At 45.9% G+C, this 144,179-nt stretch overlaps 1 protein-coding gene across 1 annotated transcript; it reads left to right on the top strand.

Annotated features, from left to right (window-relative positions):
- Window positions 1-23,104: 23,104 nt before the first annotated feature.
- HSPA9 (heat shock protein family A (Hsp70) member 9) lies at window positions 23,105-100,901 on the top strand. Its single transcript, XM_088451294.1, has 17 exons — window positions 23,105-23,541; window positions 26,880-26,938; window positions 33,973-34,060; window positions 34,517-34,698; window positions 38,841-38,965; window positions 40,382-40,455; window positions 51,878-51,984; window positions 62,258-62,420; window positions 63,419-63,511; window positions 79,494-79,703; window positions 79,941-80,168; window positions 81,754-81,858; window positions 94,494-94,611; window positions 94,811-94,905; window positions 96,725-96,817; window positions 97,718-97,858; window positions 100,547-100,901. Exons 1-17 carry the CDS (start codon window positions 23,476-23,478, stop codon window positions 100,616-100,618), a joined length of 2,019 nt encoding a protein of 672 aa, XP_088307420.1. The 5' UTR covers window positions 23,105-23,475; the 3' UTR covers window positions 100,619-100,901.
- Window positions 100,902-144,179: the final 43,278 nt, after the last annotated feature.

The following is a 144,179-nucleotide window of genomic DNA, read 5'->3' on the forward strand; positions in this document are numbered from 1 at the left end:
ATAGATTAAGAACATTCTAAAAGGTATACAACATTCTTCGTATGGCATGTTATAAAATCTTTAATTTCATAATTAAAACCTTTTGTAGTAAATCCAGTGATTTTAGACTCTTGTGAGGGGATAGATCTACACGCAATGCAAGTACCGCATCAGTGAAAGACCTTCGATCTCACTGGATTAAAAGGTTCAAACTGCAAACTACTATGTACCAATTGATTTTTAAGATTACTCCCCCTCCTATATATGAACCTAGGATGTTTAGGTAGAATAGCCTTCAAAATTGGGTCTCTTAATAGCAGATGCCAATGCTTTTTTATAATTTTTTCTTGTTCCTTATAATTACTTCCAAAATTGGATAGAAACGCCCATTCCGAGATATCTTCCTTTTCTTTGTATTTTAATCAATATATCCGATCTATTGATATTATTTACTTCCTTTTCTGCTTTTTCTACCATATCTTTGGTATATCCTTTAGAGAGAAATGTATTTTGCATGGTTTTTGTTTGTTCTTCATAGTGAATGTTTTTTCTGCAGTTTCTTTTAAGTCTTAGGAGTTGTCCCTTTGGCATTCCTTTTAACCAGTTATGGTGATGTTGACTGTCAAAGGGAATATAGCTATTAGAATCCGTAGATTTTGCATAGCCCTTTGTATGGATAATACCATCCTTAATCTATAAGGAGAGGTCTAAAAGATTGACCTCAAATTGGCTGATACTGAACGTAAGTGTGATGTTTAGATTGTTGAGTTTAAGATCTTACAAAACTCCTTTAAATCTTGTTCAGAACCCCTCCAAATGAATAGGATGTCATCTATGAATCTAAGCCTGGACACCAAGTTCGCACCTGCCTGGGGGCCAGACCACACTGAGTCATGTTCCCACCGAGACATAAACAAGTTGGCATAGCTGGGTGCAAACTTGGTGCCCATAGCTGTTCCTATCTTTTGAACATAATAGTCCCCTTCAAAGAAAAAATAATTATTTTCAAGGATAAATTGAATTCCTTCTAAAATAAAATCAATCTTATCCCTAGTCATTTCTGTTTTTTCTAGATGCCATCTTACTGCTTCCAGGCCATCTTGGTGGTTTATAATGGTGTATAGAGATGTAACATCTGCCGTTACTAAAAAAGTGTTGTCTTCCCATTTGATATTACTCAGTGTATTAATAGTATCCGTTGCATCTTTTAAATGGGATTTACTTTTAACGACCAAGGGTTGCAGAAAGAAATCGATCATTTCAGAAAGGTTCGTGGTCAACCCTCCTGAGCCCGAAATGATCGGACGTCCTGGTGGAGCCACCGGATTTTTGTGAACCTTTGGTAGGGTATAAATGGTTGGGGTTTTTGGATTCTGGATATTCAAGTAATCATATTCTTTTTGGCTAATATTTCCCTTTTCTCTATGTTTATCTAAGTAATTCCCTTAGCTCGTAGCTGGCAGATAGTTGCTTTCTGCACATGCATTGCAATGTGCGAACTAGTGCGAGAGATCGGGATGCATTCTCTTGCTGTGCATAGACTGCCCGGCAGAGTGAGTGACAGGAGAAGCCGTTTGTGAGTGGTGACAGGGACTGGCCACTGGAAACGGGGGAGTGGCGGTGCGAACGCAGGCATGTCTGAGTGTTTCACTGCCGTGCATAATTAAATGGCAGTGTCATAGTACACGTCACTTGGGGGATTTCACTATGAAGTGATCAAAGTGCTTGCGGCAGGGTATAGTCCACCACAAGTGCTGCGATCGCATCCGATGGTGTTCGATGTACTCGCATCCGATGGTGTTCGATGTTTTCATGCACTTCCAGGAGATGACGTGCGCAAGTGGGCGTCTTAAGAATGGCTGGTGGGCGTCTGCATACACTAAGTGATCACACGCCAAGACATAGTGGACATGCTAATGCCATGACGTGCAATCGCCTGCCTTGCTGGGCATGCGCTAGATTTGCATACGCAGGGTGCGAGCAAACGCATCTAGCGAGCAGGTATGAATGAGCTCCAATGTTCTAACTGTAATAGTTGTGCCTATGTTTGTGGTCTGTGCCAATTTGGTCTATGTGTTATGCTAGGTACACATGGCAGATATATTGGCAGATCAATTGATGGGCCAATATATCTTGTGTGTGTCGTCCAGTGTATGCCAGCAATATATCTGTGAATGACGTCATTCACAAACATATCGCATCGGCTGTGCTGCACAGCTGATGGCAGATATATCTGTTGATATATCTGCTCATCGTGAGCACTGTGTGTACGAGTGGTTAGTCGTACGGAAATTTGCTTGCTGCAGAAGCCATGGGGAGGGGGACGCGATGGTCCTGATTAAGGTTGGATTGCAACTGCTATTACACATGCAGTCGCACGATAATATGCTACTCCACTGCGATCGCTATGCCGTCGCGGTACAACATAAAAATGCCCACCCTACTTTACACAGATCCATAAAACTTTGACTGCGAAAACATCAGTAACATCGAGTACAATCGGAGCCTCATGCACACTTGCACAAGGTCAGACCTTACTCAGAAATTGATAACCTTCCGGTACGCAGTGAGAGCTCATTATTTTTCAAATAGGGACATAAGATAGTGCACCTGAAAAAGGGCCATGGTTTCATGGGGAAGGGCCAGGGAAGAGATAGAGGAGGCCAGGAGATGCTGGTGATAACAGAAGAGGAAGCTACTAGTGAGAATGATAATAAACAGGAAATTGACAGGCCCAAACAGCACCCCCTGCCCTGCGGTGCACTGTGCCATGGCACAGGTCACACTACCCTAGTTACTACCCTGAATGTGGGGTCTAATTAATGAAAGAACCAGCATGCATTTTTTTATTTAAAAAAAATAGTTTTCAACAAATTACTCTAATGGAGTGTTTCTCAGGATCCCGATTGGTTCACGTTTTCCTGATCACCTGCGACTCTTTAGAATGTGAAGGCTATACACTGGGCCTGATTCAGAGATGGTTGCTAATGCAGTCGCTCTCAGAATAGCAGTTGCAGGTATATACAAATGCTAATCTCAGCCTTCCCTTTATGCACAATGGTGCTTTGTAGAGTACGAGCGGGTGGGGTAACTATAAATTTTGTTCCCTAGTGGCAAAAAAGCTTCTGGCACCCTCCCCCCAAGGCATTTTGGAAAAAAATAAAACAGGGCTGTTTCAAGGCAATTTGGCTCCCTGTGCAAAGTTAAAAATGCGCTCCCACCCCCATAGACCATTTACATTATTTGTCATTTTTCCTCCTTATAGTGATGCCCCTTACACATTATGCCACACAATGTGATGCCCCTTACACATTATGACACACACCGTAATGCCCATTACACATTATACCACTTCCAGGTAACACTATGTGTACTGTGCTTCCCTGACACAAACACTAGAGGTCAAGAAGGATCTCTCACATCTGTCTTCTCTTAGGAGGTGGCCATTTTTGGAGGGACATTGGGCCTGATTCAGAGCCGCTCGTAAGCGACCGCTCGTTCTCTCCGAGCGATGTTTGCCCAACTGCGCATTTGTACGGATCGTAATACGCATGCGCGAACCAGTCAGTGTGGCCGAAAATCGTTTGTTCGCTAAATAGCGAATGCCTGCTATTTTGAGTGACAGAATGAGGCGTATGTGGGTGGTAAAAGGGGAAGGTGCTTGAAAACGGGGAGTGGAGATCCGAACGCAGGCGTGCTTAAAGGTCAAAACGTCACTGGGTTATTTTATAGCCAGAACTGCTCGCAAAATTGTGGTAGCAAAAACCAACCACAAGAATAGCGAGCAGTTCATATGCTGGTCGATGTACTTGATTAATTTAATAAATAGCGGATATGACGTAGGATGCGAGCGGCCACGTGGCGTATTTTTTCAAAAAACGACCGCAAGTTTTGTTCGCTCGTTCAGACATAGAGGCGTGAACAGACCGCAAAGAGCGAACGGTTCATTTGAATAGCCACCCCTATTTTCTGGACGAACGACCGCAAATAGCGTCCGGCTCTGAATCAGGCCCATTTTCAGCAGATTCCATGCGTACTGCAAGACCGCATGGAATCTGCATAAACACTGCCCCTAAGCCACCACAAGGTCTGCAAGGGCTATTGTTATGCCCCTGCGGTGAGACCACTTTTAGGCTGTGTGGTCTGTGCATTGTGATTGTTGACACACCAACATCGATGCAACATTGGTTGCATCATTTACATTTCCAGTAGCCTAGCTACTCACTTCAAACCAGCTAAACATGGGCTCTGAAGCAATGTGTATTTGCAACCGGAACTCAGCAGTGTTCCCAGACACGCCTGTGGCACTCCCCTAAGATGCCCATGAAACGGATCCTGTTTGGGATCATTTTAGGTCACCTCCCAGTCTCCACCCTGATACACCCAGGGATCGCAAACCCCTTCTCAGATGTTAGCGATACTATATGCAATTGCGAAAAGCATAGGACACTTGGGCTTTCTGTATTTTTTGCGCATACAAACTAGCAAAACATCAACTGCTATAATATTAGAATAGCGTCCATCTCTAATTCAACCATCGTGATACTTGCATAATATGACTCGGTAACATGTGGACTGAAAACATCGCCCATCTGTGTCCGCCACTGCGTGCTCCTCTGAATCAGGCCTACAATATCCTTGCCTTCCACTGACAGATACATGGTCTGTCTGATGGTAAATTATGTACAAATTATTGCATGTGTCAAACAAAAGGAAAGGGGAAATTGGAGAAAACGTTGCACAGGCAATTTAAATTGAAGTAAAAGTATTTATACCACTATTCCCAAAATAATTATCAATGTAAATGTATATAAAGCATCAGGTAGTGGTGGTGCTCACTAGAGTTAGGGTACATAAGCATTTTGGAAGAAGAGAAAAGAACTCTGTTTGGTGAGCACTCTAAAGGTGCCCACACACATACCGACTTTTCATCCAATTTGGCCGATTTCGACGAATCGTGACGGCAGATCATGTAAAAAATGGCCAAATCGTGAGTTTCTACACTTGATCACGATGCGCGTCCCCGCTCGTCGTACATCGCATCTTCAGATCTGCCATGCTGTAGGGCAGATTAGCCAATCTGGGATACAATGCACTGGCTGCACGATAGATCTTAAGTCAGATTGGACATTTTTAACTCCAAATCGTGACCACGACTGCCTGGGGAGAGTTCAGGGAGAGTTCAGGGGAAATCGTGTACATTGGCTGATTGGGAGCAAGTCGGTATGTGTGTGGGCACTTAAGTTATTATGTATAATAAAACATAACTTTTAATATTGAAAATTAATAAAATTAGACTCACTGTTGTACAAAACACTCACAAAAACATCACAAAAATATCACAAAAATATCACAAAATATCAAAAACTATTAGTCTGAAAAACTTAAATCCTAGAAATCCTATACATTAAATAGGCATATACTAGAATAAATATATATATGCACATAGATAGTAGAATTAAACACCCTCCTATGTATCAAAAATAGCGAAATATACAGATAATACAATTGGAATCAATCTTAAATAGCATAATTATTCAGACATCGGTTTATCCCCTAATGCATAACATAAATATGTCCTAGCTTAAATAACATAATTATACAAACATCGGTTGATCCCCTATTATATAGCATTAATGTATCTATAGTTTAGAATTTTAGAAAAGTCCGGGCATAGGAGCTGCCAAACCTCATTCTACTTCTCCTCACTTGGACCAAGGTCTATCTGTGAGGAGTGAGAGATTACTGGAAAGGCAGGTTGCCCTTAGAAACAACAGTATAACCGCAGTGTTACTCAAGTTTTCATTTCTGCTGTTAGGGGTCTTACTGTATAGAATTGGACCCCTAATGACAGAATTACTTAACTTGAGGTAGCCGTCAGTTAATAGAGGGATAGAGAAGTAACTATAAACATCAATAGTAATGATATATGATAACATATCTAATCAATAAGATACAGTACTATATCTATCCTAAATGAAATTCCATCTCAAATGAAATTACAACTATGACACTATTAATGATGAAAACAGGCAATAAACTTCATTCACATAAATTGTGTCCTTAATATTGCAGTATAATATAGAGACATTTAGGACACATCTCAATTATCACTATATGAAACGTAACAAGTTAGATAATTTCCGTACAGACAATTACGCCTGATATAACATAAAGTAATAGAGCAACTTATTTATGACACTTTTAATAATGAAAACAGACAATAGACTCCATTCACATAAATTGTGTCCCTAATATTGCAGTATAATAAATTGACATTTAGGACACATCAAAGTTGTCACTATATGAAAAGTAATAAATCAGATAATTTCCGTACAGACAATTACATCTGATATAACATTTAGTAATAGAGACAACTAGTCAATAAATAGAATGACTGCATATATTTAAATACATCTATGCTGCCACAAAAAATGAATAGTTGTAAAAAAAGTGTACAAATTAATAATTAAATAGAATACAGTATATTGCAAAAACCAGTTGTATCAGAATATAACCGCAAGTGACCTCTACTTGTATCTCAATTTAGACAGCAAATAACTGCTGACACATGTTCTGACTATTAGTATAATTATCACAATGATCCTCTGTTTTAACAGGATACGTTTTTAATAGATCTAAGCAGAAAGCTGGAATAGTATAAACTATATATGTCCTCTTAATGCCAGCATAGTATATAGATATTCTAACGCATATAAATTTGTCACTATGTGATAAATGATGAATCAGATGAAATCCGCATAGATAGTTACATCTGATACAATAAAAAACGCTAACGATAGACCTGTCAATAGGAGAAGTGACTGCACATAATTAAGCAGATCAAGGGCCACTATAATATAAATGATAATTAAACAAACGTGTTTATAAATAATACTATGGGATACATCTTAGTGCAAAGGATCAACTTGTCAGTAAATGACCACAAGTAACCTCTATCATAACAAATATACCTAACACCCTGATGGGGAGGATCTAACTGGGTCATATACGTGTGAAAATATAGATAATAACAGGCAATAGTACGGGAAAATCCCCGGGGATAAAAAACCTGATGGAGAGGTGTACCATGTGACAAGTTCACAGACACCTGATGCTGCCTTGCTGCTCCGACGCGCATTTCGCCGTGCTGGCTTGTTCACGGAGGAAATGGTGTGATAACAGTACCTAACAGGTTGGGGTATAAAAGGAATAGAATCGCCAATCATCTACTAATTGGCCATGAAGGACAGTTCTTACAGCCAATAGAAGCCGCATCTTGTTCTTACTTTCATTATCGGAGCAGAAAAACCTGCTCCATTAACGGCTTCCCTGTGCTTTGAAAAGTAACATTTTGCAACATTCATATTATTGTTGCTAACTTAATATATAGAAACCTTGTATTAAGGTAACCATAAAATTGTTCATTCTTAGATGAAATACATTAATAACATAGTTATAAAGTACATAATAAATCAATAGATTCCAACAGTGTAAAGTATAAAAATATAAAGATATCTAACTAGCGTGCATGTGTGTATATTCTACTGTGTGTAAATAAATAAATTCTTAGTGAATAATTATTTATTGGATCGTTGGCCCCGGACAGTGAAATATGTAATCCTGTAGTCGCTGAGACGGTGTCTCCAATTATAACCCATTCTGGCCATGAGTGTGCATTTCTGTACACATGACTAATCCCATTACATACTAAATTAAAATTTAACCAACAAAATAATCATAATTCCTTATATATATGTGTATGTGTTTTTGATATATACTTGTTGTAGAATCCTACAAGTCACCAATATGTGCTGTGCTAAATGAAATTACGACTATAGAGAGAAGAGGAAAAGAAAAAGAAAGAAAAGAAAAAGAAAAGAAAAAGAAGAAGAAAAGGAAAAATATATACTAAATTAAAAGTGCCAGAAAAAGTGTGGAGTATGTGAATAAAATTATTTTATTATTAAGCAGCTTGTACATAGTGGCAGTAGTAAATACCATTTTAAATAAGTGAAAGTGAAAAAATATACGTGAATAAAATTGATGTGATACTAAAAAAGTAGATGTGTAATGAAAATAGTTATGGTGACCTATAGGTAAGAACATATTTATTATATATGTATGGTAAGTACATACACTAATGAGTAAGAATAATATTATGGAAGAAATCAATAAAATAAGCATCAATGGAAAAGACTGGAAATACTTATTAAGATCTAATATAACAGTATTGTGTGTATATGTAAAACTAATTCAGCCAACGCATTATTGGCTGTAGTAAGTTACCATGGTTAAAGTGAAAGTGAAAAATATTTATATTGTGAACAAGATGTGACTAGTGATGCTGTAATATGAAAAAGAAGTGATATGCAAGGAAAGTGACCATCATAAGAATGTATGGTGAGAATAGTAATATCATCGTAACATATAGGTAATAGCATATTTATACGCGTAATAAATACATACACTGTTAATATAGTATTAGAGTAAATAAAAATTGAACAGGAGAAAGAATCCATAAAAAATATAAAAATATTAATCAATGAAAAAGGGACTTAAAACTACTTATTGAGATCTAGTCTATAGAAAGGCACTGTAACTATTGTACTCATTTAAACCTCCCGGAATGAGTGTGCCCAATTTAAAGATCCATTCTGTTTCTTTACATAACAAGGTTGTATTCAGATCTCCTCCTCTAATGCCCATATGGATCTTTTCAAGGCAAAAGGCTTGTAATTGCCCAACATTACTATGATGTTTCTGCAGAAAATGCCTGGCAACTGAGGTGAGTTTCTTCATTTTAAGGGCATCTGATCTAGCATTCCTGATATTACAGGCATGTTCTAAAAGGCGTAGTTTAAAAGTACGTGTCGTCATGCCCACATATCTGTAACCATAAGGACACAGTAGGCAGTAGACTACACCCACGGTGTTGCAGTTGAAGTATTCTTGTATAAAAATCTTGTTTCCAAGTCTGTCATGTATTTCATTAGTTGTAATAATAAAATTACAAGCTTTGCATCTACCGCAAGGATATGTACCTTTCACTTTAGATTTTCTTCTAGAGGTTTGCTCATAATGGCTGTGAGTAAATCTCCCAAATTCCTTGCTCTCCTCCAACTCATGGAAACTCTGGTCTCTAGACGATCCTTTAAATCATTGTCAAGAAGTAGGACTGGCCAATGTTTTTGCAAAATACCTTGTAACAATTGACACTCTTTGCAAAAATCTCCAACAAATCTGATAATACTTTTTTCTTCCTTTTTCTTAGTTTTGGGAAATAAAAGAGTGTCTCTATTGATCTGAGAGACTATATACTTAGCTCTTTTGATAGAGCGATTGCTATAGCCCCTATTTTTTAATCTCAGAGAAAGATCTCTACATTGTAGTTGATAATCACTTTCATTGGAACAGTTTCGCTTTATTCGAAGAAATTCACCTTTTGGTAAATTAGAAATAGTTGGTGGAAAGTGACAACTTTTTTCATGTAGCAGACTAGTAGAATGAGGTTTGGCAGCTCCTATGCCTGGACTTTTCTAAAATTCTAAACTATAGATACATTAATGCTATATAATAGGGGATCAACCGATGTTTGTATAATTATGTTATTTAAGCTAGGACATATTCATGTTATGCATTAGGGGATAAACCGATGTCTGAATAATTATGCTATTTAAGCTTGATGCCAATTGTATTATCTGTATATTTCGCTATTTTTGATACATAGGAGGGTGTTTAATTCTACTATCTATGTGCATATATATATTTATTCTAGCATATGCCTATTTAATGTATAGGATTTCTAGGATTTAAGTGTTTCAGACTAATAGTTTTTGATATTTTGTGATATTTTTGTGATATTTTGTGAGTGTTTTGTACAACAGTGAGTCTAATTTTATTAATTTTCAATATTAAAAGTTATGTTTTATTATACATAATAACTTAGAGTGCTCACCAAACAGAGTTCTTTTCTCTTCTTCCAAAATTATTGCATGTGTCATGCATGCAGGAGGATTTTTCATGCCCGGCAGACCTATAATAGGTGCTCAGTTGTGGCCATACCATACATTGTGCAATTATCAGTGCTGATAATTGCATAGTGTATGGCCACCTTTAGGAATTAATGCATCGCATATTTTAACCACTTAACTGGCATGGTCACATGTGAAGCCAGAAGTGCTTCAGCTGAACAAGGTCGCATCACATGCACCACGCTGCCCTGCTGTATCTCCCAGCTTTAGAAGAGGAGATCTGTTCTGCACAAGTGCAAAACAGATCTCCTCTGACTCCCTGCACCGCCTGGCAGTGATGCGGCGGTCTGTGGCTGCGGACATCATTGCCGGAATCACGCCCCAGAGTGCCATGCGAATAGCATTCTGGAGCACATGTGCCAGGGACCAAAGTGCGAGTCCCCTCTTGACACTTTTTACTACTAAGAGCGTGTGTATGAGTGGGGGGGGTACTGTTATTAGGATTTATGATCACTGGGTTGTCTATTGCCAATGGGCAGATGGAAAGGCATATTTTATGAAAACAAGTTTCGAACTATATTAATTGTAAAAAAAAGACAATTTGTGACCATTTTGCTGGGAAAAAAATCATCAGTTAAGTGATTAAAATGGGACAGTTGATCATCAGTGCACCTGTGCTCCAGCTGGGTGGTCTGGGAAGATTGAGTTTGAGAAACTCTGCACTAAAGAATTCTGGACCTCATTCAGAGTCGGTCGTAAGCGGCCGCTCGGTCGTACGCATCCGATGTTTCCAAACCACGCATGTGCGTACTAGACCTTGTGATGCAAAATGCTGTTGATCGTACGGCTTACGAGCAGGAAGTGGCTTCCGTGAGTTGATTGACATGAAAGGCCGTTTGTGGGTGGTGGTCTAAAAACGTAGGCATTCCTCACCGTTTTCAGGGCGTTTCAGGGGCGTACATAAATTTACTGCTACGACCGACATAGAAGGCCGGAAATAGTAAAACGTCACTCTGCGAGCAGGTTAGGGGCCTGGCTGATCTTACAGCTTGAGGTTGGGTATGTGCTCTCTTAAGCACCAGATTAAAATTGATACTATCGAATGTGACTGATGTTATGTTTGATGTTTCTATTTTGTGCCACACAATACAAGCAGCTAATAATCGATTGTTGAAGCTAATAACACTGCTAATTGGCTTGTAAATGATTCAGTTGCGTTAGCATTAGCGAATAATAAGAATAAATTTCATGGGGGTGGCTTATTCTATGCGTTTTTTTGTTAATTTTTGGTGTAATTTGCACCCAACACAAGTGGCCGCAACCATAAGAAGAAAATTAACATACAGCGAATGACAACGATTGACTCGATCGCTAACTGCTATCACTCGCTAGCTAGAGGAGGTTCTTTGTGAATGTATGGGCGTCACTTTGGTTGCAATCGCCCGGCCGTGCGATTGTTTTTTTTTCTGATTCTCGATCGTTAGGCGTACGACCGAGCGGCCGTTTACGACCGACTCTGAATGAGGTCCTCTGTATGCATTAAGCTAGAATCTAGCCCATATTTTCCAGACTACCTGTTTATCTTTTAAAATGTGTCAGTAATGAGTACACCTGTGCCCAGCTAGGTGCCTGGAAAACATAATCTGTTAGGGATCCTGAGGAACGAGTTTGACAAACACTATTGGTGGGTACACACCTAATGCTGGGCATACACTCTACAATTATCTGTCAGATACTGTATCTGTCCAATCTCAAAAGAAAGAAAGTGAATCCAAACTTCTGCGCAAATGGATGCAGCCCTCTTCAATGAGTGCCTGAGTGTCACCTAACACCCCACTAATAGAAATCTGTAAACAAATATGGGTCTCAGATGAAGGCGTTTCTCAACTGGAGTGCAATACGGTACTTGGTTCCACTGGGGTAGTCAAGTTCTTAGAACTTGGAGTGTTCTTTTAAATCTCCAAAGGCTCCTTCTTTCGTTCCCAGACGTGGATTATATAGAAAAAAGATGAAAAAACAATGGGCCTGATTCAGAGCCGGACGCAATATGCGAACGGTCGTTCTGAAAAGGGGCTGGCTATTTAAATAGAGCGCTCGCTCTTTGCGGTCTGTTGACGCCTCTGTGTCTGAACGAGCGAACGAAACATGCGGTCTTTTTTTTCTAAAAAACGCCCCCTGGCCGCTCGTATCCTATGTCATCTCCGCTATTTATTTGATTAATCGAGTATATTGAAAGGCATCTGAACTGCTCGCAGTGCTTGTGGTCTGGATTTTCCTACCACAATATTGCGTTCAGTTCAGGCTAAGAAACAACCAAGTGACGTGGTCGATGACGCTGCTGTGTTAATTATGCACACCTTTAAAACGCCCGTTTTGACCTTTTGGCATGCCTGCGTTCCGATCTCCACTCCCCGTTTTCAAGCACCTTCCCCCGTTACCACCCACAAACGCCTCATTCTGTCACTCAAATTAGCAGGCACTCGCTATTTTGCGAGCGCTCGATTTCAGACTGCAGTGAATGGTTCGCGCATGCGTATTACGATCCGTACACATGCGCCGTTGGGCAATCATCGCTCGGAACGAACGAGCGGCCGCTTACGAGCGGCTCTGAATCAGGCCCTATATTGTGTGGAATCGTTCCGGGGTGTGTGGGTAAATAGACACTTTCCCACACCACCAAATAGAAATGGGAGAATGTGAGATGAATATGAAATAGGCTAAAAATAATACACACCCTTAAATGTGGTACGCTGTGTTATCAATTACATAAATCCCACCGCCCAGTGCAATGGAGTGATGAAAGGGGCGTACCCCACTCACTCTGGCATAGATGTATATCAGCAAGCGTACCATACTCACAGAGCAGATATATAATCTGTCAAACTGGCTGGTTGGAATGAAAACCTGGTAATGTATGGGAGCAAATGACAATCAACTATTTGCTCACAAACACTGGACAACAAGATAAAAATGGTCGATCAGACAAACTGGTTAAATCAAATGCATTTAACCAATTTGAACAATTGTCTTTGTTCTGTATTCCAGTGATTAAAGGTGCATACACACGGGACGACTGCACGACGATCAGATAACGATTATCGATCGCGGGTCCCTGTAGTAAACAGGCTAACATAGTCGAAATCGACCATGTATGCCAGTTTGCCCGGGCGACGGACGATGGTAATGACCATTCGTTCCAGCGCATCAACCATCGTTTGGAGGGGCCAGAATCTGGACGATTTGAATGATAACGATAGGATCATTGAAATCATCCACTTTATCTGACCGTGTGTACGCAGCTTAAGACTATATGGTTGATTGTTATTTGCTCGCAAACACCAGGTTTTCATTCCAACCAGCCAGATTGGACAGCTGTCTGACAGATAATTGTATAGTGTATGCCCAGCATAACAGATATATCTGCAGATGATGGTTGTTTATAAACACTGAACAACCATCAACTGTCATTAGGCCGCGGGTCCCGCTGGCTAGTGGGCATGTCGCCCCCCCCCAGCCTCTGCAGCAAGTGTACAGGTGGTCGGCTGACCGCTGTACACACAGCACGATGCCACAATATATCTGCAGATACAATGGGCATCGGCTGTGCAGCACAGCCGACGCGATATGTCTGTGAATGATGTTGTTTACAGGGGATTCAATCGGGAAACCGGCTGACGTAAGCCCGTCAGCCGGCTTCCCGACTGCTCTATCCCGGCGAGGGTTAAATGACAGGCGTCTAAATCTAGACGCCTGTCATTTATCCGACGCCGGGAGACCGGTGCCCGGCATCCCGATCGGACAGCCGCGGGGGGGGGGGGGGTTAGGTTTAGGGCACCCAGGAGAGACTTAGGGTTAGGCACCCCCCGTGGGACTTAGGTTTAGGCAGCGGGGAAGGGGGGGTTAGGTTTAGGCACTTAGAGGGGGGATTAGGGTTAGGCACAGGGGGGGAGGTTAGGGTTAGGCACCCCTAAGGAGGGTTAGGGGGGTAGGTTAGGTTAGTTTGTACTTACCTAGGGACGTTCGGGATTTCCATCGCTGTCGGGCTGCCGCTGCCGGGATCTCTGCATCTGTCGGGCTGCCGCTGCCGGGAATCAAACTGCCGGCCATGCTTCAGCCGGCATTTCATACCAAATGCGTTTACAGACATGTCGTTGGTACACACTGGCCGACACGCACAAAATATATTGGCCGATCAATTGATCGGCCCATATATCTGCCAGTGTGTACCCAGCATAAGTCAAATCAATTAGGCGGGAGTTGAGATCTGTGAGCAGTTTTCACTGCAAATTACATTTCAATTCCAAACTCACATTGATTTTCCAGCGGAAATTAAAAAAATGTTGTGTGCATCCCCCACAGTAGGAGAAGAGGTCTGAAAAATCTTTATTCTAATGTAAAAAATGCCAGGACACAGGGCCTGACTCAGAGACGGACGCTCTGAACGAGCGCTCGCTCTGAATCAGGGCGTTTTTTTTTTTTTTTTTGTGCGGCCACCTGGCCGCTCGCATAGCTGTGGGTGACCACCCACAGCTATTGCGAGCGGCCAGGTTGATGGTCACGATGGTCAAGACCATCGGGCTTGCAACGAGACCCTTGTGTTAGGGTCTCGTGGCCGCAAGCCCCAGAGAGCTTCTGGCTCTAATAGAGCCGGAAGCTCTCCCACTGACACTGGTGATGACAGTGGGACTGCCCCCAAACGGCAGGCGTTCCTTCGGGAATGCCTCTGTTTGGCCAGCCACCCCCCCTGCCCGCCTACCAATCGGGGTGAGCTGTCAATCACCATCGACAGCTCGCCCCCTTTGGTGTGAGACCCGGAGTGACAGAGCACCCGTCGCTAGCCGGGTCTTGCGCATGTGCATGACGGAGCCGGCTCCGTCGTGCGCATGCCCAGTGGGCAAACATTGACCCGGTTGCGAGCACTCAGCGTTTGCGACCGGGTCTGAATCAGGCCCACAGTGCAGAGCCTCAAGTACACCCATTCTAATGAATAATCATGCACTTGGAGAGGTTTAACTAGCATAATTTGATCAATAAAGACATTTCAGTTTTCAGATGAATTTCTTTAAAAAGCTCAAATAGTTAAATGATGTGGGACAGGTATGTAGAGGTGTAAATGATACAGGACAGGTATGTGGAGGTATATATGATGTGGGGCAGGTATGTGGAGGTGTAAATGATGTGGGACAGGCACGTGGAGGTGTAAATTAGGGGTGTGCACCGGCCACTTTTCGTGTTTTGGATCTGGATCTTTCTTCCTGTTTTGGATCTGGATTGGTTTTGCCAAAACCACCCTTTCGTGTTTTGGGTTCTGGGTTCTGGGTTTTGTGTTTTGGATCTGTATTTTTTTTTTTAAAAAGCATTAAAACAGCTAAAATCACAGAATTTGTGGGTTTTTCTGATCCTATGCTATTATTAACCTCAATAACCTTAATTTCCACTCATTTCTAGTCTATTCTGAACACCTCACAATAGTGTTTTTATGTCCAAAAGGTTCCACCGAGGTAGCTGGATGAAATATGCTAAGCGACAGGAGTGGGTGGCACAAACACGTGGCCCATCTAGGAGTGACACTACAGTGGCAGACAGGATGGCAGTTTGAAAAACTAGGCCCCAAACAGTGCATAATGCAAAGAAATAAAAGAGGTGCAAGATGGAACTGTCCTTGGGCCCTCCCACCCACCCTTATGTTGTATAAACAGGACATGCACACTTTAACAAACCAATCATTTCAGCGCCAGGGTCTGCCACACGACTGTGGCTGAAGTGATCGGTTCGTTTGGGCCCCCACAAAACAAGCTGGCAATTAATCTGTCCCTGCACAAACTGGCTCTACGGAGGCAAGATGTCGTCCTCATCCTCCTCATCCACCGATTCCTCACCCTCTTCAGTGTTGTGTACATCCTCACAGAGTATTAATTCGTCCCCGCTGGAATCCACCACCACAGGTCCCTCTGTACGTTCTGGAGGCTGGTCTCCCTGGAAGAGTTGATAATTCATTTTTATGAACATCATCTTCTCCACATTTTGTGGAAGCAACCTCCTACGCCTTTCGCTGACAAGGTTTCCGGCTGCACTAAACACTCTTTCGGAGTACACACTGGAGGGGGGGCAACTCAGGTAAAATAGAGCCAGTTTGTACAGGGGCCTCCAAATTGCCTCTTTTTCCTGCCAGTACAGGTACGGACTGTCTGACATGCCTACTTGGATGCTGTCACCGATGTAATCCTTTACCATTCTGTCAATGGTGACAGTATCATATGCAGTGACAGAAGACATGTCAGAAGTTGTTGCCAGGTCTTTCAGTCTGGACCAGATGTCCAAACTTGGTCCTGCCTGCCCTGCATTACCGCCAGCTGGTTGTTTAGGATACCTACGTTTTTTCCTGGCTGCCCCAGTTGCGGGAGAAAATGAAGGAGCTGTTGACGTGTCACGTTCTGCTTCAGCTGACAGTGGGCCTGATTCAGAGCCGCTCGTAAGCGGCCGCTCGTTCGCACATCTGCGCATGTGTATGGGTTGTAATGCGCATGCGCCAACCAGTCAGTGCGGGCAGAAATCGTGTTCCCAAAATAGCGAGTGCCTGCTAATTTGAGTGACAGGATGAGGCATTTATGGGTGGTAACAGGGGAAGGTGCTTGAAAACGGGGAGTGGAGATCCAAACGCAGGCGTGCCAAACGGTCAAAACGGGCATTTTAAGGGTGTGCATAATTAACAAAGCAGTGTCATCGGCGACGTCACTTGGTTGTCTCTTAGCCTGAACTGTTCGCATGATTGCGGTAGGAAAATCCAGCCACAAGCACTGCGAGCAGTTCAGACGCCTTTCGATGTACATGATTAATCTAATAAATAGCGGAGATGACGTATGATGCGAACGGCCAGGGGGCGTCTTTACAAAATAGCAAGCGCATGTTTTGTTCGCTCGCTCAGACATAGAGGCGTCAACAAACCGCAAAGAGCGAGCGCTCAATTTAAATAGCCGGCACCTTTTTCTGAACGACCGTTCGCAAATAGCGTCCGGCTCTGAATCAGGCCCAGTGTTTTCACCAGCAGGTCTTTGCACCTCTGCAGGCTTGTGTCGGCCAGAAAGAGAGACACCACATAGGCTTTAAACCTAGGATCGAGCACGTTGGCCAGGATCCTCTGGAGGAATCCCGGATAGGAGAGTCAGTCATGCCACTGACATGGCCTGCAGGACTACTTCCGATCCTGGCTAAGGAGGAAATTGACAAGGAGGAAGTTGACTGTGTGGTTTGCAGGTGCTTGGATACAACAGGACAAAGGGATTTAGGTGTCCCTGGACTGCTTATGGTCTTAGCCAAAGTTTCTGAACTTGACAGTAACTTTTTATGAACGCGCTGCAGGTGACGTATAAGGGAGGATTTTCCTAGGTGGTTAACGTCCCTGCCCCTACTTATTTCACCTTTACATATGGTACGTATGGCAAGACAGTTGTTGTCCGGATTTGGATAGAATATTGCCAGACCAAAGAGGTGGAATGTTTGGTTTTCTGCCCAGGCATGACCGTGATGAGCTTTTTCATCCCACGGACAACAACTGTCTCCCACGGAGCCTGATTTAAACAAAGCACATCACCATCAGAATCCTCCTCGCTAACTTCCAGCGCCAGCTACACCATGTCATCCGGTTGTACTTCAACAGTGACATCTTCAATTTGCATATCAGCAAGTGGACTGTGGGTGCTCCTTTCAGCACTTGCAGAGGACGTGCAAATGGTGGAAAGAGCCACCTCTTCCCGTCCAGTGCTGGGAAGGTCAGGCATCGCAACCGCCACCACACTTGGACTCTCCTTGGAGATTTGTGATATCTTCTTAGAACGCACAGTTCTTCACTGTGCTTTTGCCAGCTTAACTCGTATGATTTTTTTTAGCGGGAGGAGGGCTTCCATCGTCATGTGAAGCTGAACCACTAGTCATGAGCATAGGGAAAGACCTTAGCCGTTCCTTGCCACTCTGTGTCGTAAATGGCATATTGGCAAGTTTACATTTCTCCTCAGATGATTTAAATGTTTTTTTAAGGTCATTTTCCTGAACTTTGTCATTTGGGATTGTATATGCCCTCTACTATGACATTGGGCATCGGCCTTGGCAGACGACGTTGATGGCATGTTATCGTCTATGTCATGACTAGTGGCAGCAGCTTCAGCACTAGGAGGAAGTAGTTCTTGATCTTTCCCTATTTTATTTTGTATTGGAGAAAGTTTGGTCCTCCATTTATGTTATATTGATATATACGTGCGGCTAAGGTGCACACAAACACAGAAAATAATTTTTTATTTTTGTTGGAGACTAGTGCACTTTGTGGGTTACACCACCCTTTAAGAAATGAGCCAGCCGGCTCTTTACTTATGGGACACAGGCGCACGCTTGGCGCTGCTCCTTTGTTAATGCACGTGCAGCTACAGTGCACACAATTCACAAAGACAGAAAAAAAAGATTTTTTTTTTTTTTGTGGAGCGCACTTTGAGGGTTACACCACCCTTTAACAGACAGATGCACGCTTGGCACTGCTGCTTTGAGGATGCACGTACAGTGCAGATAATTCACAAACACAGAAGAAAATGTTTTATTTTTGTTGTAATGCACTTTGGGGGTTACACCACCCTTTAACAGACAGATGCACGCTTGGCGCTGCTGCTTTGAGGATGCACGTACAGTGCACACAATTCACAAACACAGAAAAAATATATATTTTTGGAGTGCACTTTGGGGGTTACAGCACCCTTTAACGGACGAGCCAACCGGCCCTTTACTTATGACACAGGCGCACGCTTGGTGCTACTTTGTTGTTGTACGTGCAGCTACTGCACACACAATTCGCAAACACAGAAAAGAATTTTTTATTTTGTTTGGAGTGCACTTTGGGGGTTACAGCACCCTTTAACGGTCAAGCCAGCCGGCCCTTTACTTATGACACAGGCGCACGCTTGGCGCTACTTTGTTGATGCACGTGCGGCTACTGCGCACACAATTCACAAACAGAAAAAATATATATATTTTTTTGCACTTGGGGGGAGCACCCCTGATGGACAGAACACCCCCTGGACAACACTACAGCACCCTTTTAGGACTGGGACGCTGCACAGGACTTTGGAGTGGACACAGCCCCTATGGACAACTGACTGCACAACACAGCCCAGCCAGCCTCTATGGACTTTGGAGGAGTGGACACAGCCCCTATGGACAACAGCAGCACAACACAGCCAGCCCCTATGGACTTTGGAGGAGTGGACAAAGCCCCTATGGACAACAGCAGCACAGCACAACACAGCCAGCCCCTATGGACTTTGGAGGAGTGGACACAGCCCCTATGGACAACAGCAGCACAGCACAACATTACACTGCACTACACTGCGCAGCCAGCACTAACTCCCACCCTCCCTCTTCACTGTCCACACCCGAGTGAGAAAATTTCGCCAACGCGGGTACCTTATATAGAATCCAAAACCCGCGAGACCCGGAAGGCGGGATGATGACATTTTGCATCGATTTCAGATCCGAGTCAGGCGGGAAAAGTCGAGCCTGACTCGGATCGGGGGGGTTCGGATTTCAGAAATCCGAACCCGCTCACCCCTAGTGTAAATGATGTGGGTCAGGTATGTGGAGGTGAAAATGATGTGGGACAGGTATGTGGAGGTGAAAATGATGTGGGACAGGTATGTGGAGGTGAAAATGATGTGGGTCAGGTATGTGGAGGTGAAAATGATGTGGGACAGGTATGTGGAGGTGTAAATGATGCGGGACAGGTACGTAAAGGTGTAAATGATGCGGGACAGGTATGTGGAGGTGTAACTGATGTGGGACAGGTATGTAGAGGTGTAAATGATGTGGGACAGGTATGTGGAGGTGTAAATTATGTGGGACAGGTATGTAGAGGTGTAAATGATGTGGGACAGGTATGTGGAGGTGTAAATGATGTGGGACAGGTACGTAGAGGTGTAAATGATGTGGGACAGGTACGTAAAGGTGTAAATGATGTGGGACAGGTACATGGATGTGTAAGTGAAGTGGGACAAGTGGAGGTGTAAGTGATGTGGGACTGGTATGTGGAGGTGTAAGTGATGTGGCAAAGGTATGTGGAGGTGTAAATGATGTGGGACAAATACGTGAAGGTGTAAATTATGTGGGACAGGTATGTGGAGGTATAAATGATGCGGGACAGGTACGTGGATGTGTAAATGATGCGGGACTGGTACGTGGATGTGTAAATGATGCGGGACAGGTACGTGGATGTGTAAATGATGCGGGACAGGTACGTGGATGTGTAAATGATGCGGGACAGGTACGTGGAGGTGTGCCACACGAGGGATAAGTACTTATGAAGATGAACCCGGGGTGGATTCAGGGGAGTTTATAGGAGCAGACGTCTTGATATTGAAAGGACGCTGGTCTGAGATGTGTGTTGCTCATGAATGGCCCACTGATGAAGAATAGATGCTGGAGACGAGATACATCCGGAGCGGACTGCGGATACACCCAACAGGTAACTGGGACGTCTGGGATGATCACAGACTGTCAGGATAGCTTAAGCAGGGCTCCCTCTGGGGGTGGTAGTAGGGAGTAGCACCGCTGGTATGCATTGTGTCTGGGAGGCTGGAACCTGGAGCAATATACTTATATGTGAGACTCAGCAGAAACAAGGAATAGCAGGGAGCTCAGCGAACTCCCAGCTCAGCTGGGAACAACGTTGCACTGGCAATGAAAGGACTGCAGATCAGCCCTTAAATACCCGGAGAAAGTGCAGGATTGGTTGCTAGGGACTCCCAGGAATGCTGACTGGATTGGTCGAAAGGAGTCACCTGACCACATCCAAGATGGCGGCGCCCACGTCGTGCTGCAGCACTGCCAAGGTGTGCAATACTCACACTAGCAGCCAGGACACTATGCCTCCAGACCCTTGTAGCATGCAGCGCGGACCTCCCTCCATGTGCCTGCACCTCTGCCAGAAGGACCCCGCCAGAGCGTCTGGACAGGTAAGTGCCGCTGACCCTGACCCCTCACAGCCCTGGTCGTGACAAGGTGTAAATAATGCAGGACAGGTACGTGAAGGTGTACATTATGTGGGACATGTACGTGGAGGTGTAAGTTATGCGGGACAGTTATGTGGATGTGTAAGCATAAATGATGAATTACAGGTACGTGGAGGTGTAAATGCTGCCAGACAGATACGTGGAGTTGGAAATTATGCGGGACAGGTACGTGAAGGTGTAAATTATGCGGGACAGGTACGTGGAGGTGTAAGTGATGCGGGACAGTTATGTGGATGTGTTAGCATAAATGATGAATTACAGGTACGTGGAGGTGTAAATGCTGCGGGACAGGTATGTGGAGTTGGAAATGATGCGGGACAGGTATGTAAAGGTGAAAATTATGCGGGACATGTACGTGGAGGTGTAAATGATTTGGGACACGTACATGGAGGTATAAATGATAAAGGACAGGTATGTGGATGTATAAATTGTGGAAAAGGTACATGGATGTGTAAATTATGCGGGACAGGTACATGGAGGTGTAAATGATTCGGGACAGGTACATGGAGGTGTAAACGATTCGGGACAGGTACATGGAGGTATAAATGATAAAGGACAGGTACGTGGAGGTGTAAGTGACCCTGAGGAAGGACCTATGGTCAGAAACGCGTTGGTGTTATATGGAAAGTATTCCTTACTTTTTGATTCCTGTTTTAAACATTTTTGGACATCCCCATCTGCCTACCCTGGAGCGGAGGTTATATACGTTTTAAACTATTTTTTAGGCTGTATTTGTTTTTTATTATTTTACCATTAAATCCATCAATTTTGTATCTGCTGTTGGAATGCACTTTCTGGACCGGCTTTATAAGGAATATACAAACCTGGTTACGTTCCTAAGCAGGGAAGTTTGCCCTAGAAACAAAGAAACCTTTATGGGAACGTTTATACCTGATCCCAGGTGAGTGTTCTTTCCAAGGGGTTTCAAGTGGGGATAGTATGAAAAAGATCTTTATATTGGTTGATGGGGAGAGGAAAGATACCTTCATGTGAATGCATTATTTTACTGTGAGGTGAGTTCTAGAAGGAAGGCTCCAGAGAATTTGAGGTGTTCCAGTACCTTGGGCATAATCTACTGTAGATCTTCTCTTTCATTTTTCAAGTGATAATCTCTACCACTATCTATTTACACATTATCAGAAGATCGCGCTTCTTTGGATCACTTGTTTTTTGTATTTAATTTGGCGGTGTGGTGCTCTCGAGAGTGGACTAAGCTGCGGTCTGTGGGGCGCAGGTTGCCTTTGCCATTTTTTTCTTGGCTCCTATACTAGCCAGTGCCTCCCCAGACAATTGTCCTCACCGCACATCCATAGATTTTATACTTACCCCCACTCATTTTATATGGTCTGCATTTTCTGAAGTTTTACAATAGAATATTAACTAGTCTTTCATCATTTGTATTTCTTAATTGCCTTTAAGTTGTTTAATGTGTTTTTTTTTATCCTGCATGTTTTTTATCTTTTGTTGATTAAATGTTATTTGCAACATAATGAATACTTGATATTATTTACATCTTCTGGAAAACTACTCTATGCAGTTATACCTTTATTCTGTAAATTATTGTAGCTATTGAACACTTCTTTTTGACAGCGGAATTGTTTTTCCCTAGGACCCTTGTTTAAGCGCCGTCTCTGTCATTACCGATCTTTCTAAGTCACTTTTTTGGAGTCCAGGAAGTTTTCCCCCCCTTTTCATGCACTTATAGCAAGTCACACTGTGTAAAGTCATGCAGCCTCATCGTGAATACCGCAAAGTGGAATTTATAATTGGATATTGCATTTCTTTGGTGCACAATGTATACCAGTGTCATGAAAAACTTGCAACTCATTGAACTGAGTCACGCACAATGTAAGACCAGGTCTGTAGCACCAATATGTGTGCTGCCCACATGCCTGTCTGTGCATGCCATTTTTGAATCCAACAGTGGAATGTGAGCACCCTCCAAAAATGTTAAGACGTTTTTCTCCAATGACCCCCAGAACATAGATAATCTGCACATATGGATGATCTATAGCATTCCATGTGAGTGTGCTGCGCTACATCTCACTCACTACACACCCCCTACCCCGAGCACTATGTCACTTCCTGTCCCCGATGACCTTCAGCGAAGCCCCGTCATGGACCCCATCCAGTCGTCCACAGCCGCGCCTGCTCCCACGTCCCAGGTGTGGGCCACCTTACACCGCATCCCGGACATTTGTCTGCTCCCCAGCACCGGGCCGTGTGTCTGACAACCACCCGTCCTATCCGGGCACCGCGGCTTGCCGCCCGCCTCCTCTTCCCTTACGCCTCACGGACAGGCGTGTGCTCCTGATCGCAGGGCGGAGAGTGAGAGAGACGTCCTCCCGGCTGCTGCTGCCGTGAACTTTCACTAGTCACTCCCACGTGGTTTGGATACTTCTAGAAGCGGCAGCACCGTGACCGGTCTCCTCTCCGTTCCCCGAGGTCTTCCCGATCCCTGTATCTGCCGTAGCACAATGCTGAGCGCCGGTAAGGTCGTCGGCCGCCTGTTGTCATGTGTGCCCAGAAGCGCTGCCCGCCAGGTAGGTACAGCCGTGTCCTATGCGGCACATACAGTATAACATGTAATTGCAGGATGCAGGTCCTTATAGACGTTACAGTAATTGTATTTTATCCCATCTGTCTGATCTCTCAGGATTGTATATAGGAGGGGGTGTAGTGATAGCAGTTTAGGAGGGTATGCATGTGTTCCATTGGTTCTCAGCTCATGTTCTCAAGTTCCCCTACAGCCCATGTCTTCAGGATTTCTATCTGTGGAAGCAGATGGGATAATTACTGACCCAACAAAACAGATCAACTCGCCCGTGCATGAATAAAGAAATCCAGAAAACATGTTAGGGGATATTCAAGGACTGGGTTGCGAACCAGTAGGCCTGGTGCAGGGAACATGATTGGCCACATGGTTCTGTCACTGAGGCTCGAGGCTGCAAGGTTACATGGAACGTCACAGGATTGCACCATCCTGACATAGTGCATCTGTATTACACAGTGCTGGCTCTCCTGTAACTGGTCTTTTCATAATACTGTTTTTGATTTTTTTTTTTTTTTTTTTTTAATATATTTTCAGCATAAGCTGTATGTGACCTTTTTATTTAAAATGTTACTTAATGTCTCCAAGGTTACTTAAACCTATAATGTTACATGCCTCTAAGTTTATTGAAGTATGAAAATGTGTCAATTGTTGTATTTTTGTTTTGTTTTTTTGATAATAATTATTATATATATATATATATATATATATATAATTTTTTTTTTTACCCATATCTTCCAAATTGCACTGCAATCATTTTAGGGTGTGGATGCATACATGGCACTGTAACATCCACCTGTGCAGCTTTACCCCTTTCCTCAACACAAAGTGGGCAATGCCGACTAAACTTCAGTGATATTCGGCTGCACACATCACTAGTTAGCCGGACAACAGCAACTTTAGTTTCTGTGATGCTGCTATAATTACTAGGGAATTCATTGCCTGGATATAGGCTCTGCTCACAAAATGCTGCTTCCACAGTGTCTTATGAAATTGGTACACTAAGGGGTCAAGCCAATTATGTTCTTACCCGCACGAGTAAGTGCGGCTGTATGCCACATTTATGGTGCCTCTGGACTCCCTAATTTTTATTTGCAGCCTTATAGGGCTGTGAGCAAAAATGTACGAGTCCGGTGTGAGATCGGGCTGCGAGGGTTTCCTTCACTGTCCTCCATCACTCCTAATTGGATTGACCCCTAAAAATGGTCTCTGATAAAGCTAGCAATTGCATGCAGCCAGTGATGCGTGAGGACAAATTCACCACATGCTACAACTGAAAATCTGATCAAATTGAAAGCAATACTTCTAAATCAAAGTCCTTTCAAATTAAAATCCATTTTATTAAACTTGCAGCAATGTCCCTTACACACTGCATTGAAACATACTCCATTTCCTGCTGGCATGAAATTAACGTATGTAGTGCTGTCACATACTTACTATATTCATAACATTTGGGTGGCTTTGGGATTACTGCCTGTGTCATTGCTTACCTTTTCAGATATAAGGGGCATATTCAATCAGAGGCGACAAGTCCCGTACTTTTCGCCGACATTGCTGGTTTTCCATGCAAAAAATTATCGTGCGCGTCATCGCTTATTCCCGTATTCTATTAGAAATCAGCAAAAATGGTACCCGGCGAAACTGTAACATGCAAAAAGTATTGTCAGATTTGGGGAAATCAGCCTGACACCCCCCAAAAGATGCACTGATATTGGGGTTCACTATAGATCCTCCCGAGTAGCCCTGCTGAAAGTATTTGGGCTACTTAATTGATCTCAATAGCTGCTATTTAGCATCTTTGCATAAGTGGTGAAGAATAGCATTTAGCAGGGTTTTTTTTGTGAAAATAAGTAGTCCCAGCAAATTTGGGGTACATGAAAATGGGTACTAGCATATTCGAAAGTTGCTAAACTGAAGTTTTAAAAAAAAAATCCACCTGCTGCAAACTTTAAAACACCTGGGGCATACTTCACTAGTTTTGAAGTTTGTCCCCAAAAATGAAAGTACTTTTTTGGGGTGATCTAAAGTATTTTTTTAACTTTTTTTTTACTCCGTTTACCTTTTTGGAGGACTGTCCCAAGGGTGCAGGGTTTTTTTCCGAAGTTTGCACCCCAAAACCCCAATTCTGCACTTTTTTTTGACACATGTTCATAGGCGAAAGTTTTTTGCCTATTACATTGCGTTTTCGCGTACGCAAAAACTATTTGGAATTGAATACAGAGGAAACTTTCAGACAGGCGAAATTATGTCACCCACAATGATAATTCACAGAAAACTGCTTTTCGCTGCTAATTGAATACGGCCCTAAATTTTGTGGCAAGGAAATTAACCATCCCAAATGTTTTATTTTTAAGCCGTTTTAATGCACACAACATAGCAATGGAAATGTTTGAATAAGCGCTTAAAAATCTTCACAAAGAGAAATATAAGGTACAATATGTGTACTGATCGAAGGGGTAGCAGGAACCATAAATGCAAATTGTCAGATTGTACTTGATTATTTCTGTATGTGGATGACAGGTCGACCGTGAATAGGTGAACAGGTTCAAATGGTTGACACACCAATGGTTGACACATGATTTATTTTTTTGTCAACATATTTAAGTTTGGGGGAGGGTTGGGCTACTATTAGGTTTAGGCACTAGATGGAGGGTTATGGTTAGGATTAGGCTTAAAATACAAAAAATTTGTCAACCATTTTTGTGGTGACCATTTGTCCATGTCAACCGTTTGACCCTGTCGACCATTTGGTGTTGACATACAGTACTGCTTGTTGATCTCTTACCACATCCAATTACTTCAAGGTAATATCATTGACTAGTAAACCCATCTCCAGACTAACATTATTAAAAGCAAATGCACTAAACCTTCAAACACTTTACTCCTTTGCAACGATGTGACCATACATGTTTCCTCAATCTATTTTCTGTCCTAAATCCATTTTTCACAATTCAACCGCTCTCCTGCCTCTTATACTAGCAGCAATACATGTGTCTATCACCCTTGGGAATTACATGCATTCAGTACGCAAGCAACAAGTGTACTTGAGTGTTGGATAATCACAGGCAATGCAGAATTAACATGACCCCAAGCAAGTAAATGTGTAATACCATTTTTTTTCCCACCTTTGCCTCCTCCTTTTCCCTTACTTACCCTGCCCTGTACTATTGGATTATTTAAATTTCATTCTGTATAGAATAAATAAAAAGTTAATCTCAAATAATATTCAAAACCATATCTATATTTACATGTACACACATTGAATATTATATATGTTTAAAATATATAAAGTAGAATTAATTGTCTGTTTTAATTACTTTATTGTTTTAGGGTTGTTTCAATGGTTTCAGCGAAGATGTTCTAAATGCCGGTTATAAACGAAATTATGCGTAAGTACTCCCATCCATTCCCATGTCTGCTATGCATTGTGTCCTATGCCTGTATTTGTTTTCATCTGTAGACTAGTTTTGCAGAGGTTTGCTCATGGTGTGTTCCATACAGGCAAACTGCTAATAAACGGGGCGTATAATAATGTTGCTGATTTTGACATCACAAGCTTTTCCTCCTATGTTCCCTTCTGAACAAGTCCATAAGGAATTGCTTTATATGTTGTAGCATATCTTAATGCTGTATTTATCATGCAGTTATGACCAACATTGATACTGATAACTGATAACTGAATATAAGTTTAATTGCAGCATTTGGTTATGATCAGTCACGTTCTTGGGGAGGGGGATCACAACTATCTTTTAGGTTTCTTTTAAATTTGCCATTGAAATAGGCTGCAGCTCCTTGGATGTTAATCTCAGGTTGTAATCATACTAGTACACAGGTTCTCAAACTCTGTCCTCGGGACCCCAAACAGTGCATGTTTTACAGATTTCCTCACAGAATCGCAAGTGAAATAATGAACTCCTCCTGTGGAACTTTTAAAATGTGTCAGTGAGTAGTGAATACCTCTGTGCACCTGCTGGGTGACCTGTGTGGGGTCTTGATGACCGAATTTGAGAAGCTCTGTACTAGTAGATAGATGGCAAAAGTAATCTCAAGCGTAATAGTGGCCCCAGCAATGAGGAGGCAGTAATGCTGGTTTATCTGCTGATGTTTCCAGTAGTAGAGCTGATCTGGGGCTAATGAGACTCATATACTCTCTTGCAGTTCCCCTGGTGTTAGTGCATGTAATGGTAAACAGGGACTAAACCTACAAAGCACACCTATATTATTGGTATTCCTGTAATGTGGGAAAAACAATAGGTGTATTTCTACTTCAGGGTCCATAGGGTTCCACAGGATACCTTGGGGTATAGGTGTGACGTCAGTCGCCGGGCACCATAGAGTTAAGCTTTTCAGCCTCCCAGGATGCACTAGGGTCCCCCTCCTATACCCCGCCCCCGAGCCAAGGCACCTCAGTTTAGTTTGGTGCCCGGCCGGAGTCGGGTGCATCTGTCGGAGTGGGGGCTAGAAGAGCCCCTGAAGCTTTCTTCTATGCAGCTGTGGCTGCACATCTGGATGTACAGCATGGACAGTCAGTCCTGACGTCCATGCTGTCTTCCCTACACCCCCGCCGGTACCAGAACGCCGGTACCGATCCGGGGATGCTGGTGAGCATCTGGGGTCACAGCTAGCGGTGACCCCAGATGTTCCGGACCATGGCCGGGTTCAAGGGGGACAAAGGTAAGCAGCAGGGTCCCCGCTGGTCACATGGTCCTAAGTCCCCAGGCAGGGGGCTCCCTGGGGACTGGCTGCAGCGTGGAGCCAGGCGACCAACCTGCGCTTCCACTACCCCCTGGGACAGCGGACCGCAGCAGAGCGGTAGCGCTGCGGCGTCCCAGGGGTTAAATGCATGCCAGGGGAGCGCGCCTTCCCTGTCTCACAGCCGGCGCCTCCCCCGCTGCACACAGCCCCCTCTGCACGCTACCGACTGGCCCTGTGGCAGCGCTCCTCCCCGGGCCAGCCTCCTCTCTGCTCCTCGGCGGCCATCTTCTTCTGAACGCTGCTGGAAGCCTGGAAGGAAGCATCGTGGTCTGGGTCCCCCTGCATACCTCTCCTCCGCTGTGGTCAGGTCTGTGTATGCAGCGCTGTGTCCTACCAGGCCCTGTGTCTGCGTAGTTGAGTGATCAGCGCTGTTAGTGCAGGAATTGATTTTCTTTGCATTGTATGTGACTGTGCTAGCGCTGCTGCTTGTAACTTTTCTTCTAAACTGTCAGCTTTATTCTGTCCCTGTTCTTTCTGCTAAGCCCTTGCGGTGCGGTGCTGCAGGGTGGTCTCTCGCCTATTTACTATATAATTGGTGAGAGGGGTCACATACCTGGTGCCATCATGTCTGAAAGTGATTTTCCTCTCCGGCTACAGTGTACTACGTGTAAAGTACCGTTAGCGGAGGGGGAGGGTAGCGCGGAGGGCCTTTGCCGGCAGTGTTTGTCCATGGCGCGGCCTATTACGGTTACAGCACCGGTACAGGAGCCGCCCTGGGCTTGTTTCGCTCAGGCGCTTACAGCCTTAGTGGGCCAGTTAGCTCCGCAGCCCGCGTTTACACCGATGGGTTTGTCCCAGCAGTCAATGGTGTCGTCACCCATGCAGGGTTTCCCACGACAATTGGTGGTACCCCACAGTCTCCCTATTTCCCCGCTCCCGGTTTCTCAGGAGCCAGCGTGGGTTAACTCCCTGACGAGTTCTGTACAGCACTTGTCGGATGTGTTGCAAGGGGAGTCTGTGATGCAGCCGCATAAACGGCCGGTGGCGTCTCTGTCCGCTCCTTATGAGGATGACGAGGGGACGTCTGATGATGGGGAGATTCTGGATCCTTACGATCAGGAACCTCTCCACACTAAGGACGCTGATGCTAAGTCCAAAGTATATATTCCTGGACTTATTCGGGCGGTCCGCACAGCCTTGGTGATTGAGGACGAAGTTCCCCCAGCGGCTAAATCTAAGTATGCCTTTTTCAAAGATGTAAAGGGCGATGCCACAGTCTTTCCTCTTTCGGGTCAGTTGGTGGACCATTTAGAGGAGGCGTGGAAACAACCTGGCAAAAGATACCAGCCGCAGAGACGCCTGGCGGTGGCTTATCCGTTCGCGGATAATTATTTTGCAAAGTGGGAATCCCCTCCACAGGTGGATTCTCACGTGACCCGTCTTGTCCGTAGTGCCACATTGCCGATGCCATCCATGTCCTCCCTTAAGGATACGGACCGCAAGGTGGAGATCTGCCTGAAGTCCGCTTATTCCCTTGCGGGGGGGCAGCACGGCCGGCTATGGCCATTTGCTGGGTTGCCAGAGCGATGGAGCGCTGGGCGGATTCATTAGAGGCTTCTTTCGATTCCGGCCGAACAGGCGGAGTTGATTGGTAATCTCCGTGATTCGGCCACTTATATCAACGAGGCGGCCCTAGACATTAGTACTCTGGTGTCTAGAATTTCTTCAGCAGCGGTGGCTGCTCATCGCACCTTGTGGCTGCGATCCTGGAAGGCGGACGCAGATTCCAAAAAGGGTCTGGAGGCGTTGCCGTTTACCGGAGAAGTTCTCTTCGGTCTGGATAAGATTGTGGCCACGCTGGCGGCAGCCAAATCGGCTTGTCTCCCGTCGGCCGCTGCTCCTTCTGATTCTGGACCATCGTCCTTTCGGTCATCTAGGGCCCAGGGCAGGCCCAAACCACAGTTGTTTCCTCGACAGGCTGGCCCTAAGAAATCGGCCAAGCCCCGGAAACAGGCATGGAGTACCAGACGTCCGGCCCCCAAGCCAGATGACAAGCCTGCGGCCTGACGGTCCGGGCCTCCCTTTGGGGGATCCCAGGGTGGGAGGCCGCCTGCTGCAGTTCGCCCAGTGTTGGTCGGCCACTACGACAGACACTTGGGTTCTCGAGGTGGTCTCCCACGGGTACGCCCTCTCCTTCCGGCACAGACCCCCGGCGCGATTATTCACCACGGGTCTACCATCAGACCGGAACAAGGCTACGGAGCTGCGGAAGGTATTGCACACGATGCTCCAGGCTGGAGTTATAGTGCCTGTTCCATTCTCCCAGAGGGGCCAGGGTTTCTATTCAAATCTTTTTTTGGTACAGAAACCCAATGGGTCGTATCGTCCGATTCTCAACCTCAAAGCACTCAACAAGTCTTTGCGGGTTCCGAAGTTTCGGATGGAGACCCTACGGTCCATCATTCTGGCGCTGGAACCTGGGGACTACATGGTGTCATTGGACATACAGGACGCTTACCTGCATGTCCCTATTCTTTTGCGCCATCAACAGCTCCTCAGGTTTGCAATCCGCAGCGACCACTTCCAGTTTCGGGCGTTACCTTTTGGCCTGGCGACAGCACCACGTGTTTTCACCAAGGTGATGGCGGTCATGGCGGCTTCTCTGCGGCTGCAGGGAGTCCGCATGTTGCCGTACTTGGACGACCTGTTATTGGTGGCAGGATCTCCAGAGCTCCTGTTAAGCCACTTGGACCTGACCATTGCACTGCTGCAACGGCACGGCTGGCTAATCAACTGGCAGAAGTCCACTCTAATCCCGTCTCGGAGGATTCTGCATCTTGGAGCCTTATTGGACTCGGGACAACAAAGGATCTTCGTGACGGAGGACAAGATCTCTGCTTTACAGTGAAGGGTGCGCAGTTGTCTGCACAGCCGCCGGGTGTCCCTGCACTCGGCGATGAGGTTACTGGGCTCCATGGTGTCGGTGTTCGACATGGTGGAATTCGCCCAGTTTCACTCTAGACCTCTGCAGCACCTGATCCTGTCCAAGTGGAACGGGCTGCCTCAGTCTCTGAAGTCCCAGACGATTGTGATCACCCCGGAGGTTCGCCTGTCCCTTGCTTGGTGGTTACAGACGACCCACCTCAACAAGGGAAGTCCGTTCTGGGTTCCAAATTGGGTCCTGTTGACAACGGACGCCAGTCTTCGGGGCTGGGGAGCAGCTTCGGGTCCACACTTGTTCCAGGGCAGGTGGACGCCGACAGAAGCGGAGCTTCCAATAAATATCTTGGAACTCCGTGCGGTCTTCAATGCTCTCCAGCAGGCACATCGGTTTCTCCAGGGTCACCCGGTGCAGGTCCAGTCGGACAACGCTACCACCGTGGCCTACATAAACAGGCAAGGAGGAACTCGCAGTCGGGCGGCTCTCGTAGAGGTCTCTCGGATCCTGGTTTGGGCGGAGCGCAATCTTCCAGCCATATCAGCGGTCTTCATCCCGGGAGTGCTAAATTGGGAGGCGGACTTTCTAAGTCGCCAGGACGTTCAGCGGGGGAATGGTCCCTGCACCCGGACGTTTTTCAACTGCTGGTGGACAGGTGGGGTCTTCCAGAGATCGACCTCATGGCGTCCCGGCACAACAACAAGTTGCCGGTGTACGGGTCTCGCACAAGAGACGAAGGGGCGTCTCTGGTGGATGCTCTGTCCGTCCGGTGGACGTTCCGGTTCGCATACCTGTTCCCTCCGGTCTCCCTTCTTCCACGGGTAATCCGGAAATTCAAACAGGAAGGAGGGACGCTCCTGTTGATAGCTCCCGCGTGGCCCAGACGACACTGGTTCTCAGTCCTTCAGAGTCTGTCCGTGGACAGTCCTCTGCGGTTGCCGCTACGACCGGACCTTCTGTCTCAGGGTCCTTGTCTTCACCTGGACCTGACTCGGCTGTCTTTGACGTCGTGGCTGTTGAGACGGCCATGCTGAGGTCCCGGGGGTTTTCCAGCTCTGTGGTGCGTACCATGTTGCGAGCTCGGAAACCGTCTTCCGCGAGGATATACCATCGCGTGTGGCATACGTTCTTCCAGTGGTGTCGACCGAGAGGTTATGCACTGCGGGAGTTTCGTCTGTCTCGGATTCTCTCCTTCCTGCAAGCGGGACTAGATCATGGGCTTCGCCTTGCTTCTTTGAAGGTAGAGGTTTCGGCCCTATCTGTCTGGTTTCACAGTAGGATTGCTACAATCCCGGATGTGCGCACCTTTTATGCAAGGTGTTCTCCGCATTCAGCCGCCCTTTTGTTCCACCTGTGGCGCCTTGGGATTTGGCTGTGGTCCTGAGGGCTCTCCAAGGACCGCCGTTTGAACCACTGGGCTCAGTGGATCTTAAATGGCTAACAGCTAAGACTGTTTTCCTTCTGGCTATTGCTTCGGCCAGACTTGTTTCTGATTTAGGGGCTCTTTCTTGTAGACCCCCTTTCTTGGTTTTTCAATGGAACAGGGCAGTGCTCCGCACTCGGCCCGAGTTTATTCCCAAAGTTGTTTCCCTGTTTCATGTTAATGAGGCCTTTAACTCACCGGGTCTTTCCGTGGGTGAGGCCTCTTTGGATGTTGTGCGGGCCTTAAGGACTTATGTTGACCGCACTTCTTCGTTTAGGAAGTCGGACGCTTTGTTTGTCCTCTATGGCTTCCGTAAAAAGGGTTGGCCTGCTTCAAAGCAAACTTTGGCAGCCTGGATCTGTATGGCTATTTCTGAAGCTTATCTTCATGAAGGCCTACCGGTTCCTCCTTCTCTGAAGGCTCATTCCACTAGGTCTGTGGGTCCTTCGTGGGCAGCTCGATGTGGTGCCTCTGCAGTCCAGATCTGCAAGGCTGCTACGTGGTCTTCTGTCCATACCTTCGTGAGGTATTACAGGTTTGACACCTTCGCCTCTCAGGATGCTTCCTTCGGGCGGCGGATTCTCCTTTCTGCACAGGAGCGTCCTCACCCTTAAAGGATACTGCTTTGGGACATCCCTAAGGTATCCTGTGGATACCCTATGGACCCTGAAGTAGAAAATATGAGATATGGTAAGAACTTACCCTTGTTATCTCTATTTCTACGAAGTCCATAGGGTTCCACAGGACTCCCGCCCTGTCGCACCTGTGCTGCAGATGGGCTTTGCTCTGGTTACCGGTTTTCCGTCTCCCTCTGGTGAGAATGTGATTCTTGTATGTGTCCAGATCTTTTTTCTCTCTCTTCCTTCTCCTCCGGCCTATGGCTTGATAACTAACTGAGGTGCCTTGGCTCGGGGGCGGGGTATAGGAGGGGGACCCTAGTGCATCCTGGGAGGCTGAAAAGCTTAACTCTATGGTGCCCGGCGACTGACGTCACACCTATACCCCAAGGTATCCTGTGGAACCCTATGGACTTCGTAGAAATAGAGATAACAAGGGTAAGTTCTTACCATATCTCATATTTTCCTCGGTGTAAATAATTGTAGCTAAGGGAAGAACCATAAAGTGTTGCTGTCCAACCACATAATGCCTGTAAAGCAACAATATTGTTACTTGGCTGTGGGATAACCTAGCTTTTCTGAAGAAGCAGGATTGGGTGTCTCTTCCTGGAGTGCAGCTATGGCACAGACTGCTGTTAGTGAGAGGGGTAATGTTCAGGAATGTGTACATGCTGTATATTAAGAAAATGTAATAAGGATTTATAAAAGTTCTATTGTAAATCTTAACATTTTTTTTTTTTTGCTGTTCAGTTCTGAAGCAATTAAAGGAGCAGTCATTGGAATAGATTTGGGAACAACAAATTCCTGTGTTGCTGTTATGGAAGGAAAGCAAGCAAAGGTACAATAGACTGACATCCAGTATTAAGACACGTGGCTTAGTCATTTATGGATGCAATAATGTGTCATTCCTTATTTTAGTCTGTAATCTAACAATATAACCCAATATAGATAGGAATCAGGATGCAGATTTATTTTAATTAGTCTGCCTTGACATGTCACTGACTTAATTCCACTTCGGCATCTGGGCCATGTAGTTTGCAGCTGTGCAGATAAAATATAATCTATTGTCCTAATCCAAGGAAAAAATTATTTTTTATTTCACATGGAAACTATTTCTTTAAGCTAAACTGCGTGAGATCCATTCTTAATATGAGATACTGTAGGTGTATGAGTGAGGTGTGCAGTGTTAGCTCACCTGGTGATGAGCACATTATCACACTGTCTATAAGAACAAGCTTGCTCTATCTGTATTACAAGTGATTACCCCGGTAATGATGCATATTTTATTTTGCAGGTCCTGGAAAACGCAGAAGGGGCTAGAACTACTCCTTCCGTTGTTGCCTTTTCCGCAGATGGCGAACGTTTAGTTGGAATGCCTGCTAAGCGTCAGGCTGTTACTAATCCCAACAACACACTCTATGCAACAAAGCGCCTTATTGGTCGTCGATATGATGATTCCGAAGTTCAAAAAGACATGTATGTATAACTTAGTTTTGTTTTTTTATTTTTCTGTTTAAATCTGGATTTCACCTGCTAATGTGAATATGATGGGGTTCCCTCTTTATTAAAATTACCCAAGGTGAAACGCTCTGCAAACAAGTGGGAGAAGAAGCAAAAAGGGTTTACTTTTGTAATACAAAATAATTAGCAAAACATGTTTTTTGATTCCTGTACCTGTTTTGGATTGAAGAGGTGCAGATGGTTTAAGCACAAGGTCCAAAACAAGTACGCGAAGTATGCAGATTTAGGACAATTCTCATTTGTTTTGCACCACAATTTAAACCCCAGCATTCAGTGTGGAAATAGAACATAACACCTAAAACTTGGAGGTCAAATAAGAAACCTACATGAAGAACATTTAAGAAGCCTAAGTGCATTACACCAATAAAACATAATAGGCATGCTATTGGACAGATTGAAAGCAAGGTACAGTCCATGCAAGAGGCATAATACAAGGATGCATCTGTGAAAACAAACAAGAGGACAGAGCCATCCTTTCTCTATACTTAGTCTAATGGACTAGGTAGGGAGTATGCTTTTTTTGGAGGGTTTTTTTTTCGTTAATCTAAGTCCTGATTCAGTGGTGGATACCCCACTGGCTGCAGCTCTAGTCTGTTGTGGTGCGCACAAGAGTGGACATTGGCCATGGTTGTTTACTGTTCCCGCTAGGCTGTTTTAGTGAGGCGCCACGCTCTGCCCGATTTTAAAGGGCAAAATGCGCCCTGCCCTTTTAGTGTTACCCTGTTAAAACGGTCTGCCCTGAGCCTTTCCCACCTGCGGGCCGCAGTGTCCCGCTGGTGGGAAAAGTTATGACCAATGACCGCCAGGTGATTGGACGCCATGCACGTGGCATCTATTCTCCTGTGAAGGGAGAGTTTGGGCAAAGCCCAGCACCTCCGTAAGTGCTAGGCATGCCCCAAAGTGTGACTAATTGGGGGGGCGTGTGACAATGACATGGCCATGCCCCCTTTCAGGCACGCACGCAGAAGGTGCACTCCATGCATGTCTGCGTCCTGCCTTCCCCACTTTCTAGCAGGACCACTAGTTGATCAGAATGTCTGACTGTATTTGGCTGCTGGGGTCAGTGGCCCTGTGTATTCTGATGCAGTCCCTGACACAGACATGCATGCCGACTTGGGCCACCCTCCTGTAGTCCAGGTATATCAAGTACATGTCCAGAAGGGATTATCTTCTGTTTTCACTGTGTCCTTTCATTTGTTTATTATTTATTCTTCAAATTTGTGCTAGTATGGGTACACTGGTGGAATCTGCTCCATCATTTAGCAGGCATAGCTCTGATTTAGAAGAAACACTCTCCTAATACATAGCAGTTAGTATTTTATATAATTGGAGCTGATATTCCTGCCATTATCTGCTGTCTGTCAAAAGATAAATAAAACAATTTGGAAGATGTCCTCAAAATTCATTATGTTGGTAATTTAATCTTTGAAGCTTATATGACATATTGTAGAGGAGGCTTATTTTACTTGCTCCTTTCTTTGTCCGGTGGGTATTGAGCCTTGTCAGGATGCAAATTTATAGTTTGCAGGGGAGTGCCAAACACCCTAGCACCGGCCCTGTGCAGACCCCCCTGATATGCTAATCGCAGGGGTTTATATTACATTTATTATAATAACCTAATTCCAAGAATATCAATGCCAAAATCGTAGTATTGCACTGTAATACTGTAGTCCTTCAACCAGTCAGCATTTCCAACCACTGAGGGGAAAGTTTACTAAGTGTCAGTTTTGCATGGTTATTTTAACCCCTGTACATCGCCGGCAAGTTGAAGCACCAAACCACTGTATGATACAATTATAATGAAGACAATTATTATGTATTAAATAAGGAGGCCGATACTCAGGGCCGGTGCAAGGTTTCTGGGCGCCCTAGGCATAGATTCACGTTACCACCCCTGCTCCCCCCAGCAATCTAGATAAAACCTCACTCACACGCTTTTAACCAAATTTTGGGAACAATATTTGTGTGTATGCTCTAAACAGTAATATGCTACACATCAGTGCCCTCAAAACCTAATATGCCACATAGCTGAGCCCTTAATATGTGCTTATGCCAGAAATCAATGCCGCATTCACAAAATGCCACATATCAATGCCCAGTATGTAATTATACCACACAAGTGCCCAATATGTAGTTATACCGCACATAAATTCCACAGTGTGTAATTATACCACACATGAGTGCTGCAATACATAATTTTGCCACACATCAATGCCACAATGCACATCAGTGTCTCCAATCCACTAAACATACCATAACACATGTAAATAGATCTGTTTACCTCCGGCTAGGTTGACGTAGAGGCAGGCAGAGGCCTTAAAGTGGTGCTAGCTGTGAAACTTATGGAGCATACACACGGTCAGATTTGTCAGATGAACGAGTTGAACTATGACTATTTTTGACTGCATTAAAATGAATGGAATCCAAATCTGACTGCAAACACATCAGATGTCAGATATTGTTATCTGACCATCGGGAACGCTCATCATTCATCGTTCAGACATGTCAGATTTTCCTTCAGATGTGAACGATTTTTTAAATTGTTATCGTTCAGATCTGAAGAAAAATCTGACCATGGGTATGCACCATTAGACTCCAAAATGGCCATGGCGACAGAAAACAGATGTCTCAGTATAGGAAGCAGCACTGCTCTACCTTCCTCCAATCCAAACGGCACTCGTTCTGAGCTCAGCATGACATTCCAAAGGAGCCAGGGTGCATTTTTCCATCTGCAAGATGGGTAGTGAGCGGCTGAACCAACCTGCCATGAACCTACACATCCTGTCTGTAAATCTATTGAACATAGTTGTATACTGAAATAACTCAATTTGCCCATTTACAACCAGCAACCCATTCATCCATCCTGTCAGCACCCATTTATCAACCATTACATCACCCTTCTCCTCAAGAATCCATGAATTAATGAACCCCCTATTAAGCCATTCCCTCATAAACCCACCAATCCCCACTGAGAATCCATTAACCTATTCCAGTATCATGTCACATTCCCAGCAGCCATTAACACTTTCATCCCCATTACCAGCTCCCATAAAGATCTCCCCACACAACTCCCATCAACCTATTCACCCAGTAACACCCCCCACTCAGCACCTAAAAACTTCCCTCCATCCAGCACTGATTAACCCATTAATCATGTCACACACACATCCCAGCATCCATTAAAGCATTCATTCACCCTGTCAGCACTCAGGGGGTCATTCAGACCCGGTCGTTAGCGCCGATGCAGTCGGACCGGGTCGATGGCCCCCCACAGAGCATGCGCATGACGGCGCCGTCGTGCGCATGCGTGAGACCCGCTACGACCGACGGCGCCGGTCGTAGCGGGTCTCGATCCAAAGGGGGCGAGCTGTCGATGTTGATTGACAGCTCGCCCCGTTTGGAAGGCGGGCCGGGGGGGTGGCAGCCCAAACGGGGGCATTCCCATGGAAACGCCTACCGTTTGGGGGTGGCCCCACTGACATCACTAGTGATGTCAGTGGAGAGCTTCCGGCTCTGACAGAGCCAGAAGCTCTCCGGGACTTACGACAAGGGAGACCCTACCCTAGGGTCTCATCGTAAGCCCCGATGGTCGCGATGGTCTCTGACCATCGCGACCATCCACGGAGCGGTCGTTAGAGCTGTGGGTGTTAACCCACAGCCTAACGACCGCAACAGAGGCGGGCGGTCAGGATGCAAGTGGCCGCCCAGTTTCTGAGCAACCGCTTGCATCCTCCGACCGCCTCTGAATGAGGCCCTCATTACACACACACACACACACACACACACACACACACACCTATATACATACACACAAAATCTCCACTGGTTGTTCTGCGTGTTAATCTCTTCTATGACTATATCCTGCTCCTAGTTATAAACCTTTACACTGATGGCTGTTCTTTACATGCCTCTGAAGATCATTTTTAATGGTAACTGAAAAATCAATTTATCTTAAAATGTGGGAATACCATATAGAAATGGTTATATGAACTTCCCACAAGCATATACAGAGCATTACTCCACTTCATGTAACATCTGTTAAAAGAACATAAGTGCTAAATATTTCATGCGTGGCTAAATATTTATTTTTTTTATAGCAAAAATGTTCCTTTTAAGATTGTGCGTGCCTCAAATGGTGATGCTTGGGTGGAAGCGCATGGGAAGCTGTATTCTCCCAGTCAGATTGGTGCATTTGTACTTATAAAAATGAAAGAGACAGCTGGTGAGTAGATGGTTTTTTTGTTCTGCATTCCCTCGTCTGTGTGTTCATGTGTAAGACTTTGTAGCATATATAATGCAGCTACAGAGTACATAACAAGTGTAGTATTTGCTATTGGCTTTTACTGGTAATTCTAGTGCACATCAGGCCAAGGTGATGCAAGCCTATAACACTAGTATAAACATTATAGCACAGTGTAGCTAGTAACAGTTAACACCATTTGGGTACTCCTGATGTCCCATAGGTAGATGAATATTAATGGTGTGAAGGGTTGTATCACACAGTATGTGACTTTAGCAGCTTTACACATTTTCTTCCAGGAAATTAACGGGGAGAGTATATATATCTATCGCTCTCATTCTTAAGACACCCTAAAAGGCCAATTTTTAAGTATATTTATGCTTAAGCACGGGTGACATTTATTACCTCAGTCGGTGTGATCATACCATATGTACACAAACATGGAGGTTCATAGTGGTGTTAACCATGTTAATGTGAGGCAGCAACAGTTGTGAGGTCATCAGAAATTACCATGCTTCTTCAGTTATCTAAACCTGCTTCATCTGATTCAGTGTTACCAGTCGTTCGGTGAAGAATCTTAGTGGAGTAAGGCAGAAATGGACTGAATATTAGGCATAAAGATCACAGGTGGGAATGGGTGGAATCATTATGCATTTGACTGTGACAGATCAAGTAATGGTTTGGCACATGATGGAAGGCATAGAATCTGTTCCATTTTATTTAAATACCTCAAAGATATCAGTGAGAATGTGGCTGAAGGACCATTTAATTTTGACCACTGTAGAATGTGCAAGTTTACAAGTATAGTGGTCATGCAAATGATCAATTTGGAGCCCATATAAGGTCATTTTTATTTGCAATGATATTCACTAAAAAGCAATATTCACTATAGTGGGGTTGCTCCCAATAGATAGAGGGGTCCGGAAGGATGAGAGCTATATGAATGGTCATTTATGAAAAGAAAGGTAGGACAGAATCATGGATGCCAAGGTCAAGTGTTTCTAAGATTGGTGGGTGATCGGGTATTTTATAAGCAGACGAGAGACCCCAGAGGCTTGTCTCACCCTTGCTTTTGGCTGTCTGGCTTTTATTGGCTACTCCAGTGAGTGTGTTGGACAAAAGCCAGATTACAATTTGCCCCATGGGGCCCTAGAAGTGAGGAAAAAAATAAATTGAATGTACGCCAAGTGTTTAGGTAGTTTGGAGGCTAATGGGAGTAGAGAAACAAGTTATCTTTTTATTTTGATGATGACTTTCTAAAATGTAACCCTACTGTGATTTCCCTGTCACAGCCATTTTCATGTACATTTTACCAGCAATGGGATTGGCATAGCTGATGGTATATGTAACATAATATTTAACTAATGTAATTTTATTTTATTTTTTTCTCCTGTGAAGAAAATTATCTGGGTCATTCTGCCAAGAATGCTGTAATTACTGTCCCTGCGTACTTCAATGATTCCCAAAGGCAGGTAAGTTGTCATTAATTGGATATTAGGTTTCCAATGAAAATGTTTTTCAATAATTGTACTTGATAGGCCCCAATGGAGTAATGGTGTTTAATCTGCCCTTGTGATCTTGTATTAAACAATGAAAAGAAATGTTGGTTGCTTTAACCTAACCTTATCAGCAGCGATTCTTGGCTTCTATAGTATGCCTTTTTCGTACATCCTTTCTCACTCAGCCATCTGGGAGATACTACTTTGGGTTTTGTTAAGTGTGCATAAGCTGGGCACTTGCACATGAACTTTTCTCTCTCCTAGCACTAGCGATAGGAGAACCAGCAAGGACCTGTCCTGTGGACAGGTGGTTCCCTTTTGCACTGAGCCAGGTAGAGGAGGGACAAACCTGTGGATGGTTCTTCTCCTTGGCGACCCCTCTTCAGGGAAAGGCCAACCAGAAGGTCACTCCTAGGTAGAGCTGCAGCTCACAGGCTATGCAGAGCTGAGGCTCCTGCTGGAGAAGTGAAGTCTCATTTTGTTTGGATAGATTTCTTACATGTAAATCCCTATTTTTTTTTTCTTTTTTGTGTAGGAGATTGTTACAGATATAGGCCCTTTGTTCTATTTACTCAGTCTGAAGGACTGTTACCAGAATATTAATAGCTTATTGTAGGTCATATTCTGTTAATGTTTGTTTGGTCTCAATGTACCTTCTTTTATCTTGTTTGAAAAAGGGAACATATCTAAGGCAAAGGATAGTGAAGGGATGTCTGTTATGTTTCACCTTCAAGTGTCAGACAAAATTGCAAAGTGGACAGCAAGATCCAGGCGCCTAATGTGCTCCCTGAGAAATAGTGGATCGGGACACGCTCACACCTAGATGGGGCACAGCTGTGATGGTGGAGCCTTCTTGGGCGAGCTCCTTGCCTCACTTCATTCTTGAGCTGACTAAGCTTGCTGCAGGTGCCAGAGAGAGCCGTGGTTAACCCTTCTTTACATCTTGCTGCATTGGTACCAGTCTTCTCTCATTGCAGAGAAGAGTATAACAGCAATGCCCATGGTGAACCAGTGTAAGCAAATACTATTTTGGGATTGTGCTTCTCCATTGGAGAGACTCTTTGGGGTTCAATGTTCAGAGTATGCATAGGTGCCAGCAGGCAACTCATGTTTACCCGGGTGAAAATTCAGACTTCAGATTCTTGCAGGAAGAGAGCGGCTGGCACAGATCATTCTACTCTCTTTACAGGCGAGTCCTCTGTTGAGTTGGTTATTGCAGTCAGCCAGGCTCTGGATATAACTGATTTCAGTGACCCACTAGCTTAGGAGATTGATACATTCAAAAGGAAGAAATATAGGGTTGCCTCCTTTTCCTCTACTTCTAAACTTTTAGGCTAGACATGGATTAGATTGGATACATCGATGATGTGACTGTCACAACGATTTCTGTTCCATGGGTAACCTCTCTAAGTTGGAACTGACCAGAAATGTGAAAGCACTTTTATGCCCATTTGTGTGGCTGTAGGGGTATCTTTTGAGGTCTGCCTGTGTCATCTTGGACAAAAGTTAAAGTATCTTTGGTAAGGTTTGCAGTTGAACTGCCCTATGACATAGCCGCTCATGCTGAAGGAGCACATCAAGACTGCAGGGTTTTTTCTATTTCTCAGAGTCGCTACAATTTATATGAATGTGTGATATATATATTTTTTTAGGTGTTTGATGTTTTCAAAAATATAGCATTGTCTATTGCTTAAGCAATGTTTAAAAAAAAAAACATTTTAAGTTCTATAGTCTATACGGTTATTGTGAAAAAAAAAATATATATATATATATATATCAGTGAAAATGAACCGCACACAAAACATCAGTCAAAATGCCATATGGGTGCAGGGCAAAAAAACGTAACAGATATATGACCACTACCTAAACGGAAGTGGAATCCAGCCAGCACACCGTTTGAAAAAGAATATTTTTTAATATCCCATAGCAGGGTGAAAAGCCATCACATAACACTGAAAAAATAAATAAAGTGGTACTTAGCATCAGGTATCGATATGCATAGGGGGAGCCATGCTCTCAACCCCGACAATCAGAAGCTTCTGATTGTCGGGGTTGAGAGCATGGCTCCCCCTATGCATATCGATACCTGATGCTAAGTACCACTTTATTTATTTTTTCAGTGTTATGTGATGGCTTTTCACCCTGCTATGGGATATTAAAAAATATTCTTTTTCAAACGGTGTGCTGGCTGGATTCCACTTCTGTTTAGGTAGTGGTCATATATATATATATATATATATATATATATATATATATATATGTATGTATGTATGTATGTATGTGTGTGTGCATTTACATACTATACATTTCAATGATAAATATACAGTCAGGTGCATAAATATTGGGACACTGACAGAATTTTCATATTTTGGCTTCTATTCACCACCACAATGGCTTTGAAACAAACAAGATGTGCTTTAACTGCAGACTTTCAGATTTAATTTGAGGGTAATTACATCCAAATCAGGTGAACGGTGTAGGAATTACAACGGTTTCTATATGTGCCTCCCACTTTTTAAGGGGCCAAAAGTAATGGGACTATCAACTCAAAAGCTATTTCATGGACAGGTGTGGGCTATTCCCTCATTATTTCATTATCAATTAAGCAGGTAAAAGGTCTGTAGTTGATTCTAGGTGTGACACTTGCATTTGGAATCAGTTGCTGTCGACTCTCAATATGAGATCCAAAGAGCTGTCACTATCAGTGAAGCAAGCCATCATTAGGCTGAAAAATCAAAACAAACCCATCAGAGAGATAGCAAAAACATTAGGTGTGGCCAAATCAACTGTTTGGAACATTCTTAAAAAGAAAGAACGCACCGGAGAGCTCAGCAACACCAAAAGACCCGGAAGACCACGGAAAACAACTGTGGTGGATGACAGAAGAATTATTTCCCTGGTGAAGAAAAACCCCTTCACAACAGTTGGCCAAATCAAGAACACTCTCCAGGAGGTAGGTGTATATGTGTCAAAGTCAACAATCAAGAGAAGACTTCACAAGAGTGGATGTAGAGGGTTCACCACAAGATGTAAACCATTGGTGAGCCACAAAAACAGGAAGACCAGGTTCGAGTTTGCCAAACAACATCTAAAAAGTCATTACAGTTCTGGAACAAAATCCTATGGACAGATGAGACAAAGATCAACTTGTACCAGAGTGATGGGAAGAGAAGAGAAGGAACTGCTCATGATCCAAAACATACCACCTCATCATTGAAGCATGGTGGTGGTAGTGTCATGGCGTGGGCATGTATAGCTGCCAATGGAACTGGTTCCCTTGTATTTATTGATGATGTGACTGCTGACAAAAGCAGCAGAATGAATTCTGAAGTGTTTCGGGCAATATTATATGCTCATATTCAGTCAAATGCTTCAGAACTCATTGGACGGCGCTTCACAGTGCAGATGGACAATGACCCGAAGCATACTGCAAAAGCAACCAAAGAGTTTTTTAAGGCTAAAAAGTGGAATGTTATGCAATGGCCAAGTCAATCCCCTGACCTGAATCCGATTGAGCATGCATTTCACTTGATGAAGACAAAACTGAAGGGAAAATGCCCCAAGAACAAGCAGGAACTGAAGACATTTGCAGTAGAGGCCTGGCAGAGCATCACCAGGGATGAAACCCAGCGTCTGGTGATGTCTATGCATTCCAGACTTCAGGCTGTAATTGCCTGCAAAGGATTTGCAACAAAGTATTAAAAAGTGAAAGTTAGATTTAGGATTGTTTAGTTTGTCCCATTACTTTTGGCCTCTTAAAAAAGTGGGAGGCACATATACAAACCGTTGTAATTCCTACACCATTCACCTGATTTGGATGTAATTACCCTCAAATTAAATCTGAAAATCTGCAGTTAAAGCACATCTTGTTTGTTTCATTTCAAAGCCATTGTGGTGGTGAATAGAGGCCAAAATATTAAAATTCTGTCAATGTCCCAATATTTATGCACCTGACTGTATTAACAGACAAGCGCCTCCTTTATGAAGACAAGTTCCTATCTGGAAAAAGTCTATTCAGATCGCAGTTCAGGATTCTCATTTTCTGTGCGTTCTTTTTCCTTGGTCAACAAATGGTGTCATGTGCCTTCAGGAAGGTCATAGCTGTCTTGACTGCTATGCTAAGATCTCACACAGAGCTGTCGCCATCGTGCTTTATCAGGACGATCTCCTTGGCCAAACCAGTGTAACTCCCTTAAAACTGTTTAACCTACACAGGGCTGCCCAGATTCTGGAATCCCATAGGTGGATTCTAAATTAACAAAAATCGTGGTTCCCAGTTGTATGATTCTGTCTTGTGAACTAGACCATCATTCCAGGTTGATGTGGTGTTGGGTTTTCATCTACCTCAAGAGAGAGTGTTCATTCTAGCACCCTGCACCTGTCACAACTCGTGCAGTTCCTCTTTCCTGCCTGGGGTGTCACTCTCTGCTTTGGTGCTTCTAGCACACTCTGGTCTGTATCTCACCAGTTTGTTGCTTCAGCTGAGTATACTAGAAGCACTAGAGCAGAGAGCGACACCCCAGGTAGGAAAGAGGAACTGCATGGGTTGTAACAGGTGCAGGGTGCTAGAATGAACACTGATCGAGGGTAATTCTGCCAAGGGTTCAGAACTTCAAGTCACCAGGGACAGCTGGCTCTTCTCCTCGATTGGTCAGAATCAAAACCTTGTATAGCTGGGTAGATGAGGTTTACTATTCGGCATGCTTATCCTGATTCTGGGCAGCTGGTTTCGGAATATATTTCTTCTTCGGGGTCCATGGGGTCCACAGCCATTACGTTGGGGTATGAATCCCGGTCACCTAACAGTTAACACAAATGAGCTCTCTGCTCCCAGGATGCATCGGGTTTCCTCCTCATATACCCCACCCCCTGCCTCAGGTAGCCAGTTCTTCCTGTTTGGTGTGTTCACCACATAGACAGTGGGACTGCGGGAGCAGTCCTGCAGACGAGTAACAAAAAAAAAAAAGAGTGTTTTACTCTTTATCTCAGTGGGTGGTCTGAGCTGTCCTGGAAGCAGCCTTGCGCCTGATTGGAGGCGCACCGGCCACGCGCTGCAACTACCTCCTCCGGCACCGCTAGCCTTGGCAGGTCCATGGCTGTGGATTCGACAGGGGCTCTCATGCCCTGGGCCGCAACCGGATCAAGGGGATGGCAGGTAAGCAGGTGGTTGCGGCGGCCGCTGACGCCGGGACCACATGGCGGTCCGGCCTCCGGCGGTGAGACTGGCCGGAGGCACGCTGCAGTCAGAAGGCATATGGCTTGTTCTCCTAGCCTAGACCCAAGCAGCATAGGGGAGGTACGCTTCCCCGGCGGCCCCTCCCCCAATCCACACGCTAGTTCAGTCCTCTGGCACAGTTGATTGTGGATTGCTCCTCCCAGCCTCCATATAGGACAGCCAGTGTGTATGAACGCTGATCCTACAAGAGAGGACACTGGGCAGTCTCCCTGTATACCTTGCCTACTGCTGGTCTAGGTTTTTACAGGGCTCTATCCTACCTAAGCTTGGGCTGATTGTGGTAGTGAGAGCTTATATGCATATGGCTCACAGAGTATTTATGCATGACATGTGATTGTTGTTTATGGATACTGTTTCTTCTGTAAAAGAACTGTAATTCCTGTATAATGTCACTGTCTCTCCCCTTCCCTTGCTACAGGTGTGTGGGTTGAGAGTAGAAAGCAGCACATATACTCTCAGAACCAGTGGCATAGTGTTATGTCTAAGGAGTCTGAGGGTCAGGTGGCGGGAGCCCCGTTGCTGATATCCTGTGTAGCCTGCAAGGCAGGTTTGTCCCCACGGGACTTTCTACAAAATGGGCTTTGTGGGAACTGTTTCAGACAGCCACAACACCAATTAAGTTTGCCTGTTTTAGGCCCTGAGCCTCCTTGGGCATAATTTTCTCAGGTTATGGCTCAGGTGGCGGAGCGGCTGGCTGCCCCGGTACCACCGGTTTGGGGTTTGCCTCAGCAGATGCATCCTATGCCCATGATGTGGCCGCGTTGGATGGACCCTGCTGCTGGTAAGGTTATGGCATCATCCTCGGGGGATTTTCAGCCTCAGGCTGTCAAGCCAAAACAGATTAAATCTAGGTGCCATGTACTGCCTTACATGGGTGAGTACTCCAGTGCCTCCTCCTCCGAGGAACAAGCACAGGACTCTTCTCAGGAGTCTAGCTCCGAGGGGGATGATGATCATTTCCCAGTAGCCGATGTTCCTTTTCTGATAAGGGCTGTAAAATCGGTGTTAAATATCGAGGAAGGGGATCTTCTGCTTAGGAAAGCCCCCCTGTTCAAGAGCCAGAAGCTGGTTAAGGCAGAATTCCCAAAGTCTGAACATTTATCAGAATTTATGGAGGAAGCCTGGGTCCGTCCGGATAAGATAAGCCATTTGTCTAAAAGAATGGCGCTTCTATATCCTTTTCCAACAGGGGACTGTGCCAAGTGGGAGAATCCACCATCAGTTGATGCACATGTGGCACAGCTGATTAAACGTACAACTTTGCTAATCCCAGCAGTTTCGCTGAAGGAAACCACGGATAGGAGACTGGAGACTTGTCTCAAATCTATTTTTTCGCTGGCAGGAATGGCCACCTGCCCAGCTATGGCCACTGCCTGGGTAGCAAGAGCTATTGAGGAGTGGGCCAAGACTCTAACGGAGTCTTTACCAGATGCCTCTAAGGAGCAACTGGATATGATCTCCTTTATTAGAGAAGGGGCCTCTTATTTGGGTGATGCCGCCTTGGATGCAGGGATCCTTTCCTCTTAAGTTTCAGCTGAGTCCGTGGTGGCACGTAGGATCCTCTGGTTGAAGGATTGGAGGGCAGATGCCGGGTCCAAAAAGGCCCTAGAATTCCTTCCATTCACAGGAGGTGTTCTCTTTGGTCCAGAACTGGACAAAATTGTATCCTCCATGGCAGCCTCAAAGACGGCAGATTTGCCATCGGCAACCTCGTCCAAATTGAGGAGGGCGTCCTTTCGGGGGTTTCGGCCGCAGGGCAAGGCCAAAGGTCTGCCCTCAGCGAGATTTCCACCAAGAAAGGCAGGACCCAGGAAGCCCTGGCAGAACAAGCGTCCAGGATCTAGGGTCCAGGATAAACCAGTGGCCTGATGGGACGGGCCTCCCCCTGGGGGATCCCAGGGTGGGGGGGCCGACTGCTTCGGTTCTCAGAGCCCTGGCACCTCACGACGGAGGATGCCTGGGTTCGGGGAGTTGTTTCCCGAGGGTACGCCCTGACGTTTTGGAGGACTCCTCCTCAAAGGTTCTTTTGTGTAAACCCACGGGTGGGTTCAGAAAGAGCTTTGGCCCTTCTGATGCTAGTAAAGCAAGAATAGCCTTCTGAAGTAGTGATTCCGGTGCCAGAGAACCAGTTCCGAGAGGGGTTTTACTGGTTCAGAAACCGAATGGGCCTATTCTGAATCTGAGAGAGCTCAACAAATTTGTTCGAGCCCCCGGGTTCAAGATGGAAACATTGAGATCGATTGTGTTGGCAATGGAGCAGGGGGACTATATGGTGTCCTTAGATATACAGGATGCCTACCTTCACATCCCAATCACACAGGCTCATCAAAAATGTCTTCGTTTTGCGGTAGGGGAGGAACATTTTCAGTTCCAGGCCCTGCCATTTAGCCTGTCCACAGCCCCTCGAGTATTCACCAAGGTGATGGCAGTGATGAGATGGCATGCCTCAGACACCAAGGCTTCAGGATTTTGCCTTACTTGGACGACCTCCTGTTGCTGGGGCAGTCCCCACAGCAGTTACAGGATCATTTGAGGCTGACAGTGTCATGTCTGTACAGTCACGGCTGGATCATAAACTGGCAAAAGTCGTCACCCTGTCCGGTACAACAGATGTGCCATTTGGGAGCGAGCTTGGGCTCCGTGGTGCAGAAAATATTTCTGCCGTAGGAGAAGATCCTTGCCTTACAATCCCGAATACGCGGGTTGCTTCGCAACAGGCAGATATCTGTTCTAGTAGCCATGCAGGTCCTGGGGTCGATGGTGGCTACCTTCAGGAATACGCTCAATTCCACTCCAGACCACTGCAGCAATTTGTCCTGTCTCACTGGAACAAGGATCATCGCACGAGGTACGGTTGTCCCTGACCTGGTGGTTGCAGACAAAGCATCTCGGGCAGGGTCGCCCCTTTTGGGTGTCGGATTGGACTTTGGTCAAAACCGACGCCAGTCTTCAAGGTTGGGGGGTGATGGGGTCACACACTTTCCAAGGAAAGTGGTCAGTGACGGAAAGCCGGCTACCGATAAACATCCTGGAATTAAGAGCTATATTCAAAGCTTTAGTGCAGGCTCAGGAAATCTTAAAGGGCAGGTCGGTGCAGATACAGTCGGACAATCGCACCGCGGTCGCCTACTTAAATCATCAAGGGGGCACGAGGAGTCGGGCCGCCTTGGCAGAGGTATCAAGAATCCTGGTATGGGCAGAGACTCATCTGCCCACGATATCTGCCGTGTTCATTCCAGGAATCCTGAATTGGGAAGCCGATTTTCTCAGTCGGCAAGAGATAAATGCAGGGGAATGGGCCCTACATCCGCTGGTTTTTCGGAACCTTGTGGACAGGTGGGGTCTACCAGAAATAGATCTGATGGCATCAAGAAGGAACAACAAGGTTCCTAGGTACGGATCCTTGACAAGAGATCCGAGAGCCGAGTTTGTAGACGCACTGACAGTAAAGTGGCGTTACAAGCTGGTATATCTGTTTCTCCCGTTTGCTCTTCTGCTCAGAGTTGTCAGAAAGATCAAACAAGAGGGCAGCACCGTCATATTAATAGCTTCGGCATGGCCGAGACGGCACTGATTCACAGATCTACGGTCTCTCTCCATAGACACTCCATGGCCTCTCCCATTGAGACTGGATCTATTGCTACAGGGTCCCTGCTAGTACCCGGATCTTCATCGGCTATCTTTGACAGCATGGCTCTTGAGGCCTCCGTCTTGAGAAAAAAGGGGTTTTCCGAGTCTGTTATATGGACGATGCTGAAGGCACGGAAACCATCCTCAGCCCGTATATATTATAGGGTTTGGCATACTTTCTTTCAGTGGTGTGAACTGAAAGGGTATGATCCACATAAATTCCTGATTTCCAGAGTGCTTGATTTTCTTCAAAGCAGTCTGGAAAAAGGGCTCCGCCTGGCCTCTTTAAGGGTACATGTGTCTGCTCTTTCAGTCTGGTTCCAACATAAAATTGCTCTGAGACCGGATATAAAAACCTTTTTTCAGGGGGTGTTGAGGAATCGACCTCCCTTCATTTCCCCGGTTGTTCCGTGGGACCTGACTCTAGTTCTGAAGGTTTTACAGGCTCCTCCGTTCGAGCCTTTAAATTTAATAGACATCAAGTGGCTAACAGCAAAGACTGTATTCCTCCTTGCTATGGCATCTACACGTAGAGTGTCGGATTTGGCTGCGCTTTTCTTCCGGGAGCCGTTCTTCATATTTCATCAAGATAGAGCAGTACTACGTACTAGGGAGGGTTATCTTCCGAAAGTGGTGTCTAAATTACATATTAATGAAGAAATAGTTCCAGCTTTTTAGGGCACAAGTCTCTCACAAGGTGAGGCTTCCCTGGATGTGGTCCGTGCGTTGAGAATTTATGTTAAACGCACGAGCAAATGGAGGAAGTCCGATTCACTTTTTGTGCTTTATGGTTGTCATAAGCGTGGCTGGCCAGCCAATAAACAGACACTGGCCAGGTGGATTCGCATGGCAATTTCATTGGCTTATACACAGGCTGGTATGCGTGTGCCGGATTCAGTGACTACACATTCTACTAGGGTGGTAGGTCCATCATGGGCGGCCCGCCGGGGGGCTTCTGCTGAGCAATTATGTAAAGTAGCCACATGGTCTTCCATCCATACCTTTGTCAAATTTTATGCCTTTGACACTTTTGCCTCTTAGGATGCCTCCTTCGGGCGTAAGATTCTCCTCTCTTCCAAGAGTCAGGAGTGTCCCCGCCCGTAGGGTTAGTGCTTTGGGATATCCCCAACGTAATGGCTGTGGATCCCATGGACCCCGAAGAAGAAAATAGGTTATGGTATAACATACCTTTGTTAACTCTTTTTTCTTCGATGTCCATGGGGTCCACAGGACACCCACCCAGACGCACCTGTAGTTCTGGGGGAGGTTTTTCCGTAGTTCTTCTCTTGAGAGTCTGAACTCGTGAGTATGGGTCCTTTTCTTTCTTACCCTTTGTTTGTCTCTGCCTGCTTGAGCTTGGTAACGAACTGGCTACCTGAGGCAGGGGGTGGGGTATATGAGGAGGAAACCCGGTGCATCCTGGGAGCAGAGAGCTCGTTTGTGTTAACTGTTTGGTGACCGGGATTCATACCCCAACGTAATGGCTGTGGACCCCATGAATCTAGAAGAAAAAGAGTTAACAAAGGTATGTTATACCATAACTCTTATTTTCTGCTCACTCTGCTAGCTCATTGAGTGCCTCCTGGGAGGGCGTGGCCGCCGCTGGGCAGCTGTATTGTGCAGCTACTTGGTCCTCTGTCTGCACATCGATAGTTTCATGTCTTCACATCCAAAGATATTAGCTTTGGGGGCAAAGTATTGCATTTAGTCATGTCAGAGAGAGGAAAGGAGTTTAAAAAAAATGAACCTTAAAGTGCCCACAACGTAAGTCATGGTAACAGTGTCCCATCGATGGTCTTGGAGAAAGAGTAAGAAATATCCTTTATTTCCAAAGGCACCGAGAGGGGGGGAGGAACGGGTACTTTTTTTTACACGGGCCTGTTGGAGGGGTGCAGCGGGAGTGCCAGTCTTCTGCAAGCCACCATCCCCCCTCTGTCCCTGCTCCTGATGTGGTATTTCGGGCAAGCAGACAGAGTACTGGCTTCTGCCTCTTGTGTGGCGTGCGCTCACGAATATATTATATTTTTTTTTTTCTTAAGGAGGTGGTCTGGCCACACCTCCTAGAGCTGCCCACACACCGTCCCAGTACCGGGGCCCAGCAGAGCTGTCTGTGGCCCTGATTCTGAGTGCGCATACCCGTGGTAATAGAAAATTGGTTACGATATCCTGAAACTTTTTTAAGCTAAAACCTCCCAAAACATGTAAATTGTCTGTTTATGTAGAACCATATCTTAACAGTACATTTTCACTTGACAAAAATCTAATATATACAGGAGTATGTTATTTACAGCATTACATATAGCATTACGAACATAAGAATTATAGTAAATTGAACACTTGCTGTATGTAATGCTTAATATTAGAACATTTTGTATTTTAAAATTAAAGTGAGGACAAATATGCTAAATGCTCCCCTTTAAAAGTACGTTGGGGTTTGAGGGTACTATGATTAAAAAAAGGGTGAATTTTGTGAATGTGTGGCCGGGGAAATAAAAACGTTTTAAACATGTCAACCTGTTTTATTTTTAGGCAACAAAAGATGCTGGGCAGATCGCTGGACTAAATGTTTTGAGAGTTATTAATGAACCTACTGCTGCTGCTCTTGCATATGGCCTGGATAAGTCTGATGATAAAATGTAAGTCATACAATACTGCAGTATTCTATACTTTGCCTCATTTGGGCCAGTCAGCAGGAAGGTGTTTTTGTTCACAATTATGTGACTATTTCTCTCCTTTTCTAAGAAAATGCATAAATTGTGCAATGTAACTCGCTGCCAATTGTTCATCCTACGTGTTCCTGTAATCTTCAGTTCAGGCGGCATTAGGAAGAGAAAGCACTGTCCTGCATATGACTAAAAGAAAGGTCCTTCATATGTGTGTTCGGGTATATAGAAATATACTAACCAGCCGCTTAAGGCAGGCTATTGCATAAAATAAACAAGTATGTAAATTACCAGTTGGATAACTATAGAGAGGCTTTCCTCATCTTATTGTAAACCTTCGTATTTTTGGATTACGTGTCTTTATGATTCACTAGAATATATAAATAAAAACTATAACATTACAATTTGAAGAGAGAATCACATATGAATCATATGTTATAAAAGAACTGGGAGGAAGGGAAGAGAACAAAACAAGGGATCGAGAGGGGGGGGGGGGGGCACTATTGATGCATATATAATACAGGACACGTGTACACTTTCCAAGGAGGTGATACAGTATTCAGTATACTAATGCAAATAACGTTCCAAGTTTATCAGGCTACATTTCTTCTTCAGGGTCCATAGGGCTCCACAGGGAGACATTGGGGTGTAGGTGGGACCTGGAGGACCGGACACCAACAGCAAAGCTTTTCAATCACAGGATGCTCCGGTCCTTCCCGCTATACTCCACCCACAGCCTGAGGGCACTTCAGTTTTGTTGGTGTCTGGCAGGAGCTAGACCACCATTATAACAGGGGGCTGCATAAAGTGGACCAAGCTTATATTTTATGATTTAATTATTTATTTATTTTTTTCTATAACGGGCGAGCAGCACCAGACTGTCCTCCCGAAATCTGTACTGCCGCCCCATCACCATGACTCCAAGCCTGTGCTAGGTACTCCCAGCGGGGCTCCGAGGGGGACTAGCTAGCAGGCTCCGAGGACCCCAGACTGCAACCCAGCGTTCAGGGGACAGGTAAGGCAAAACCCTGTTCGCGGAGACCCACATTGTTGTGCAGTCTTGCCTCCAGGCTCAGGAGACAGAGCGGAGGCGCTGATGTGGACACTGGTGCGTCCACGACTTCACTAGACCACCAGGTTATATAACATACTGGCGCAGGGCATATGTAATGAGGCCAGGGGACCCGGTGGTTAATGTCAGCAAGGGGAGAAGGCGCAGCCTCTCCCCCTGTCCAGGGCGCCACTCCACTGCGGTCTTGGTGTTCCCTGGGCTACTCCTCCCTCACTCTCCGTCCCCCCCCCCCCCCCAGAGACGTGCAGCAGCCATTTTCTGCAAACAGGTCTCCAGGAACGCTGGGTCCAGTCTCCCCGTATACCTCTCCCACTGGCCAGGTCATACAGCGCAATATCCTAAAAGCCAATGCGGTCTGTGTAGTTGATTTTAGTGCCCATTATAAACATGTAATGTTTTTCTGCGTTTGTATGTGACTTGTGCTAGCGCAAATCTTTACTTTCTATACTGTGCAGCTTATACGTTCCCCTTTATACTACTATACCCTGACATACTAAGGTACCTCACATTTCTACTTCAGGGTCCATAGGGGGTCCACAGGGTTGACCTTGGGGTATAGCTGGATCTGGATCCACGGGCACCACGCAGTTAAAGCTTTGCTACTCCCAGGATGCACTTGGGTCCGTCCTCCTCTATACCCCGCCCCCGGTCACAGGCACCTCAGTTTTAGTTGGTGCCCGGCCGGAGTCGGGTCACCCTGTCGCAATGGGGCTGCAGGAGCAGCCCCTAAGCTTTATTTTAAAAGAGAAATTTTTAATTTTTTTCAACTTTTTTACACTTTTAGAGCGGCAGCATTAGACTGTCCTTTAGGACGTCCACCCTGCCGCTCCTTCTCCCCGCTGGCACCGCGACGCCAGTACAGCTCTGGGGATCGCGGCGGGACCCCAGAGCCTGTACTAGCCGGGCTCTGGGGACTCCCTTGACTGCTGCCGGATGCGACGGGGATCAGGTAAGCCGCGGGTCGCCGCGTACGGCGGCCCGCGGATACTTTGTATGCAGTCAGAAGCCTCCGGTCTCTGGGGACAGACCGGAGGCACTAGCGGCGGCGGCGGGCTCCCCCTCTATAGAGGAATACCCCGCGTGTCCGCTAGACCACCAGGGTAACAGACTGGTAGCGGGACCGGCAACCCGGGGGTTAATTGCTAGCCAGGGGAGGCAGCCTTCCCTGTCTAGCGGCTCCTCCCCTCAGCTCAGCGCGCCTTTCAACTAGCAGTCTGGCGTCGCTGAGCTGCTCTTATCTCTCGGCCACTCCTCCTCTGAGGTCTCCATCTTTACTGGCACATCGCAGACTCCCAGGCGGTATCAAGTGGACCGGTCCCCCTGTGTACCTCTCCCCTGCTAAAGGACAGTGTACACAGCGCTATAGCCCTCCCAGACACTGAATCTGGGAGGTTGATTGTAGCGGAAGGTGCAGTGAGTACTAACTTTTCTGCATTGTATGTGACTATTGCTAGTGCTGCCTGTCTGTGACTTATTCTCCTTGCTGTCAGCTTATAACTATCCCTTTCCTTCTCCTACGGCCCGGCAGGTGTGTGGGGGAAGGGCGTTGTTTCTGAGACCCTCACTTATATAAAACACGTATTAGTGGGGTGAGTCACATACTGTTGTGTGCTACACAGTACCTTATCTGGGCTGTTGTGTCGCATATAGGTGAGTGCGCGGGTGTTAAAACCGTAATTCCTCTGGTGATACCTATTTCTTGTGATTTACGGTATCATGTCTGATGAGGAGACTGAGCGCTCTGTGGCTCCTGTGCTAATTTCCTGCAGACGCTGTGCTGCTGGAGTTGATGGGGAGGACTTATCTCAGGATGGTCTGTGCGGGCGGTGCCAGCTGGTACCGGGCCCCTCCAACCCCCCTGTATCACAGGACCCTCCTTGGGCGATGTTTTCACAGGTGCTGGCGTCTATTGCGGACCAGTTATCGGTCCCATCAGCGGTCCCATCTAGGGCGTTGCCGCAGCCCTCCATCCCCCATTCCCCGGGTGTTCCACAAATGTTGCGGTCTCCCCCTGGGGCCCAGACTGTGGGTCCTTACTCGGGACTGCCTGTGTATGTGCAGTCTTCCCCAGGGACGCGTCAGTCTGTAGTGCCTTTGCAGAGTTTTGCTCCGACGGCTCCTCCGCCTTGGGTGGATGTTCTCTCCAGCTCCGTACAGAGTCTGGCGGCTTCATCCTCGGCGTTTCAGTCCATGTTGCAAGGTGATGTGCCACCAAGGGCGTCTAAACGTCCTGTGGTGAGTTCACTAGCTGCGCAGTTGTCGGACTCGGAAGTGTCCTCAGATGATGGAGAAATCCATGAGGACTGTGACTCTGATGCCATGGGGCAGGAGGTGGAAGCTAAGTCCTCCATTAATGTTCCAGCCTTAGTTAGGGCGGTGCGGGCTATCCTACATGTTGAGGATGATGCGCCGGCTCCTAGGTCGAAGTTTCCTAATTTTAAAAAGACCAAGGTGACTTCAACTGTGTTCCCCCTGTCTGATCAATTATCGGATCATATGGCGGCGGCCTGGCAATTACCCAGTAAGAGGTTCCATCCACAGAAGAGGTTGGCGGCGAACTATCCTTTTCCTGAAGCTCATTGCAGGAAATGGGAGACTCCGCCGGCGGTGGATTCCCACGTTACCCGCTTGATCAAAAGCGCGACGCTGCTATTGCCGTCTATCTCCTCTTTGAAGGATCCCACGGATAGGAAGGTGGAGACTTGTTTAAAGTCCATTTATTCTCTTTCCGGGGCAGTGGCTCGCCCGTCCATGGCTATCTCCTGGGTGGCTAAAGCCATTGAGGCATGGGCCAATGCCTTAGAGGATACCTTTCCTGATGAGGCTCCGGATATCCAGAGAGCGTTAGTAGGACAGATGCGGGATGCAGCTTCCTATATTGGGGAAGCGTCTTTGGATGCCAGCCTGCTCACTTCTAGGGTGTCGGCTGCAGCGGTGTCTGCTCGGCGTTCCCTGTGGCTGAGGTCCTGGAGGGCTGATGCAGATTCAAAAAAGGGTCTGGAGGCCTTGCCTTTTAATGGTGATTTACTATTTGGTCCGGATTTGGCCAAAATAGTGGATACTTTGGCTAAGTCCAAGTCAGCTTTCCTCCCTTCGGCCTCTGCGCCGGCTAAAGTAAGGAGCTCTGCCTTTCGGTTCTTTCGGGTTCAGGGTAAGGCCAAGGGCCAGTCCTTCCCGAGACATTCGGCAACCAAGGCCGCACCCAAGCCCAAGAAGCAAGCATGGAGTGCTCGGCGCCCTTCTTCCAAGCAGGAGGATAAACCTGCTGCCTGATGGGACGGGCCTCTCTCTGGGGGACCCCAGAGTGGGAGGCCGACTTCTCCAATTCGCCCAGTGTTGGCACAATACCACCACGGATGCCTGGGTTTGAGAAGTAGTCTCTCAGGGGTACGCCCTGTCTTTTCGGTTCAGTCCGCCCAACCAGTTTTTCTGTACGAGTCCTTCTCTGGACAAGACCAAAGCTGGTCAGATTCAGGTAGCTATAGAATCCTTGCTACAAGCAGGGGTCATTGTTCCCGTTCCGCAGTCTCAGCGCGGGACGGGGTACTATTCTACTCTGTTTCTGGTACAGAAACCCAATGGTTCTCATCGCCCTATCCTGAATTTGAAGTCTCTGAACAGATACCTCAGAGTTCCCAGGTTCAGGATGGAAACGTTACGTTCCATCATTCTGGCGATGGAACCCGGGGATTATATGGTCTCCCTCGATATCCAGGACGCCTATCTCCATGTGCCCATAACACCGGCACATCAGCGGTATCTGAGGTTTGCTATCCTGAACCATCACTACCAATTTCGGGCGTTGCCTTTCGGCCTTTCCACGGCTCCGAGGGTGTTCACCAAGGTGATGGCAGTTATGGCTGTCCACCTTCGGGGTCAGGGTCTACGTCTGTTGCCATACCTGGACGATCTTCTGCTGCTGGCGAGCTCCCCGGAGGTGCTTCTTCGACATCTCCACCTGACCATTGCTTGTCTTCAAGCACACGGGTGGTTGATAAACTGGAAGAAGTCCTCCCTGATTCCATCACAGCGGATGGTTCATTTGGGAGCCCTGCTGGATTCTCGTCGGCAACGGATTTTCCTGACTCCGGAGAAGGTCTCCTCCCTGCAGCTGCGGATACACAGTTGCCTGAGCAGTTGCCGCCTGTCGGTCCATTCAGCTATGAGAGTTCTGGGGTCCATGGTGTCGACATTCGACATGGTGGAATTTGCCCAGTTCCATTCCCGGCCCCTTCAGGGGCTGATTCTATCGGAATGGAACGGGTTACCTCACCGGATCCGCTCTCAGATGCTGGTGTTGTCCCCGGAGGTTCGACAGTCTTTGGCTTGGTGGCTTCAGACAGCGCATCTGGTCGAGGGGCGCCCCTTTTGGATCCCGGACTGGGTCCTGCTCACGACGGATGCCAGTCTCCGGGGTTGGGGGGCAGTGACCGGCTCATTATCGCTTCAGGGTCGTTGGTCCGCGGAGGAAGCACTTCTCCCCATCAACATCCTGGAACTGCGGGCTGTGTACAGGGCCCTGCAGTCGTCCGGCCCTGCTCTTCACGGAAGGGCGGTTCAGGTGCAGTCCGACAACGCCACCACGGTGGCGTATATCAACCACCAAGGGGGAACTCGCAGTCGGGCAGCAATGTCGGAGGTGTCTCGCATTCTTGCTTGGGCGGAGTGTCACGTTCCAGCGATCTCGGCAGTCTTCATTCCCGGAGTCCTCAATTGGGAGGCGGACTTCCTCAGCCGTCACGACGTGCATCCCGGGGAATGGTCGCTTCACCCAGAGGTGTTTCAGCTACTCATGGACAGGTGGGGGGTGCCGGAGCTGGACTTGATGGCCTCCCGTCACAATCACAAGTTGCCCGTTTACGGGTCAAGGACAAGAGACGCAGGCGCCTGTCTGGTAGACGCTCTGTCGGTGAAATGGACGTTTCACCTGGCGTATCTGTTTCCTCCGATATCCCTGCTTCCTCGGGTCCTGCGGAAATTCAAGCAGGACGGCGGCACGCTCGTGCTGGTGGCTCCGGCGTGGCCCAGACGTCCTTGGTACTCCGATCTGAGGTGCCTCTCCATCGACGCTCCGTACCTTCTTCCTCAGCGTCGGGACCTGTTGTCTCAAGGGCCCTGCCTTTACCCGGATCTGGGTCGGCTGTCTTTGACGGCGTGGCTCTTGAGACAGCCGTCTTGAGGTCTAGGGGTTTCTCCAGTTCGGTCATTGGTACCATGCTTAGGGCACGCAAGCCTGCTTCCGCACGGATTTACCACAGGGTGTGGCACACTTACTTTCAGTGGTGTGAATCCAGAAACTATGATCCGCAGGTGTTCCGGGTTTCCAGAATCTTGGAGTTTCTTCAGTCAGGTTTGGACCTCGGCTTACGCCTGGCCTCTCTGAAGGTTCATGTGTCTGCTTTGTCCGTGTGGTTTCAGCGACGGATTGCTACACTGCCAGATGTTCACACCTTTTTCCAAGGTGTTCTCAGGATCCAGCCTCCCTTCGTGCCTCCGGTGGCTTCGTGGGACTTGACGGTGGTACTGAGGGTCTTGCAGGGTCCTCCTTTTGAGCCGCTTGAGTCGGTGGAGCTCAAGTGGCTGACGTTTAAGACCATTTTTCTCCTGGCAATTGCTTCTGCCAGGAGGGTTTCAGAATTGGGGGCGCTTTCCTGTCGCCCTCCTTTTCTGATTTTTCACCAGGACAGGGCAGTGCTCCGCACGCGTCCTGAGTTTTTGCCCAAAGTGGTTTCAAAGTTCCACATTAATCAGGAACTTGTTGTGCAGGCTTTTCAGTCACCTGATCTTTCAGCTGGTGAGGCTTCCTTGGATTGGTCCGGGCACTTAGAATCTATGTGGACCGGACTGCTTCGGTTAGGAAGTCGGATTCTTTGTTTGTCCTCTTCGGTTTTCACAAGAGGGGTTGGCCTGCCAACAAGCAAACGTTAGCCCGTTGGCTTCGTTCAGTTATTTGTGAGGCTTATGCGCAGGAGGGTTTACCTGTGCCAGCCTCTGTTAAGGCTCATTCCACTCGTTCTGTGGGTCCCTCTAGGGCTGCTAGACGTGGCGCCTCCGCTGTTCAGCTGTGTAAGGCGGCTACTTGGTCTTCAATTCAGACGTTTTTGAGGTTTTATGCGTTTGACACCTTCGCTTCTCAGGATGCATCCTTTGGGCGCCGGGTACTCCTTCCAGCACAGGAGCGTCCCCGCCCTTAGTTGAACTGCTTTGGGACATCCCCAAGGTCAACCCTGTGGACCCCCCTATGGACCCTGAAGTAGAAAACAAGAGATATGGTAAGAACTTACCTTTGTTATCTCTGTTTCTACGAAGTCCATAGGGTCCACAGGGCGCCCGCCCTGATGCACCTGGCTTCAAATGGGCTGTGTGGCTGGTCACCGGTTTTCCGTCTCCCATTTCTGTGAGTATGTTTTCTTGTGTGTTCCAGTCTTCCTTCTCTCTGTTTAGTCTCCTCCTCCGGCCTTAGCTGCTTACCAACTGAGGTGCCTGGGGGCGGGGTATAGAGGAGGACGGACCCAAGTGCATCCTGGGGGCAGTAAAGCTTTAACTGCGTGGTGCCCATGGATCCAGATCCAGCTATACCCCAAGGTCAACCCTGTGGACCCTATGGACTTCGTAGAAACAGAGATAACAAAGGTAAGTTCTTACCATATCTCTTGTTTTCCCAGATACTTGTGAGTGCTATACAAACAAAGAAAGTTACTCCGGCGCTTAATAAAAAAGAAATAATGAATATATAAACTTAAATTTGAATGAATCTCAGCTGCAGAGAGTTTGGATGAAAAAACTCACCCTAAATGGAAAACCTTTATAACGCGGTTGCTCACTACACGGTGCCATATTATCCAGGGTATTCACTGAACTGTATCATACTGTGTGTTTTGTTGTTCTTGTGGCTATGGCTGGCAAAGGAAAGGATATCAAGCAGCCTGATGCTGCTCTTTCTACTCTGGTGTCTTGTAAGTCCTGCTCTGCAGGCTTAGCCACAGAGGACCTCATTCAGGATGGTCTCTGTATTGTTACACAGCCCCAGGCCCATCAACCCCGGCGTCTCTCCCTCAGGACCCACCCTGGGCTGCCTTTTCACAAATGCTGGTAAAACTTTCGGACCAAGTAGCAGTCTCAGTGGTAGCTCCCCCTATGGGATAGCCAAAGCAGGTACTCCCTAAAAATCCTTTGCCTCCCCCCATGGGCAGATGTACTGTCTACCTCAGTACAGAGTTTGTCTAATACCTCTACTAAGCCTACTAAATGTACTATATCTTCCCAATCCACACAATTATCTGATTCTGAGAGATCCTCTGGGGAGGCAGAAGATCCACCCTCTAAACTAAATATACCTGCTGTTCTGAGAGCTATTAAAACTATTCTACAAATAGAAGAGGATGAACCCGCTCTTAAGACAAAACCTGCACTTTTTAAACGACAAAAGGTTGTTTTACCAGAGTTTCCTCCCTCTGACCAGCTATCTGATCAGTGGAGCCCGGTAAAAGGTTTAAAATTCCAAAACTGTTCAGTTCCTTTTACCCCAGCAGTGGATTCTCATGTAACACGTTTGGGTAAGGTTGCATGTTTAACCATTCATACTGCAACCTCATTGAAGGAGACTACAAATAGACGTATAGAAGCTTGTCATAAATCTAATACTCTTACAGGAGCTATTACTCGTCCTGCTAGGGCTACGTCCTGGGTGGCAAAAGCCATTGAGAGTTCGGCAGAGGCCCTAGAAGAGACTTTTCCCCCTGATGCTTTGAGGGAACAGCTTTCTTGCATATCTCACATTAGAGATGTAGCCTCCTACTTAGGAGAAGCAGCTATGGATATGGCTCTCTGCCACTTTGGTAGTTCCCCGCCGTATCCTTTGGCTACGTTCCTGGAAAGCAGATTCAGAATCAAAACGGGCTCTAGAGTCTCTGCCTTATGCAGGAGACATCCTTTTTGGTCCAGTATTTGATAAAATTGTGACTACTTTGGCGGCTAACAAGACTGCGTTCCTGCCCTCAAGGAAAGCCAAGGGTCAGTCTTTTCCACGACAGCAGACCTCAACCAAGGCCTCCAAGCCTAGGGCCAAACAGGCCTGGGCTACTAAACATCCACCTGCCAAATCTGAGGACAAACCTACAGCCTGACGGGCGGGCCTCTCAATCACCAAGGGGGCAGTCAGTCAGCATTGACAGAAGTGTCATGCAATCTCCCAGCCATCTCCACAGTGTTCATCCCGGGGATTCTAAATTGGGAAGCAGATTTTCTCAGCCGTCACGACATTAACATGTAGGAGAATGGTCTCTACATCCAGAAATCTTTCAGCTTCTGGTAGACAAATGGGGTCTTCCAGAAGTGGATTTCATGGCCGCAAGACACTACAACAAACTTTCAATTTATGGAGCCAGAGAAAGGACCCCAACGCGCCTTCATAGACGCCTTGTCGGTGAAATGGAACTTCCATTTGGCATATCTCTTCCCTCAAATATCCCTGCTTCCTCGAGTGCTTCGGAAATTCAGAGAGGAGGGGGGCACAGTCCTGTTGATAGCACCGGCTTGGCCCAGACGTCATTGGTACTCGGATCTTCTAAGGCTCTCCATAGACGTTCCTCTTCAACTTCCTCTACGAGTAGACCTGTTGTCTGAGGGTCCATGTCTACATACAGACCTAGCCCTTCTGTTTTTAACAGCTTGACTCTTGAGACATCCATCCTAACGGCTAAGGGTTTCTCCAACTCTTGGTCACTTGTTTCCTTCTCTGCGTGAGAGTGTGATTCCTCAGTGTACCAGTCTTCCTTGTCTCCTGTCCTGCCCCTGCCTTGGGCTTGTTAACATAACTGAAGTGCCCCCAGGCTGTAGGCGGGGTATAGGGGAAGGACCAGAGCGACCTGGGATTGAAAAACTTTGCTGTCCAGTCCTCCAAGTCCCACCTACACCCCAATGTCTCCCTGTGGAGACCTATGGACTTCAAAGAAAGAGTTAACAAAGGTAAGTTTGTGTTTTGTTTTTTTTTTTACCCTAACTCTCCTTTTTGTATAGTCTGTCTGGAGTATGGTATAATCTGTGGATACTTGAAAATCATTTCAAAGTGGTTAATACACTTGGACACTTATTTCAAAATATTTGTAAACAATGACAACTAATCTTCAATGGTTAAAGTGATACAAAAATATTTTTTTCCCTCTTTTCCTACAGCATAGCAGTCTATGATCTTGGAGGTGGTACTTTTGATATTTCAATCCTAGAAATTCAGAAAGGTGTGTTTGAAGTGAAATCCACTAATGGTGACACTTTCCTTGGAGGGGAGGACTTTGACCAAGCACTGTTGGAACATATTGTAAAACAGTTCAAAAGAGAGGTTGGTAGTTTTTGGGGTTGTGGTGATTGTGTGTTTTTATGTTTTGCCAAAAAGAATTTACTGCAGTGTTTCCCAACTCCAGTCCTATCAATGCATGTTTTACAGATTTCTTAGTTGGAGCACCGATGTATTCATTTCTGTCTGATACATTTTAAAAGCTCTATAGGTGGAGCTAATTATTTCAAATCTAATACTGAGGAGAGCTGTAACACATGCACTGTTAGGAGTCCAGGAGGACTGGAGTTGGGAAACGCTGATTTACTGTATAAAGCTGGCCAAACATCTAAAGATTCTTTCCAACCAGCCAGCTAATGCCCATCAGCCTTTTACTCCCAAATGCAAAAAAACAGACTAGTAAGGTCATTCAGACAAGTTGGTTAAATTTGTTTAACTTGTTGAGTGAGTTTTCATTTGTTTTCCAGCATTTGGGAGCAAATGGTTCATCGTCATTCGGTCACATACATTCACAGTTGGAAGGATAATCTTTTAGATGTGTGGCCAGCTTAAATGTGCACAAAAATGCCATATTTTACACACAGGTTTATGTAGTGTTGCATGCAAGTCCATTTTGAGGACGGATCTTGCGACTTTTAGCACTGTGTACGCTCCACAACGCAGTGTATATAATCGAGTAACTACATGTGGTGGCAAAGGGGGTGTTCATATGTAGGCCAATTGCTTGTAGACATGTCATTGGAATTGCAGGCTATACAGAGTTTTGCGTGCACAGATATCCTTCTGATTTTGGATGGATATGTTGCCGCAGTTATAGTGAGGATGTAAGTGTGCACTGATGATTGATGCTACTTCCACAATGGGGGTGTGATCGCATAGATGGATACAAATCTTTCAGTACCATTCGCACAAAGCCATTGCGGACGATTTTCGTTCAATTCTACATCTGCTTCGTAATATAGGACATGTAATAAGATTATAATACTAGATAATCTTTAATACTAAATTCTAGCTTTTTTTTCTTTTCTTTATCTTTCTGTAAGACTGGTGTGGATCTAACGAAAGACAACATGGCTCTACAAAGAGTGAGAGAGGCTGCTGAGAAGGCAAAGTGTGAACTATCATCATCGGTGCAGGTGTGGTATTTTCTCTTGTCCAAAAGAAACCCTATGTAAATGTTTCTCCTTGTTATTATGGAACCTACATTTGTGTAGGTTTATGCCGCTATATAAGTGTATTGGCGGGTCTATACCTGTCTGTCTAATAAAACCAAGTGATTCTTAAAACTTTAAATACTTTGAGAAACTGCATCTGTTGGCTAGAGTACGATTTATAGGCCACTTTCAGTGCACTTGGTTAGTCAGATATATGGAATGCTTACTTGGAGTGGAGCAGTTTTGCAATGCTTTTTATGTCTGCTTAGCCGCTTGGGTGATGGATATTCTCCTTCTCATTTTTTGAGTATTTCAGATCGTTCTGTGCATTGCTCAGTCTTTACAAAGTCCATGGTTGTGAAGATGAGTGCTGACAACCTTTGCCATCTCCTATCTGGAAAATATAAGTAGAAGTTCATTAATGTATTGGATTGAACCAAACACAAAAATCTGTTTCAATGTTCAAGCATATTGGATTGCTTCTGAAAATTGGGGTTGATTCAATTGTTTTGTGGGTGGCCAAACGTAATGTGCGCCCTTCGGAGCAATTCAATTGTTCCACCCGTAGGGCATGATTGCTGCGATTACGTGCCCAAAAGCACCAGGTTTAACTGTGCAAAGCGGCTAAGCCTGTCTAAAGTACTGCTTTGGGCGCACAAACTCTCGACTTATCTGCTCGCCAACTCAGGTGGTGGCAAGCAGAAATGTGTGCTCCCGTGGCTATTCGCACTCAAACAGCAACAATGAAATTGCTCTGCTGCGCACCCAAAAGAAATAGCTCCGGTAAAAACAATTGAGTCAGTAAGTGCAAAATTAATTGGTTCATTTTCCACTTCTGGGAATCTCCCCCAGGAGGCAATTGCATTTTTGCACTTCCACATCAGACGTTTAAGATTTCTCTCCATTGTGACAAAGGGGGTCTATGTACTAAACCTTGGAGAGAAAGGAAGTGGATGGAGATAAAGTACCAACCAATCTACTCCTAACTGTCATATTTCAAACACAGCCTGTAAAGCAGGGGTGGGGAACCTTCTTTTTTTTTTTTTTTTTTTCTGCCGAGGACCTCTTTGATATATATTATTATTTGCTGGCCCGGTGCAGGCCACGCCCCTCAGTGTGATGTCACACGGGGGCACAATCACCGGTGATTACAGCAATACCCGGAGCTTAGAATGCTCTGGGGAGCTGTAAGGACAGCGGTGTGACCTTCTGAAGTGTCCTAAGGACACTCCAGGCAGCACTGCTGCATAGATTCTGGCTGCAGGATGCCATTCTAGGAACCCTGCTAGCCAGATGAGGCTAGCAGAAAAAAGATCTGTGGGCCAGACCAAATGATTCCAGAGTCATTATAAAGCCCCCGGGCCTGAGATTCCCCATCCCTGCTGTAAAGTGACAGGAACTGATTGGTTGGTACTTTAGCTCCATCCACTTTATCTCTCTCCAAGGCTTAGTACATAGACCCTAAAGATGGCTCTGGATCTAAATCTATTATCTCCTACAGACGCCAGCAAACTGCAGAGCAGAAGTCTTTGATCTTTATCTAGGGGAAGACCACACCACTGTTGCCAATCAGACATGACTTTCTAACTAAGGGGCATATGTATCAAAGCTTGATGTGAGATAAAATTGTGAAATATATATCACCTACCAATCAGCTCCAAGCTATCATTTCTTAAACACAGCCTGCAAAATGTGAGTTACAAGCTGATTGGTTGGCGATGTATATCTCACAATTTTATCTCGCATCAAGCTTTAATACATATGCAAAAATAAAACAAATGATAAGTTGAACCCTGGCGCAGACAGACAGTGTCAGCCCAATCCTATTCCCCACAGGCCTTCCCAATAAGGCAAAAGGATATAGTAATAGTAAAGTTGGGTGATCAGATCCAAGGCGATACAGACATACAATAAAAAGTATTAATAATGGTACAGTCAAACCCCAATGTTGTCAGGCGACTTCTCCTTCATAAACGTCAACTCCAAATAGGCAGGATATGAAAATATACAATAACAGAAAAAGGCAAAATGTGAAGTACAGCAAAAAATCTTTATGCAAATAGTTAAAGAAATAATCCCGTATGGAAATAGAGCAGTGTAACAACTGAAGAAAATCCAAGGGATAGAACCTCGCCACCACTAATGAAGGAGCTGGGCATACCATACACTCACATAAGTTTAGGAGTGGAAATGTATATAAAGGTATCTTTCCAAATAAGCGTACCCCAACTCACGTAGTAAAGGAGAGGTGATCCACATATAAAAGGTATCTTTAGGTTTCTTAATCTGGTGGTCTGGTGTAGAAATTTAAAAAGGTCACTTTATTCCAAAATGATTAAAAAAGCTCTAGGTACAATCAACAAGATCCCAGACATCTAGGTCGGAGGAAACAATAAGTCCAAAAACAAGTATAAGGTCCGGACTTAATACAGGTATCGGACTCACTGTATATCCTCCAAATCAAATGTCCAAGTCTCTGTGACTGTCCTTAATGCCCACTAGTCTCAGCACCAACGCCGTTTCGATCTCCACAGGATCTTTATCAAGGTGTAATGAGACAATGCGTGGATGGTGCCATTTATCCTTCCTGACAGGAAGTGATGTAATGAAATCTTATCTAAAGTGCATGAAAGAAAAAGGTAAAAAAGATTACCTTTAATCATATGTATTCATGAATATCTCTTCCATATATTGCGTCCAATAAATGATCTAAAGTGCTAGTGCATGGAATGGGGTGGAAACAAGCTGGAACATAGCCACAGAGATGCGGACCGATAGTGTCCTGCATTCCAGGGCTTCCGGAAATCACGTGACCAGTTAGACACGGACCAGGAAGTCCTTCGTGTCACGAACGTTCCACTGCCAAATCTAAATATACAGGTGTTTCATATGCGTTCTGGGGCTTCCGGGAGTCATGTGACCACAGAGACGCGGACCAGGAAGTCCTGTGTGTCATAAGCGTTCCACAGCCAAATCAAAATTAAATGGTAAGGGACGCAGGGCGGAAGTCCTATATGTAATGTGTGCACCAAGTAAACACACACATTATAAATCATTAATCAGGAATGACAGGTAGGTTATGGCCTGGGAATCAGGCACCCAATGCTTCAAATTAGGCAGGTGGGATGCATAAAACCTCCGGTGGAACAGTTTCCTTTTAAGAAGGGTTCCCAGATACCCTTATATCTGGTTGGATGAATCCATAAAGTGCATATGCATAATAAAGGCAAATCAAACAGAAAAATACATACCAATTCATAAATAAATAGAATTAAAAGGTTAAAATGTTCATAAGTATATACAAAAAATTAATTAATAAAAGTTCATCAATTTAAAAACCATTTAAATTCAAAATCTGACTTGAGACCTTAAGGCATCATACTCTTTAATTTAAAAAGCCACTGCATTTCACACCTAGCCAAGTTTCCCTCCACATCTCGATCTCTCCAATTGGATTTAACATGATGTATACCTATAAATTTCACAATATTTGAGTTAGAACAACTATGCTGTTTTAAAAAGAAAAAGTTCTGATAAAGTTTGTGTGGTTAAACCTTTTTTAATGTTACGGATATATTACGCTATCCGTGTTTTCAGAGATCTCCCTGTTCTACCTATATAGATGAAATGTATAGGTATACAACATGTTAAATCCATTTGGAGAGATCGAGATATGGAGGGGGAACTTGGCTAGGGGTAAAATGCAGTGGATTTTTAAATTAAAGAGTATGATGCCTGAAGGTCTCAATTCAGATTTTGAATTTAAAATGGTTTTTAAATTGATGAACTTTTATTAATGATTTTTTTAATTCTATTTATTTATGAATTGGTATGTTTCTACTTCAGGGTCCATAGGGGGTTCACAGGGTTGACCTTGGGGGTATAGCTGGATCTGGATCCACGGGCACCACGCAGTTAAAGCTTTGCTGCTCCCAGGATGCACCTGGGTCCGTCCTCCTCTATACCCCGCCCCCGAGCCACAGCACCTCAGTTTTAGTTGGTGCCCGGCCGGAGTCGGGTCACCCTGGTGCAGTGGGGCTGCATAAGCAGCCCCTAAGATTTATTTTTATTTTTTTACAAGACTTTATGTATTTATTTTTACTTATTAAGAGCGGCAGCATCAGACTGTCCATCTGGACGTCCACGCTGCGCTCCAACAGCCCCGCTGGCGCTGTGACGCCAGTACTGATCTGGGGATAGCAACGGGACCCCGGAGTCAGTACTAGCGTGGCTCTGGGACCTCCCAAGGCCTGCTGCCGGACACACGGGGGGAAATGCAGTCTTTAGCCGCCGGTCTCTGGGGACAGACCGGCGGCGCTAGTAGCGGCGACGGGCTCCCCCTCTGTGGCATACCCCGTGTGACCGCTGGACCACCAGGGTGTAAGTACCGGCAGGGAACCGGCTTCCCTGGGGGGTTTTCATTACTAGCAGGGGAGGCAGCCTTCCCTGCTTTAGCGGCTCCTCCCCTCAGCCCAGTGCGCCTTCTCTCATGCATGCTGGCGTCGCTAGGCTGTTATCTCTCGGCCACTCCTCCTCAGAGCTCTCCGGCGGCCATCTTCTCCAGGCAGCAACGCAGAGCTCCCAGGTGGTATCCAGTGGACCGGTCCCCCTGCGTACCTCTCCCCCTACAAAGGACAGTGTTCGCAGCGCTATAGCCCTCCCAGACACTGAATCTGGGAGGTTGTTTGTAGCTGAAGGTGCAGTGAGTGATACTTCTCTGCATGGTATGTGACTTTTGCTAGTGCTGCCTGTCTGTGCTTATTTCTACTTACTGTCTGCTTATAACTATCACTTTCCTTCTCCTACGGCCTGCGGGTGTGTGGGGGAGGGGTGTTCTTTCTGTGTACCTCACTTATATAGATCTACGTATTTGTGAGGTCCGTCACATACAGCGGTGTGCTACTCAGTACCATATTGTGGGCTGTTTGTGTTGCATACTTGGGAGTGCGCAGGTGTTATATACGCCTCACCTCTTTTCGGTGATACATTTTTATTGCAAGAAGTTTTGTGTCATGTCTGATGAGGAGAATGAGCTCTCCGTGGCTCCTGTGTTGTTTTCCTGCCGACGCTGTTCGGCAGGGGTTGATGGGGCGGATTTGTCTCAGGACGGTCTGTGTGGGCGGTGCCAGCTAGTACCTGGTCCCTCTAAACCCCCGGTGGCGCAGGATCCTCCTTGGGCGATGTTTACGCAAGTGCTGGCGTCGATCGCGGACCGGCTTGCGGTCCCTTCTAGGGCGCTGCCCCAGCCTACCGTCCCCCGGGTGTGACGCGTCTGGTGCAGTCTCATCCCGGGTCTCAGACTGTGGGTCCTTATGCGGGATTGCCTGTATACGTGCAATCTCCCATGGTGACGCAGCAGTCGATGGTACCCTTTCAGGGGTATCCTCAAACGGTACCCTCTCCCTGGGTGGATGTCCTGTCCAGCTCTGTTCAGAGCCTGGTGGCTTCGTCATCGGCTTTTCAGTCTATGTTGCACAGTGATTTGCCCCCAAAGGTGTCCAAGCGACCCGTTTCGGCTTCACTGGTGGCGCAGTTCACGGACAAGGACGTGTCTTCGGATGACTGGGAGATCCATGAAGACTCTGACTCGGATGCCGGGGCCCAGGTGGTGGAGGCTAAGTCCTCCATTAATGTGCCGGCATTGGTTAGGGCGGGGCGGGCCATCCTTCATATAGAGGAGGATGCGCCGGCTCCCAGGTCGAAGTTCCCTAATTTTAAAAAGGCCAAAGTAGCTTCGACTGTTTTTTTCCCCTGTCCGACCAGTTGACGGATCATATGGCGGGGGCCTGGCAGTTGCCCAGCAAGAGATTCCAACCGCAGAAACGGTTGGCTTCAAACTATCCTTTTCCTGAGGCTCATTGCAGGAAATGGGAACTCCGCCTGCGGTGGATTCCCATGTCACCCACTTAATTAAAAGCGCTACGTTGCCTTTGCCATCGATCTCCTCCCTGAAAGATCCCATGGACAGGAAAGTGGAGACTTGTTTAAAGTCTATCTACTCTCTCTTGGGGGGCGGTGGCCCGTCCGTCCATGGCCATCTCTTGGGTGGCTAAGGCCATCGAGAGCTGGGCCAACGCTTTGGAGGATACCTTTCCGGATGATGCTCCGGAGATCCAGAGGGCGTTGATAGGACAAATGAGGGATGCGGCTTCCTACATTGGGGAAGCATCGTTGGATGCAAGCCTGCTGACCTCTAGGGTGTCGGCTGCAGCTGTGTTGGCGCATCGGTCCTTGTGGCCACGGTCTTGGAGAGCTGACGCAGACTCCAAAAAGGGCCTGGAAGCCTTACCTTTTAATGGAGAGTTGCTTTTTGGTCCAGACTTGGACAAAATAGTGGATACTCTAGCTAAGTCTAAATCGGCCTTCCTCCCTTCGGCTTCTGCACCTACCAAGGTACGAAGCTCTGCCTTTCGGTCCTTTCGGGTTCAGGGCAAGGCCAAAGGTCAGTCGTTCCCGACCAAGGCCGCTTCTAAGCCAAAGAAGCAGGCTTGGAGTGCCAGGCGCCCTTCTTCCAAGCAGGAAGATAAGCCTTCTGCCTGATGGGACGGGCCTCCCTCTGGGGGACCCCAGAGTGGGAGGCCGACTTCTTCTATTTGCCCAGTGCTGGCACAATAACACCACAGATGCCTGGGTTCGAGAAGTGGTCTCCCAGGGGTACGCCCTGTATTTTCGGCACAGACCGCCCCAACAGTTTTTCTGCACGAGTCCTTCTCAGGACAAGACCAAGTCTTTACAGATTCAGGAAGCTATAGAGTCCTTGCTGAAAGCAGGGGTCATTGTTCCCGTTCCTCAATTACGAGGGATGGGGTACTATTCTTCTCTGTTTCTGGTGCAGAGACCCAATGGTTCTCTTCGCCCTATCCTCAATTTGAAGTTTCTGAACAAATTCCTCAGAGTTCCCAAGTTCAGGATGGAAACGTTACGTTCCATCATTCTGGCAATGGAACCTGGGGATTACATGGTGTCCCTGGATATCCAGGACTCCTACCTCCATGTTCCGATAGCACCTTCGCACCAGCGGTATCTGAGGTTCGCTATCCTTCAACATCATTATCAGTTCCGGGCGCTACCTCTCCACGGCTCCGAGGGTATTCACAAAGATTATGGCGGTCATGGCCGCACATCTTCGGAACCAGAATGTACGGCTGCTGCCGTATCTGGACGACCTCCTGTTGCTGGCGAGCTCCCCGGAGGTACTGCTTCAACATCTCCACCTGACGATTGCTTGCCTGCAAGCGCACAGGTGGTTGATAAATTGGAAAAAGTCCTCCCTGATTTCATCACAGTGGATGGTTCATTTGGGAGCCCTGCTGGATTCTCGTCAGCAATGGATCTTCCTGCCCCCCAGAGAAGGTCTCCTCCCTACAGCTGCGGATACACAGTTGCCTGAGCAATTGCCGCCTGTCGGTCCATTCGGCTATGAGACTTCTGGGGTCCATGGTGTCGGCATTCGACATGGTAGAATTTGCCCAGTTCCATTCCCGGCCCCTGCAGGGGCTGATTCTATTGGAATGGAACTGGTTACATCATCGGATCCGCTCTCAGTGTTGGTGTTGTCCCCGGAGGTTCGGCAGTGGCTTAGTGGCTTCAGACAGCTCATCTGGTCGAGGGGCGCCCCTTTTGGATCCCGGACTAGGTCCTGGTCACGACGGATGCCAGTCTCCGGGGTTGGGGGGCAGTGACCGGCTCATTGTCGCTTCAGGGTCGTTGGTCTGCGGAAGAAGCACTTCTCCCCATCAACATCCTGGAACTGCGGGCAGTATACAGGGCCTTGCAGTCGTCCGGCCCCGCTCTTCACGGAAGGGCGGTTCAGGTGCAGTCTGACAACGCCACCTCGGTGGCGTATATCAACCACCAAGGAGGAACTCGCAGTCGGGCTGCGATGTCGGAGGTGTCTCGCATTCTTGCTTGGGCGGAGTGCCACATTGCAGCGATCTCTGCAGTCTTCATCCCGGGAGTCCTCAATTGGGAGGCGGACTTCCTCAGCCGTCACGACGTGCATCCCGGGGAATGGTCGCTTCACCCAGAGGTGTTTTAGCTACTCGTGGACAGATGGGGGCTGCCGGAGCTGGACTTGATGGCCTCCCGTCACAATCACAAGTTGCCCGTTTCTGGTTCAAGGACAAGAGACGCAGGCGCCTTTCTGGTAGACGCGCTGTCGGTGAATTGGACGTTTCAACTGGCGTATCTGTTTCCTGCGATATCCCTACTTCCTCGGGTCCTGCGGAAATTCAAGCAGGATGGCGGCACGCTCATGATGGTGGCTCCGGCGTGAACCAGACGTCCTTGGTACTCTGATCTGAGTACCTTCTTCCTCAGCGTCAGCGCTCCGTACCTTCTTCCTCAGCCTCTGGACCTGTTGTCTCAAGGGCCCTGCCTTTACCCGGATCTGGGTCGGCTGTCTTTGACGGCTTGGCTCTTGAGACAGCCGTCTTGAGGTCTAGGGGTTTCTCCAGTTCGGTCATTGGTACCATGCTTAGGGCACGCAAGCCTGCTTCCGCACGGATTTACCACAGGGTGTGGCGCACTTACTTTCAGTGTTGTGGGTCCAGAAACTATGATCCTCAGGTGTTCCGAGTTTCTAGAATTTTGGAATTTCTTCAATCAGGTTTGGACCTCGGCTTACACCTTGCCTCTCTGAAGGTTCATGTGTCTGCTTTATCCGTGTGGTTTCAACGACGGATTGCTACACTGCCAGATGTTCACACCTTTTTCCAAGGTGTTCTCAGGATCCAGCCTCCCTTCGTGGCTCCTTGGGACTTGGCGGTGGTGCTACGGTCTTGCAGGGTCCTCCTTTTGAGCCTCTTGAGTCAGTGGAACTCAAGTGGCTAACGTTTAAGACTGTTTTTCTCCTGGCGATTGCTTCTGCCAGGAGGGAGTCAGAATTGGGGGCGCTTTCCTGTCGCCCTCCTTTTCTGATTTTTCACCAGGTCAGAGCGGTGCTCCGCACTCGTCCTGAGATTTTGCATAAGTGGTTTCAAAGTTCCACATTAATCAGGAACTTGTTGTGCCAGCTTTTCAGTCACCTGATCTTTCAGCTGGTGAGGCTTCCTTAGATGTAGTCTGGGCGCTTAGAATCTATGTGGACCGGACGGCTTTGGTTAGGAAGTCTGATTCATTTTATGTCCTCTTTGGTTTTCACAAGAGGGGTTGGCCTGCCAACAAACAAACGTTGGCTCGTTGGCTTTGTTCCGTTATTTGTGAGGCTTATGCACAGGAGGGTTTACCTGTGCCAGCCTCTGTTAAGGCTCATTCCACTCGTTCTGTGGGTCCCTCTTGGGCTGCTAGACGTGGCGCCTCTGCTGTTCAGCTGTGTAAGGCGGCCACTTGGTCTTCAATTCAGACGTTTTTAAGTTTCTACGTGTTTGACACCTTCGCCTCTCAGGATGCATCCTTCAGGCGCCGGGTACTCCTTCCAGCACAGGAGCGTCCCCGCCCTTAGTTGAACTGCTTTGGGACATCCCCAAGGTCAACCCTGTGGACCCCTTATGGACCCTGAAGTAGAAAACAAGAGATATGGTAAGAACTTACCTTTGTTATCTCTGTTTCTACGAAGTCCATAGGGTCCACAGGGCTCCCGCCCTGACGCACCTGGCTTCATATGGGCTGTGTGGCTGGTCACCGGTTTTCCGTCTCCCATTTCTGTGAGTATGGTTTCTTGTGTGTTTCAGTCTTCCTTCTCTCTGTTTAGTCTCCTCCTCCGGCCTTAGCTGCTCACCAACTGAGGTGCTGTGGCTCGGGGGCGGGGTATAGAGGAGGACGGACCCAAGTGCATCCTGGGAGCAGCAAAGCTTTAACTGCGTGGTGCCCGTGGATCCAGATCCAGCTATATACCCCCAAGGTCAACCCTGTGGACCCTATGGACTTCGTAGAAACAGAGATAACATAGGTAAGTTCTTACCGTATCTCTTGTTATTTATCTGTTTGATTTGCCTTTATTATGCATATGCACTTTATGGATTCATCCAACCAGATATAAGGGTATCTAGGAACCCATCTTAAAAGGGAACTGTTCCACCGGAGGTTTTATGCATCCCACCTGCCTAATTTGGAGCATTGGGTGCCTGATTCCCAGGCCATAACCTACCTGTCATTCCTGATTAATGATTTATAATGTGTGTGTATACTTGGTGCACACATTACATATAGGACTTCCACCCTGTGTCCCTTACCATTTAATTTGGCTGTGGAACGCTTATGACGCACAGGACTTCCTGGTCCGCGTCTCTGTGGTCACGTGACTCCCGGAAGCCCCAGAATGCATATGAGACACCTGTATCTTTAGATTTGGCAGTGGAACGCTCGCGACACGCAGGGCTTCCTGGTACGTGTCTTACTGGTCACGTGATTTCCGGAAGCCCTGGAATGCTTGTGGAACGCAGGACTGCCGGTCCGCATCTCCGTGGCTATGTTCCAGCTTGTTTCCACCCCATTCCATGCACTAGCACTTTAGATTCTCTATTGGACGCAATATATGGAAGCGATATCCATGAATGCATATGATTAAAGGTAATCTTTTTTGCCTTTTTTTTTCATGCACTTTAGATAAGATTTTGTCACATCACTTCCTGTCAGGAAGGATAAATGGCACCATCCACGCATTGTCTCATTACACCTTGATAAAGATCCTGTGGAGATCGAAACGGCGTTGGTGCTGAGACTAGTGGGCATTAAGGACAGTCACAGAGACTTGGACATTTGATTTTGAGGGTATACAGTGAGTCCGATACCTGTATTAAGTCCGGACCTTATACTTGTTTTTGGACTTATTGTTTCCTCCGACCTAGATGTCTGGGATCTTGTTGATTGTACCTAGAGCTTTTTTAATCATTTTGGAATAAAGTGACCTTTTTTAAAATTTCTACGATTTGACCAATTGAGTGTATGGATTTCATTGGATCAAAGAGACCACCAGATTAAGAAACCTAAAGATACCTTTTATATGTGGATCACCTCTAGTTTACTACGTGAGTTGGGGTACGCTTATTTGGAAAGATACCTTTATATACATTTCCACTCCTAAACTTATGTGAGTTCATGGTACGCCCAGCTCCCTTCATTAGTGGTGGCGAGGTTCTATCCCTTGGATTTTCTTCAGTTGTTACACTGCTCCATTTCCTCACCGGATTAATTTTTTAACTATTTGCATAAAGATTTTTTGCTGTACACATTTTGCCTTTTTCTGTTTTTGTATATTTTCATATCCTGCCTATTTGGACTTGACCTTTTATGAGGGAGAAGTCGCCTGACAACATTGAGGTTTGACTGTACCATTATTACTACTTTTTTATTGTATGTCTGTAACGCCTTGGATCTGATTTCCGCCCCCCCCCCATCTTTACTATTTGATACATATGCCCGTAAGCAGGGCCGTAGCTAGGGTAGTGCGTCCGGTGCCATCGCACAGGGCACCACAGGTCAGGGGGCGCTGTTTGGATCTGTCAAATTTCTGTTTATTATCATTCTTGCTTGTAGCTTCCTCTTATTTCATTCCCAGCATCTCCTGGCCTCTCCTATCTCTTCCCTGGCCCTTCACCATGAACCCATGGCCCTTTTTTGGGTGCATTATGTCCCTTTGAAAAACGAGGAGGGCGCCAATGCTCTTTCTGGCACAGGGCACCAAAAAGTCTTGTTACGGCTCTGCCCTTAGAGTTTTACTTGCACATAAATGTCTCAAAAATGGTCTTTAATGAGCTTTCACATAGGATCCTTATGGAGACTGTTCAAGTGGTTGAATAAAACAGTTAAGAAACACTGGGGGAAATGTTATCAAAGCTTGGAGAGAGATCAGCTCCTAACTGTCCTTTTACAGGCTGTGTTTGAAAAATGACAGTAAGGAACCGATTGGTACTTAAACTCTCTCCACTTTATCTCTTTTCAAACTTTGATGCATCTCCCCCACTGGAACCTTGGTCACCAGCACTTTGTAAGCAAGACGTGTTCTTTGCTTTCTGATCACACAACTTTTAAACTAGATGCAGCAGATTGCTGTCAGTGTTTCAGGATACTGGCCAGAATGCTCCCGCTGTTTACTGTGGATAGTATATCTCAGTAGATCGCTTACAGATGTGTTTCCCCTCCTTCTCTCTGGTTGTCTATGGGGGTCTGATTTAGGTGGTGGTCTGGGGCTTCAGCAGCTCTCGCAATGGCAGCCATTGCTAACTGATGGGAGTCTCTGGGAGCCGGCCTGTAGGATTGTCCGTTTCCCTTTAGGAAGGATTGAGGAAGAGGAGCCATCCTTGGACTGCACCTCCTTCTCAGCATGTTTTCTCTATGATAGAGAGCCTTCCAAAAACCTTCCTCCTCAGTCTGTCAGTTATTTCACAGAACTACAGTGTGGATCCTACTGCAGGGACTCTGTAACAGGCGTGTGTTTATGCTCTGCTCCGCATCCTTTATACTTATGTTTTCTGACGGATTTCTTTATTCTAAAATGGAGTCTGTCTGCTGAAATTTATTGTCTGGAATGAAGGTTGGCTTCTGCTCGGTGGGTTGGAGCTGAAAATTGAAAGTGGCACTCACTTTCAGTTGAGTGCCACTTTAAATTGAGTGCTGCTTTAAATTTTCACCTCCAACCCATCGAGAAGCGGCAGCTGTTCATGATAATAGCCCGAGATGTCACTCTATCCCTTCATAATGGTGAGCTGTTTGTTTTTGGCTCACTTAGTTTTTCACTTCTGTATTGGAACTATTATCTTCTATCAGTGGACAAAATATTTATCTGCTAAATGTTAGGCCAAAGTATGGTCGTCTGACCATAACTCTTTCTGTGAGGCAGACCCTGCTGTGAGTTTCCCTACATCCATGGAAGCCCCTGCTTGGGTCAGCATATCATTGAAAGCTATGGAAGAGCTGTCTAGATAACTAGATACCAGCATGGTAATGTTTCGCCCAATGCTTCCTCAGTAAGCGGGCATCTCTGGCGAACTAACTCTCAAACAAGTGGTAGGAGGACAGGCCTCTCCAATCTGTTACCACTTTCCACTCAGTCACCGTGGGCTCAGCAACTGAGTCATTTTGCGCAACTCCTTACGAGAACGTTGGGTTCCACTGTGGTTCCCAAAGTACAAAGCTTCCAGTTATTTGGGATCTTGGGAGGACTCAACATCAGTGACTGGCGCTTCCCTTGGGCCATCCTTCTCTCTACCTGTGTTATCAAAGCAGTAGAAAGGTGGGCAGATTAATTAGGAGAGTGGCTTTGTTCTAGGAATACCTGATTAGGCCATTCTGGTGAATTCATTCTTGGAATCTGTAAACTATCTATGAGAGATACAGTCCTGTTTTAGTGTTTGGGTCTGAGCTTAAGCACTAGTGCCTTGTGGTGCCCTTTGGCTGCATTCTTGACACTAGGACTCTTAAAGCAGGGGTGGTCAGACTTTGTAATCTACTTTTTAAAGCTAAACAGTATGTGATCTACCGAGTATCTACGTTTGCCTGAAAAAGGGGGGTGGTGTGCAAAAAAGGGGAGCGTGCCCTCGCAGCAATGGGCGTGGGGACTTTTCTACCAAAGTCACACATGGGAAAAAAACAAACAATGTCCCCCCCACAAGAAAAAAAAAAATCATACAGTACATTAAATTGCCGCAGTTCCCCCACAGAATACTGACTTGTCAGAGAAGCTCCAAGTCCCTCCCTGCCCTCAGTCGTGGGCGACACTGGCAGTCTTGATCAGTCCACTCATTCCAGGGTGCAGTACTGCGCGCCCCCATTTTGGTTTGGCGCCTTGAGTCTAGCTTGCCTTGTCCCGTGTACCCCCCCCCCCCCTTAACCTGGCACAATGGAGGCTGTTACATGTGACAGCCACTGCTTCAGTTTGGCGCAGCATCCAATAAGAATCTTACTGGATGCTGCTAGGTGGTCGATCACTCGATCGCAATCAACTCTTTGGCCACCTCAGTCTTAAAGCATTCTTTGGGGGCCGCCTCTTTTTTGGAGTGAAGTTCTCTTTGGATCAGAGCTGGATAAAATTGTAGCCCTTGCTACAGGGCTTAAGGTTTCTGTTTCATCTTCTATTAAGGCTCAACCTCCTGTCCCTTTTTCAGCACCCTGGGCTAAATCATCTGGCTTTAACTGGTTGGCTGTTCAGGCTGCCATTCTGAAAGATAAAGGTTTTCTAGATCATGTTGGAGGTGCAAAGTTTACTGCTGTCTGTAATTGTAATCTGTTCTAGAGAATCTGTTTCCTAGAGTGAGGGGAAGGGTTACCCCCACATCAACCTTCCAATTGGCTAAGCTTGCTGCAAGACAGAACGGAAGCAGCGTTTCCTATGTCTTTCTTTTTGTGTTTTGTTTCTATGTTGCTTCTGTTCCTGAAGATTCCGCCTCTTCTCTCCAGGGATTAAAATGTTTGACCTTGTTCGACTGGTCCTGTAAACCTTTACTTTACTCCAATGTGCTTTAAGTTCCTCTCTTTGTCAGTGTCCCCTTGTACAGTAGGTCGCCATGACTAGTTGTTTCAAGGCAAAGTTGTCTTGTGTTCTGTGCCTTTTGTTCCTGTGATTTTCACATTCCATATTAACAGAGCTCCTTGGCTCTCTTGGGGTCAGGTTTTAATTGGTACAGATAGTGGCTCTATCTCTCCCTCCTGTATGGAGGATAGTCCTCTGATACACTTGAGAAGATGGATGGCGACATAACCTGATTGCCCTCACGATCAACCTGACTTGATCATGTTGCAGCTCACTCTCCGAGGTGTTTTAGGTGATGTTTGATGATGTTGTAGTCATTGGTTTTGCAGAAAATTTGCACGTACCCTCCCCAGAGGATGCATTTTATTATTCCTAAGGTATACTAGGGTCGCCCCCCCCTCCTCCAGATCGAATGAAAAGATAATTTTTGGTACTTGCTGTTAAGCCCTTTTCAGTGAATTGATCTGGGGACACTGCATTCCTTCCCCTTCTTTGACTCTATTGTGTTCACTTGCTGATTGTGATTCTGCTTTAATGTTCTCTTAGCTTTTCTATGGCCTTGTTCTTTTTCATCTAATTTCCTGTGGGTCTAATGGCCTGATGAGCAAGTTATCAAACCTGTTTAGCTTGAATTTGTGTCTGCTCCTGGTACAGAGCCTTCTACACCCCAAGGTATACCAGTGTTCCGTAGATGGATTGAGAGTACCATTACCACCTCCTCCCTTTTTATTGTGCAAGCCTAGGCAAGTTTTTTTTTTTTTTTTTTTTTCCAAAAGCTGCTTAACAGGATTTTTATGGAACACCTAGATAAGGGGTGGGGAATCTTTTTTCTGGCGAGGGCCATTTTGATATATATAACATTATTTGTGGGATCTGTGCAGGCCACGCCCCTCTGTGATGTCACACGGGGACGGGGCCACAATCGCCAGTAATTACAGCAATGCCTGGAGCATCCAGAGGAGCTGTAAGGGCAGGGGTGTGACCGTCTGAAGCATCCTAAGGATGCTCCAGGCGGCACTGCTGCATAGATTCTGGCTACAGGGTGCTGTTATAGGCACCCTGCTATCCGGATGAGGCTAGCAGAAGAGCTCAGAGGGCCAGACCAAATGATTCCGGGGGCCTTATACAGCACCCCGGGCCTGAGGTTCCCCATCCCTGATCTAGATCAATAAAAAGCCTGAAGACTTTGACAAGGGTCTTGGAAGGCTACAAAGTTAAAGAGGAGCTTTTAGGCATGTTCTAACTACATTGTTAAGAAAAAAATTCTTAATGGACCATTTAGTCATGGAATTTAGTCTCCCCTGTTTTTGTGGTTATTGGTACAGTTGTTGTGGTAATTTTTAATTTACTTCGGTTTGAATTAGAGGCAGCAAGAGTTACGTGCTACACTAACCGGTTATCCAGTATGTCCTGAAAATCAGGTGCCAAAACTAGTTTTCCTAGTGGAGAATGAACCAGATGCATAATTAGTCTATACTGACATTAAAGCCTTTTGTTTTACATTATGTGATGAAATGTATCTTTTGTTATAATTCCATTTTGGTTGTCTCATTCTAGACTGACATAAATTTGCCATACCTTACCATGGATTCTTCTGGGCCAAAACATTTGAATATGAAATTTACTCGTTCTCAGTTTGAGGGTATTGTTGCTGATCTAATTAAGAGGACTGTTTCACCAAGCCAGAAAGCTATGCAAGATGCTGAAGTCAGTAAGAGTGATATTGGAGAAGTTCTTCTAGTTGGTGGAATGACAAGAATGCCAAAGGTAAAATTATTATCTCGTGTGTAAACCATGCGTGTGTGTGTGTGTTCATTTTGACTAATTTTAGGGATCTGGCCAAGGGGCGAGCACACTCAGAGGGAGCTGCTACTCTTCCCCCTCCAGGTCCCAGTGGCTGGTGTTCAGTAGTACTATATGGTGCATCCTCTTACATCTCTTTTCTGAATCTTGTTACCACTGGCCTTTCTCATATGATCATGTTTTCATGTGATTTAATTGTAGGTCCAGCAAACTGTTCAGGACTTGTTTGGCCGTGCTCCAAGCAAAGCCGTTAATCCCGATGAGGCTGTTGCTATTGGAGCAGCTATTCAAGGCGGCGTGTTGGCTGGTGATGTTACAGACGTACTACTGCTAGATGTCACTCCTCTGTCTCTAGGAATTGAAACACTTGGTGGAGTTTTTACAAAATTAATCGGCAGAAACACAACTATTCCTACCAAGAAGAGTCAGGTAATGTTTTGTGATGAATACAAGTGACCTAGGTGTCTATTTACTAAGCAGTGTTAGGAGACAGAGTGAAAAGTGATAAGGTGCCAGCCAATCAGCTCCCAACTGTCATCTCACAGGCTGTGTTTGAAAAATGACAGTTGGGAGCTGATTGGCTGGCACCTTATCACTGACTTATCACTTTTCACTCTCTTAACACTGCTTTGTAAATAGACCCCTTAATATTGTATGTACAGTACCTAAAAATGTTTAATGACGCCAGTTAAAAAATTATTTGGCTTTCATAAGTATGTTTAATGAACATCTTACACATTATTTGAAATCTAAAAAAGGTGCTGTCAATTATCTAATATGGTTGTGCATAATTAGTTGTGGTTACAGCCTCAGTCTTTGCCCTCGACATTGTCTGGTTATTAAGTATTTCATATAACAATATGCAGGATCATCTCCATTTCGATTTTGAATAATGATCTTCTATATTTTTCTCTGCCACAGTATGGTACTGCAGTATGGCTTACAGAGCCCTCAGTTAGCTGCCACCATCTGAAACAAGCTGTTGTACACCAACAATAGTTTACAAAACCAAAATCGCACAACTGTGCTTAGTGTTATAATCTGAGCTAATAACCCATGTAAATTTTCTGTGTTTAAAACAAAAATGTGCAAATGATGAATCACTAACAATTTTAACCCAGTAAGTCAAATCCATATAAAATTACCATACCCATTTACTAAAAGGAGCACTACACACGTAATTTTTTTTTCTATTATGTATATATGTAAATCAAAGTAACTATGAATTTACTATGTTAGAAATGTGTATATTATTATAGTAAAGTTGGGTTGGGCACAGGATGCTGGTTGTCAGAAACCTGACGCCGGCATCCCGATAGGGTTAAATTACCGACACCTGCTGGTAAATACCCTACCCCTAAACCTAACTTTTCCCCTGAAGCCTAACCCTCTCTCTAGTGCCTAATCCTAACCACCCCCCTAGTGTCTAATACCGCCCTAACCCCAATATTTACAGTCAGGATGCCGACGCCGTGATTCCAGCGCCAGCACTCTGAGCGCTGGGATCTCCAGCAATTTGTTGATTATAGATCTATATATCTTTACTGGGATGTAGTGAACTTTTTTTTTTCTCTTTAGTTTTCTGCTTTTGTCACTGAGTAATAGTAAAGCAGGTCAGGGGACTCCTTGCAATATTAGCCATGAATTCTCCGGGTATGGCAAAGGATAGGGCCTTTTTGCTTAATGCTCATGACCATGTAATTGAACCACAACCAAGGCATTGGGGAGAACTGATGTATACGACTTATGGATTTACCACTGTGTCATGGAAATGACGATTGCATTCCTATGCACTTACAGAGGATTGAAATGTGTATTATATTTTAAAAGTGTTATCTTGTATTTAACTGCAAAGATTAGACCTGTTGCCACCTTGTACAGTTTGCTTACAGTAGAGGTACGTGATATAGAATATTTTTTTCTAATGTAACATTGGTCACAAAGTATTTTTAAAATTGCTGAAACCATTACTGTAAGCAGATCCATCACCTTTTTGTATGGTTTCCGTCTCCAGGTCTTCTCTACTGCAGCTGATGGGCAGACCCAGGTGGAAATTAAAGTGTGTCAAGGAGAGCGAGAGATGGCTAGTGACAACAAAATTCTAGGACAGTTTACATTGGTAAGCGAATGTCTCTTGGTTGCTTTAAAAACCTGTGAAATTAAAGGTTTGAAGCTAAATGTTTCCGTACATAGTTTCTGAACCTGTGGCACATTCACACCAATGGGTATCATGGACTGTTGGATAAAAAATGAAAACCCTTTAACAATATAATTAAAATATTTGACAAAATATTAGACATTGAAATACCTAATAATGTTATTAGTATTAATGCACACATTGAGAATAAACAGTACTTTGTTTAGGAATTAGAAACCGTTTAGAACGAAACACTGTTTAGAATGTATGAGTAACATTGTGATGCTATAGTTTAAGAAAGGGATATCCAAGCAGCCTACTTGGGGAAGGAGGGGGGGGGGGGGGGAAACAACCAAGTTACATATTAAGGGCAACCTAAGGCACATTTGTTGTCTGTTCAGCCTAAAGTCAAGTTAAAACTTGCCTGGTTAACCAAATTTCTACTTCAGGGTCCATAGGGAGTCCACAGGGTTGACCTTGGGGTATAGGTTGGGAACCAAATCCGGGCACCACGCAGTTAAAGCTTTTAGCTCCCAGGATGCACTTGGGTCCACTCTCCCTATAATCCCTCCCCCCAGCCAGAGGCACCTCAGTTTAAGTTGGTGCCCGGCCGGAGTCGGGTCACCGTTACTGCAGGGGGGGCTGCTTAGCAGCCCCTAAGCTTATAATTTATTTGAAAGAGTTTTATATTATTATTTTTTACTACTCTTCAGAGCGGCAGCATCAGACTGTCCAATGGACGTCTAAGCTGCCGCTCCTACACCCCGCCGGCGCTGCGACGCCAGTACAGATCTGGGGATCGCAGCGGGACCCCAGAGTCTGTACTAGCTGGGCTCTGGAGGACTCCCTGGGCTGCTGCCGGATCAACGGGGTTAGGTAAGTCGCGTGGTCACCGCTTGCGGTGACCCGCGTGTACATGCAGCCTTATGCCTCCGGTCTCTGGGGACAGACCGGAGGCGCTAGCGGTGGCGGCGGGCTCCCCCTCCATGGAGGCATACCCCGCGTGTCCACAGCCCACCAGGGATTATAGCGGCAGCGGGAGCCGGCATCCCGGGGGGTTAATTGCTAGCCAGGGGAGGAAGCCTTCCCTGTCTAGCGGCTCCTCCCCTCAGCTCAGCGCGCCTTTCAATACTACAGTCTGGCGTCGCTGAGCTGCTTCCTCCGCGGGCCACGCTTCTTCTGAGGTCTCTAGCGGCCATTATCTCTCGGTGGTGCTGCAGAACTCCTAGGATGACATTGAGCCCAGTCCCCCTGCGTACCTGGCCATTTTGGGTGAGTGTACACAGCGCTATAGCCTTCCCAGACACTGAATCTGGGCAGTTGAATGTAGCGACATTGTGCAGTATATTATATGTCATGCTTATGTATGTACAGTATATATGTCTGCATTGTATGTGACTTATGCTAGTGCTGACTGTCTGCTTTTTCTACTTCAGGGTCCATAGGGTATCCACAGGATACCTTGGGGTATAGGTGTGACGTCAGTCGCAGGGCACCAAAGAGTTAAGCTTTCAGCCTCCCAGGATGCACTAGGTCCCCCTCCTATACCCCGCCCCCGGGCCAAGGCACCTCAGTTTAGTTTGGTGCCCGGCCGGAGTCGGGTGCACCTGTTGGAGTGGGGGCTAGAAGAGCCCCTGAAGCTTATTCTTCATGCAGCTGTGGCTGCACATCTGGATGAACAGCATGGACAGTCAGTCCTGACGTCCATGCTGTCTTCCCTACACCCCGCCGGTACCAGAACGCCGGTACTGATCCGGGGATGCTGGTGGGCGTCTGGGGTCACAGCTAGCGGTGACCCCAGATGCTCCGGACCATGGCCGGATTCAAGGGGGACAGAGGTAAGCAGCGGGGTCCCGCGGTGGGTCCCCGCTGATCACATGGTCCTAAGTCCCCAGGCAGGGGGCTCCCTGGGGACTGGCTGCAGCGTGGAGCCAGGCGACCAACCTGCGCTTCCACTACCCCCTGGGACAGCGGACCGCAGCAGAGCGGTAGCGCTGTGGCGTCCCAGGGGTTAAATGCATGCCAGGGGAGCGCGCCTTCCCTGTCTCACAGCCGGCGCCTCCCCCGCTGCACACAGCCCTCTCTGCATGCTGCCGACTGGTCCTGTGGCAGCGCTCCTCCCCCAGGCCAGCCTCCTCTCTGCTCCTCGGCGGCTATCTTCTCCAGAACGCATGGTGAACGCTGCTGGAAGCGCTGGACGGAAGCATCGTGGTCTGGGTCCCCCCGCATACCTCTCCTCCGCTGTGGTCAGGTCTGTGTATGCAGCGCTGTGTCCTACCAGGCCCTGTGTCTGTGTAGTTGAGTGATCAGCGCTGTTAGTGCAGGAATTGTTATTTCTCTGCATTGTATGTGACTGTGCTAGCGCTGCTGCCTGTAACTTTTCTTCTCTAAACTGTCAGCTTTATTACTGTCCCTGTTCTTCTGCTAAGCCCTTACGGTGCGGTGCTGCAGGGTGGTCTCTCGCCTATTTAATACTTAATTGGTGAGAGAGGTCACATACGTGGTGCCATCATGTCTGAAAGTGATTTTCCCCTCCGGCTACAGTGTACCACGTGCAAAGTACCGTTAGCGGAGGGGGAGGGTAGCGCGGAGGGCCTTTGCCGGCAGTGTTTGTCCATGGCGCGGCCTATTACGGTTACAGCACCGGTACAGGAGCCGCCCTGGGCTTGTTTCGCTCAGGCGTTAACAGCTTTAGTGGGCCAGTTAGCTCCGCAGCCCGCGTTTACTCCGAGGGGTTTGTCCCAGCAGTCTATGGTGTCGTCACCCATGCAGGGGTTCCCACGACAATTGGTGGTACCCCACAGTCTCCCTATTTCCCCGCTCCCGGGTTCTCAGGAGCCAGCGTGGGTTAACTCCCTGACGAGTTCTGTACAGCACTTGTCGGATGTGTTGCAAGGGGAGTCTGTGATGCGGCCTCATAAAAGGCCGGTGGCGTCTCTGTCCGCTCCTTATGAGGATGACGAAGGGACGTCTGATGATGGGGAGATTCTGGATCCTTACGATCAGGAACCTCTCCATACTAAGGACGCTGATGCTAAGTCCAAAGTATATATTCCTGGACTTATTCGGGCGGTCCGCACAGCCTTGGTGATTGAGGACGAAGTTCCCCCAGCGGCTAAATCTAAGTATGCCTTTTTCAAAGATGTGAAGGGCGATGCCACAGTCTTTCCTCTTTCGGGTCAGTTGGTGGACCATTTAGAGGAGGCGTGGAAACAACCTGGCAAAAGATACCAGCCGCAGAGACGCCTGGCGGTGGCTTATCCATTCGCGGATAATTATTTTGCTAAGTGGGAATCCCCTCCACAGGTGGATTCTCACGTGACCCGTCTTGTCCGTAGTGCCACATTGCCGATGCCATCCATGTCCTCCCTTAAGGATGCTACGGACCGCAAGGTAGAAATCTGCCTGAAGTCCGCTTATTCCCTTGCAGGGGGGGCAGCACGGCCGGCTATGGCCATTTGCTGGGTTGCCAGAGCGATGGAGCGCTGGGCGGATTCATTAGAGGCTTCTTTTGAATCCGACTGTCCGGCCGAACAGGCGGAGTTGATTGGCAATCTCCGTGATTCGGCCACCTACATCAACGAGGCGGCTCTAGACATTAGTACTCTGGTGTCTAGAATTTCTTCAGCAGCGGTAGCTGCTCGTCGCACCTTGTGGCTGCGATCCTGGAAGGCGGACGCAGATTCCAAGAAAGGTCTGGAAGCGTTGCCGTTTACCGGAGAAGTTCTCTTCGGTCCGGATCTGGATAAGATTGTGGCCACGCTGGCGGCAGCCAAATCTGCTTGTCTCCCGTCGGCCGCTGCTCCTTCTGGTTCGGGACCATCGTCCTTTCGGTCATCTAGGGCCCTGGGCAGGCCCAAACCACAGTCGTTTCCTCGACAGGCTGGCCCTAAGAAATCGGTCAAGCCCCGGAAGCAGGCATGGAGTACCAGACGTCCGGCCCCCAAGCCAGATGACAAGCCTGCGGCCTGACGGTCCGGGCCTCCCTTTGGGGGATCCCAGGGTGGGAGGCCGCCTGCTACAGTTCGCCCAGTGTTGGTCGACCACTACGACAGACACTTGGGTTCTGGAGGTGGTTTCCCACGGATACGCCCTCTCCTTCCGGCACAGACCCCCGGCTCGCTTCTTCACCACGGGTCTCCCATCAGACCGGAACAAGGCTACGGAGCTGCGGAAGGTATTGCACACTATGCTCCAGGCTGGAGTTATAGTGGTGGTTCCATTCTCCCAGAGGGGCCAGGGTTTCTATTCAAATCTATTTTTGGTACAGAAACCCAATGGGTCATATCGTCCGATTCTCAACCTCAAAGCACTCAACAAGTCTTTGCGGGTCCCGAAGTTTCGGATGGAGACCCTACGGTCCATCATTCTGGCGCTGGAACCTGGGGACTACTTGGTGTCATTGGACATACAGGACGCTTACCTGCATGTCCCTATTCTTTGGCGCCATCAACAGTTCCTCAGGTTTGCAATCCGCAGCGACCACTTCCAGTTTCGGGCGTTACCTTTTGGCCTGGCAACAGCACCACGTGTTTTCACCAAGGTGATGGCGGTCATGGCGGCTTCTCTGCGGCTGCAGGGAGTCCGCATGTTTCCGTATTTGGACGACCTGTTATTGGTGGCAGGATCTCCAGAGCTCCTGTTACGCCACTTGGACCTGACCATTGCACTGCTGCAACGGCACGGCTGGCTAATCAACTGGCAGAAGTCCACTCTAATCCCGTCTCGGAGGATTCTGCATCTTGGAGCCTTATTGGACTCGGGACAGCAAAGGATCTTTGTGACGGAGGACAAGATCTCTGCTTTACAGTCAAGGGTGCGCAGTTGCCTGCACAGCCGCCGGGTGTCCTTACACTCGGCGATGAGGTTACTGGGCTCCATGGTGTCGGTGTTCGACATGGTGGAATACGCCCAGTTTCACTCCAGACCTCTGCAGCACCTGATCCTGTCCAAGTGGAACGGGCTGACTCAGTCTTTGAAGTCCCAGACGATTGTGCTCACCCAGGAGGTTCGCCTGTCCCTTGCGTGGTGGTTACAGACGACCCACCTCAACAAGGGACGTCCGTTCTGGGTTCCAAATTGGGTCCTGTTGACAACGGACGCCAGTCTTCGGGGCTGGGGAGCAGTTTCGGGTCCACACTTGTTCCAGGGCAGGTGGACGCCGACAGAAGCGGAGCTTCCAATAAATATCTTGGAACTCCGTGCGGTCTTCAATGCTCTCCAGCAGGCACAGCTGTTTCTCCAGGGTCGCCCGGTGCAGGTCCAGTCGGACAACGCTACCACCGTGGCCTACATAAACAGGCAAGGAGGAACTCGCAGTCGGGCGGCTCTCGTAGAGGTCTCTCGGATCCTGGTTTGGGCGGAGCGCAATCTTCCGGCCATATCAGCGGTCTTCATCCCGGGAGTGCTAAATTGGGAGGCGGACTTTCTAAGTCGCCAGGACGTTCATCCGGGGGAATGGTCCCTGCACCCGGACGTTTTTCAACTGCTGGTGGACAGGTGGGGTCTTCCAGAAATCGACCTCATGGCGTCCCGGCACAACAACAAGTTGCCGGTGTACGGGTCTCGCACAAGAGACGAAGGGGCGTCTCTGGTGGATGCTCTGTCCGTCCGGTGGACGTTCCGGTTCGCATACCTGTTCCCTCCGGTCTCCCTTCTTCCACGGGTAATCCGGAAATTCAAACAGGAAGGAGGGACGCTCCTGTTGATAGCTCCCGCGTGGCCCAGACGGCACTGGTTCTCAGACCTTCAGGGTCTGTCCGTGGACATTCCTCTGCGGTTGCCGCTACGACCGGACCTTCTGTCTCAGGGTCCTTGCCTTCACCCGGACCTGACTCGGCTGTCTTTGACGGCGTGGCTGTTGAGACGGCCATGCTGAGGTCCCGGGGGTTTTCCAGCTCTGTGGTGCGTACCATGTTACGAGCTCGGAAACCGTCTTCCGCGAGGATATACCATCGCGTGTGGCATACGTTCTTCCAGTGGTGTCGACCGAGAGGTTATGCACCGCGGGAGTTTCGTCTGTCTCGGATTCTCGCCTTCCTGCAAGCGGGACTAGATCATGGGCTTCGCCTTGCTTCTTTGAAGGTACAGGTTTCGGCCCTATCTGTCTGGTTTCACCGTAGGATTGCTACAATCCCGGATGTGCGCACCTTTATGCAGGGTGTTCTCCGCATTCAGCCGCCCTTTGTTCCACCTGTGGCGCCTTGGGATTTGGCTGTGGTCCTGAGGGCTCTCCAAGGACCGCCGTTTGAACCACTGGGCTCAGTGGATCTTAAATGGCTAACAGCTAAGACTGTTTTCCTTCTGGCCATTGCTTCGGCCAGACGTGTTTCTGAGTTAGGGGCTCTTTCTTGTAGACCCCCTTTCTTGGTTTTTTATGGGAACAGGGCAGTGCTCCGCACTCGGCCCGAGTTTCTTCCCAAAGTTGTTTCCCAGTTTCATGTTAACGAGGAAATAGTTGTTCCGGCCTTTAACTCACCGGGTCTTTCCGTGGGTGAGGCCTCTTTGGATGTTGTGCGGGCCTTAAGGACTTATGTTGACCGCACTTCTTCGTTTAGGAAGTCGGACGCTTTGTTTGTCCTCTATGGCTTCCGTAAAAAGGGTTGGCCTGCTTCAAAGCAAACTTTGGCAGCCTGGATCCGTATGGCTATTTCTGAAGCTTATCTTCATGAAGGCCTACCGGTCCCTCCTTCTCTGAAGGCTCATTCCACTAGGTCTGTGGGTCCTTCGTGGGCAGCTCGACGTGGTGCCTCGGCAGTTCAGATCTGCAAGGCTGCTACGTGGTCTTCTGTCCATACCTTCGTGAGGTATTACAGGTTTGACACCTTCGCCTCTCAGGATGCTTCCTTCGGGCGGCGGATTCTCCTTTCTGCACAGGAGCGTCCCCACCCTTAAAGGATACTGCTTTGGGACATCCCCAAGGTATCCTGTGGATACCCTATGGACCCTGAAGTAGAAAATATGAGATATGGTAAGAACTTACCCTTGTTATCTCTATTTCTACGAAGTCCATAGGGTTCCACAGGACTCCCGCCCTGTCGCACCTGTGCTGCAGATGGGCTTTGCTCTGGTCACCGGTTTTCCGTCTCCCTCTGGTGAGAATGTGATTCTTGTATGTGTCCAGATCTTTGTTCTCTCTCTTCCTTCTCCTCCTCCGGCCTATGGCTTGGTAACTAACTGAGGTGCCTTGGCCCAGGGGCGGGGTATAGGAGGGGGACCTAGTGCATCCTGGGAGGCTTTAAGCTTAACTCTTTGGTGCCCTGCGACTGACGTCACACCTATACCCCAAGGTATCCTGTGGAACCCTATGGACTTCGTAGAAATAGAGATAACAAGGGTAAGTTCTTACCATATCTCATATTTTCTCTCACCTATCAGTGTATATCTATCCCTTTTCTTTATCTGCCCTAATACAGGTGTACCTGGGGTGGTTCTGAGACCTCACATATATATACTTGTTAATATTTGTGAGGTTTGTCACATACTGTTGCGTGCTGCACGTTGCCATATTTTAGATGGAACTGTGTGTTGCATACGCTGATAATGGGTCCCTGCAGCTACTCTTAGCATTAGTCAGGACCGGTATGGCGCTGCTTAATATTTCCGTCAAGATAGTCAAATATATCTGACCAGGAGATTGCACACGATACTGCACCCATTATTGCTATCCTGCAAGTCATAGCCTGCAGGAATTAGTGCGGAGGATTTTAACTCAGAAAGGTTTATGTATGCGGCGCCATCTGGTGCCGGGCCCCTTGCACGACCCCCTTCATGGGCGGTTTATTTCTCATGATCCTCTCCTTTGAGGATCGCCGGGCGGGCCCCATTGTCGTCACTCGCTTGGAGTTACTTCACCATACTGCCCTTTTCAACTCTGGGTATCTCGCAATTTCTTGCAGTTTACCCCTGTGTCACAGACTATCGCTCCCTGCCGGGGTTTTTCACAGTACATGAATTACCTCCGATACCACATCGGTCTGTCATTCCCCTTGCAGGGATTACCACAACGGCCACCCTGGTGGATGTCGTTTTCTACGAAATACTAAATGGCGTGATATACGCCCTGTGGTTACTTCCCAGTGGCTCTGCCGTGAACTGGATGGTGTATTCGGCTCTTTCCCTCTCACATGGGGGGAGCCGATTTCAAGTATTATTATCCCTGCTTTGGGGCTGGTAGCCAGGTTCATTCTGGATATAGAGAATGTCGATCCTGCACCTGTATCATACATTTCCCGTTTCTGCCCAGTGGGTGGATCTCATGGCGGGAGTCTGGCTGTCGCCAGATACGAGGAGTCACAAAGGCCTCCTGTTTCCCATTCCCTGAGGGTCCTCCCAAGTAATGGAATCTCCTTCTGGGGTGGATTTGCATGTTCATCGTCGGATTACAGGCATTAATACGCCTCCCATCCCAGCCTGGACGGAATTTACGGATCCGTAGGTGGTAGCTTTGCCTGAAATCAATGTACTCGTTTTCAGGGCCTGTTGCCCGTCCTACCATGGCCATCGCATGGTGATGCTTTTGTAACGTTTTTCCCCTCCAACACGTCTGGGGTTCAAATGTCTTTTGCCGCTCACATAAAATATGCAGTGGTCGTGTGGGATTACCTACATGGGATGCTGGTCTTCTAACTTTCAGGGTTTCGGCTGCGACTGTATCCGCCGCAATACCCTATGGCTACGTTATGGGAAAGCAGAGGTGCAGACTCCTTCCATGGGGAAGATCTTGTTTGGTCCTGACCTTGACAAGATTGTTGCATCATTGGCAGTATCACTAATGGAGAGATACTGTCTTTAGCTACTCCCACTACATTCGGACTAACTCTGTTAAGTCTTTTTGTCCTCAGGGTCAGCCTAAAGGCCTGTTTTTTCCTAGGCTGTCTTCCTCCACGGGGGCCACCATATCCAGTACCGAGCAGTCCTGGACTTACGGACGATCCTGCTTCTACGCCTGAGGATAAACCTTCAGCCTTACGGGACAGGTCTACATCTGGGGAATTCCAGAGTGAGGTACTGATTCTCAACGGCCTCTCATTGCTCAGGCGGCCTCCTCACAGGCGTTGTTCCACGGGCCCTTCTTCAGACGATCAGGGCCTTACATTCCCAGAAAGCTATACAGTCTTGGCGGTAAGCAGAGCTATTTCGGCCAGCCTCACTATCTCAGCGAGGGACTGGTTGTTCTACTTTCTTTCTGGGGCAGTGACCGACTGGTCCTCATTTGCCTATACTCTGTCTCAAATCCCTGAGTCAGATTCCAAGGGTGCCTGGACTCAGGTGGAATCCTTCATGCTCCATCATCCGACATTTGGAACCTGGGGATTTTATGGTATATCTGAGTATTCAGGATACGTACCTACGGGTACATACAGAGCCCTCTCATCAGCATGGGTTCAGGTTTGCTGTGCCACAGCAACATTTGCAAGTTTCGGGCTCTGCCTGTTGGGACTGTCCTCAACTCCACCGGGGTTTACAAGCTTTATGGATTTTCTGACAGTTCACCTGTTCAGTGTATCCGAATGCTCCTTTATCTGGGCGGCCTCCTGCTTTTAGCAGGATCACCGAGGTACTTTACCGCTAGGTCAGGCTAACCGTGGCTTCTTCTCGGCACAGATAAGTAGTCAACAGAGAAAAAGTCCTCCCTGCATCCCTCACAGGGTATTCTTCATCTGGGAGCACTGCTGGATTCTCAGTATCTTTTCTGGCGTAAGACAAGATCTCAGCTCTTCAACTTGGAGTGTGCGGATGTCTACGCAGTCGACATATGTCATTACTCTTGGTGATGCGCGGTCTACCAGAGTGTCTACCTTTTGGTAGGGTGGAATGTGCTCAGTTACATTCCAGGCCTTGCCATAATTGACTCCTCTCCGGATGGATCGAGTTTTTTCCATCGGATCGCTGTTCGCACGATGATGCTCTCTCTGGAGGCGAGTCGGTCTCTGTCCGGGTGGCTATGGCCATCTCGTCCAGGGTATTCTTTGCTACAGACAGTGTCTGGTCCGCATTCGTTTCGGGGCAGCTGGACGTCTGTCGCTTCCGCCCTGCCACTTAACTTGTTGGAACTTTAGGCTGTCTTGGGCCTTCACTCTGGCCTAACCCATATGTCACGGTGAACCTGAATAGGTTCAGTCCGACAGTGTCACAACAGTGGCTTCCATCTAGTCAACACTGGTAGTTGGGTGGCAATGACAGGAATGTCATACATTCTGACATAGTCCAAGGGTCTTCTCCTGGCCAACTCTGCAGTGTTCATTCCAGGAGCTCTCCATTGGGAAGCGGGCTTCCTCAGCCGTCACGACGTGCATTCCGGGGACTAGTCTCTTCTCCAAGACAGGTTTTAACTCCTGGTGAGCAGAGAGGGGCCTCCCTGAGGTGATTGATCCTTATGGCCTTCTGACTCTATCACACATTGCCGGTGTTACAGTCCAGCTCTAGGAGTACTGAAGCTACCTTCAGTGACTCTTTGTCAGTGAAGTGATCCTTCCACTTTGTGTACCTGTGTCTTCCGGTCTCCCTTCTTCCTCGAGGTCTTCGGAAGTTTAATTAGAAACGGAGGGGCTTTCCTTCTGGGGGCTCCAGTTTGTCCCAGACATCACTGGTACTAAGATTTTCGGAGTCTCCTCAACGATGCTCCGTTCCTACTGCTTCACTATCTGGACCTGTTGTCTCAGGGTCCTTGTTTTTCCCTAGACCTGGATCGTTTGTCTTTGACTGCGCCCCTACTGTGGTCCTAGGGCTTCCCTGGCTCTGTCTTCATTGAGATGTTTAGAGCAGATAGGCCAGACTTTGCTGGCATCTGCCACGGACTGTGGCATACATATTTCTTATGGTATCGTACCTGTCGATATGATCCTCCGGTGTCCAGGATTTCCAGATATTCTGGCATTCCTACCGGCTGGCTTGGGTTTCACCCTCGGCATGGCCTTCCTGACAGTGTGGATCTCTACACTGTCAGTATGGTTAAGATGTGTAATTGCTCCACTCTGGTATCCAGTTCATCCTTTGGAGTGTTTTTCTGGATTATGCTTCCATTTATCCTCCCTAGGGGCTCCTTGGGAGTTAGTAGTGGTTCTTCGTTCCCTCCGGGGACAGTCAATGGAACCGCTGGTTGTGATAGCCATTACATGGTCTACTGCTTTTGCTCTCTCTTTCTCTCACGGTGTTTATATCGACCAGGTGAGTGTCGGAATTGGGAGCGTTCTCATGTGGCTCCCTCTTCTGGAGGGCATCATGTCAGGGTGTGAGTTGCTCTCGCCCTGTGTTTCTTCTTAGTGATTTTTAGGTTCCATATTATTCTGGAACTTATGGTACGGCCATTCAGTCCCCAGTCCTCTCGGCTGGTGTGGCCTCATTGACTGTGGTCCGGCCTCTGTGGGTTTATGTGATCCGTTCAAGTTCCTTACGGAAATCGGACTCCTTATTGGTGGTCTGAGATTTCTGGTTTTAACAGGAAAGGATGGCCGGCCTATGGCCAAATGTTGGCTGGATGGCCTCGTATGTCTTCTTCAGGGGCCTACACATGGGTAGGCCTTTCTGTTGTTGATGCTTGTTTTTTCTCGGGCCATGTAACCCTTGTGGGCGGCTCGCTGTGGCGCCTTGGCTGTTTTGCCTTGCTAGGTGGCCACGTGGTCTTCTGTCCACACCTTTTTTTTTTTTTTTTTTTTTAAGGTTCTAGGCATCGGTTTCCTTTGCCTCTCAGGATGCTTCCTTTTTGGCGGCGGATTCTCCTCTCAGCACAGGAGCGTCCCCACCCTTGGTTGAACTGCTTTGGGACATCCCCAAGGTCAACCCTGTGGACCCCCTATGGACCCTGAAGTAGAACACAAGAGATATGGTAAGAACTTACCTTTGTTATCTCTGTTTCTACGAAGTTCATAGGGTCCACAGGGCGCCCGCCCTGACGCACCTGGCTTCATATGGGCTGTGTTACTGGTCACCGGTTTCCCGTCTCCTTTTCTGTGAGAATGGTTCTTGAGTGTTCCAGTTTTCTCTCTCTTTTTCTCTCCTCCTCCGGCCTTTGGCTACTTCCAAACTGAGGTGCCTCTGGTTGGGGGGAGGGGTTATAGGGAGAGTGGACCCAAGTGCATCCTGGGAGCTAAAAGCTTTAACTGCGTGGTGCCCGGATTTGGTTCCCAACCTATACCCCAAGGTCAACCCTGTGGACCCTATGGACTTCGTAGAAACAGAGATAACAAAGGTAAGTTCTTACCATATCTCTTGTTTAACCTGAAGGGTGGCAGTTAAGCTGAATACACACTGGAGCGATGTTGGCCTGATATGTAGTTTCCGGCTCAATCGGAACACACATTGGCCGTTCAGTGTGTATGGCCAATCCGCTTGCTCCCATTGTCGTTAGCGATATCTTCCGGTCAGCCGGCACGGCCAACCAGGAAATATCTTGTGGCGCTATGCAAGGTAATGAATAAGGGATTGTTCCGACCTTCATTACATCATTTTGATGTGTACTGTGGATATATGTTGGCCGCCATATCGTCCGTATACATGTCACTCCAGTGTATACCCAGCTTCAGACAGGAGAGCAGCAGTACAGATGGTAAAGTAGTACCCTTTTAAATTGCTACCAACTTCAGTAATTGTCTTCATTCTAATTTGAATCCTTTTAGGTTGGAATACCACCAGCACCTCGTGGAGTGCCTCAAATTGAAGTTACTTTTGACATAGATGCCAACGGAATTGTACATGTATCTGCAAAAGATAAAGGAACTGGACGTGAACAACAGAGTAGGTTCAGATTTTCATTGTAGCAGAGAACATCTGTATTGCTGGTTTATTTCCATTGTGTTTTCACTTGAAGAAAAGTTTTTTTTTTTTTTTTTTTTTTTCCTCAAATTCTGTGTTAGCTGAACTATTTTCCCTACTTCAATAAATGCATTTAATCTCTCACTGTATGTGTTGTCTCAATGAACACTTCTTCTTGTAGTTGTCATACAGTCTTCCGGTGGACTCAGCAAAGATGATATTGAAAATATGGTGAAAAATGCTGAAAAGTATGCAGAGGAGGATAGAAGAAGAAAGGTAAGTACTAAGCCATATACCGGGACAGAATCTAGAGGGTGAATGGTCTGTATAGTAATGAATGCTCAGCAATCAGTCTGAGATGGCCATGATGTAAATATAAGTGGATCTACTAAACATCAAGTAATTGTATTTAATTACTGCAGGACATGTTATATATATTTAATTGGATTTCAAAATAGTGTTTTTGTAAACTGAGTGAATTTACCATAGGAAAGGTGAAAGGTCTATATATAAGTAATTGTCGGTAGCGTCAGAGGCCTTGTTTTTGTTGTCTGTTGGTGCATGCTTGTTAGCCCTGCAAAGCCCCTTCTGATCTACACATACAATGCCTTTCCTTAAGCTAATTGTAATGATGGGTGAGATAAGAGGTGGCTCTTCATTATATACTATTGATGTAATGCAAAACCTGACGCTGAAAGATATTTTAAAGACTCTGATACTTCTGTGCCCAAACAAGATGGGCCTTCTGTTGCCTTTACCCTGAGATGGTCACAACAGACAGACACAAAACCGGTATCCCTCCTGGCTGGTTAATGTCCAGGGGGACAAAATTTTTTTTTAGGACATTTGCCATTTTTCTCATTTACTAAAATACTAAATGAGATTGACCACCTGACTACTTGTTGTGTACTATGTACATTAACACAGTGAGGTAAGGTGTGCATTATAAATGCTTCTAGTATTTGTATCCCCACATATACGGTTATTTCCAGGATCTATCCAATAGATTGGAGCTTGCATCTCTCCTCGCTGTACTCAGCAGCCAATTGCATTTCTTGTTTACATCTGTGCTTTGCAGAGCACTCAGTCTTCAGTATCGCACAGAAGATAACCAGTGTAGGTTGGGTGTGGTACAAAAAGTCAACATTCAAAATGTCGGCATGATGATTGAGTACAAGACTTTTAAAATGTATACAATCACATGGGAGAGAAAAAATAAGTGTTTAAAATTTTGTCAATTAAAGGATACTAAACAAGTAAAAAAATGGAGTGGATATGTCCCTGATATATAACCTAGAACTCATATTGGCTAATAGGGTATCTGCTTTGAGTGGGGCACTTGAAAAAAATGACAGCTGTTTTTCTGTGCACACAGCAACTTATAACAGCACTGGCACAGTGACCCTTCTTGCTTAGTACCCATTTAATACACTAATAGAGGAGAACTTGTGTTTAGTATTCGCAACATGAGTGACCACTTGGGGCCGGATTCAATTACATTAAACCACTGACTGTATGCAGTTGAATAATAAAGAACATGGTTTTAACTGCAGGAGCTATACAATTTTAACCAGACCGTATAACAATGGGATTGGCAATTAGTCTGAACAATTCCTGTGAAAAAATGGGCTTCTGGCACAATTAATCAGGTTAGGACAGGATAACACCCCCTACACTAACCCCCATCCAAACTAAGAAAGCAAGAAAAATACATGTTACTGCAGAGAGTATATATTGTTTGCATGCAATGCTATACTGAAGTTCTGTTGTGGGGTCCCTGACTACTCCCCCTCCCTCCCTTTTTGCCATTTTTCACTTGGTCAATAAACAGACAGATGGAGACTTTGTATACATTGCTTCCCCATATACACTTCAGAGCCAGAGGGAGGGTTTCAGTAGTTGCCTTAGCTAAACCATATTTATATAGTATACTACCTAATATGCACGTAGTTGTTGGCTTTTTTGTAATTTCCCTTAAAGGACGTGCTAGTAAAGTTGGCACCTTAACTGCAATTTGATTGTTTTATATATAGGTTAGATTGTAATTTTTTTATTTTTTTTTGCTTCTCAACTTTTTTTGTTTATCTGTTTTTAGGAACTTGTTGAAGCTGTAAATAATGCAGAAGGAATTATTCATGATACTGAATCAAAGATGGAAGAATTTAAGAGCCAGCTGCCAGAAGATGAGGTTTCACATTTTTTTTTATATTTGTTTGTTTGGTTCATCCTGGTCATAACTAGATCAACTTAAGGCCCCACACACTGTGCGATTTTATAGACCATTTGGCCTTTTTCGATCGATGGGAACGACCAATTTTGTAAAAAGTGCCGTGTGTGAGCATGATTACGACGTCTATGTGCGCTGACGCTGATCGTGGTCACTGATCAATCCAACCTGCAGAAAGATATCGACTTATCTTTCACGATTGGCACACATCGTTTTGTATGTATGCACGCGGAACGATGCGATGGACGATGGAGGATTTGTTGTCAATTTTCCTGGACCTGCATCCTGAGGTTGTTTGCTGCAAACGATATATATTGTTAACGATTTGCAATCGTTATGACCCATCTATATCATTTGGTCGTTTGTACAATCGTTCCATTTATAGGCACAATATTGTTTGTCAGGATTTCAAGGGAAATCGCAAACGACATCTGATCATTTGCAAGTCACACCGTGTGTTGTGGCCATTTTTTTGTGTGTGTATTTAATACTCAGAAACAACCTTTGTAAACTTCCAGATTGACAGACATGCTTTATAGAAATATTTTAGAAGCACTTCAGATCTGGGGCCAAATGTAATTGATGAGAGCTTCCTCACACTTTTTAAACAGCCAATGTAAGAGTATGAGAACATGCAAACTCACATGTTTTTCAGACTCCAAAAACTCACGATTTAAACTCTTATCCAGATGTTTTACCATTTTGAAGATACAACTCGACCAATGTAAAAGTGTGAGTTTACTGCTAAACCCGGTCATTTTCTAAACTCACCCTATTACATTTGGCCCTTGGGCTTAGTTAAGACATAAGCAGTGCATTGAAGACCAAAATCTCTAATTATTTTCTCGTTGAATAACTTAGTGCAACAAGCTCAAGGAGGAGATCAGCAAAATGAAGGAGCTTTTGGCTCGAAAAGACTCAGAAACTGGAGAGAGCATTAAACAAGCTGCATCATCTCTTCAACAAGCTTCACTAAAGCTGTTTGAAATTGCTTACAAAAAGGTAACATTGGAGGGAAGTCTCCCATTGCTATACTGGTCCCAGTGGCATTGGGAAGATGTGTAAACAAAAGCAGAGCAATAAAACATGGGGTCCTCCATTTTATGTCTGTGCCCAGCAGCTGAAGCTACTTTTGCAAGGCTTTACCTTCTAATTCCAAATGAGAAGCAGAGCTTGGAGGGTTTCTGCAGATCCATGGTTCTCATAGTGCTGATTAATTTGTCAGTTTAAAATATTTTTATTAATTGGATACAAATAATGCTCATATTGTTGATGGATAACATATGTGGCACGATCACAGGCTTGATATAGTACTGATGTAGTATTTTATTTTTTTATTTTTAAGTTCCCACATAGGTTAGATTATACTGTATGCCAATATTCCATATAACAGACTATTTAAGGTAGTTGCAGCCATTGCTTTTAGTGAAAGACTGCCATTCCTATGAAACCTCTTTAGAAGATCATGTGGTAAATAACTTGGAAAGTCTGCTGAACATAAATTATAGGTTAACTATCCCCAAATCGCACCAACCTCCCTTGTTTGACGCACCACAGACTTTCCGATTTAGCTGTGCCAAGCGTCCTGCCAGATGCTTATTCACAAAATATGCATCACTAATACGACAAGTACAGTGCATGACTGCCCTGAATACTGACTGGCATTTTATAAAGCTTTTGTTTGTGTCTCTATTGCTAATCTTGGTAATAAGGTAAGACATTGGTCTGCTACAAGTGGCCTCTGCTCCAAGCCTCGCGGCCCGACAAATACTAATTCTAAGCACCTAGGACACTAAGTGAATCTGTATGCCTCAACAATACAAATAAGTTGCAAATTTAAGGAAAACTATGAAAGTACAGTAATTGCTCTCTGGCTGAGGTTTTAAGTCTCACCAGGCGTTTCGTGCCATATGGAGCAAAAAGGATATGTTTGAGGACACATCTATATTTTCTGCATATCTTCAGCCAAAAGTAAACATTCTTGGGAAGTGTTTCCCAATTCCAGTATTCAGGTACCTCTCACAGTGCCTGTTTTACAGGTCTCCTCCGTATCACAAAGGAAGTAGCACCACCTGTGGATCTTTTAAAATGTCAGCCAGTAATGAATACACCTGTGCTCCAACTAGATCTACAGTAGATAACTTAAACCGCATACACACTAGCCGTTATAATGAATGACAACGATATAGTTATCGTCATTATATCGGCCAGTGTGTATGCCGTCAACAACCAGCGATGCGCACTCTCCCTGGTCGTTGACAACAACGTTCAAAGCCCGAACCTGCTGTCCAATCTGACTATATCGTCGGGTTGTGCAGGTTCGGTGATGGGGGAGGGTGCCGGCACTGAATTATATCGTTTAGTGTGTGCTCAATAATGTTAACATCACTGCCGGGGAAACAATAATCAATATTGCAAATTGTTTAGTGTGTACGCGGCTTAAGTGTAAAAGGTCACTGTTCTGGGGTATATTCCTGTGTATGGCGATAGAGTTTTGGAAGCATTGTGAAATAGTTGTGCAGCACAAGCCACAATGGATAACCATCTTGGCGATTGGTCCAATATTTCTTCATTTGCACGGTTTTTCCCATGATCTCATTTGCATGGTGTTATTAAGTATTACTGGTCAGGTTATTTAAGAATCTTTTAGCTAGTGTTCCAGTAGAAACTTAGGGGCCTATTCATTAAACCTAAAAATTCTCTAGAGATAATTAGGTTTAGAACTCGCATGGAGTTCTACCTAATTATAGGTGGAATTCATCATTCCACCTCTCCATAAGCATCTATTCCGAAAAGCTGTCATTTTTTGCGATGACAGCTTTTCGGGAAATAGATACTTTTCCCTGCCTACACTACCTTATCGCACCTGGAAACAGTGCTGCGCATGCGCTGTTACATCTGTAAAACCAGCGCATGCGCAGCACTGCCTACAGATGCATTAAGTTTCGTACCCCCCCACCCCCCTCCGCTCACCTTCCCCCCCCCCCCCCCCCCCACTTACCTGTCCGCGCAGCAGCCTCCGGCTTCGTCCTGCTGGTCTGTCATGTGGTTTCCCAGCAGACCACATGACAGATTAGAAAAAAAAAAAAAAAAAATTTGTTTTTTTTTTCTAAACTTTCTTGTGCTCTGCTGGGGAGCACACATGTCCGACCAGCCTCCGGAGCCTGAGGACGGAGCAGAGCGCCGGAGGGACTCGACGGGGGACCTGCACACGCGGATACAGGTAAGTCGATTCTGCTATTCGCCACCTCACAGTGGCGAATAGTAACTGCATCAAATTCCGAAAATTCATAATTTTTCGGAATTTGATGAATACCACAATTTCCACATCCCCATACTAATGTATGGGGAAGGTGGAAATTAATGCAGGGGAACTTAGCAAGGAGATATATGTGCTATCTCCTGTGCTAAGTCTGTTCATGAATACCAAAATAACGTTATTTAAGGAAAATGTCCTTAAAAACTTTATTTTAGTGTTGATGAATTGGCCCCTTAGAGTATCATCTAGAAGCTGACATACCTCTCTAATAATCTATGCCAATCCTAAATCACCCTAAATATAGAAGTGTCTACCAGTGGGTAATAGAGTTTTGTTTGGATATTTAGATAAGGTGAATGTGGAACAAATATAATTTCTTGTAGTTACACCAATTACATTTGATTTTATTTTTGTGACTTTTATCTTTTCAGATGGCATCAGAAAGAGATAACGCTGGAACAGGAGAGCAAAAAGAGGAGCAGAAGGGAGGAGACAAGCAGTAAATTAAGAGAATTAAAATGTTGAATAGAGGCTTGGGCGCAAAGCAACACATGGACGTCCTGAGCAGGAATGTTCAATCCAATGTTCTACTGTGTTTTGGCAGTACTTTATATAATTTCTTTACTATACTGATTTCCTTATGTCTCCAGTATCCTTCCTTATTTGTTTTCTTCCCTGTTTTGTCACTTTAACTTTCAAAAACCCCATGGACTGTGTAACCTTTTTAGGAGTGTTTTTTTTTTGTTTTGTTTTGTTTTTTATTAAATTTATAATTTCTTCCCATCGGTCACCTTTTATCCTTTTTTAGACTTATTATGATCTGAGAGTCTGTTGTACATTTCATACTAATGCCTCATATTTGAGGCACTATAAAGTGAAAAGCTGAAAGAATCTACTTACCATTAAAATAAATTATTAGAGCTAAACAATATATCAGAGGTCTAAAGGGTTCTGTTCTCTCTTACGGAAGTGACTAGTGTGTTGATTCTAAAGGAAAATATATTCTGTTACAATTTTAAAAATATTCAATATCTGCTTTGTAATGTGACTAAACTTAAAGGAAAACTTGTTTTTTATGGTTCTACAAGTATTTGAATCTGTCTGAGTTCTTACATATTAGAGTTTTTCTTTTAATGGCATAGTCTATGTTCTTTACATATCCTACTTTAAACAATGCATGAGAAGAAATGTAGTTTACTGACTGCTTTTGTTGACTATACAGACATTTAGGATGTTCCAGGTTTTTTTGTATCTTTTTTTCCTCCTCACTATGAAGAGATAAAAACATGCACAGTACACAGAAGTCTATTTGATCTACTTTCATAGTGAAGCAGAACTTTGGTTCTAATTTGCAAATGTCTGTGGGGGATGTTTGTTTAAATCAAATCTGATGTGCAACCTTACATTTCACTTGCGATTGAGGTAAAGCAACATCGCAGAATTTTCCTTCACACCTTTATGTGGTGAAATCTGTACTATTGGTGGTCATGAGGTGCCTGAGAAATGGACTAAAGCGAATACCCCTCAGTAAGTGTTTTTACCTGTTACTGATATTTTGTTACTGGGGTGAGCGAAGCGTGCTTGGAGCTTATACGTCTGCATATTCGTTTTCATTAATCTTGGCTGGTTTCCTGGTACCATAGAATATTAGAATGCTCATTAAAGTTGTACACATTAGGATTGTCTGAAACCCATTTACAGATATTGCAAATTAAATAGTAGTTTTTCTGAAGTAATTGTAAAGCACACGGAATATGCTGATGCTATATAAGTAACTTCTTATTGATTATTATTTACTGTAATTTTTTAATATCATTGGTGGGTTTTACTATTCACACTTCTGCTGTCTCTCCGGTATGTCATGTACAGTTAGTTATTTTCCATGGTTTAAGCTGCAAACACAACGATTTTGTTACCAACGATTTTTTGAATGATTTACTGTCAGATATCTGTCAGAAGTGTAATGAACGATTTTTTTGAACTACAAATGATTTTTGTAACTTCCCTTAATGAAAATCGTTCAGTTGGTCCATCAGGATGAACTACAAACGGGAACGCGCATGAACGATAATCGTTCATCATTATAACTCAGAAACTGAACGTTTTTTTTCAACGATTGAACGATAACGATGTTATAGTTAAATCGTTCAAAAAAATTGTTACGTGTGTATGCACCTTAAGAGTTTTGTTTTTTTATCTATCCCCATTAGTATGTAGTTTGCTAAACTAGTTATGAAGGCACAAAGGATAATGTCATTTCTACTTCAGGGTCCATAGGGGGTCCACAGGGTTGACCTTGGGGTATAGGTTGGGAACCAAATCCGGGCACCACGCAGTTAAAGCTTTTAGCTCCCAGGATGCACTTGGGTCCACTCTCCCTATAACCCCGCCCCCCAGCCAGAGGCACCTCAGTTTAAGTTGGTGCCCGGCCGGAGTCGGGTCACCGTTACTGCAGGGGGGCTGCTTAGCAGCCCCTAAGCTTAAAAGAGTTTTATTTTATTATTTTTTTACTACTCTTCAGAGCGGCAGCATCAGACTGTCCAATGGACGTCTGAGCTGCCGCCCCTACACCCCGCCGGCGCTGCGACGCCAGTACAGATCTGGGGATCGCAGCGGGACCCCAGAGTCTGTACTAGCCGGGCTCTGGAGGAATCCCTGGGCTGCTGCCGGATCGACGGGGACAGGTAAGTCGCGTGGTCACCGCTTGCGGTGACCCGCGTGTACATGCAGCCTTATGCCTCCGGTCTCTGGGGACAGACCGGAGGCGCTAGCGGTGGCGGCGGGCTCCCCCTCCATGGAGGCATACCCCGCGTGTCCACAGCCCACCAGGGATTATAGCTGCAGCGGGAGCCGGCATCCCGGGGGGTTAATTGCTAGCCAGGGGAGGAAGCCTTCCCTGTCTAGCGGCTCCTCCCCTCAGCTCAGCGCGCCTTTCAATAATACAGTCTGGCGTCGCTGAGCTGCTTCCTCCGCGGGCCACGCTTCTTCTGAGGTCTCCAGCGGCCATTTTCTCTCTGTGGTGCTGCAGAACTCCTAGGATGTCAGTGAGCCCAGTCCCCCTGCGTACCTGGCCATTTGGGTGAGTGTACACAGCGCTATAGCCTTCCCAGACACTGAATCTGGGCAGTTGAATGTAGCGACATTGTGCAGTATATTATATGTCATGCTTATGTATGTATATATATTTTTCTGCATTGTATGTGACTTATGCTAGTGCTGACTGTCTGCTTTTTCTCTCACCTGTCAGTGTATATCTATCCCTTTTCTTTATCTGCCCTAATACAGGTGTACCTGGGGTGGTTCTGAGACCTCACATATATATATTTGTTAATATCTGTGAGGTTTGTCACATACTGTTGCGTGCTGCACGTTGCCATATTTTAGATGGAACTGTGAGTTGCGTACGCTGATAATGGGTTCCTGCAGCTAATCTTAGCGTCAGTCAGGACCGGTATGGCGCTGCTTAATATTTCCGTCAAGATAGTCAGATATATCTGACCAGGAGATTGCACACGATACTGCACCCATTATTGCTATCCTGCAAGTCATAGCCTGCAGGAATTAGTGCGGAGGATTTTAACTCAGAAAGGTTTACGTATGCGGCACCATCTGGTGCCGGGCCCCTTGCACGACCCCCTTAAAGGGCGTTGTTTCTCAGGATCCTCTCCTTTGAGGATCGCCGGGCGGGCCCCATTGTCGTCACTCGCTTGGAGTTACTTCACCATACTGCCCTTTTGAACTCGGGGTATCTCGCAATTTCTTGCAATTTACCCCTGTGTCACAGACTATCGCTCCCTGCCGGGGTTTTTCACAGTACATGAATTACCTCCGATACCACATCGGTCTGTCATTCCCCTTGCAGGGATTACCACAACGGCCACCCTGGTGGATGTCGTTTTATACGAAATACTAATTGGCGTGATATACGCCCTGTGGTTACTGACCAGTGGCTCTGCCGTGAACTGGATGGTATATTCGGCTCTTTCCCTCTCACATGGGGGGGAGCCGATCTCAAGTATTATTATCCCTGCTTTGGGGCTGGTAGCCAGGCTCATTCTGGATATAGAGAATGTCGATCCTGCACCTGTATCATACATCTCCCGTTTTCTGCCCAGCGGGTGGATCTCATAGCGGGAGTCTGGCTGTCCCCAGATACGAGGAGTCACAAAGGCCTCCTGTTTCCCATTCCCTGAGGGTCCTCACAAGTAATGGAAATCCCCTTCTGGGATGGATTTGTATGTTAATCATCGGGTTACAGGCATTAATACGCCTCCCATCCCGGCCTGGACGAATTTTACGGATCCGTAGGTGGTAACTTTGCCTGAAATCAATGTACTCGTTTTCAGGGCCTGTTGCCCGTCCTACCATGGCCATCGCATGGTGATGCTTTTGTGACGTTTTTCCCCTCCAACACGTCTGAGGTTCAAATATCTTTTTGCCGCTCACAAAATATGCAGTGGTCATATGTGGGATTACCTCATGGGATGCCGGTCTTCTAACTTTCAGGGTTTCGGCGGCGTCTGTATCCGCCGCAGTACCCTATGGTTGCGTTATGGGAAAGCAGAGGTGCACACTCCTTCCAGGGGGAAGTTCTTGTTTGGTCCTGACCTTGACAAGATCGTTGCATCATTGGCAGTATCACTAATGGGGAGATACCGTCTTTAGCTACTCCCACTACATTCGGACTAACTCTGTTAAGTCTTTTTGTCCTCAGGGTCAGCCTAAAGGCCTGTTTTTTCCTAGGCTGTCGGCCTCCACGGGGGCCACCATATCCAGTACCGAGCAGTCCTGGACTTCCGGACGACCCTGTTTCTACACCTGAGGATATACCCTCAGCCTGACGGGACAGGTCTACATCTGGGGAATTTCCAGAGTGAGGTACTGATTCTCAACGGCCTCTCATTGCTCATGCAGCCTCCTCACAGGCATTGTTACACGGGCCCTTCTTCAGAACTGATCAGGGCCTTACAATCCCAGAAAGCTATACAGTCTTTGTGGTAAGCAGAGCTATTTCGGCCAACCTCACTATCTCAGTGAGGGACTGGTTGTTCTACTTTCTTTTTGGGGCGGTGACCGACTGGTCCTCCTTTGCCTATACTCTGTCTCAAATCCCTGAATCAGATTCCAACGGTGCCTTGACTCAGGTGGAATCGTCCATGCTCCATCATCCGATGTTTGGAACCTGGGGATTTTATGGTATATCCGAGTATTCAGGATACGTACCTACGGGTACATACAGAGCCCTCTCATCAGCATGGGTTCAGGTTTGCTGTGCCACAGCAACACTGGTAAGTTTCGGGCTCTGCCTTTTGGGGCTGTCCTCAACTCCACCGGGGTTTACCAGCTTTATGGATTTTCTGACAGTTCACCTGTTCAGTGTATCCGAATGCTCCTTTCTCTGGACGGTCTCCTACTTTTAGCAGGATCACCAAGGTACTTTACCGCCAGGTCAGGATAACCGGGGCTTCTTCTCGTCACAGAAAAGTCCTCCCTGCATCCCTCACAGGGTTTTCTTCATCTGGGAGCACTGCTGGATTCTCAGAATCTGAGAATTTTTCTGGCGTAAGACAAGATCTCCACTCTTCAACTTCGAGTGTGCGGATATCTACGCAGTCGACATATGTCATTACTCTTTGTGATGCGCGGTCTACCAGAGTGTCTACCTTTTGGTAGGGTGGAATGTGCTCAGTTCCATTCCAGGCCTTGCCATAATTGACTCCCCTCCAGATGGATCGAGTTTTTTCCATCGGATCGCTGTTCGAACGATGATACTTTCTACGGAGGCGAGTTGGTCTCTGTCCGGGTGGCTATGGCCATCTCGTCCAGGGTGTTCTTTGCTAAAGACAGTGTCTGGTCCGCATTCATTTCGGGGCAGTTGGACGTCTGTCGCTTCTGCCCTGCCACTTACCTTGTTGATACTTTAAGCTGTCTTGGACTTTCACTCTGGCCTAACCCATTTGTCACGGTAAACCTGAATAGGTTCAGTCCGACAGTGTCACAACAGTGGCTTCCATCTAGGCAACACTGGTAGTTGGGTGGCAATGTTAGGAATGTCACCCATGCTGACATAGTCCAAGGGTCTTCTCCTGGCCAACTCTGCGGTGTTTATTCCCGGAGCTCTCCATTGGGAAGCGGGCTTCCTCAGCCGTCACGGCGTGCATCCCGGGGACTAGTCTCTTCTCCAAGAGAGGTTTCAACTCCTGGTGAGCAGAGGGGGCCTCCCTGAGGGGATTGATCCCCATGGCCTTCTGACTCGATCACACATTACCGGTGTTACAGTCCAGCTCTAGGAGTACTGAAGCTACCTTCAGTGACTCTTTGTCAGTGAAGTGGTCCTTCCACTTTGTGTACCTGTGTCCTCCGGTCTCCCTTCTTCCTCGAGGTCTTCGGAAGTTTAATTCGAGACGGAGGGGCTTTCCTTCTGGGGGCTCCAGGTCGTCCCAGACATCACTGGTACTAAGATTTTCGGAGTCTCCTCCTCGATGCTCCGTTCCTACTGCTTCACTATCTGGACCTGTTGTCTCAGGGTCCTTGTTTTTCCCGGGATCTGGATCGCTTGTCTTTAACTGCGCCCCTACTGGGGTCCTCGGGCTTCCCTGGCTCTGTCTTCATTGAGATGTTTAGAGCAGATAGGCCAGACTTTGCTGGGATCTGCCACGGACTGTGGCATACATAATTCTTATGGTATCGTACCTGTCGATACGATCCTCCGGTGTCCAGGATTTCCAGATATTCTGGCATTCCTTCCAGCTGGCTTGGGTTTCACCCTTGGCCTGGCCTTCCTGACAGTGCGGATCTCTACACTGTCGGTATGGTTAAGATATGGAATTGCTCCGCTCTGGTATCCAGTTCATCCTTTGGAGTTTTTTCTGGATTATGTCTCCACTTGTCCTCCCTAGGGACTCCTGGGGAGTTAGTAGTGGTTCTTTGTTTCCTCCGGGGACAGTCAATGGAACCGCTGGTTGTGATAGCCATTACAGGGTCTATTGTTTAAGCTCTCTCTCTCTCTCAGGGTGTTTAAATCAACCAGGAGAGTGTCTGAATGGGGAGCGTTCTCATGTGGTTCCCTCTTCTGGAGGGCATCATGTCAGGGTGTGAGTTGCTCTCGCCCTGTGTTTCTTCTTAAAGTGGTTTTTAGGTTCCATATTATTCTGGAACTTATGGTATGGCCATTCAGTTCCCAGTCCTCTCGGCTGTTGTGGCCTCATGGACTGTGGTCCGGCCTCTTTGGCTTTATGTGATCCGTTCAAGTTCCTTATGGTAAGCGGACTCCTTATTGGTGGTCTGCGGTTTCTGGTTTTAACAGGAAACGATGGCCGGCCTATAATGAAATGTTGACTGGATGGCCTCGTATGTCTTCCTCAGGGGCCTACCCATGGGTGGGCATTTCTGTCGTTGAGGCTTGTTTTTTTCTCGGGCCGTGTAACCCTCGTGGGCGGCTCGTCGTGGCGCCTCGGCTGTTTTGCCTTACTAGGTGTCCACGTGGTCTTCTGTCCATACCTTTTTAAGGTTCTAGGCATTGGTTTCCTTTGCCTCTCAGGATGCTTCCTTTTTGGCGATGGATTCTCCTCTCAGCACAGGAGCGTCCCCACCCTTGGTTGAACTGCTTTGGGACATCCCCAAGGTCAACCCTGTGGACCCCCTATGGACCCTGAAGTAGAAAACAAGAGATATGGTAAGAACTTACCTTTGTTATCTCTGTTTCTACGAAGTCCATAGGGTCCACAGGGCGCCCGCCCTGACGCACCTGGCTTCATATGGGCTGTGTTACTGGTCACCGGCTTCCCGTCTCCTTTTCTGTGAGTATGGTTCTAGAGTGTTCCAGTTTTCTCTCTCTTTTTCTCTCCTCCTCCGGCCTTTGGCTACTTACAATCTGAGGTGCCTCTGGCTGGGGGGCGGGGTTATAGGGAGAGTGGACCCAAGTGCATCCTGGGAGCTAAAAGCTTTAACTGCGTGGTGCCCGGATTTGGTTCCCAACCTATACCCCAAGGTCAACCCTGTGGACCCTATGGACTTCGTAGAAACAGAGATAACAAAGGTAAGTTCTTACCATATCTCTTGTTTTGCAAATGGGTGATTCTCAGTAAATTTATAACTCTCAAATGCAAATTTGACAAAACACTATGGTAGACTAGTAGTTTAGTTACTAGATGATGATGCACTAAACTGTCAGGAGATCTACCACCCTAGCGCGCGCCTCTCTCATCATCATGCAACGTGCAGAGACCATTTTCAGAGCTGCAATTTAGTCTATAGACCAGATTAACTAAGTTTTAGTTTTTTCATTTGATTTATTTTTTATGGACATGCTTAAAATAACTATATATACACCATATAACTTGAACCCGCGGTCTATTCCCCTATCTGTTTTTACATCTTGATCAGTGCGGATAGATAATTGTGTGGTTAATGGGAAAATTGGGTTATAGTGTGGGGCCCCCCGTAAACTTCCACAAATCAACAATAGTCTTTGCCAACCATGTGGTATAGCATGAGGAACCCACAATGGCAACAAGGCTGGGTAACACAGATCTGTATACTCTTAAGACACAGGTTCTCAAACTCTGTACTCAGAACCCCAAACAGTGCATGTTTTCCAGGGCTCCTCTTAGAATCACAAGTGAAATAATTATCTCCACCAGTGGAACTTTTAAAAGGGGTCAGTGAGTAATGAGTACACCTGTGCACCTGCTGGGAGACCTGGAAAACGTGAACTGTGTGGGGTTCTGAGGACAGAGTTTGAGAACCTCTGCCCTAAGGGGATTGGGCCCGCAAAAATAGTTGGGGACCCTCCCCTCACGAACCACTGCCCTTATAATAAAACTGCCCCATGCTGTTGGCACGAAGACTCGTTTCATCTTTCGTCTTTGTAGGAAACCTCTTTTGGAACAAACATAAAAGTCAATTGAGTGTGATTGACCTCGTAGCAAATGATAGTCTGTTGCCATAGCAATTAATGGGAATTCTGATCCCACACTAACCAATTAGAGTTCCTATTAATTGCTATGGCAATGTCCAGCAATACTATAATTTGCATCTGTTTAGGTTTTTTTTATATAATTAAAGTACATGCATGTCTACATAGACCAAAGGTAAAGTCCTTAAGGATCTAAAAGGAAATGAAGCAAGGGGTGTTTTTATTTAATAAATTACTTTCACATTCTGTGTGTTTCATTGTTGTTTTTTTAAAAGATCTCTAAATACCATCATGTGCAGTCAGCCTATAAAATTGGGCATAACAGGGCTTGCTTGGACCTGTAGTGCACCAGTAAATTAAAAATATTGTTACACTATAATTATGCCTAAGCCCTAGGGATCAATGCAACTCTTTACACAACCATGCCTTTTCACAGTCAACTCATATTTTTTTTCCAACATTGTTGCAGTGATTTCAAAATATACTGCTTAGTAGATTCGGTGGTTTCTGTACTTTTGGGGGCATATTCAATTGGAAGCGAAAAAGACCCGTACTTTTCACATGCCAGACTTTTCGCTGACATCACTGGTTTTCCTTGTGGAAAAGTATCGCACTTATCCCCGTATTCAATACCAAATCGGCGAAAATGGAACCCGGCGAATTCAAAATCAGGGAAAAGTCCTGTCAGATTTGGCGAAATTAATCCTGACAACCCCCAAAATATGCACTGACATTGGGGATCACTCTAGATACCCCCGAATAGGCCTGCTGAAGGTATTTGGGGTACTTAAATGCTCTCAATAACTGCTAATTAGCATCTTTGCAGAAGTGGTGAAGAATAGCATTTAGGCAGTTTTTTCTTGAGACAATAACTAGTCCCAGCAAATTTGGGGTATACGAAAATGCTAGCATATTTTAAAGTTGCTAAAGTGAAGTTTTAAAAAATGAATAAAATCTGCCGCAAACACCTGCAATCTTAAAAACACCTGGGGCATTCTTGGGGACCTTCCTTGAGTCTCTTTCTCTAGTTTTTAAGGTTTGTCCCCCAACTATGTTGGTTCTTTTTTTTACCCCCAAAATAAAGTCCTTTTTTGGGGAGTTAAGGTTTTTTTTTTTTGGACTTTTGTGTTGACCGTTTACCTTTTTGGGGGCCTGTCCCAAGGGTGCAAGGTGGTTCCCGTAAGTTTGCACCCCAAAACCCCAATTCTGCACTTTTTTTTCTGACAGCTTTCATAGGCAAATCTTTTTTTGCCTATTGCAATGCATTGACTTTCCGCACCGGCGAAAAGTCTGTTATTGATTATGGGGAATAGTTTTCGTCCTGGTGAAATGACGTTACCAGCAAAACTTTTCAGCAGAAAGACTTTTTGCACCTAATTGAATACCCCCGTTAATGTGAAAAAAAAATCTACATTGTTTTCAATACATGTCATGCAGTTGATGTCGGATTTGTTAGGTTTCAAAACTACTAAATGGCAATTATCCATACTATCAGTGATGAGAAGAAGAATGTACACCAAGTATTCTGTAGTTCAGTGGCTCTCAAACTCAATGCTCAAGGTAGTCTACAGTACAGGTTTGATTTAATAAGTACCTAATTAATTTATACCATCTGCATGGATAATTTAAAATTCTGTGCTGTTAAGTGTACCCTTTAATCCCACCTCACTGGTTGCTTCCATAGCCTCACTGCCCTACTCCAGTGCTGCAGTAAGGTCTGGAACTGAGCACCCATCACCCATCGTAAATCCTCCTCTGTCGCAAGCCCCAAGAAATAAACAATCTGGAAGATCTCGAGTCCCGGCTGCGACTAACGAGAGAACCGAAATGTCGCAAAATTTCAGCACCAAATGACTCTAAGCAGGATGATGTTACTGTGGAGGTTGCAGGGCACGGTATCTGTTCATTTGACTTTGGAAGGGAATGTCTGCATCAGGTTGGGCTCCGTAACACCAAGCTGGTTGATGTTACTGCTGCAGGTGCAGGTATTCTAGGGATGTCCTAATCTGCTGTGTACCACCTGCTATGTATATGCTTTACATATGTGGTGCTACCTTATTTCTGCCATATGATGGGGTAAAAAAAAAAACATGCACAACAGCTAGAACCCGCGATTGATGGGTCCAAACTACTAGTCTAGTCATTATCAATAACAGTTATATTACTTCTATCATGTCTGACCTCAAACCTCATCATGACCATAGCTGCACTAATGGGTAATAAGCAATAGCTGCCTTGAACATAACTGTAATATGGGAAATTTTAACCTTATTCTGAGCACTGAACACTAAAAGTGGGTTGCATAATGACAAGTTGATCATTTTCATCTATCATCTTCCACAGATGGATTGCCTTATACATTAGAGATGGTTCTATCATATTTCTAATATCCTGGCTACTTCTGCACGGTGATATTTGTTCATTTTGCATCTACATTTTTCAATTGCAATTAACTGGGTAGATTTGAAGAGAAAAAAAATTTTTTTTATATATATATATATATATCAGTACCAGTCAAAAGCTTGGACACACCTTCTCATTCAATAATTTTTGTTTATTTAAATTAATTTCAACATATAAATTAAATTTAATACTGAAGACATCAAAACTATGAAAGAACACCTATGGAATTATGTTGTAAACAAAAAGTGTTAAACAAATCAAAATATGTTTTATATTTTAGATTCCTCAAAGTAGCCCCCTTTTGCTTGGATGATAGCTTTGCACACTCTTGGCATTCTCTCAATCAGCTTCATGAGGTAGTCTCCTGGAATGGTTTTGAATTAACAGGTGTGCCTTGTCAAGAGTCAATCTGTGGAATTACTTACCTTCTTAATGTGTTTGAGATCATCAGTTGTGTTATGCAGAGGTGGGGTTAGTAGATAGTTGACACCACTATTTGACTACTGTTGTAATCCATATTATGGCACCCAACCACTCAACTCAGTAAAGAGAAACGACAGTCCATTACTTTTAAGACATGAAGGTCAGTCGATACGGAAAATTTCAAGAACTTTGAATGTATCCTCAAGTGCAGTTGCAAAAACCATCAAACGCTATGATGAAACTGACTCTCATGAGGACCGCCCCAGGAAAGGAAGACCAAGAGTTACCTCTGCTGCAGAGGATAAGTTCATTAGAGTTTCCAGCCTCAGAAACCGCTACTTAATAGCACCTCAGATTAGAGACCACATAAAGTCTTCACAGAGTTCAAGTAGCAGACAAATCTCAACATCAACTGTTCAGAGAGACTGCGTGAATCAGGCCTCCATGGTCATATTGCTGCGAAGAAGCCACTACTGAGGATGAACAACAAGAAGAAGAGAATTGTTTGGGCCAAGAAACAAAAGGAATGGACATTAGACCAGTGGAGATCTGTACTTTGGTCTGATGAGTCCAAATTTGAGATTTTTGGTTCCAACCGCTGTGTCTTTGTGAGACGCACAGAAGGTGAGCGGATGGTTTCTGCATGTGTGGTTCCCACTGTGAAGCATGGAAGAGGAGGTGTGATGGTGTTGGGGTGCTTTATTCAAAATTCAAGGCACACTTAACCACCATGGCTACCACAGCATTCTGCAGCGCCATGCCATCCCATCTGGTTTGCGCTTACTGGGACCATCATTTGCTTCTCAACAAGACAATGACCCCAAACACCCCTCCAGGCTATGTAAGGGCTACTTGACCAAGAAGGAAAGTGATGGAATGCTGTGTCAGATGACCTGGCCTCCACAATCACCCGACCTAAACCCAATTGAGCTGGTTTGGGATGAGTTGGACCACAGAGTGAAGGAAAAGCAGCCAACAAGTGCTCAGCACCTAAAGAAGCTGATTGAGAGAATGCCAAGAGTGTGCAAAGCTGTCATCCAAGCAAAAGGGGACTACTTTGAGGAATATAAAATATATTTTGATTTGTTTGACACTTTTTTTTTTTGTTTACAACATAATTCCATGTGTGTTCTTTCATAGTTTTGAGGTCTTCAGTATTAATTTACTTTGTTCAAAATAATTTAAATATACAGAAACCATTGAATGAAGGTGTGTGTAAACTTTTGACTGATACTGTATGTGTGTGTGTGTATATATAATATATATATATATATATATATATATATACACACACACTATGTAGACAAAAGTTATTGGACACTGACAGCAAATAGATCAATGAGATTTTATTGAAGTCAGTACTTTGTAGGTTTACCACGTGCAGTGATTACTGCAGACACCCTTCTTGGAAACCTGTCCACAAGTTCTTGGACAACAGCAAGCGGTATGCTTTGCCATTCCGCTGCAAGTACAGTGACCAGCTGTAACACTGAAGATGGTCGAGTTGGCTTAGAATGTGCCGGCGCTCCAATTAGTCCCAGTGTTTCTCAATGAGGTCAAGATCTGGACTCTGAGCTGGCCAGTCCATCCGGGTTACTGAATTTTCTGTATACCAGTCCAGAGTCGCCCTGGAAACATGACAGGTGATAAAAACATTTGTTTCCATAGAACTGCAAGTGCATGGGCCACTACAAGGCATTCTTGTCGAAACCGTCACATTAGTGGCAATTTGGAACGTCTGTGTAATGGCATGTATTTGGCTTGCGTGAGGGTGTCAAATCAGTTTTGTCTACGTGTGTGTGTGTGTATATATGTATGTATGTATGTATATATATATGTGTGTGTGTATATATATATATATATATAGTGTGAGGAAATCCAGAAGGATGAAACGTGTTGGGACTGGTTCTCCTGCAGGTACCAGAAAGGCTGCCAAGCCTAAGAGACAAGCTTGGAGAACTAGAAGTCCGGCTGCCAAGCCCGAGGATAAGCCCTCAGCCTGACGGGATGGGCCTCCCCTTGGGGGACCCCAGGCTGGGAGGCCGACTTTTTCAGTTCACCTGGTGTCAGACCACCACAGACATTTAAAGGGAAGTGGTCTCACAGGTACGCCCTCTCCTTCCGCAGAAGACCTCCCCATCTGTTCTTTACCATGGACAAGGTCTTGGAAATCCAGAAAGTTGTGCAGTCGATTATCCAGGCAGTACCTGGACCCATAGTACCTGTCCCGTTACCCCAAAGGGGGACAGGTTATTATTCCAACCTATTTCTGGTGCAAAAACCGAACTGGTCGTATCGTCCTATCCTCAACCTCAAGTCCATTATATAAGCTATGGAACCTGGAGATTTTATGGTGTCTGCATATTCATGATGCATACCTACATATCCCGATTGCTTCGGTTCACCAGCATTTCCTCAGGTTTGCCGTGGTACAACAACATTTCCAGTTTCAGGCCCTAACGTTTGGCCTCTGTACGGCTCCGCAAGTGTTTACCAAAGTAATGGCGGCCCATTTGAAACTGCAGGGGGTCCGCCTGCTACCCTATGTGGATGACGTTCTACTGCTAGACGGGTTTCCAGAGGTACTTCACCGCCATCTACAACTGACTATATTTGTGTTGCAGATTCACGGCTGGCTGATAAACTGGAAGAAATCCTCCCTCACTCCTCAAAGGATGCTCCATCTCTGGGCAATGTTGGTTTCTCGCCAGCAGCGGATCTTTCTGATGGCAGGAAAGATCTCGCTGCAGACACTGGTACGCCATTGCCTGCACAGTCGCCAAGTGGCCATTCACTCGGTGATGAGGTTACTGGGATCCATGGTGTCAACTTTTGACATGGTTGAGTATGCCCAGTTTCATTCCAGGTCTCTGCAGAAGTTGATCCTCTCCAGATGGCATGGATTACCCCATCGGATAAAGACACAGACGATGGTGCTTTCTCTGGAGGTGTGTTTGTCTCTGGCGTGGTGGCTACAGGCAACTCATCTCAACAAGGGTCGCCCCTTTTGGATCCTGGACTGGGTCCTCTGGACGATGGACGCCATCTCTGGGGTTGGGGTGCAGTGACAGGTTACCACTTGTTTCAGGGACGGTGGAAGACAGAGGAATCTGCTCTTCAAATCAACATATTGGAACTTTGGGCAGTATTCAGGGCTCTTCAGCAAGCAAGACTCATACTTCACGGAAAACCCGTGCAAGTGCAGTCAGACAATGCCACCATGGTGGCTTACATAAACCGTCAAAGAGGAGCTCTAAGTCAGGTGGCAATGACAGAAGTATCCCGCATTCTGACATGGGCGGAGGGCAATCTCCCAGCCATCTCGGCACTGTTCATTCCAGGAGTGCTCAACTGGGAAGCGGATTTCCTCAGCCGTCACTATGTGCATTTAGGGGAATGGTCTCTTCCCTAGGAAGTGTTTCAGCTCCTGGTGAACAAGTGGGGCCTTCTGGAGATGGACCTCATGGCCTCCCGGCACAATCTGCCAGGGTATTGGTCCAGAACAAGAGACATCGAGGCTCTCCTTGTAGACTCTGTCAGTCAAGTGGACCTTCCAGTTTGCGTACCTGTTTCCTCCAAACTCCCTTCTTCCTCGAGTACTTCGGAAGTTCAAAAAAAGGAGGCACTGTCCTGCTGGCGGCTCCAGTGTGGCCCAGACGTCACTGGTCCTCTGATCTTGAGAGTCTCTCCATCGACACTCTGTGGCTTTTGCTTCAACGTCCGGACCTGTTGTCTCAAGGTCTTTGCCTTTACCCTGATCTGGGTTGTCGTTTTGATGGCATGGCTCTTGAGACATTCCTCCTAAGGTCCAAAGATTTTTCCGGCTCTGTGGTTAACACTATGCTCAGAACACAGAAACCTGCCTCTGCCAGGATTTACCACAGGGTGTGGCATACCTACTTTGAATGGTGTTGTCCCAGAGGTTATGACCCCCCCAAGTGTTTAGGGTATCCGATTTTTGCTTTCTTGCAGGCAGGTTTGGACTTTGGTCTCTGCCTTACTTCACTGAAGGTGCATGTTTTTGCACTTTTTAGTGTGGTTCCAGCGAAGGATTGCACTTCTTTAAGATATCCGCACTTTTCTTCAGGGGGTCCTTCGCATTCAGCCTCCCTTTGTCCCTCCTGTGGTGCCTTGGGATTTGGCTGTTGTCCTTAGGGGGCCCTCCATTTGAACCCCTGGACTCAGTGGATCTCAAATGGCTCACTGCTAAGACAGTTTTTCTTTTGGCTACTGCTTCTGCTAGAAGAATGTCTGTCTGATTTGGGGGCTCTTTCTTGTCATTCCCCATTTCTGGTTTTTCACCAAGACAGGGTGGTGCTTCGGACTAGCCCTGGTTTCCTTCCTAAGGTGGTCTCTAGTTTCCACATTAATGAGGAAATTATTGTGCCGGCCTTTAATTCCCCAGACCTCTTGGCAGGTGAGTCTGCAGTGGATTTGGTACGTGCCCTCAGGATTTATGTGGACCGTACCAGTTCCCTTTGGAAGTCAGACTCCTTGTTTGTCCTCTACGGCTTTTACAATTAGGGAAGGCCAGCCAATAAGCAAACTTTGGCTAGGTGGCTTTGCACAATCTCTGAGGCCTACACTCATGAGGGCCCTCCAGTGCCGCCCTCTGTTACTGCTCTTTCTACTCCGTCTGTGGGTTCTTCGTGGGCAACTTACTGTGGCGCCTCAGCTGTTCAGCTTTCCATGGCGGTCACATGGTCTTCTGTCTATACCTTTTGTGAAGTATTATGCCTGTGATACCTTCGCCTCTCAGGATGCTTCCTTTGGCTGGTGAATTCTCCTTTCTGCACAGGAGCGTCCCCACCCTTAAAGGAACTGCTTTGGGACATCCCCAAGGTATCCTGTGTATATCCTATGGACTCTGCTGTATAAAATAAGAGAGATGGTAAGAACTTACCTTTGTTCTCTCTCTTTCTATGAAGTCCACATGGTTCCACAGGACTCCCACCCTGTCGCACCTGTGCTTCAGATGGGCTTTGTTCTGGTCACCGATTTTCTGTCTGCTTCTGTGGGAGAATGTGATCTTTGTGTGTTCCAGACTTTTTTTTTTTTCCCCCCCTCTTCCTCCGGCCTATGGCTTGTTACGTAACTGAAGGTCCCTTGGCCTGGGGGTGGAGTATAGGAGAGGGGCCCTGGTGCATCCTGGGAGAGATTTTTAACTGTGTGGTGCCCGATGAACACGTCCACCGCCTACACCCCAAGGTATCCTGTGGAACCCTATGGACTTCGTAGAAAGAGAGATGACAAAAGTAAGTTCTTACCATATCTTTTCTTATTAAAGTAACAGTACATAAAATGCTATACGGTAAATATTGCATCAAATCTTGTAATTACAAATCAAGCAATACAATAAAACATTGATGAAGTAAATCATGATGTCAGCATAGCTGCAAAACATGCATCAGAAGCACAAATTTGAAGATAAAGGGAATTGCTTAGGAGGTAGGGGGGGATGCTGATAGTCGGCATCCCGACTGTTTTATCCCGGCAACTGTCTAATAACTGGCATCAAAATCCCTGCCTCCTGTCAGTAGACCTATGCCGGGAGCCTGACACCCGGCTTACTGATTGAAAGTAAGCCAGGCGTGGGCAGCTGCGGGGGAAGGGGGGATGGGAAGAGAAGAAGGTTAGGGGCTCTCGGGGGGGGGGGACAGGGATAGGCACCTTAGGAGACTTACGTGTGCCTAAACCTAACGCGCCCCCCCCCCCTCCTTCCCCGCTGCCTAAACCTAAGGGAGGGTTAGGGGGGGAGGTTGGGTTAGTAAATAGAAAAAAAACTTACCTCCCGGGATCTTCCCTGCTGGGCTTCCGCTGTCTGCGGTAAATCATACTGATCCCGGGGAGGGAAGGGAAGGGATTACAGCCAGCAGGCCCATAATAAAGTAATAGTAATATCAATGTTAAAACCTACTGCAATTGTCGAATCATGCACTACGTAGTTGATTCTAAAACCTTGCATATATTATTCAAAGATTATGACGGTAAAGTCGTAAAGTAAGGATTCCATTTTGTTTGCCGAAGGGCTGGAGAGACAATAATGAGTGTCTGCAGGCAACAGTGAAGCATGGTGGAGTTTCCTTGCAAGTGTGGGGCAGCATTTCAGGTTTAATTGTGTCCTCAATGCTGAGAAGTACAGGCAGGTACTTATCCATCATGCAATACTATCAGTGAGGCGTCGGATTGGCTCCAAATTTATTCTGCAGCAGGAAAACACCAAACATACGGCCAAAGTCACTAAGAACTATCTCCAGCGTAAAAAACAAGGAGTCCTGAAAGTGATGATATAGCCCCCATAGAGCACTGATATCAACATTATTGAGTTGGTCTGGGATTACATGAAGAGACAGAAGGATTTGAGCAAGCCAAATCCACAGAAAATGTGGTTCTCCAAGATATTTTGGAACAACCTCCTGGCCAAGTTTCTTCAAAAACTGCGTGCAAGTGTGCCTAGAACAATTTATGCTGTATTGAAGGCAAAGGGTGGTCACACCAAATATTAATTTCATTTAGATTTCTCCTGTTCATTTACTTTTTATTTTGTTAATTGATAAACATAAATTGTTTATACTGATAAGCCATGGGGAAGTGAATGCCATTGATTATCTCGTTACAATGATACCTGCCATGGGTTGACATATATAAGCAACAACTGAACACTCAGTACTTTAAGTTGATTTATTGGAAGCTGAATAAATGGTCCAGTATAAGGATCTGGATAACTTTGACAAAGGCTAAATTGTGATGGCTAGATGAATGAGTCACAGTATCGCCAAAACGGCAGGTCTTGCGAGGTGTTCCCGGAATGCAGTGGTTAGTACCTACAAAAAGTGGTCCAAGGAAGAAAAACTGGTGAACTGGCAACATCGGCATGGGTGCCAAAGTCTCATTGATGCACGTGGGGAGTGAAAGCCTTTCTGTCTGGTCGTATCCCACAGAAGTTCTACTGCAGTACAAATTGCTAAAAAAGTAAATTCTGGCTTTGATAAAATGGTGTCAGAGCACAGTGCATCATAGCTTACTTCGTATGGGGCTGCATAGCTACCGACCGGTCAGAGTTCACTTGCTGACCCCCTGTCCACCACCGAAAGTGCCTACAATGGGCCACTACAAAGGTGATTAGTGCCACAGTTATGCCCCTAGTTCAGGATAATAATGTGACAATACACTGTGAATTTTTAGATCAAAATAAGTTTTTAATAAAAAAAAAAAAGTAATGAACACTTATAACAATATAAAAATGTGCAAATTTTAGTTAAAGTTGCATAAGTCAAGATCCAAATAACCCCTCTCACTACAAGTAATGCATTAAAAGACTTCTAAAAACAGAAGGTATTTTCATAACTACTGTAGTTGATAACAACCAGCATTAGACCACAGAACTAAACAAGTGAAAAGGAATAAGCAGCATCCTAACAATTCAGAAGAAATGTTGTAGTCCTAGCCAGGCCCTGCTAGAATTTGCACAGCCGCTGCTTCCATCATGCTTTACGGGAACACGGAGGTCAGGATAAGCAAGCATACCTCCAGGGTTAGGTCTAGAACGAGGTGCTGTAAAGGACATCTGATGTCACAACCACGTGACCCATGGCAAAAAGGGGGAGGGGCAAAGTTCAGAATGGGGGCCAAAAGTGGCTTCACCTGCCCAGCTTCAGACACAGTCACTCGCTTCGCTCGCCACAGGTTTATATTCCCCATCTATGCTCACGTGGTAGCGGTCCTGCTGCATCGGTCACATGGTTTTGAAGTCAGAGGTCCATTCTCCAACTTGGATCTGGCAACAACCATACCTCCCAGCTGCGGATAACGTTCACCATTGGAGGGCCATGTTCCACCGAGTGGAAACCCAGCTCTAAACGCAGCCTTCAGAGGGGACCAGGCTACTACTAGGTAATATCATTGGATACACCTGAACAGCGGGATCGCACAGCTTACCTGGACAGCTACAGGCTGCTGGGAAATTACATTTACGATCAGGAACAATACCGTAGCACAGATATACTGCCGTAGCTAAAGGGAATACTGTTCCGGTCCGGAGTGTGTGGACCAAAAAAATCTTACCGGTAAGAAATCTAGCGGGACGTTGCTGTAAACTGACATTATATTAATGTTTAAATAGGGTGTTGGGAGTCAGGACTTCATGAAATACACATATTATTACTGTGGAGTTCTTCATATTTCCATTCTAATAGGAGTGTCAGGCCCCATTAGAAATACACAACTTTAAAAACTGCATATTATTTTTGTGTTTTTCTTAGGTTCGTAGATATTTTTATAAAGCACTTTGGATTTTGATTGCCATCACTTTATCCTATTATCCCCCAATATTCAAGGGATAGAACATTATTATCTATTGCTTTACAGCACTAATCCAAGCAAATGCATGTGTAAAATAGATGTGATATATACTAGGATTAATTTATGCTATTTAAATTATACACAGTCGAGTCACATTATTATGACCACATCCTACAGTTGACGTCGGCAGTGCATAGCCCATGAGGTACGCCACGTGCCATGCGCTGGCTTGGTAGGTATATAAGGTGTGAGATAGGCCGCCTGCACACACATCACTCGTTGCTGTCATGGTGAAAAGGGGCAATTTATCCGAATTGCAAAAAGGGATGATTATTGGCTTTCGGGCCAAGGGTGACAGTATTTCTGAAACAGCGCAGTTTGCGAACTGTTCACGTGCTGCTGTGGTGAAGGTGTGACTGGACAAATAGCACCGATGTGGAATTGTACCTCCGCTGATTGGTGAAGGGTTGCCTTCTCCGATAAGTCACGTTTTCTGCTTCATAGAACGGATAGACATTGGTGTGTCAGGCAAGAAACATCAGAGAACAAACACCCTGCAACCATTGCTGGAAGAACACAAGCTGGTGGTGGCAGCGTTATGGTCTGGGGAATGTTTTCATGGCATTCTCTGGACCCACTCATCCATGTGGAAGGCACCCTCAACCAATTTGGTTATGAATCCATCCTTGCAGAGCATGTACACCCAAACATGCCAATTGTCTTTCCTGAGGCGGATGGGATTTTCCAGCAAGACAATGCGACATGTCACACAGCTAGAAGTGTCCGACAGTGGTTAGACGAGCACGACCAAGACTTCCAAGTATATCCCTGGCCCCCTAATTCCCCGGACTTGAACCTAATTGAGCATCTGTCGTTGTGATCCCTCTGTGGATACTACACCACGCACCCTCCACCAGCTGTGGGATGCACTGCAGTCAGCATGGCTCCAGATACCTGTGCCAACCTACCAGCACCTTATTGAGTCACTCCCAGCCCGTCTAGCTGCTGTCCGTGCTGCACATAGCAGTTACTCTGGCTATTAGCTGGTGGTCATAATAATGTGATTCTAATTTGAATTGCATATTGTACTGATGGTTCTTTTACCCCAAATATATATTTTTTATAGCATATTAATATGAAGATTTTATACATGTGCAATGCAAATAAAAATCATACCATTGTAATACTATCCCATTTTGTGAGATTATGCATAAAAAGACCATACCCTAACATTACAGCCTAGGTGGGGGGGGAGAGCAGGAGAGAGAGAACCACACCATTAGGATTATAAGCCTATGCAGATGTGCGATTGCTGTGCACTGCACATGCGTATGCATCACAGTATGCATGCGCAAAGGCATCACTGCAATCACGCAGACCACGGAGAGCCATCGCAGAATGATTGATAGGCAGTGAGCAGGGGGTGGTGGTCGGTGAAACACAGGTATGCTTGGCCGTTTGAACGCCGTTGCATGGGCGTGCATAAATTATTCACTGCGTACAACGAGGTTAGCAATATCTGAGTGAGGTCAGACCTGCTGTAATTGTGCATGAGGGGTCGATGTTACCAATGTATATGCAGGACTTCAAGGTATTATGGATGTGAGATAGCGGTAGTGGGCTGGCTGTGTGACGGAATTTCTATAGCATTCATTCGCAGCGGACTGTGTGCGTAATCGTAGCTGCGATCGCAATAGTGAATCAGGCCCTTAGTGCATTTTGATATTGGTTGCCACTGTTTGTACTCCCCTATGACATACACACCTCTGCTTTTGTGTGTAGGGAAATTGTTGGTCTGTATTCTAATGTCTTCCAAGAACAAGGCTCCCAAGGAGCTGGGTGCTCCTATGCCACACACATGTAAAACAGGCTCCACTGTGGGAGGTCACTTCAGCCGTGGCGTCCAGTCAGGAACCGGCTTGGGCTTTAACTTTGAAATAGGTAATGTCTCCGTTGTTTAACCAGCTTGCAGCTGCTGGCCCAGCTCTCCCTGCTAGTCTATTTTCAGGTGTGCTCCAAATTCCTTGCATTCTGCCGGCTCAGTATCCTTTGCTGCCTGCTATAGAGCCACCGTGGATGCAGTCCTTTACTCAAGTCGTACAGGAATTGGCTCAGGCATAAGAATCTTTCCAGCAGATATTCAACCAGGATAGTACTCCAGATGCAGGCCTTCTAGACGAGAGAGCTCTACGCCACTTTTAGGGGCTTTTTCAAACTGAGTTTTCCTTCGACCACGAGGCTAGCGTCTCTGTCACCTCCGACATTAAGACTTCCTCGGTTCAAGAGGATGCTATGTTGCAGGTAGCTGTGGAGGCACTGATCAGGGCAGTTAAATCTGTACTCCTGATTGCAGATTCAAAACAGACCCCCAGGTCCAAGGCCCTGGTATTTAAGTGTCAGAAAAAGGTAACCGCTAAGTTCCCTTCTTCAGCACAGCTGGAGAACTTCCCTTCAGAGGAATGAGCTCACCAAAATTGGCGTTTTCAAGTATCTCAGTGTAAACTTCCTTTTACCCACTACTGGCTGCAGATTGGACCAGGTGGGAGTACCCTCCACTGGTTGATGCCCATCTTGGTCATATATTCACCCTATTCCAAATATGTCTTCCCTTAAGGATCCAGGGTTCTTTCTTCAAGGGCTCTGAGGCCTGATGTAAGCAGCCTTGGTCCACCAGATGTCCTGCGGCCATGCCTGCTGTCAAGCCTGCCACATTGTCAGGACTTTGACTATTTCAGTACATAAAGATAAACTACACTTGCCGAAGTTCCATTGTGGTCGTTGGAGGCTCTATCCTGGTTACTGGCATTCATCACATGCAGTGTGCAGAGAGTTAAAGTGATCATCTGTTTCTTAGGTGTCGTCAGGTTGTTGGATTCCTTGATTGCTTATTATTATAAACCTGATTCTATATGGGTCACATGTTCTGAACTTCCTATGGATCACAGACCTCTAGTATAAAGCCTGTTACTAACTATGCCTCATTGTCTGTGCAATGTTATTTTCAGGTCTTCCTTGGACTCCTGCCAGATCCCCACTGTGCCTGGTGTATGCTGTGGGCCTCGCTACATTCCTGCTCATGTTCCGGTTCAAGTTCTGATACATGTTAACAGCTGCACTACAGAGCTCAGCATTGCCATTGTCTTTCCATTGTTATCCTGCTCTATTACTGCTATTCCATTCTACGCTACACTACTTGTTATTGATTCATACGGACACTGGGGTTACTTCTTCTACAGTTGTCAACTGCACCATTACAGTCTATCCTCATCGGAACCCCATCACATCGCAGGGCTCAACCCCGTTCCGGACCCTCATCACGTCTCAGGGCTCAACCCTGTTCTGGATCTTCATTACATCTCAGGGCTTAACCTCGTTCTGGATCTTGTTACATCTCAGGGCTCAACCCTGTTCTGGACCTCCGTCACGATACAGGGCTCAACCCTGTTATTGACCTCCATTCTATCCTGAGGCCCTAGCCTCGTGTCGGACTCTGGGTTTCACCCCATACCAGTTCAATGTGTACTTCGAACTTTGTTTCTCACAGGGGCATACCCCTGCACCTGTTAGTGCATGTCATGAACTTTATGTTATTGAGATTTAATGTGGAACTTTGCCATACAGTTTTTGTTCACTCCTGGCCTCCAAAATCATCATCCCGGTCCCCCATCTCAGAGAGTTACAGGTTTCTATGCCAGCCTCTTTCTAGTCCAGAAGTGGGACGGCTCCTTTTGGCCCATCCTCAATATGAAGGCACTGGACAAGTTCCTCTGTATACCCAGGTTCTGCATGCAGTCCCTTTGCTCTATTATTCAGGCAAAGGATTTGGGGGAGTTCATGGCATCATTAGATATCCAGGATGCCTATTTACACAATCCCATCTGAGTCAGCCACCAGTGCTTCCTTAGGTTTGCAGTTTCAGGCTTTGACATTTGGGCTGTCCATGGCTCCTCATGTGTTCACAAAGGTCATGGCAGACAAGACAGTGCACCTACGATGGAGGGGCATCTGCATTGGGCATTGGGCCCTCTCTGGATGACCTCCTTCTCCTGGCCCAGTCTCCAGTGGTTCTTTGAGACAATATCCATCTGACAGTGGATTGTCTGAAGTCACACAGGGGAATCATAAATTGGTAGAAATCCACCTTGGCGCCTTTGCAGGAGATGCTATATTTAGGGACTCTACTGGATTCCAGGACTCAGCGGGTCTTCCTTACTACAGACAAGATACTAGCTCTGCAGTCCAAAATTCGCACATTCCTACACCACCGTCAGGTGTCAATCCACTCCTTTATGTTACATGAAATCAAACCAGCACGAATGCTATAACATCTTATCCATATAACAACAGGAAAACAGATGTGACAACTTATTATATGGAATCTCATTATATTTTTTCTATATGTTTTGTTTGTTCTGTATGTTTTGATATAATATTACATCTTTGATGACAATATTTTTACTGTTGACTTACTTAGTTGATGTACATATCCCATGAAATTAGGATTATTAGATCATTTATACTGGTATTATATCATTTGATCTACTGACTGCCCAACAACTGACCACGCACGAGTTCCTTTCTATTGTTCTTTATTATTATTTTTTCTATTATTAGTATTTTTTACCTGGTTACTTGTGGCAACATATGTTGTACTATAAGATGATTGTTTGATTTATGTACCAAAAACAATCTACAGAATAACTTGATTACCTGGGACAACATGCTATATATTAACAATTTATTTTGAGATACATGCCTAAAAATAATTTTCACATAGCACTTGCACTTTAAGCATTGGTGCTATCATAGAGATATTCTCGCCCATATACTGAATAATATTGGAGAATCAAGCTCTATATATCTTGTTATACTGACTGTATATGTTTTTGCTGAATAATAAGGCTAAAACTGATCGGTGTATCTATCCCTCACCAGAGATAACAACATAGTACTTTAATTTATATCTAATAAAAATTAAGTTTTAAAATTATAAATAAGAGTGCCCCCTAAAAAGAGTTTTTTTTGCTTTTGTTTTGCTTCTTGTCAAAACCCGCCAATCCAGTTAGTTACAAGCACTGGGGAGCACCACCAACATACTACATATTTTTGGGATATTATCCAAATAAATATTCCCACTATTGTTGGCATACAATCTTTGTAATATTACTATTTACTACATGTTAAGTCTTGTGCAGGATCACTTGTTCTTTTTGTTATGGTTGAACAAGTCTCATCTGCATCTGAAGGCGCAGATGCTCATTTTCTCTCTGGACATTTTGTCTCTCTCTCCTGGCTCCATTGGTCCCAACTGGATAGGGGCCGTCCTTTCTGGATCCAAGACTGGGGTCTGATTCACCACTGCTGCAAATCTTTGAGGGTGAGGGCAGTGACGTGTCATCAAATGTTTCAGAGTCGATGGATGTCCCATGAGAGTCAACTGTCCATCAACGTCCTGGAGTTTTGAGCGGTGTTCAGAGTGCTTTGCCAGGCAGTCTCTCCTCCAAGGTTGTCCCGTCAATGTACAGTTGAACAACACGACCGCCGTCGTCTACATAAACCACCAGGGAGGCACTCACAGTCAGGGAGCCATGAAGGAAGTCAGCCACATTCTCCATTGGGCAGAGTCATCTTTCAGGCCCTATTAGCAGTCTTCATACCCGGAGTCCAGAATTGGGAAGTGAAGGATGTTCACTTCGGTGAGTGGGCTCTACTGTACATCCAGACATCTTCCAGCTACTGGTTAGCCATTAGAGCCTTCCGGACATAGATATTATGGCGTCTCATCACAGTCACCAGTTGATCAGATACTACTCCCACACCAGGGATCCTGGCGTTCTCCTGGTAGACGCTCTGGCGATTCCGTGGGAGTTTCGCTAATTTATGTCTTTGCTCCAGTCATGATGAACCCACAGGTCCTCCAAGTTCAAGCTGGAGAAAGGCACAGTAATCCTAGTGGTACCAGACTGGCCACAGCAGGAGTGGTACACTGATATTTCGGGCTTCTCCATCGATGACTCATTGCGTCTTCCTCTGTGGCTGGATCTTATATCTCAGGGCCCGTGCTTCCATCCAGATCTGGTCTGTCTCGCTTTGATAGGGTGAAGGAGTTTACCAGAAGGGTCATTTGTACCATGCTCAGCCCTCTTTGGCTAGAATTTATCACTACATTTGGGGGGACGTACTTTGGTGTTTGGCCAGAGGCTTCAACCCCAGGTCTTTTTCTCTCCTGTGTTCTCTTTCCTGTGTTCTCTCATTTTGCAGGCAGGTTTGGATTTGGGCCTCTGACTCTCTTCCTTAAAGGTTCAGGTTTCCGCCCTGTCTCTTCCAAAGGCAGATTGCTCGATGTTTTGACATTTTTTCAGGGAGTTCTCCATGTCCAGCCGCCATTTGTTCCTCCAGTGGCTCCCTGGAACCTATCTTGTTCTTAGGGCTCTCCAGTTGACTCCCTTTTATCCTTTGGATATGGTGAACTAGCATTGGCTTACAAGGAAGACTACACTGTATCTATCTGATTGCCATTGCGTATACCCGGAGAGTGTCTGACTTGAGCGCTTAATCATGTCACTTCCTTTCCTAGTTTTACCCTTGGACCGGGCCATTATGCGGACTCCCTTGGGTTACCTTCCTAAGGAGGTGTCTCGCTTTCACATTAACCAGGAGATCATGATCCTGTCTTTCAGCATTCCAGATTCTTTGCCAGAAGAGGCCTTTTTTGGATGTCGCTTCAGATCTACAGATTTATATGGACAGGACCAGAGATTAACGCAGGACAGATTCTCTGTTTGTCCTGTATCATTTTCAAAGCAGGGCTGGCCAGAAACTAAGCAGACCTTGGCCAGGTGGTTCAGTTTAACTATCCACCAGACCTACTCTTCGACAGATCTTCCTGCCCCTGCCGTGGTGACTGCCCATTCCACCCGGTAAGTGGGAACCTCTTGGGCGGCTCAATGTGGTGCTTCTGCGGAACATCTTTGTAAGGCTGCCAAGTGGTCCTCCACCCACACTTTTATTTGCTTTTATGCATTTGACATCTTCACATCTTCGGGTGAAGGGTTCTCAGTGCAGCCCAGGACCATCCCATAGAGGGACAGCTTTGGGACATCCCATTGTCATTCCTGTGACCCTAGTTGAGGAAGAAGAAAAGGAGATTTATGTTCTTACTTCTTATATCCTTTTCTTCTACTCCATAGGGGGCACAGTGCGCCCATCCTGATGCATCTGGCTGACAGGGTTTAGTTCCTCTACTGGTTCTGTTCACCTTGCCTATGTGTGTGATTCTGAGTATCTGCCGGTCTTCCCTTTCCTTCTTCTTGTCATGGGCTTGCTAACTTATCTTGCTACCGGTGGCTGGGGGTGGGGTATAGAGGAGAGTGAGTCGGTGCTGAGGAGAAAATGTAACTATTTTGTGCCTAGATTCTCCTCTTCCCAGGCTATACCCATTGTCATCCCTGTGCCCTCTATGGAGTTGAAGAACATAAATTTCCTTTTTGAGCAGGATAATGCGCCCTGTCAAAAAATTGTTCAGTAATACTTTGAAGAACATGACAAATAGTTCAAGGTGATTACTTGACCTCCAAATTCCCCAGATCTCAATCGAGCATCTATGGGATATGCTGGAAAAACAAGTCTGAGCTACGGAGGCCCCATCGTAAAATTATAGGACTTAAAGTATCTGCTGCAAATTATTTGGTGCCAGATACCACAGGACACCTTCAGAGGTCTTGTGGAGTCCATGCCTCAATGGGTCAGAGCTGATTTGGTGGCAAGAGTGAGACCTATACAATTTTAGGCAGGTGGCCTTAATATTATAGCTGTGTATGTGTGTATATATGTGTGTGTGTGTATATATATATATATATATATATATATATGGACTGCACTTACCAACTGTGCCTGCTCTCTGTCCCCCTTTAGTGGATGCCCACTGCGAGACTGTTCTGAGACATGCTACAACTGAGCTTGACTCAGCACTGACTTTGTAGAATTATTATATAGATATTTTTCTTTCCATAAAAAAAATGTGTTATGAGATACATTGGGTTACAAAACAGGAACTTTGCGGATTCAACGGCAGTCTAGGATTAAACCTTGGTTAGCTGCACAGAAACTGGAGAAAGTTGACACAGCTGGAATGTACACTGCATGGTCAAAAGTACATATGTGAATACCAGTAGCGCAGAGAAGGGGGTGGGTACTAATTACAGGTCCGGGATTGTTTGAGGGGCTTGAGTGAGACCTGGGTCCGCACTCCTATAACACTTCTTACCTGTTAGCATCCTCTTCCCCTGCACACGTGCAAGACTAATGCACTGATGGCCCCCCACTCCATGGCTCTGCCCCTGGCTGAGGGGTGCACAGTGCCCCACTGTAAAGCCCACAGTGATGCTATGCTGGGCATATTTTTAAAAAACAAATTGTAGGGATCTTGGACACACATCCACTATTTGGTCATGCCCGCTCTAGTACTCCCCGCTCTCTACGGCCCTGATGGACATGCCTCTGAATTAGTGTGTTTGGCCATTTCAGCAACACTTTTATTGAGATGCATGAAATCAAGCACACAGCCAGACAATTGCATAGACAAACATTGGCAATAGAATGTGTTGCTCTGTCATAGATTGCCACCATTCCAAGCCTATACCAGTGGCGGGCTGGGCCGGGGGGCAGGGTGCCATCTGCCCCCCGGGCCGGTCCACGCTGGGCCGGTCCCAGGGCCGTCGCAAACACTCTCAGCAAAGCCAAAGCATGCATTGCAGGGAGGCTCCATGCTAGAGAGGCGCTCTCCTTGCTTGTTGCAACTTAGTTTAGTGTTTATGTTGCCGACTGCCTCTCTCCCCCCTGGCCGGGTCCCTCTCCTCCCCTCTCCTTGGAGGCAGACAGCACTTGAGCACATACTTTGCCGGCCCATCCGTTCAGATACGCGGCGGCGCTGTCACTGCCAAAGCCCTGCTGCTGCCACTAGTCCCGTCCACAATGTCGCCGCCAATTCATCTGCTGCCGCCGCCAGTCTGGCGTTGTCACCGCCGATTCACCTGCTGCCGTAGCCAGTCCCGCGATGTCACTGCCAGTCCCCTGCTGTGCAGGACACGACAGTCCCGCGTTGTCACCGCCGATTCACCTGCTGCTGCCGCCAGTCCAGCGATGTCACCGCCGATTCACCTGCTGCTGCCGCCAGTCCCACGATGTCACCGCCAGTCCCCTGCTGTGCAGGACATGACAGTCCCACGTTGTCACCGCTGATTCACCTGCTGCCACCGCCAATCCCGCGATGTGACCGCCAATTCACCTGCTGCTGCCGCCAGTCCCACGATGTCACCGCCAGTCCCCTGCTGTGCAGGACATGACAGGTAAGTAACAAAGTTGACTACTGGCGGGGAAATGAGAGGAGCTGTGTTGAGGAGAACCGTGAAGTAAGGGGCTCTGGTCTGTCTCTGCCCAGTATCACCTGTGATGTGAGGGGCTGTGCTGAGGGGGGCTATGCTGATGGGGACTGTGGTGTGAAGTGGTGTGGTGTGAAGACTGCCTGTTTGCTTCTCATCACCCACTCCCTTTCCCTGTTTCCCTCTCTGTCACCCTCTAATCCCTCCCCAGTGTCACCCACTGCCTCTTCCCAGTGTCACCCACTGCTTCTTCCCAGTGTCACCCACTGCCTCTTCCCAGTGTCACCCACTGCCTCTTTCCAGTGTCACCCACTGCCTCAACCCAGTTTCACCCACTGCCTCTTTCCAGTGTCACCCACCGCCTCTTCCCAGTGTCACCCACCACCTCTTCCCAGTGTCACCCACCGCCTCTTCCCAGTGTCACCCACCGTCTCTTCCTAGTGTCACCGATTGCCTCTTCCCAGTGTCACCCACTGCCTCTTTCCAGTGTCACCCACTGCCTCTTTCCAGTGTCACCCACTGCCTCTTCCCAGTGTCACCCACTGCCTCTTCCCAGTGTCACCCACTGCCTCTTCCCAGTGTCACCCACTGCCTCTTCCCAGTGTCACCCACTGCCTCTTCCCAGTGTCACCCACTGCCTCTTTCCAGTGTCACCCACTGCCTCTTTCCAGTGTCACCAACCGCCTCTTTCCAGTGTCACCCACTGCCTCTTCCCAGTGTCACCCATTGCCTCTTCCCAGTGTCACCCACTGCCTCTTCCCAGTGTCACCCACTGCCTCTTTCCAGTGTCACCCACTGCCTCTTTCCAGTGTCACCCACTGTCTCTTCCCAGTGTCACCCACTGCCTCTTTCCAGTGTCACCAACCGCCTCTTTCCAGTGTCACCCACTGCCTCTTCCCAGTATCACCCACCGCCTCTTCCTAGTGTCACCCACTGCTTCTTTCCAGTGTCACCCACTGTCTCTCCCCAGTATCACCCACGGCCTGTCACCTATTGACTGTCACCCACTGCCTCTCCCCAGTGTCATCCACTGTCTGTCGCATTTGTAGGAGGGCGCAAATTTATAGTTTGCAGGGGGGCGCCGAGCATCGGCCCTGACAGGTCCCCATGTTGTCTCTATTTCTGAGAACTATCCACCATTTTATTTTTATTTTATAATGTTATATTTAGTGTATGTATTGAAACTAACACCCCTATTTGAGCCATTGATTAGGACACGCTCTCGTGGTCGGTCTGCGCGCGAGACCTCGCAATCTCTATTTCAGGATAAGCCGTTGTTTATGGGCCAGTGTCCTGGACTTGCCCCCCAGGCTAAAAGTTGCCAGCCAGCCCCTGCTATCTACCCATAGGTAATCATAGTTTAGTTTAGTAATAGTCCTTTCCTTAAAGGCTTGAGTTATAATATTTTTGGTGATATTCAGGAAGTTTTGTGTGGGATTGAATATCAATTCTTTGTAACAGTTGGCATCGCTCCACTATTTATATGCCTCCTTTAAGTACATGTCCTTTGGCCAAATTACCAATTTCCCTCCTTTATCAGCAGGTTTGATCTCTACATCATCCTACTCCTGTATCTCTTTTAGGAGCTTTATTTTCTTCTTTGTTTACATTATGTCTTAGGTGTCTTGTGTACAACCTTATCTAATTCTCTAGACACATATGTCTACTTGAGGATAGATTTCAATATCTGGTGTGAAAGTAGATTTGTTTTTTCAAAATTGGGGGTCTAGGTACTAAGCCTCGGAGAGGGATAAAGTGTATGGAGATAAAGTACCAACCAATCAGCTCCAAACTGTCATTTTTCACACACAGCCTGTAAAGTAACAGTTGGGAGCTGATTGGTTGGTACTTTATTTCCACATACTTTCTCTCTCTCCGAGGCTTAGTACACAGACACCTTGATCATTTATTAAATGGTTCTGAAGGTTCAACAGTAATTTCACAGGCTAGATTTTCTAACATAATAAAAACTTAATAGTCAACTTCCGGTGGGCGGAACTAGCCTTTTAGCTGAGCTCTCTGTCCCCGTGCACCAGGAGGACTCCTTTCACCACCTCAGCGTCGGGGATGCGACCCACTGGGTGAGACAAGATCAGTTTAAAATTGAATTGCAGCAACGCCATCTTGCGACTGGCCGCAAGACGCCATCTTGGAAATGAGATCGCAAGACGGCATTTTGTGAATGGCCGCCCAAGCGCCATTTTAGATAAACTCACAATTAAGTACATATGGCGATATTACTATTAGCACCATGCGATTGCACCTTTCACCATTTCTCATATACACATTAATACGCACAATTGCGCTGTTAACTAGTCGCATATTAGCGAATGCATAAGATCCTATATGAAAACGCTGCTTATTAGCTAAATGCGCTCGCATCTGTCCCAAGTTAACCAGTGTCCTTATATCAAACCCCGCATACTCACACATTACATATTCACATACAAGGTTCCATAAGCTTTAAGGTATAAGATTTAAGTTACTTCATTTAGTATAAAAGCTGTGATATAAAGATTATTTAATAACTAAGGTTTTATACATGATAAGTAAGCCGTGTTTGGTTTTGTACTGATGCATACTCGTATTCCGGTATCGTCGGTGTGGAGATCGCATCATGCATTCTCGACTTATGGGCCGCAGAGACTTCAAGCAACAAAATGTATATGATATGAATAACTGTTAGGATGTTGCATGAGGCGGGAATCCAGAGACCCCCAATTGTTGGAGGCTGGGTTGGGTCTATTTGAAACAGCCTGTTAAACGCTCTGTAACAGATCCATTCCCCTTGGTGCTCCAACACTGGGTCTTTAGTCTTCGTGCTGAATGCTGATTGACGAGGGGTTTCTTGCTGATGCCTAACATCTGGTCCGGAAGCGCTGCGTATGTATACTGTACTTGGGTCTGTATAATTCCTTTGTGCCTAATTGTGTCTGGATCAATAGCGTGTAACTGACTGTACTTTTTCTTGAATAATACTTGTGCTTTGGAACCACAGATTCCAGGTCTGAAGTATTTATTTGCTGTATGACTGCGTACGCAAATTAGCGTCCTCCTTAGAAGGTATAGGCAGGATATTAGAAGGTATAGGCAGGATATTAGAAGGTATAGGAAGGAGTGTATAGAGGTTCTCTAATACGGTATTGTTACAGTGGATAAGGGTGGAGTATTCCTCTGCTCCCCACCGGCTGCATACCGTGGAAGTCTGCACACACTGTGCGCATCTGCTCGCGGCCACCATTTTGGATCCTGGCCGAGTGCTCCCCTCCTCCTGTATCTCTCCCTCCTTCTCCCTGCAGCTTCCCAGGGCTACTTACCTGGCTCCCTGATCTCCTAGCTATCGCTATCTGCTCCATTCCAGGACGTTGTCTACTCTTCTCTGGGACACTGCACTCACCCACAGCCTGAGGCAGCCATTACAGCACAGAAGTGTGCAGCTGTGTGACAAATCTGATGGTCAGAAACAGCAAGAATACTATTACAATTCACTGTGCTTTCTTCAGTTTTAATTTACTACAATTTGAGATCATATTGTGGATCATGAATAAATATATGGGTAAATCCCAGAAGGGTGGCAGAGATTCCAATGTTAAAGCCAGGGAGACCAGATCTGCTCCCTCTACAGCAGCCAGCTCTTCATCATCCCCAGCTAGAGAGGATATAATGGAAGGTAGCTAAAGCACAAGAGGTTGCTGATATAATTTTGCCTTTATTGGATAAAAAAACTAGCTGGCTTGAAAGAATCTATTGATTCAGCTATGGCTCAAATTAAAGAACATGGGGAATGCTTCGATGAAGTTGAACAGTGAATTTCCACTTTAGAAGATGACCTCATGGCTGCCCAAGCCCTACTTTGCTCACAAGAATCCTCATTTGAAACCATCCAGGATAAACTGGAGGACCTTGAAAATTGGAATCTTGGTAATAATTTACATATAATTGGTCTCCCTGTATCCATTAGGACAAAAGAACTCATGGATTTAGTTGTATATGGATGCCTAGGGAATTGGGCCTGCGCACCCAATGCTGGGGCCATGATGATTGAACGTGTACACCATATTGGACCGGAACGGCAAGCAAACAATCGTAGACCCCGACCGGTTATACTGTTTCTCAACTATGTGGCTAAAGTTCATGTACTGGAAGAATACCGCAAATCCAAAGGTTTATTCTATCAATGTGACAAGCTGCATTTCTTCCAGGATTTCTCTTACCAGGTGGCCATGACGAGGAGAGAATGTTCCCCTATGTGCAAGTCACTATTTGATGCTGGTTTGCGTTTTGCACTTCTGTAACCTGCAAAGCTACGTGTACAGTATGGAGGAAAACAGTATTTCTTTGACTCTGTGGCCACAGCAACAACCTTTGTGGACTATCTACCGAAGTCGTCCCCCTTTCTAACGGATTCAGTGGACTGAATGGTTGCAATTATCATGCTTTATATCACAATTATATTGCATTCATGCTTCTAATTACGTATTCTCTGATGTTCTGGAAATGTTTTAATTACCTTTTCTTTGTATTGTTTTGTTTTGTTCACCAAAATGGCTCATGGGCCCTGCATTGTATATATACCCCTATATTTGCCTTGTCTTCTGACCCCTGTCTCTCTCCGCCCCCCCCTCCCCTTTAACCCTCATCAGGTGTTTTAATAATGTTTATAATTGCCATTTCGGCCTTTGGTATTGGTTCTTAAAATAGTTAAAAATGGTAGGACTGCATGGTATTGGTTGTTGATGCTGATGTTATATACATTGCTATTAGAGTTTAAATTTCTCCCATACATAGAGGTTTCCTTTTGTTACTTAACTGCAACCATCCTGCTTGCTGGGGGGATGTTGTTCTTTGGTTTCTATTGCTACACATGTTTTATAGATTGGGAATTGGCTCACTCTGCACTTACTTGGGCGATATATTTTTATTAAATTACATGTGGAAGCAGACTCGTAGCTAGACTTTTTGGTGCCCTGTGCCAGAAAGAGCATTGGAGCCCCCCTCATTTTTCAAAGGGACACAATGCACCCAAAAAAAGGGGAATGGCCTCATGGGGAAGGGCCAGGGAAAAGATAGGAGAGGCCAGGAGCTGCTGGAGATGAAATAACCGTAAGCTACAAGCGAGAATGATAATAAACAGAAATTTGACAGGCCCAAACAGCGCCCCATGATCTCTGGTGCCCTGTGCGATGGCACCGGCCGCACTACCCTAGCTACGGCCCTGTGTGGAAGGGGAGCTCTGCACTCTTGCCACACTTTATGCCCCTACAGGCTCAAATAATGTGTTTTTTTCTGATATATACACCAGATTGCAGGACTTGGCTGCGGGTGCCATAATTTTGCGGGGTGACTTTAACGTTACATTAAATCCAATATTATATAAAACTAGACACTCTAGTGGGGGGCCGAGTAGCACACCGTCGGCATTGCAGTTGTTAGTGAGCTCTCTTCAGTTAATAGATCCTTGGAGATTCCAACATCTTGTGGCATAGGAATACACATTTTATTCTCACCCACATCACACTTCCACTAAAATTGATTATTGGATACTTTCATCTGGGTTGATTGCCAGGATCCAAGATTCTCATGTAGAAAATATGTTGAAGATATAATTTTTTTCTGGGCTGCTTCTAAGTGTAGCATTATCAAAGTCTTATGCGAAAATGCTTAGAATTGACACTCCAGATACTCGCTGGACATATGCAAACACTAAACAGCTTTATGAAACCCTATGTATGGAACGTTCCCAGTGTAATTTAGTGCTGAGGAACAATAGGGGGTTAACCCCCCTTTTCTACTTGGTATGACCCCTCCCTTTCATGCACCTGACGAGTACTGCCAGATTGATTTGAGCAGCTGCCATTTTTTGTTTGTAATTTAGACTATCAAAAGCATTGTTACTTTCGATGGGGCAACAAAGCAGGCAAGCTTTTGGGGAATGTAGTTAGAGGTCAAAGGGCCCCTTCTCATATATTGAAGATCGTTTCTTCTGAATGTTCTTTAAGTAGCACTTTGGAAATAGCAAACGCCTTCTTAGATTATTATAAAGACCTGTATTTAGGAATGAGTTTTAGGAATGAGATTTCTTAGAATGGCTGGCTCACCGACTCTCACTGATCAGGAGTGTGAATCCCTAACTGCAATGATTTCTGAACAAGAGATTATGTGTACTATAGGGCAACTAGCGAATGGTAAAACACCAGGCCCAGACGGACTAAGTGCCAAATACTATAAGCTGTTGTCTCCCCATAATATTCCACATCTGATGTCCCTATAAAATTCTATTTTGGAGGGTAACGGAACCCCTGAAGCTTTTAATCAGGCCCGTATAGTAGTGTTGCCAAAGCCATGCAACAATCCCACTTTAGTACAATCTTACTGCCCAATCTCTACTAAACCGGTATCTTAAAATCCTTTATACCATAATAGTGCAAAGGTTACAAGTTCTGCTTCCCAAATTACTTCATCCATCGTAGATTGGCTTTGTGAAAGGCAGAACTTCAGTACACAATATGCACCAGTTGATAGCCATTTTGACCGGGATGTAATTATGAAACTGGCGGCCGCAATGCCGCCAGCCTCTATACCGACAAGGAAATCCCAACAAGGGATTTAAGACTTAAGCTAGGCATCGAAATACCGACACCTATCTTAATTCCGACGCAGTGGACTGGCTTAGAGAATTGGAAGAATTTGCTAATATGGGGCTAGAACAAGCCTTCTGCCCTGAAATACCGATTGCCAGTCTTTTACATATGAGACCATCTACATTCCCTTCACATGTTCCTACGAATTTGTTATTAGATTCCACTTGTACTGCTTGGAGAATGTGCCGTTCTAGAAAAGGGTGTGTCAGCCCATAATACAGTTTTCCTTCCATTAAACCATAATAATGAATTTCGTGGGAACCTCACTTACATGGTGCTAAATTCTTGGAACCTCAAGGGGGTTCGTTTGATTTATCAATTACTAGACCAAAAGACGCTACAAATATAATCTTATGATCAACTAAGACAGTCCTTTCCAGATATAAATATTCCATTAATTGTTTATTATCAATTCCGTAGCTATATAACTATGATATTAACTATGTTGTCAGAAATAGATAAAGAACATGCACTTGACGGTGTGCTGCTTTGTTCTCCAAAGTTGGGATGTTCAACTTCTTTCCTTTATGCACATATTAGATGTACACTTAATCTAGAAACGACAACCACTGGTCTAACTAAATGGTGGGTGGATTTTCCCAATACACCTTTAGAGGATATCCTTACAGCTTTTCTACATCTGAATAAGTGTCTTGTTTTGGCATCTTATGCAGAGATGCATTGTATGCTACACTGCTTTTACATAACACCCAAGTTGAGATTCCTTATGGGAATTTCACCAGACATTCACTGTTTCAAATGTCAGAGTCCCAAAGCAGATATCTATCTTTGCATGTGGGGATGTGCAGAAGTTAACAGATTTTGGTTGCTTATACAGTCATATATTTATAATGTGTTGGTTAGCTTTTACATTAACCCCCGAATGGGCTATGTGGAACATTTATCCGGCCTCACAAAGATCTAAACCTTCCTCTGGGGTGCGTTTATTGTTAGCCAAGATTGCGACAGGAGGAAAGAAAACTATTCTTTCACAATGGATATAATCAGATACACTGACTTTGAATTTGTTGATGCCTCAAGTCTCTCACCTACAGTATTTCATATGGATTAGTTGGAGATGTCGACTAATGAAGAAAGTAAAGTAGAATATTTTTTGTATGTTTGGTTACCATATATACATCGTTCCTGTGAAAGATTCACTTCGTAAGGCGGTTGTGTTGACTTCCTGGTACAATCTAGAATCGCTCTCCTTCGGTCATCCTTTGTTCTGAAAATATTGGTCCTCTCAATTGTGACCCTTTGAGCTATATACTTAATGTATATCTTTAACATTATGGTATCATGTTTTATCAGGATATACATGAGTTGCTGAGAGCATTTGAGGAGAATGTTCTCCAACTCTTTTTTTCAATTCTGTTGTCGCTACTTCATAGATACATAGAATTTGACGGCAGATAAGAACCACTTGGCCCATCTAGTCTGCCCCTTTTCATTTATAATTTTGGCAACTTCAACCCTATTTGCTCCTTAGGTCTCTCTTAAGGATGTTGTTATGCCTATCTCAAGTGTGTTTAAATTGTTCCACCATCTTTGCTTCAACCATCTCTGAAGGGAAGCTATTCCACTTATCCACTACCCTTTTCTGTGAAGTAATTTTTCCTCAAATTTCCTCTCACCCTACCACCCTCCAGTTTCAGTGAATGTCCTCATGTTCTTGTACATCTCATCCTTTGAAGAATGCTACCCTCCTGTGCCTTGTTAAAACCCTTGATGTATTTGAAAGTTTCTATCATGTCCCCCCTTTCGCTTCTCTCTTCCAAACCATACATATTAAGATCTTTTAGTCTTTCCGGGTAAGTGCTGTAGGCCATGCATCATTTTAGTTACCCTTCATTGTACCATCTCTAATGTATCTATATCCTCCTGGAGATATGGCCTCCAGAACTGAACACAGTATTATAGATGAGGCCGTACCAAGGACCTATACAGTGACATTATCACTTCTTTTTTCCTGCTACTGATTTCTCTCCCTATGCAACCAAGCATCTGACTTGCCTTCCTCAATGCTCTGGTGCATTGCTTGCCTGCCTTCAAGTCATCTGAAATGGTGACTCCTAAATCCCTTTCCTCCTCTGTATTTTCCATTATAGTGTCCTTAATACTATATTTAGTTTCTAGATTATTGAGACCCAAGTGCATGATTTTGCATTTTTTTTTACATTAAACTGTAGTTGCCATGTTCTTGCCCATTCCTCTAGTCTACCCAGATCCTCAGTCATTCGTTTTACCCCTCCTGGTGTGTCTACCCTATTGTACACTTTTGTGTCATCTGTAAAAAGGCATACTTTCCCTTCAATACCATTTGCAATATCACCAACATAGATATTAAAAAGCACTGGCCCAAGTACAGATCCCTGGGGTACTCCACTGGTAACCTTTCCCTCCCGTGAATACACTCCATTTACTACAACATCTTATCCTGCAACCAAGATCTTATCCATTCAACAGTCATAGATTCCAATTCCAAGCTTGCCAGTTTGTTTATCATTCTGCGATGCGGGACCGTGTGAAAAACCTTACAAAAGTCTAGATAAGCTACATCTATACCCCCCCTGATCTATTACTTTTGTCACCCAGTCAAAAAAGTAAATAAGATTTGTTTAGCATGATCTCCCCCGAGTAAATCCATGCTGTTTGGGATCCTGTTCATAAGCTGGGGAAACCATTGGTCTTAGGGCTCGATTCAGACCCGTTCGCTAGATACGTACGCTCGTTCCCAGCGTATGCAAATTCGGCACACACCCAGCAAGGCAGGGCACTATGTCTTGGTGTGTGTTCAATTTGTGTATGTAGACACCCACCAGCCTATCTTAAGATGCCCACTTGCGCACATCATCTCCAGGAAGTATATGCAACCATCGGGACATCGGGTACCATCGTAAGTGAATGCAGTGCTTGAGGTAGACTATACCCTACCGCAAGCACTACGAGCACTTCAGTGTAAAAACCAGCCAGATAACGTGTACAATGAGGCTGCCTGTTACTTATGCAAGCCTCTGAAATGGCATTAAGACGCACAGGCACGCCTGCGTTTGCACCTCCACTCCCCCGTTTCTAGAGGCCTGACCCTGTTACCACCTACAAACCGCTTCTCCTGTCACTCACTCTGCTGGGCTGTCTATGCTCGGTGAGCGAATGCTTCTTGATCTTTAGCAGAGGTCCGGACACTGCAATGCATGCGCACAATGCAAACCATCGGCAGCTACGAGCGAACACTTCTTAGCGTCCAGGTCTGAATCGGGCCCTTAGTCCCCTTGTGGTTACAATATGTTTGATATAACTCTCAATTTGTAGTTTTATTCCAGAAAGTCTTGGTTTGTTTCACCCACATATGCTTCAGCTGTCATAGATCATCAAGCCAATTTTCATCATTTCCGGTAAACTATCCAAACAGATTGAATCCCTGTTGTCATTCTGTGTTTGCCTGTTGCCAAACTCTCGGCAAATACTAAATGTAGGACTACATATTGATCAGTATATGTTTTGCACTGATCTCTAATGACTAAAGAAACAAAAGTGTCTCTAGTATTATATTCATATTGTTGGTATTTTTCTAACAATATTATAATTAGTAAGTGAGTTCCGATGGTGATCACAAGATTATTACATATCTCACACCGATATGATGTAAATGCTATGTCTATCTGTGCTGATACGCAGAAGCTACAAAATGTAGCAAAGTTATAAATTGAACCAAAAGGAAAAGGATTGCACCAGAAAATGATTTACCAATGAGACTTCCCTATTTAAGATTCATATATAGGATATCAATACAACCCTTATTATTCCTTATCCAGGGTGCGATGCTATGACACATGTGAATTCCTATTAATTTTATACCCTAAAGTCGCTATTTAGCGCTGCAAGTCGCACAAGAAATAATTGCTTTCCAGACTTTGAGTGTGGTTCCAAAGCACAAAATCTTATTATTATATAAAAAGCAGTCAATTACACGCCTTGATCTAAACACAATTTAGCGCAAAGGATTATGCATATACAAGGTACAGTCAATACATACGCATGCGCTCTGGATCCAGATTTCCCGGCATCAAATGTGAAACCTCCACCAACATAAAGAGAAAGATGACTAAATACCAGATATAGAGTGCTTGCATATATACCCTTACAGAGATAGGCAATACAATAGAACGAGTTGGCATAATCCCATTGGTTCTTCCTCCCGGTTCTTCTGTTACGATACAGTTCATAGGTCAGTTTGTATCGTAATAGTTCAGCTCTCCAACGGCTCTTTGTGTGCATTTTCCCACCGAAGAACAAGTCTAAACTGGCTAATAAACATTACATTACAGAGTACATTTCAATGCCTATCTCTCTATGATCCATAACTTGCAGACGCAAGTTGCGATTTCCTTGCCGATGGAACCAGAAATCTGCAAATAAACAGTGGTTTAGAATGGCACCAAACATGGTCTGCTTATCATGTACTAAACCTTAGATACCAAATATATGTATTTCACAATAGACTTGATAACGAATAAAACCCTTTAATATTATCCTTAATGCTAGGGAACCTTTTGTGTAAGTATGCAATGTGTCAGTGTGGGGATATTAAGAAAAGATGCTAGCATGCGTTGTGCATCTATGTGTTTGTGGAGTACACCACGGTACGTGCTTTGCTGGGTTGTTCATATTATATGTAGTAATAAATGTACGTATTGTTTTTGTCAGGACTTTTAACAGTATTCTATTGCGTGGGAAATGCACGGTGCTAAATAACAACATAGTGCCGTATATTACTGATACTGTGTGGGGAACGCAAAATAGCGCTGTGTAGCCATTCACATAATGGGGTCGTGTAGCCATTCGCAAATTGGCATCGTGCAGATTTTGATTTTACAATTTAGGTCTCAGCCAACCATCCAGCTTCGACAGTCCACCCTTTGATAGCAAAGAATACGCTATCACACACTGGTCTTAAATTTATTTTTAGTCTTACACTATGACATATTATTTAATGTTATATTATGGGATGGCACAATGTGGTCATTGAACCATCAATAATGTGTCTCTGGGAGGGGCATAATATACCCTTATACGCACACAGCAGATCTTGGAAGATCATGGGAAAGATGTGGGGATGCACCTAACCTATAAAGGAAGTCTTGAAGGGGATAGGGACTTACATTATTTAGGATGTTTAAAATAACATTTAATAATACATTTCATGCATGGCTAAATCTATACATCATCTGATGGTACATTCTAGTTCAGGGTTGTAACAAAGTTCTTCCTTGACCTTGGTACCGATAATATCATTGCTCATCACCATCATCTTGGTTTCTCGGTTTGCCCTTGTGCACTTTCCACACTTCAATACATTAGGAACACACCTGACACATAAGCCAATTACTAAGACAATCAGTATAAGGATCAGGAGCTTACCCACAGTGGCAACCAGTTCCTGGACCCATTCTCCTAGACCGGAGAACCATTTCACAGGGTTCAACCAAGTGAACCACTCTTCTACCTTCTCTACTTCAATCAGTGAAGCATTATAGTTCTTCTGAAATTCCTATTTTAACTGCATAATTTAATCCATCTTCTGGTCTATCACCTCCCTGGGGTCACTAGTGTTATTTGTGATATACGTGCAGCACTTGACACCAAATTGGGTGGCCAAAGTTACACAGTACCCTCCAGTGACAGCTGTTAAATAATTTAACACTAGCCTATGTTGCACAAGTTCTTTCTTAAAAGCTTGCAACTCCCTACCTGTATACCTAAATGTGTCATCATACATCTCAGTGATATTATCTATTAATTTAGCAAGGTCTTGAATATACCTGAAAATTAGAGTACCCCGAGCGATCCTGGTGAGATCCAATGCTACTAAGACTTGAAAGCCAGTTGTTTCACTAATCAATTGTGTGGCTTTATGTACATCACGAGGTATCATGTTTCTCTTGTCACGGTGTTCATAATGCGTATGAAGATATGGGGATGGTGTGTTTTTATGGATACCAAGCATTTCACCATGTGTAAGGGTCATAATTTCTGGAACTACTCTTCCTAGATAGCATAAACCTTCTGAACATGGAGAGAGCCACTTATACGCTTTCCTTCCACATATAAAATACACGTCATCAGGGAGTACATAAGGTATAGTAAACATCATTATCATCAAACACATTTCCCTAGCCAGTGATCCTATTTCAGGTTCTCCCATTTGACTCATACAAGTTTCTGGTTGTATTACCTTGGCACAGTACCCTGCTGGTACCCTACCAACCATTTCCTTGGTGGAACTTAGTGTATATTTATGCCGGAAGTGTCTTCCACCTATTCTAATTGTGCGTAAAAGTTCAAAATTTATAAGTTCATTATCACTTCTTAGTGAGAAGGTCATCGTCTGGTTATTCCCAGTCACCTCCCAAATTCCTGGTTTGTTGGGTTTGGTGATGTTCAAACATTAAAGTGATCTATCTAGTTGGTACTGGTGGAGTTTAAAATCAGGTGGTTTGTACATAAGAAATTTTCCATCAAGTTCATCCCCTTTTCGCAATTCTAAAACCTCAGAGGCATTCAATGGGAATGGCACTAACCCTACATTATGCTGTCCTTGAGGCATGCGAGAGCATACTCAACAGTCAGTTTGGTTTAAAACTTTGTCCACCATAGTATGATAATCCTCTAAAGGATACCCACCCCAATACGGGTTATACTTAGGCTGACACCGTTGGATGCATCTCTCATCAACTAGGGACCCACAAAACTCACACATACAATAATCCTCAGATGATAGACCTTCACACAGTCTCCGAGTTTCCAAAATAACAGATCTCTTAACAATTACTGTACTGGGTTTGGTCAGATACTCCCCGGATTGGTTTAGCACTCCTCCCAACTCCACTCCATCATTATCACCATCAGCTCCCCTCTCCTTCATCTGTCCTCCGTCACAAAAACCAGAAATCCAGAAACAAACTAGGATGATGAAAACTCTGGAAGAAGACACAAACGTAACCCCAGCATACCACTCCATTGCTGGATCAGTGATCTATAAATTTCTTTAGCTCAGGTGTCTCACTGCAACTTTTAACCCTCCTGGAACAGACTCACAATTGACAGGTCTACGTTATCTGCCTCAACTCCGCCTCATCTCTCCACCGGTTGGTTGACCTTTTGGCAGTGAGTGGAGTGAACCCAGGTATCTCTCTCTGCCACTTTCAAGGAAGTTGTACTCGTAAGCAACACTTGATACGGACCTACCCACCGATCTGTCAGACAACCTGAATGCAAGAAATTTCTGATCATAACAAATTCTCCAGGTTCAACATCATGACAGTTTGTTTCTGGCATATCATGTGATCATGTGACAACAATTTCAGCTTCTGCTGTTGCTGTTTCAACTGTTTACTCATTATTATTATTATCATTTATTATCATTTACTCATTGTTATAAGATACCTTACAGTTACCTCGTTGTTACTTTTCAAATCTTCCTGTGGACTTACAATCAAATGAGGTTGTCTACCAAACAGTATCTCAAAGGGGGACAGATTGAGAGGGAGTCTAGAGTTGTCCTGATGCTATGAAGGACTAGCGGTAATGCTTCTGGCCAACCCAGTCCAGTTTCTGCCATGATCTTACTTAATTTATTTGTAATAGTACCATTCATCCTCTCCACCTTGGCGCTGGCTTGCTGTCAGTAAGGGGTGTGAAGTTTACTATTAATACCCATCAACTTACACATGTTCTGGAAGACATCACTTGTGAAATGAGTACCCCTATCATTTTCAATAATTGTAGGGATACCGTACCTGCATACAAACTCCTGAACAATCTTTTTAGCAGTAAACACAGCAGTATTAGTGGCAGCTGGATATGCCTCAACCCAATTAGAAAACACATCTGTGCAAACTAATACATATTTGAGATTCCTGCAGGGTGGTAATTGGATGAAATCAATTTGTATTGCCTGAAAAGGTCTGTCTGTCGGGGGAATGTGGGATGGCTT

Source organism: Taudactylus pleione, unplaced genomic scaffold, assembly GCF_031769625.1.
Source record: "Taudactylus pleione unplaced genomic scaffold, aTauple2 ptg000025l, whole genome shotgun sequence".
NCBI classification, from domain to species: Eukaryota; Metazoa; Chordata; class Amphibia; order Anura; family Myobatrachidae; genus Taudactylus; species Taudactylus pleione.

Coding starts and splice junctions, on each gene's coding strand:
- HSPA9 (XM_088451294.1), top strand. CDS start 23,476: ATGCTGAGCGCCGGTAAGGTCGTCGGCCGCCTGTTGTCATGTGTGCCC. Junction 38,966..40,381: donor AAAAATGAAAGAGACAGCTG/GTGAGTAGATGG, acceptor TCTCCTGTGAAG/AAAATTATCTGGGTCATTCT. Junction 79,704..79,940: donor GAATGACAAGAATGCCAAAG/GTAAAATTATTA, acceptor ATTTAATTGTAG/GTCCAGCAAACTGTTCAGGA.